Raw genomic sequence first — 144,179 nt, forward strand, 5'->3', positions numbered from 1 at the left:
AGGAAAGGCCTTCTGTCCTTAACTTGCTTAAAATATTTTATATCATTTAGGCTTTTGAAATTTAGTATTTTAGCTGTGGTTCATTCAACTGTTGCAATTTAAAGAAGTGTATTGTTGGCTGCATTTAATTTTGTTTCCTTTATCTCTCTAAATTATAACTTTCATACTCAATAATAAATGTCTTAAATGACTCGGTCGCTTAGTTTATCTTAGTCAAATGAGAAAAATGTTTTTAGGAAAAAAAAAGTTCATGGATTTGAGAAATATTCAGGAAGCCTGTCTGGAAGGGGGAAGAAAGGAGATGATACACTCAGTTTTGCACATGCAATCTTTCAGATAGTTGTGGAACATTCAAGCAGAGAAGTTGAGTAGTTAAATATATAGAATTGACTGAAGTTCATCAAAAAGACAGTAGTTGAGGGTTTATTCCTTGGATTAGATTCTTCCACATGGAGGTGGTAAATGAAGCTACAAGCAATTAAAGCTATAAACGATATTCCTCAGGTAGGAGGCATATAATGGTAAGAGCCAATGCCTGAAGAGAAAACCCTGAAGACACTAATATTTAGGAAATAGCAGTGAGGAAAGAGTCTAAAGAAAATGGCAGAGCATTGTATTATTGAACCAAAACAATTGGTTTGAAGAAGAGGAATTAGAAATACCACTTTTTACAAGTACAATGGTGCAGATTGCAATGGATTAAGGAATGCTTAGAAAGTGAGGGAAGGATAAAACAGTGACTCTAGGCCACTTTTTCAAAAAGTTTGTCTATAAAAGGGAGAGACAGGACAGTATTTAAATAGTGACTTGAGGATGAGGGTGTTGGTTTATTTTTAAAATTGGAGAGCCTCAAGAATATTGAAACAATATTATTTGAGAAAGATCCAGTTAAAAATATAAGAATCTGAAAAAGGGAAGAAAGGATTTTTGAGGTCCTGTGATGCTTGAAAACCCAAGATGGATGAGCAGGGAGACTCCAGAGCCCCAGTGAAAGGATTGACCTCATGCACGAAGAGTAACACCTCTATACCTGGGGTGTAAGAGTTAGACACAGCTGGTGCTGATGTTTCATTTGCTTGTACTACTTGGACTATGGGTTCTGTTTTCTTTGTGAAGAGAATAAGCTGAAGGAAGAAAAGTAGCCAGCATAAAGAAGAATAGAGATAATAATCATATCTTGAATATTGGCAAGGAGAGCTAGGGAACAAAGAACAATTGATCTACTTGAAGTTTTTCCACAAAGATTATGATATGAAGGAAAATTTGGGAAGGACTTTGAGGTGACAAAAGACATTGAAGTGGTAGACCAGGAAGTCTAAATCATGTGGGACTTAGATCAGGGCTAATGGAGATAAACAATTTTCAGAATGAAGGGATTCAAGATCTTGATCAATTTGGATAAGAGGTATGACTGAATGAAAAATAGAAGCTAAGAAACTGTTGCCAGAGAAATTGACATTTTTAGAGATGGACTTGTTGTAGGGATAACAAATTTCGAGCTTGTACAAGGCAACTGATGGCCAAAATTGGAAAATGAACATTCTACTGTATCGCCTGTGCATCTCTTCGTCTGCTGTATTGGTTTTACATATCTTTATAAGTATTTGTTGGTCTCTTTTGCCTTCACTTGCAATATCCAGTTATTTCTTATCTCTATTCAGAAACTACCCAAATTTCAAAAGTCAAACCAACATCATTCCAGCCTTTCCTTATTACCTCAACTCTGGGGATTACTTGCTGTTATGAATGTATTAAGTTTGGCATGATTCCCTCAGTGGCCTAAACGAGTTACCAGGGTGTGCTGCAAAAGCTGCATCTCCCACTCTCCCTGTTGTTCAGACCAGTGTACCTTTGCTCGTGCCTGTGCCTGTCTAGGAAGCCTGTCACCTTTCCTCCTCTGTTCTCCTCATCCCATATGCGAACATCTATTTCAGCACTTACTACATTCTGCTCACGTTAAACTTTTTATATCTTATTCCTTATAAGCCTGCACGCTGCCTCAAACTGGCTTTTAATTTTATTTATTCCAGTGCCAAATACTATGCCTGGTACAAAACACATGTTCAATACATGTTTATGGAGGTGAACTGAAGTAAAGCCTTGTTCAGTCACTCAGGGGCTATGTGACCCAGATAATTCATCCACTTTCCCAGCTCCTGCCTTCTCTAGAAAGTACGAGGATATCTCACAGGGTTGAGAAGTTAGGTGAGAGACCTAATGGAGAGGAAGCCTCCAGTCTGCTACCTAGGAGATAGAAGAGTGTAGTGAAGTTTTTCAACTTAATTTTAGTCTACTTTGTGCCACCTTGCGTTTTTAGCTGATATTTAAATTTATGTATTGCTATTTGACACTTTTATAAGAATGTCTTAACTCCTCAACTGGATAATCAGTTTCTTGAAGTTAGGGATCATATAGTATATAAGCTGTGTATTTTGCATTACCTAGCATATATTATGAATATGAATACTTATACAATGAATATTGAACATTACCAAATGAACCACTTTCGTAAATTCTGTTTGATGTTGTAGCTCTGAGGAAGGATAATTAAGTGAGGAAGGATGATTAAATTTTTTTCCCTTTAAGGACAGAGTTACATATATCTGTATTCAATGACACAGTTAAACCATACCCAACCACTAACTGAATGGGGATTGAAAGCATGAATTGAGATTTGTATACCATAAGCAGAATGCTTTTTCATTCAATGACTACAAGCCATCTTGCATATAGTCTAGTCTGTATCATTTGTGGTTCAGGAATATTCTAATCTGGGCTACTCACCATACAAGCAGACAAGAACAGCTATAAGAATTGAATGACATAAGATATGCAGATGCTTATGTAACACCTGAATCATTAAATCTTTTTTCTTCATGTTCATAGGAATGTTCTGGCATTATACAGACATAGCATTCAGCTGCACATTATACCGAAAATGAAAATAAACAAAAGCCTTGATATAGATGACATACATCAAACAGTGCTGTTTTTCCTCATATACATGTATATAATTTTCATTAAAAATTGTATTCTCAACTCTTTAATGATTTCTTGGTGAAGACAGCAAAGCCTGTTTCATAACTGTGTAGTAGAAAGATTTATAAATATCTTATTATACAGAAAGAAACTGAAGCAAGAAAAGAATGTCACAGAATCACTTCACAGTAAATGTATAGAAATATACTTGTTCCTCAGTTCTAATGATTCAGAAAGAAGGCAGGTGCAGCCCTAAACCATCAAGTCCGTTCCTTTATTCTGGCAATTTTATATGGTTCTGATCAGGAAGTTTTGAATAATATGCATGTCACAACCTCAGAGTGGAGAGCTGATTTGACTTGTCTATTTGTTTGTACATATTTTGAATTTTTTAAAATGACACAATACAACTTGAAAAAGAAACATTTGATTGCAGGAGTTCATATGTACTCTTTAGATGTTTTCATAAACCTTCTTCATCTATATTTTCGGCAATTTTTCTTGGACGTCTAACAAATACTGAAATCAGTTTGCCTCTCCACTTACCCTTTCATAATGTTCGTGACACAAGCCTGTGTAATTTGACACCTTGGAACTTTAAACAGACTCAGAATCTTTTGGACCTTCTAGCCATCATCAATTCACATAGTGTGCAGTAAATCCAGCTCAAAATAAACAACACAGATGGAATCGAAGCTTATAGTACAATGTCAGCAGTATCCACAGATTGACAGAGCTAGTTAGGCTGCCAGATGCACAGAATGTTGTTCTATCTACTTGTTCTTTATAACTGGACTTGATGGAGTACATCAGTGTCAAACTCCTTGCTGGTTTCCACACGCACACGCACAGAAACGCACCCGCATAAACACGCACATTCCTGCGCTCTATATCAACGGCACCATCTGCTCTCAGCTTTACATGTGGTAGCTAACTAACTATCCTACTGTGCCTGGGTCTCACCGACTGCTTTCCCTGGAAACAAATGACAACAGTTTTTATCTTGTGCCCTCCTTGGCATTATAAAATAAGGCTCTTAACATTTCCATACGCATATATTTTACATGCATTTTTTAAAATTCTGTTCTCCGTTTTATTTACTGATTCCCTAGAGAATGGCAATATCTCTTTTTATATCTCCCCCAAATTGAGATTTGCCTATGGAAGTTCACATACTCAGATTGTTTCTTCTAAGATTTACATAAAAGCAATGTATGTAAAAGCCATGGGCCCTGGGATCATTTTGTTCTCCCCACACTATTTTGTAGGGTGCCACATACTACTTGTAAAATGGGGGCGTAAGAATGTGGGGATTCGGAAGAGAAAAGACATTCATTTCTTCCTACTATCCTTCTATAAAATTACACTGGCAATAATGGCCATGCTGGGAATGTTAAGATGAGGGAGTTGTACAAACACGAAATATTTTCATACACAAGGATCTTGCCTGCAGCAGAAAGCTCATGTGTTATTCTGTTACCAACTGTAGAATTTTTGCCTTGACCTCTTTGCCATCTCATGTGAAATCTAGATGGGTAGTAAGATATAAAAAGAGATAATCACTTTTTTTTTTTTTTTTACTGACAAAATTCAATTGTAATGTCTTTTCACAGCAATACATCCATATTAACTGGAAGTGGGAAATATTATAAGAAGGATGTACGGAATGAAATAACAGAAAAATGACCCAGGTTTCGGCCATACCAAATATCTTTTCCTGACCCATTTCCACGTCTGACACCTGTCTTTATGACAATCTTTCCAGAACATCTACGGAAATTATACCTACCTTCTGGTAACTAGGTAACATAATCTCCTGGAGGCTAGCTAATTGCAGCCCACGATAACCTCACATACAGTAACTGTTAAATTTTTCATTTCTTTCAAATTATTATGGATCAGTGGAGAGGGTATTGATTTGATTCATTAACGGATTCCCAGTCTGTTCCAAGGTTAATGATTACATGTATCTCAATTACATCCTTAACAGGTTATACTGTATGATTTGTTTTAACTGCTTTGTACATTGTGTATCTTCCTCAGCTGAAAGGATTCTTAGCACTTCATGATTTAACAAATCTTTCTCCTCCACTTCCTAAAACAATGAACCTGCTTTGTAGGAACATACCAACGCAGGAAAAAATAAATGATAAAAGCTTTTTGCAGGATTCTCCAAGAACCATAGCATAACAGTTTATTTTAGGTAAATAGTCTGCAATTCATTCATGTTTAAGATGTTTATAAGTAGTATGGAACAGAGGGGTCAATCCTTTCTCTTGGTATTTTATACCACCTTTTTTATGTAGGAGGCACTTTTTGTTAACTTTGATCTTTTGAATATATCCATAATGCAATTTATGCTTAAAAAGTAGAAGCAAACTACATATTTTTAAAATCACCTGTTATCCTTCTAGCAGAATCCAGACACATTGTAACTGCTTCAACGAACCAAAAAACATTTTAAAATTTAAAATATCATATATACGTGACACTCCTTAGAATCACAGTGAGTCACATGACTTGTAGGTGTGCTTTGGTACATTGGCCATGCATGGCTAGCCAGGCAGGAGGATAGAGAGACCTGCTGCAGGGAACCTAGGGCAGAGAACACATCTATCAATTAGAGGACAACAGTGATTTTGACAAGAATGATGACAGTTTGTTTATTGTTTATTCCAGTTCCTTCTATTTCCTTTTCATCCCTTTGCCACTGCCTCCAACCCTACCTGACTCTGTATATTTAAGCCAAGCAAACTTCTCTGTAGTGAACTGGAATTGTGGAATCTAGGGACAGTCTAATAATATTGTTTACTTTTGTTGAGAAAGCTCTGTTTCTTGCATATAGAACTGTAGAGTCCGTAGTGGGAATTACATTTTAAAGAATCTTAGTGCTACTACTATCCACTTGTATTCTGAAAAAGCAAAGCACCAGACTCCCCTCCTTTCTGGAACCCCCAAGATTCTGACAGAGTTTGGGGACTCAGAAGCCAAATGGGAATCATCAGGAGGAGAGACTTCAGTTACACAATCCATTAAATAAAACAATAGAGCCTGCAGCTGAGCTATTAAAAAGAGTAGAGCAATTTTTATTTCAATGGCTACATTTTATTTCCTCTTCTGAGTGACTGTTAACAAAGGGCCGCTGAAAGGACTGGATAAAAAGCAGGCGTCAGATGCAGGATCCATGAGTTAAACAACATTATTAGATACAATTTCATAAAATCTAGTTGCTTTTTTGCTACTAGAAATCATGTCCTTTTGTCAACTTGTGGTCACATCAGCACTTCTCTGATATAATTTGCTCCAGCTGCAGAGCATAGCTGGCCTGCAAATCAAGAACCAGAATGAGGACAGGCAGGAATAACTCAATGGCTTGGATAATGTGCAAATCACTACACTTCTCGCTATTAGTCTACTTTTTTTTTTTTTTTTCAGAATATTTGGAAGAGGAAAAATTTATCTTTAGCAAAGCAGCCAATCAGCCACCCTCTTAAGAACTGGTTTGTCTGGTTATCTTCTGAAGCCTAACCCTCTTTGCCGTGATGCTCTGTAATCATGATATTATGAATTTAAGAAAAAAAAAAAAAACAACGCTAAACTTCCTTTGTTTACCATAAGCTGGCAGTCTGAACACCTAATGTCAAATAGCTCCTAGTTTTGTTGACCTCCCCTAAAAAATGTTCCTTAGATTTAAAAATCTTCCAGGGTACTTCTGTTCATAATTTTTGCATTTTAAGTGCTTCTATGTGGCCTGGATGTACAGGTTTACAAAATAATACACATCATTCAAGTGTCAGCAAACTGCTATAAATGCCTCAATTCAAGATGCAAAAAGATTCATTAAAAATGAAATACTACTTATTGATTTAGGCATGAGTAAAAATGGTAGAGGTTTAACTAGTCATTCAGCACTAAACTTCATACAGCTCTATTTGCTTGATTAGAAAACTCTATTGATTTTCACTGAAATCAATTAGAATTGGATCCCAACCATTTCAAATTCAGCTATAATTGAATACTCAACAAATCATTCATATACAAAAGAAAAACAGTTTCTAAATAAAAGCAAACTCCAAGTATTCTTGCATATCTGAGGAAATCATTATATATGGTGAGCAAGTAAGAACAAACAAAAGCATATACAGCTGGAACAGCTGAATCCGTGTCCCTAATGACAAGGGCAGCTTATCAAGTGTGCAAAGGCAGCATTAGCCCCCGTTGTTCACCAGTGCAAGTGAGCTGATACTCTCTTTTTGTGGCATGGCGACCTTCCAGGGCCAGGTGCAATCATAACTGCAAACCCATTATGTAACCTGTCACCTTCTCAGATTCATTGCTGCAGCAAGTACCCACATCCAAAGCTATGGTTGGAAGATCCCTTTTTTTTTGTAAACTGACCTGGGAAATTTTATGACTACAGAACATGCTTTTAGACACCATTGTTTTAGAAAGGACAAAGAGAAGTAATGTGCCACATACGTATGGCACCCAGCCTGTTTCCCCTTTGGCAAAATTAGGCAGTGAGATGGGGATCAGTCCCATCCCTTTTTCTATTCTTCTTTCCTAACACATTGCAGAGGTGAATCTGTCAAAACCCAGAGCTCTGTTTACTTCTTAGAATGCAAACAGTATTTTCTGAAACGTGTTCGGGTGATCTCCTTCCACCTGAAAGTTGTAGAACTTTGCCCCATCTAGATGCAGGTCAGTGAAGTTCATAGGCACTAGGCTATGGAAGCAAATTTTGATTTCTGATTGAGTCAGTGAAAGCTGATCCTTTGCATTTTTCAAATGTATGACACCCACACTTTTATTGTTGCTCACCCCTGAGAGGGTGGCAAAATTATAGTTTATTTAAAATGGAATCCTATTTATTATGATATTGACTAGCAGACAGGCACTGCTTAACTGTTACATCAAGTGATTCTATTCAAAAATATGAAAAACAAAGCGAATGACTTTTTACCCCTTTGGGAAAATAAAAACATCTATTGATGAAGAAAAGTGTTTTTGGAAAATGAATTTTGACATCTCTAATCACACTCTTTAAATCCTGGCCTTACTTGGCATCTTTACAGGTGGGACTAGGGACAAAAGATAGGGCAAAGGAAAGGAGCCTGAAATCTGTGGGTGTGAGGTGTCTCTTTCATGAAGAACAGTTCTTTCATGGTTCTGTGTTTGTTCCTAGCCCTGGACGAGCCCTTCCTTGATCGTCATTAAACCATAAAGTAGTTGTGGTAGTGAGCAAAATGTGTGGGGAGTTTTTATAATGACTCTATACACAGACATGCTTAAGGCCACCAAATTGCTACTTCTTTGTCAGGTCTTAGATGCTCATCTGGTATCCTGAATTTGTGTCTAGACAGGGAATAGCAACAAAAAATAAACAATAGAAAAGTGCTTCTGGCTTTCTCTTTTATTGTTCAAGAAGGAAAGCATAATTTACTCTGTCCATGTTAAAAGTTAGAAGCTATTCTTTCTAAAATTTGCCTTTCTATATCCTCTGGATTGCTTGTTCTATAGAAGCTACAAATCAGCAGGAATATATGGAGCACTGAAAGTCTACTGTAACAGTCTAATAATTTGCTTAACAATACAGTTTCAAAAATACTCTACTTGGAAGTTGCATCATCCACAAATGTACAAAGAATCCTTTTGAACATTGAATGTACCATTATTCAAGTCTGTTTCATGAGGTGTTAACCTAGCATGGGGAAGATAAGGTATTTCCAGCCCCCAGATTTAAAGAATCATAGTTCAGCTATTGATATACAACACCTTACCAGCTTGTGTGCTATTTTGCCAGTTGCTTTTGCTGGCAGTTGGCCTCCCTTGTAAAAAGATAAAGATTTCTACAACAACAAAATCTCTGCATAAATTTTAATTTTATTGCACTTTCTTCCCAGTCCCTATATTCTATATTCTGTTTATGTCTATGGAACACCAGATGATGATGGGAGGGGAAAGACCGCATTAGAATATTTCGAGAGTGACTGTAACCTTATGTATCACAAACCTTTTGAGGCCAATTTAATTACAGAAGTAAACCTAAGTGGACAAAAACCAAAGGGGAAAAAAGGAAGAAGAAGGAAAAGATAAAAAGAACGAAACAGAGAGAGAGAAGGGAAAACATAAAACCTTGGAACAATTTCTGTTGCTTTATCTAATGTTTTGTCTGCTTTAAACAGATTAGTGAGTCACTGTCTTTTCGTTTTGTTTTATAGGAAATTCTGTTGACTTAAAACACTACTGCCAACATAGACAGCAATACCACAAGTATAGTTTTATGACAAAAATATTGAAAGCAAAAAAATTATTTCAGAGTCATTCATGTTATTGTGGATGCCTGAATTTTCACAAAACATTCCCCAGGACTCAGTGAGGGTCCAGGAGCCAGTTGTTTCTCTGTGAGTTCCAGTTAGCCCAAGGCAACCCTACTGTGAGATGCAGAGGCATGCAGGCTTGACTTAGACAGCTGGTTAATGAAACCTGTGGTTGTAATTATTTTCAAATATTTCTTAAAACAGTGTGTACTTGTAACGTTATAGAAAATTCACATACAACAATTTATGACTACTATGTTGTGTTGCCATTTCATTGACTGAATCTAACAGTTCTATCTAATGTATTTTTTTTTCTTGTTCATGGTATTTGTTTTCCAGTTTGGATGCAAATCTCATAAAAGGAGAATAACCAAGTTAATATTTAACTTATTTGGGATATAGATTGTGCTCTGTGAAGCAAGTATTTATGGAAAATTCTTATTTCCCTGCTGGATTGTAAGGCTGACTAAATCACAGATTGTGTCCTGCTTAGATATGCATGTCCTGGTGAACAGCAGAGTTCCTTGCACATAGCAGAATGAGTGAACATTTGCAGAGTTAAAGTGAAATCCAATTGAATTATAATGGTAGTAAGACAGCAGTCATTTGACAATTTTCTAAAACAGACACACAGCTGATAAATGGACAATTTCTAGCATAAAACGGATTAAAGAGAGATGAGCCTGTATCTTTGTTAGAGGATTCTATTTTTTTTTCATCTTGAATCTTCAAATACCTGTGTCTCCACTTATCATAGTTTCCTGTTACCAGTAAAAATTGTTCCTTATTGAGTGTCAGCTCCATCCTAGGTGTTACAGTAGATGTTTCAGACACTTGACTGCTTGAAATAGTCCTATGTCATCCCATTTTTTCAATGGAGAAACCAAAACCCACAGAGATTTTGAATGACTATTCATAGTGTGTGGCAGACTGAAAAATGGCCCCTCAAAAGATACCATGATATAATCTCTGGAATCTCTGAATGTTACCTTATAATGCAATAGAGAAGAATCTTTCCAGATGTGATAGGATTAATTTTTGGATCTTGAAATGGGGACATTATTCTGGATTATCCAGAAAGTTCCTAAGTACAGTGATATGTATTCTTAGGAAAGTGGAAGGAGATTTTTCACACACACACACACAGACACACACGGTGGGGAATGGGGAGAAGGAAAAGGAGACATCGCAAAAACAGTAGCAGAGATTGAAGTGATACAGCTAGAAGCCAGGAAATACCAGAAGATGTAAGAAGTAAGGGATGGATTCTCTGAGAGCTCCCAGAGGGAGCACAGTGACATCTTGATTTTGGCCCTATGATTCTAATTTCAGACTTAAGGACTCTGAACCTATGAGAAATCAAATTTCTGTGGCTTTTAAGTTACCACATGTGGTACTTTGTTACAGCAGCCTTGGGGAAACTAATACACAACTACAGCACTTTGGCAGTAATAATGTTAGAATTTAAACAATGTAATAGTATTTTTTTAAGATTTATTTATTTATTTATTTATTTATTTATTTATTTATTTATAGAGACACAGAGAGTGAGAAAGGAGGGGGGGCGGGCAGAGACGCGGGCAGAGGGAGAAGCAGGCTCCATGCAGGGAGCCCAACGTGGGACTCGATCCCGGGACTCCAGGATCACCCCCTGGGCTGAAGGAGGCGCTAAACCACTGAGCCACTCAGGCTGCCCATAATGTAGTAGTATTCTACTGCATTACAAATTACCACAAATTTAGCTGCTTAAAACAAGACTCATCTATTCTTTCACAGTTCTGTAGGTCAGACATTAAGGGTGGGCTCAACTGTAATTTTTTGCCGAGGGTCTCACCAGGCTGAAATCAGCATGTGAGCCATACTGGGATCTTATCTAGAGACTCAGGGAGGAATCACCCCGATAGGTTTGGTGCACCAGGAAAATCTCCCTATCTTGAGATCACCTCATTTTTTATCTTGTTTGTATCTGCAAAACCCCTTTTGCCGTGTAACATAATTGCCAGGGAATAACTCCAGGTCATACGTGCCTACTCTGTCTTCATGATTCCGAAGCCTATGCTCTTTTATGTGCCATACCACACTGGCTTCCAAAGCACTCTGTTTCAGGGTCTTTAGAAAACACCCAGAACTTGTTATGCTATATGTTGGCAAATTGAACTCCAATAAAAAAAAGAAAAGAAAAAGAAAACACCCAGAACAGCTCGTTAATGAACATGTTTGTGTGAAGAACTTGTTCTTGGAGCCAAAGTTCTTTTGTACCTGTTTTTATTTATATTAATTATGATAACTTGCAGCACTGGTTCATGTCTTAATGTATGAAGTCTTTCCCACTTACCTGCCTAAAAGTCCACATAAGCAATAGGGTGATTCTCTGAGAAACAGCTAGAAAGAGAGCCATAGAGGTGGGAGGCAGAGGTAGGACATAGATGAGCACTTACCCAGAGACCGACAGAAGTAAGATATATATATAAAATGGTTCACTTGGTACCCTGGCCAGATCCCTCAATCCCCTTTAACCATGGTGTGTGCTCCACCTTCTGTATGTTTGTCCTAACATCTTTCAAAGGATTGCACTGAGGTTACTGGAGCTACTTTGCTCTCGTGGGGAGTGAGCTGGAAATGCCTCGGAGTTTATGTCTCCCTGGGGTGACTCATGGACTGTCTGATAAAAAGATAGAAAGCCCAGTCCTTTGCATATAGACACGACAAACTGACTTGCTATTTAAGCTCCAAAGCTTTTTCTGGAATCTGGCTGAGCCTGGAATTTCACCTGATAGTTCCCCCACTTTTTTGGTTCTTCTTCCTCCCTATTCTGAACTCCATTAACAGTTTCTCCTGAGAGCACTGCCTTAGTAAATAACTTGCACTTGAAATCTTGGCTCAGGCTTTCCTTCTGGGATAACCTGACCCCAGATAAGGAATATACTTCAGGAACTTTTCTGGAGCCAGGAGCATTAGGGGCTGGCCACTATAAAAATCTCTACCTGGTAGGAATGGAAATTATCCAGGCTGTGTTTTGTGTATAGTGAATACAGCCTGGTCATTACCTGGCAGCCAGATTCTCTGCTGTCAAACAGATGCCTCTCTTGAGAGTGAGAATGTGTGCTGGACACAGAGGCTATTTGTCCTCTCTTAGCAAGTGCTATTGAAGATCTTCCCTTGAAGGGTAGAACCTAAAGCCTCTTCCAACACCTCTGGAAAAAAAAAAACCTTTGTCCTTGATTGGCCACTATTTGAACCTCATTGCCTAAACTGTGTGTATGGCTTCCTTCTCGCTCAGACTTGCTATTTCCCAGTGTGTATACATGTAGTGAATGATTAATTTTAAGTGCCTGTAGAAAGTACAATGGTAAGTACATAAATTCAAAGCTGAATGAGTTTGCAAAGAGTGTTTTAAACATTATCCTAGTTATTTCAAATCTGCAGTTGACTAGTGATGTGAGCACAGAATACAAAATGATGATTCACAGATGGATCCACTGAGCACTCTTAACTGCATATTCAGGTGCATGTGAATGATGTTACAAGGAGAATCAGGATTCAAGATGAAAGCTAGTATAAAAAAAGAGGCCAGAATGTGAAAAATTGTGCCGGAGTTGCTCATTAGAAACTACCAAGAACTTGCAGTTATCCAAGGATGGGACAGAGCTCACCTGTTATATTTGGTGAGGGTTCCAGGATTTTTCACCATGGTGCCCTAATGCCTCCTAAATTAAAAACAAAAATAAAAACCTTTTACATGGGAAATGGAATTATGCAGATGTATAGCTCATTCATTCATTCATTTAGCAAGTATACAGTGATAACCTACTCGGTCAAGATGATTAATTAGATAAAATATTCTCCAGGTAATGAAATTATTCCATATAAATGAGCTAGTCACAAAGAATAGCTTTAGAAGCTTTAGACCAGATTCCTTGTGCTTAAGAATCACTATATGTGGGACATCTGTGTGGTTCAGTGGTTGAGCGCCTACCTTCGGCCCAGGGCATGATCCTGGAGTCCCAGGATTGAGTCCCAGGATCGAGTCCCACATCGGGCTCCCTGCATGGAGCCTGCTTCTCTCTCTGCCTGTGTCTCTGCCTCTGTGTGTGTGTGTGTCTCTCATGAATAAATAAATAAAATCTTAAAAAAAAAAAAAGAATCACTATATGATAATGGATCCCAGTCAAACAGGCTCTAGATAGTTAGAACTTCTTAAAAGGGATCATATGATTAAGTTAGTTCTGCTAGGTAATCTCCTTAATGTAAGGTCAACTGATTAGTAACCTTATGATTACATAGAGTTTCTTCTCAGGAGGGTCAGCCTTTTTGTTCTATCCAGGCCTTTAACTGAATGGGAAAAGCACACCCACATCAGGAAGAGCAATCTGCATTATTCAGTCTACTGTTTCTGATGTTATTCTCATCCAAGAACACCCTCCTGTACACATAAAAAATAATGTTTGATCATATAACTGAGTACCTTATGGGCCGGTCAAATTAACACATAAAATTAACTATTATACGTGGTTCATTTTTATTAAATCCACTCTGATAATCTGTCTTTTAATTGGTGTGTATAAACCATTTACATTGATTGTAGCTATATGTATGCGTTCGGGTTACCATTTCATTTTTTTTGTTTGTTTCTTGTTATTTGTTTCCTTCCCCTTCCCTGTTTCTTTGGACTATTAGGTCTCTTCTTTCTCTTCCCACTCCTCTCATATTCCATTTTAACATATCTGTTGTTGGTTTTGGACTATATTTCTTTTATGATTTTTTTAGTAATTGTCCTAGAGATTATAGTACACATTCTTAATTGTTTAAGGCCTACTTAGAATTAACTTTTTCTACACCAAGTGGAATGTAGAAAATTTACCAACTTAGATATCCCTTTACCTTCCCTTCTTTATATTACATTGGTCTATATAATATATCTACATACATTAAACACACCTTCAGAAAAATGTTATGATTTTTCCTTTCAACTCTGAAAAATAATTAAAAAACTGAAGATAAATACAGTCTATTATGTTTAACTAGTTAACATCTCTATTTCTTTTACTTTATTCCAAATGTTTTAAGACTACTTCCAAAAAAAAAAAAAAATCCTCTTCTTTTTTGGATATTTTTCTCTCAATTATTTTAGAACAAGTCTTCAGACAATGAATTCTAGTTTTCTCCACCTTAGAATGTATTCATTTCACTTTTATTCTTGAAAGGTATTTTCACTGGGTAAGATTGCTAGATTGACAATTCTTTTTAGCATTTTTAAATATTGCATTTTGTTCTGACCACCATTATTTTAGAGGGATGTCCACAATCATTCAAATTTTTGTTCTTTTTATATATAGTACATCATTTTCTCTAGCCAACTTCAAAAAATTTTGTCTTCATCAATTTGATTATGTCTGGACCTAAATTTCTTAATGTTTATCATGTTTGGGGTTAATGGGCTTATTAAAACCATATGTTTATATTTTTTACCAAAGTTAAGAAGGTAAAGCCATTATTTTTTTCGAATTTTATTTTTCTTACCTGACTTTATTCTTCTTCCTCTGAGACTTCAGAAAACTTTGGATATTATCCACAAGTCCCTAGTATTATGCCCATTTACTTTTCATTATATTTTTCCTTTATATTTGGAATGAATAATTTCTAATCATCTGTATTCCATTCTTTTGTTATCTTTATTCTGCTATTGAACCTGTCCACTGAGTTTCTTTATTTTCGATATTTTAATTTTTAGTTCCAAAATATCTATTTGGTTCTTGTTTTGATTTTCTCTTGCTTTGCTGATAATGTCTATCTTTATATTCATTTCAAGAGAATTTGCCTTTACTTTTTGTACCATTTTTCATAATAGCTGCTTTAAAGTCCTTGTCAGATAATCTGGCTTCTATATCAAGTAGGTATTGCTGTCTCTTATATCAGCTAAGATTTTCCTGGTTCTCCTTATGCTGACAAATTTTGGATCTATTGTGAACATTTTAAGTATTATGTTATGGTAGTCTGGGTCTTGATTAAATCCTTAGGAGAATGCTGGTATTTGGTTTAGAAGGCAATCGACTCAGTTGGATTCAGGCCACAAATTCTAACTAGGCTTTTGAGGGTTGTGGTTTTAGTGTCAGTTCCATTTTCAAAGCCTTTGAAATGCTATTTATATGTGTCCTGTGTTTGCTACGCCCAGTTGCCTAAGATTGGTGGTAGTCTGTGTCTTATTTCAGTTTCCAGAGCTTTTAGTTTAACATTTAGGCAGATCCATGTATACAAAGCTCAAGAGTAAGCCAGAGTTTATAAACAACTTTAGCGGTCATCTCTCCAAATTTCTCCCTTTTCATTGATATACCCAGTACTTTCTGCCAGAAAGCTAGAGATTTAGTTGTCCTTCTCTTATATGCACCTTACATTACTACACCCTCATCCAGCATCAAGGAACAGCACAGACAGAAGAAAGGGAAATGGGTTTGTCCAACCTATATGGGACCCCAGATCCTGACACAGGAAAGTTTCCTCACTCAGAGTTGCAGAATTATGGATCTCCTGCTGTGATACTCCTGCTGACAGGATACCCCTAAACTTGAGTGTTTCTTTGTCAAGCTGCTGCTGCTATCCATGCTGATGCCCACTTCCAAATTTCAGGATGAGTTCAGTCTAGGCCCGGGGTTACTAGAAGAAATAAAAAGGTAAACTCACTGCCAGTTTGGTTGTACTTCAAATTCTGATCTCCAATTGCTCTGCTGTATACTCTTCCTAGTTCTCAGGTAGCTGCTCAGTGCATTATCTCCAGGATTAATAGGTGCATTCAGTGACAAAGAATAAAGTGTGCTTACTGTATCTTACCCAGCATAAAAAACCCACGGTTAATTTCTGAACAAACTTCATGAGCATGTCATAAATAATAAAATAGTAATAAATATAATAGTGAAGTATGCCATACTACAATTCTGTTTAAGCCATGGCATTTTGTTCTTCATTTTAATATAAGATCTTATATAAATGTAAGACATTTATAAAAACAGAAATTACATACAGTTGCAACTCATTCATTCAGTATAAGAAATATTTATAGGATAGCTACTTCAGGCAAGGTGATTTACTAGGCACTACAGGTATAATACTATTTTACATGGTATTGGAGGCAAACCAGTTGTGAGGCAGTGTAAAAGCCAAGGTACAATAGATATTCTGTTGTTAGTATGATAAATGCTTTACTTGGAAGATCTGGCCATATTCTTCATCTAATTTTAGCCTTGTATTCTTAACTCAGCAGGCAGTCATGTTTACAAGATTTAGGAAAAATTACTATTTTGACAGATTCATCAACTATTTCTTCAAAACTCTGTGTAAGGCCAATTTTTTCATCTAATTATTGAAAAGTGTCCACATTTTACCTCTCTGATCTATGGCTCTATTTTGGGATCCAATTATACAATCGTCTGCTTGCTTAAGGAGTGGGTAGCTAAGTCACTCTTTTGCCATTTCACTAAAGATTATTTTCCTGAACTATTGTGAGTATTATTAACTGATTCATTTACTATCTTTGTAAAAAAAAATTAGCAAATTCAACATTTGAGAAAGCTTTATTAACCAAGCCTGAAAAACCCAGATTGTAAACTATTGTTAAGCAAAAGCCTTCAGAAGACTACTTATTGGAAGCAACAAAGATTTTATTTCTTATCAACATGATTAAGGATTAGGATTATTTTTTGGTTTACTGAATGAAAGTGCTCATATTAGCAGATAATAAATAAAAAGTAACTGATGAACTGGTAAACTATAGTAATATATAGTAACCTGGGCTCATTGCTAAATTTGGCACCGTTAAAGAAAAGTTCTGCCTAAAGGAGGTGTATCAGAGCTTTTTTAAAAAGATTTATTTTAGAGAGGGGGAGAGTACACACATGGGGGGTGGTGTGGAAGGAGAGAGAAACCCAAGCAGAGTCTGTGCTGAGCCTGGAGCCCAACATAGGGCCCAATCTCAGGACTCTGAGATCACAACCCTAAGATTGCAACCTGACCCAAATCCAAGAGTCCCACACCAACTGACTGTGCCATCCAGATACCCCATATCAGAATATGTTAAAACAGGAGCCTTTGTGTGCTTTAGAAATAAAATACACATGTCTGTAACTAAGAAATTCATTAAAGCAGCAAATGTTACTCACTGTAAAATGAGAACATAAAACTCCCCTCAACTCTGCTCCTCAGGAGAAAAAAAAAAAAAAAAAGATTCTAGAATAAGAAGGATTCAGAATAAAATTCTGGCTCTAACTCATTCTGTTTTGGGAATCCTGAGCAAGTGACGTAGCTTCTCTAAATGTTGGTATATTCATCTATAAAACAGGCTTATAGTGTAACTTACCTCATACAGTTGCTACAAGAGTAAAATAAGGAGACTTAATGCCTGGCACATAGTATGCAGTAAATGACTACTATTATTATCATTAAAAGAGTTATTGGAGTTCAGCATTTTATCAGAAAGGGAAAATAAATCTTTAACAGGGCAAAGACATCTCTGGTGATTATATCCAAGCTACTCACCTGGCAAAGTGATTTTTTATTTTCTTTTCCTTTCATCCTTATGGAGTTATGTGTGGATTTGAGGCTTCCATAATTCTCCCAGTTAGAAGTAATACCAATCCAGTAAAGTTTATTTCTATCCATTCCTTCCATAATTCTCTCAGTTAGATGTAACCAATCCAGTGAAGTTTGTGTCTATCCATTCCTACTATTTTCTATAATGCCTGTTTATTGACTTTTCCCCCCACTCATTTACTTGACGTTCATTTGACCAAATCCTGGGAACCATGCTAGTAGTGAATAAAAAGATAATTAAGACTCGGCCCACCTCTGAAGGGTACTCAATCTTTAGGAGAAAGGTAAACATTGACATCAAAATTTCAGTAATGTGTCGGAGAACATCTTGTATCTGCTCATAAGAGCCAAGTGCTTAAATTCCAGAGATTTTCCAATTGGTTAAACACTGTCATTACTAACAAAAAAATTACATAAAAAAGAATAATTATATTAAAATACAGTTAATATTAAAAACTTATCACTATCATTTTGCTACATTTTACTATTATCTGTGCATTTGTTTACTTACATCTATTATTTCTATATGGTAGAAATCTTATATAATGTTGTGTTACTGTACATCTTTTCCCAATTCCATGCTTCATGATTACCACGTTGGCCATTTTAAATCAGCCCTGATAGAGTATTTACACCATAGGAATTGACAAACATTACAAATTAGGACTTCTTTCCCTAGAGCTACTTTTGTTGAATGGTGCCAGCATAATATTTCTTCTAATTATAACACTGTGATATGTATCATCAGAGGATGTATAAGATGCTATAGGAATACAAATGAATTGATCAATGAACCACTGACTAGAGAAATTAAAGAAGGCTTTGTGGAGAAGGAATATTTGCATTGATGACATTTGGAAGAATTTGACTTTTTAACAATTCCAAGGACTAGGAAACGTCTTTTGAAAACTGTAACAGACTATATTATTGCTCTGAACTATTCACTCCATCTTTCTGTTTTATATCACTACTTACTGCTTTTGGACTTGGCCTTGTAAACTGTTGTAATCAGTGGCATGTTGGTGGACACAAAATAAGTCACCTTGATCAGAAGCTTTAGGAACCCTTACATGTGCTTGCCAGCTCTCTTGCTCTTAACCTTTGCCTAGAGAATGTAATGGTTCATATAAACGCAGTTTCTTCATCCTGGGTGCTAGAATGAGAAGGCATATAAAGCAGAGATGCAACACTTCTCACTAATTTCAAACTGACTATAAATAGCATCAGCTGGCATGTTAACATGAATTAGAAATTAAATCATTGTTGTTGTAAGTTGTTGATATTAGAGAGTCATTTATTACCACAGCATAATATATTGAAAGCTGACTGTTACTTATAAGGTGGGATTTAACATTAGCACTTTCCTGCTTATCATTGCCAAGGAAACTTTCTTGTAAGCAAAATGAATCTGTGATACACCCAAAATGCTTTCAGATCATGTTTAGATACTCCTCCTACGTAACTTCTGATGGCACAAAGTACCAGGCAGACTTTGGTATGGTCACTCTGAAAGCAGGAAACTATAGAAAATAGATGGTGAGGATTCTGAAATCACACTACCTATATTAAAATTTTTGCTTAAAGCCAACGCTGCATAAAACTCAAGTGTGCGTATATCATCAAAGAATTAAAACAAGAAAGAACCTACATAGTCGTATCACGCAGCTTCTTGTCCGTAAACCCAAAGCTCAAGGAAGTGGAATGATTTTTGTAAGAAGTGAGCTAAGAAGCTAGGATACAGTTCAGGTTCTCTAATTTCCAAGGTAATTTTTATCTTCTAAATAATAATAGTAGTAATACATCTCTAACACTTATTACATATTTGCTATGAGCAACAGTCTGATTTTAATTTCTTTGTAAATATAAATTCATTTAACCCATTTAACTTGTTTAATAAAAATGAAAAAACAACTAAGAGTTAAGCATTATTAATATTTAATTTTAACTAATAGGAATCTTAAAGAACTCACCCATGATTACACAGCTTTAAAGTATCATTAATCATAGCCTCACATTTTATCACTGGGGCCAATTTGCCCTGCTCATATTGCTCCATGAAGTACTAAGAGACTGGAACTATAAACAGGACATTCTTGTCTTTCTGAGAGCTAGCATGTCATTTTTTTCTTACAAAGATCACACTGTTGCTTTAATCTGAATAAAATTGCATTTGATTTTGAGAGATGCATCACTTCTCAAATTACTATCTGCTCTAATCAAAACTACCTCCTCAAAAGACAGCTCCCCCCACCCCCCCACCCCCGCCCGTAGGGAGGGATATTTATTTTGTGGCTTTGACTTAGTGTTCTCTTCAAGAATACCAGAAAGTAATGACTCATAACTTGATAAAAGTCCATTAGAGAATTATAATATGTTTTAGAGAATGATAATATGCGTTGCTATTTTTTAAAGAGTTACCACCTTCAAGTTCATGTCAGCAAAGAAATGTATAGATGTGCCCAACAGATAAAAATGTTTATTTTTCAATTTTATTGGTTGCACCAACCAAAATTTCTCTCCTTTATCATTCAGAAATTTTAAAAATTATGAGGATCAGTTTACAATAACTTTTGATGTTAACCAGATAGGAGCTGAGAGTATTTTGACACTGGAGAATACTCAAGAAATTAGCCTAAGGCTTGCATTTTTCTTTTGCTTTCAGAGGAAGCTCCCTGAAAGTGGAGGGGAAATGGTCTTCTCATTCTTCCAGCTTCTTGATTGCTTTCTTTTTCCAGTTCACTTTGCATTTGAAGACATGGTTTTATGAAAGAATTCCTCAACAATTTAGAAGTTAATCCTTATGGTTAAGAAACTACCTGATAGAATTATTCTCCTGTTCTTCCAGTTGCCTCTATTCCCCCAGCCCTTCCCCAAAGCTTCCCACCTTTGGGACAAACTGCCACAGATGTGCAGCAGTCTAGGAATTTGACAGGACGGCATCCTGGTGCATCCCATCTATTTCAAAGTGCTCTCAAAGTATATCAACTCACAGTGTCATCAAAATTTTAGATATTTCTCTAAGCAAAACTCAAACCCACTATTGTTTTTTGTCTTGGGGAACACTGGAGCCCAGAGAATATAGGGAAATTGCTCCAAGCATCCAGAAAAGTATGACTGATAAAAGTATTAGAATCTAATGTACACTTTGTATCAAGAGACTGAAGCATCTCATTAATTAATCTTTTCATTTCAGTTTAACTTTCTTAGCATTTCCTTTGCTTCTTTAACCACCAAACATTCTGATCCCCCTTATCACCTGCATTTATATAGGGTAAAATGTCATCATCATTTTGTGTCCAGTGAAGTGAAGAAAAAATAAGAACAGAGTTTCACTGAGTTTTCCTGAACTGCTTTTACTTTTAGATGAAAATCCTTTTTATATAGGATTTATCTTATCTTTTATCTTTAAGATTTACCACCTGATAATGAATAGAAGAAGTTAGTTGAGAGTTTACTTATATTAGTACTAGAATTCATTCATTGAGCTTTCTTTAATACAAGAAAAGCATAGAATTAGGAATTATGCTAAAGAAAGAGGGTGTCATAAATGGTGGAGCAACTTGTTTTGATGATTAAATTTAATTCTAGGCCTTTGGTTTAGAAAACTGCTTTTAATATCTCTGCTTTAGAATTTGATCTAGTAGAATATGCTAGTTTCTTTTATTTCTTTATAAGCTTACATCTTTCTCAATCATTCATATATATATATGTATATATATATATGTACACACACACACACACACTTTATTTTTTATTCAATTGTTACTTTAGCAGTGTCTGCAATTAAGAACCAGCTCACTAAATGAACTGTAATTATTGCAAATTGTGGTAAGCACCAGTAATTAAAATGTTGCAGTAATGCTAGCCAGCTTTGCTAGATGCCCTTTGAGAGTAGCATAAAATGATATTATGTCTTTAACTGGTATTTGTATTACAGATGAGAAAACCTGGAAATTCAGGCCTTCAGAATCCTTTGGCTGTCTTTAGAGCATAATATAAAGTGGGGATTAGCAGTTATCTAGTGAATTCAAACTGGGAAGATAGTCAATTTGGTTAATTCCACAGCGAAAGTGGCTTTTTCTTTAAAATGTGCAATCTTTAGGGCATAAACATACATGGCTTCCCCATGAGGGGAAAATGAACAATAAACTCTAATCTCTTCTTTGTGTTTGCAAGACACTAATAGTGAGCCTTCTGGGTACAAAAGCAAGACGGAACTCCTTTAATCCGCACCCATCTTTTGAGGATCCTCACCCAGCTGCTACCCCCATGAACTCTCCAGCTGTGCAGTCATTTGGCAGAGTGCACTGTTATGCATAACTGAAGCTATTTGTGTGTGACTCCAATACAACTGGTGAATAGAGACTGTCCACAAGGAAACCCCGCAACTTTCTGCAAGTGAAAGACAATGGATGTGTGGTCATGAAAAAGACCTAAATTTCACTTTTAGCATTGACTGAATCCATTAGTTAACATATTTGGTTATTTGCTTTTTTTCTACGTTTGCTCAAGGTGATCCAAAAAATGCCATCTGATTAACCAAAGGTTGTGAATTAGAGAAAGAGAAGGTAATATGTTTGTAAAAACAGTGCTAATGAATAGGTATTACATTTCATAAGATTTAAGTACAGTAAATCTCCACAAGGTCCTCAGAGAATATAGAGATTTGGAGTTGGGGATAATGTGGTCATGCTACAAAGTGAAAGACATTTGCCACCTTGTGACCTTGAAAATCATCTGGTATCCAAAATCATTCCAATTACAGAATCCAATGCACAGATCTTCTCATCCTGGCCATGATAGGTTATTGAATATTGGAATAATTCTCCCACCATAAGCAATTTTGAATCTAGAGAAAAAGTGAAAATCAACTGATTTTAGAGATAGCATAAGACACAGTACAGCAGGTTTGATCTTTGAGAGAAGGTAAACATACCAAATTAGTTATCCGGTCTCCCCAGCATTCTGCCTGGGGGCATTTCTCAAATTGCAGCATAGGAAACTAGACTCCAAACAGAGTGCTGGTCTCTCTAGTTAGAGGAAAGAGAAACCAGATTTATGGCTGCTGAGGTGAAGAGATTCTGTAAAGGTAGGATATTAGAAAACAAGGAGCAGCACAAGGAAGCCCCAGGCATTTGCATAGGGGTACCCTTCAATCTTTGGCCAAGTAAGAAGCTGGGCATACATAGGGTAAAACTCCATAGTACTGAGGTACTTAGGAGATGATATAAATTGTAGAGTATTCAGTGCTAGAAGACTTTGAAGTTCCAAGAGCCAGAGTGGAAGCATTTCTTTGAAAAACCCCGTCACTTAGATGAAACCGTAGAAAGGCCATTCCTTAAGAGTAGGATAGGCCCAGCCCTAAAATAAGGGTCACTCTAGAACCATTTTAATAAAGCATAAAACTGAGCTTCAACAAAATCACATTGCACTACCAGCAAATTAACTGCCTGCTAGAACAAGCCTCAACACTTTTGAAAGGCAGCATAATTTAGACTAAGTAATACACTATTCATAATGCCCAAAATTCAATAAAAAATTACAGGATATGCAAGAAGACTTTCAAAAGATGACACAGAACCAGGAGAATTACAGTGGATAGAAATGAACCCAGATGTGACACGGGTGTTGGAATTAGTCACATAGTGACTTTAAAATCATTACATAAATATATTGATGGGTTTAAATGAAAACATAATGTGTGGAAAGATAGAAATATATTTTTCAACAGGGATATATAAACAATGAAAAAAAAGGAAATTTAAAAACTGAAAATAATATAAATTGAAATAAACATTCCAAATGCGTAAGCTTAATAGCAGATTGGACACTTAAGATCAGTTAATAAAAACTATCCAATTTGAAGCACGGAGAGAAAATCCAATTGACTTGTGGCATAGTATCAAATGGCATTATATGTATGTGATAATACAGAAGGCAGGAAATGGCAAAAGAAATCTATAGAAAAAAAAATAGTCTCAACAGAGGTCGCCACTTTGTAGGAGAAAGTGACTGGGAAAGGACATGAAGGGAACTTTTAAAGGAAAAACTTTTTGTTTTTGTCCTTTGTGTTTGTTTTAACTTTTTGTCCTTTGAAGGGAAAATGAAAATGTCCTTTATTTTAAAAAGGATGTGAGTCACAGAGTTGTATTTGTAAAATCTCATTGAGCTATATTCTCATGGTCTATTCACTGTAAACTGTACTTAAGAAAAAGGGGGATAATCCACTGGACAATAGATATACATCTGATTAGTACAGTGCTGATGTTTAGTGCTTGATAGGTAGATGGACAGATGGATGGATGCATAGCTAGATGGAGAGATGAATGAATAAACAGATAACTAGGTAAGTAATGAGTCCTCTCCTCTTTACTCTCATTCAATTTATGTGTCAGGTGTTTTTCCAGGTGCTGAGGTTAGAGTTGTGACAAAGCAGAAAAAATTCTGTTTTCTAGTGTTCACATTTTTTTATGGTAGAGCCTTGGCTCAACTTCAATTTCAGGTTCACATTATTTCCCAAATTGGAGCACAACTACCTCCAATGTGTACCTTGTAAGTCAATGCCAGAGTACAGTTATTAAGATCTATATCTGACTTGTTACTCCTATATACTTTTCGATACTTCAGGTACATGAATTTATTTACACTTTTCATCACGTTCAACTATATCGGTACCTTAATATGCTATACTCTAGTCATATAAAATTACTTTCTTTTATGTCTTTTACTGTATGTCTTTGTATAAGAGATTCCTTCAGCCTAGAATATCCTTCCTCTTCTCAATCTTCATCCTCAAATGTCTCCTTGCAGATTTCATAATCATTCTTCAGAGATGCTCAAGAGATCTCTTGACATTTTCTTGACGTCCTAGACAGCAGTAAACTTTTCCAGATTTCTTTTAAATGCTTCCCCTAGTTATTGTGTATAGGTTTGTCTGTAAGCTGGGTGTTGCTACAGGTTACTGAGCCATAAACAGATTATACATGTGGATGTATCAAAAAAAAAAAGGATACAGTGGAAGAACTGGAGGTGTAATACCAAATAAAACACTGGTGGTTCAAAAGATTCTACTCAGGAGGGAGCAGAGGGAAAAGTAGGATGTTCAAAACCAGAAGTGGAACCCAGTGTTTGCCAGGGACATTAGCCAGCTACCACGTACAACAGACTGGACTCCATTTATATCTGAATCCCAAAGGCACATGTATCTTCTAGGGGCTAGGTGTAAAAAGGGCTAGGCTATAAACCAACAGCTGGCTGATTAAAATTTATGCAAGGAGAGTTAATGGCCAAGAGCCCTGGATGTGGGAAACATTTTTGCCCTCCACCACAAAAGAAATTTATGACAAATTTTAATCCGCAGTAGACTGGAATAATACTGTTGCCATTTAACAGGCTATGTGATACAGGTAGCTGCTCTGGGGGAGTTAGGGAGCAGAGTCCCACCTTCTCCAAAAAAAGAGTTTGTTTTACTAGTTGTTAGATTGTTTCCCTTTTGAGGCAATAAGGCCCTGGAGGTTTTACTAAATTTTTTTCTGTATCTTCTATTATATGTGGCCCATTGTAGGCACTGAAAGTTCTCCTTTAATAATAAATTAACAGTTTTCAGTAAGTGGAGCAGTATTCACACAAAGGTTTCTTTAGTGCTTAGACATGCATTCTTTGTTTGGGATTGTGATGAGTTTTGTTGCCATGAGAACATTTTGCCATGAGAACATTGTCAAGACAGTAATCTAAAGATGTCACATCCAAATATCAAGCAAATAGATCAGTTCAAAATCAATTAATAATCTTTATATAGATAAATGATATTTATTCTATATTTTTCATTTCATAACTGATTATCTTAATATCATTTATAATTTTCCTAGTATATGAAGCTATTCTCTGCCCTTGAGAAGATTGGATTTCCTAGATATTTCACAGCATTTTGCCCATGTTGTTCTGTGGAACACTGGTTTAAGGAGACAGATGCACTATGTGAGGATATGGATTTTAGAAGTAAAGGCATCCTGATCTCTGTCTAGAAGATTCACAATGCATATTAATATGCGAAAGGCTCCAAGAAGTCCTGGGGTAGCGGGGGTGATTTTTAACACACAGATTCCTAAAGAGTTTATGACAAAACACTTTCTTCATGACAGATATGTGACATTTGGAGCACTGCTTCCTGAGAGTAACAGTTTAAGAGATTTCTCCTAAAGAATAATAGTTATCTTCTTTGGAAAGACACAGAACCAAATATAATGAAATTACAACAGTATTTAGAGTCAGAAGTCATAGGTTTCAATCACCCAAACCAGTTTTGACTTTGTCATCTGGAAAAGTTCTTTAAGGTTTATAATCTTTGAACATTATAAAGACTATCCTGCAGGTATAAGATGCTCAACAAATACTAGTTTTATTTTACTTACTTTATAATCCCCTTTATGATGGACCAAGTGCCAGACTGTGGACCCAGCTGGAGTTGACCATCCCTTAAACAAGGGATGGGCCTCCCTGGGAGCACCTGTGCTTCTAGAGAGCCAGGTGGGGTACAGTGATATTGAGACTAGGCAGGAGATACGTGGGGAAGTGGTTAGTCCACCCACACATTCTCACATGTTGCAAAACGCAGCTGGTGATTATTCTCTCAAGAGAAGGCTACTAGCATGCATACCAATGAAAAAAAGTCCTCAGGTCTTGTTTGGCACGTGTGCCTTAATTACTAACCCCTGCCTTAGAAAGGTCAACAAAGAAGTTCTTTCCTTTTCTGTGAAACAATCATAAAATCAGCCAGAAGCATTAAGGTCAATACTTTTCAAATATATTACCTGGAAATTTCTTTAGGCTCTATGTGCAACATCGTCTGTAAGCTTTTTCTGTATTAAAATATCCAATGCTAGTTACAAATCAAAATGTTGAGCAAGTACTAAAACTTTAAATATGGTTTTCCACAAATTTTAAACAGATGCAGCTTTAACCTAAAAGTCTTTTGTATCCATTTCCTCATTCTCTTTGTCCTAAGAAATGGCTGGTATGGACATTTTGGTGAAAGGGGTGTTCTGACTAAAATGGAGCTTAGTCTCTCTGAGGCTACCAACCCATTATACGCCCTCTCCCCATCCCATTCCACCTCCCATGCCCCATTCCCAACTCATAGCAAAACGTGAGCAAAAGCACATGCTGTATAGGCTGTGTCTTTTTTAGGAAAAAAAAAAAAAAAGCCCCCTTTGTCAATTTTCCTCACACATCAAACATACCTTCACAAGGATGATAACAAATTGAACAGTATAAGCTAAAAGGTGCAAAAGCCTGAAAATTAAATGTTTAAAAAATAAAACTATGTTTTTTCTCTTGGAAATCTAGAGTAACGATGCTGAATCCAGAACTTACATATTTCTAGGGAATAATTCTATAGTCAAGCCCAATGTCAGATAAATTGTGATTCCTGTTGGGAAGGATGCCTGTGTAAGGCACACAGTAAGTTCTGTAAAAGAAAAAGACAACCCAGAACAAATATTTTTACTCATCCTTTTTCCTTTCCTTTTTCTTTCTTTCTTTCCTTTTTTTTTTTTTTTTTTTGTAATGAGCATATGAAGTAGTTCCAGATGGTGAGCAAGTGGCCAGACTCAAACAAGTTGCTAAGCTTGCTGGCATAAGAGAACCTGCTCAGTGGTGACATACAAGTACAGAACCCCCACAGTCCTGCTTCCTGGTGAAAACTGGAGAGAACAAACTAACAATAGAGAAATGAGTACTGTAATTTATCTTGGAGGCCATTTAGGTTGTTTATCCCAAACTACATTTTGATTCCAGTTACAGTTTAATTATGAGTATTTGTTCTCTAACAGAGACTAAACAAAGGGTAACTATTTTCTTTTATCTTTTCTTTGTTATGAAAATTTCAGTTTCATGTTTGCCTCTCCTCTCTCCTTAAATAGTGTCTCATGCTATGTAAACGCATTCAGCTCAATTTCTTCCCATTCGGATGAAGTCTCTAAAACTAACAATAAGAGCAGGAGTTTTTACATACAACCAATGTGTGACTTAATAAGGCGTATGTATTTCTTCAAGCTTTTATTGCATATATCTGATGAGTCCCTTCAGTTGTAAAGGAGACCCCACCAAGACTCTGGGCATCAAACAACTGTCATAAATTTTTACAGTAGAACAAACCCACTGAGTCTAACTACGCCTCTCCAGCTGTAACCGGCAAGGTGTTTTTGTTTCTGATCATGAAATGGGAAGTTATAAAGATATAGAAGGAATGTGGGTTATGTTCATTCTCTTTTGTGTGTCTCCCGCAGTTTCTGTCCCAGGCCAGCAGTGATGGATTTGCTTTGTTTCAGAGCCCACAGTCCACTTGCAAAACATGTTCTGTATCTGGTTTTGCAGCTGTTCAAAGGTTAGTTTCAGCACATAATTTTTGTCAAATATACTGCTGAGGAGATTTTTCTTCCATCTACAACACCCTACAAAATGCTTGCTGCTACTTTCTGTGATGGGAAATCACATTTTCTTCTCTCTATGCTATAGGTGGGGCCCCTGAGACTTGCTCAGCCATCTCTGGATTCCGCTTAAATTATAGTGATGGAGAATATTTGAGAGCCGGTCCTTTTTTGGTAGAAAAGACACTTCCAGTTTGGGTTGAAAGTGAAACAAAATTCTACATTGCTTTCAAAAATTAATAATTAAAATTTGAAAAATATATAAAATGTGTGCAACTATTTAAAAAGAACTTCTTGACTATAGAGAGCCCATAATTTTAATATTTAATACACTTTTCCTACAACAAGAGTAATACATTTTAATTGTTTTCATCTATCACTTGCATTACTGATCAGGGTTTTTTTTCTTTTTTTAAATAAACCTTCTTTTATGTATTTTTGGGTTCTTTTTTTGTGACTGTTCTCCTATAAAAACTATTTCCATTGCTATCTGTGTTTTGCATGGTCTTCCTTTTTATTTTGTCATGAAAGGTTTTCATATTTCAGTTCAGATCAACTAAGATCGTCACGTGGTTTCACATGTGTAGTTGATACACATTTATTGAACAAGAAGGAAATGGACACAGTTTTTTTGATCAACAATAATCTGTATTTCATTCTATATGTTAACAGTAAAGGTATACATTGCATTAAGTTGGGTTTATTTTTCAAAACTTCATCTGTGGTCTTTGAACAATGAAAGGTATTTTGAATACATACATACTCAGTGCTCAATTCTTACTGATGCAAATTCAGACTCCTCTGCCCATAGCCCACACATTCCACATGACACCACAAGTGATCAGATAGGGTTTTGAGGGTATTCACTTTGGATTTGCAAATCTCAATTTATTCATATACTTAACTACGTGTCAGATGTTCAAGTCATTTAAATTTCTGAGTCTCTTTCCCAACTCTAAAATAGACATAATATTTACCTCATAGGTTTCTCATAAAGGATTATAAAATAAAAATGTATAAACATATATAATTTATAAATTAAATACACTCAGAAAACATGAAGCATGATAATTGTGATGATTATTAACAGTTATTTCCATGCAATAATTTGACACAGAAATTGAAACATATTCAATTATATTGAATATTTAAAACATTTCTACTGAAATGGACTTGTAATTTACCAAAAGGTATTATTCTACCAAGAAAGTGAACATGATATTTTAGGTACTGACTTCTTGAAAACTATTTTTAAAGGAAGGTTTTTTGTTCTATTGTGACAACTATAAAATTTTAATATAATCATGAAAAGAAAGAGCTTTGAGATGCTCATTCAGTTGAGTGTCCGACTCTTGATTTCAGCTCAGGTCATGATCTCGGGGTTGTGAGATCCAGCCACAGGTCCCAGCGTGGAGCCTGCTTATGATTCTTTCTCTCCCTTTACTCCTCTCCCCACTACTCTTCCCCACTTGCATGTGTTGCTTACGCTCTCTAAAAAAAAAAAGAGAAAGAAAGAAAGAAAGTTTTCCTATGATTTCTCAACTTGAAAACTTTAAAGCACCCTAGGACAAAACTTAAAAGGGAGTGACTTTTCTAGGTATCTGAGGGCTCCTGTATCCACATTTAGGACTTCATTGATCATATGAAAACAAGTTGATTCCTTCTTTAAGGTAATGTAACTTTTAATTTGAAATAAATTGTTTCTCTCAAGAAATTTCAGGAGAAAAAAGGTAAAGAGTACACTTGACAATACAAGGAAGGTAAACAACAGATATAGAATAACTTTCTGAAAAGTTATTTTTTTAATAAAAAAAAAGTCTTAAAATATGATTATAATACAACTTATTTAAATAAACTGTAGTTGGGATCCCTGGGTGGCGCAGCGGTTTGGCGCCTGCCTTTGGCCCAGGGCGCGATCCTGAGGACCCGGGATGGAATCCCACCTCGGGCTCCCAGTGCATGGAGCCTGCTTCTCCCTCTGCCTATGTCTCTGCCTCTCTCTCTCTCTGTGACTATCATAAATAAATAAATAAATAAAAATTTAAAAAATAAATAAATAAACTATAGTTATTTGCTGGTAATACATTTTTTGGGGAAAGAGTTCATCATCTTTACTATATAGTGCAAAAACTATGGGTATTTGGTGACTCCAATTGCAACAGATATTTATCAGGTGCCATCCTGGAACTAGGAAAGGCACTGGGGAAGCAGCAATGAGTAGAATACAGATTCCTTTCCTTAAGGATATCACTGCATCTAGAGGCAGATACATAACAAATATTTAGAACATACTAATTGTTGCCATAGAGATTGTGTATAGTCCATGGAGACATAGTGAAGAGTGTGCATCCCAGATCCTCCTAAACCAGTCTATGGGAAAATTCTTAGAGGAGGTGATACAGTCAGAAGAGATATATGGACAAGGCCATAGCTTAATAACTGAAGGATTAAGGTCATGCTTCAGTCATAAGCTTCTCATTAGTTTCTGTGAGAAACAAGGATCGATATCTGAGCAACATTAACTTGAACATGATAGGTAATCAAAAGAGCCTATTAGGGCTTGGATAAAAGGGAAGGGAAAAATCTCAAGTAGAAGCTAGCTTACCTATTGTTTTCCAAATAGTGCTTTTGCTGTTATGCTACCACTGGTTTGAAAACAGATCTCTCTCTCTCTCTCTCTCTCTCTCTCTCTCTCTCTCTCTCCTCCCTCCCTCCCTCTTAACAAGAGAAAGAGAGAGAGAGAACACATGTGTCCAACTTGAGAGGGGCAGGGGCAGAGGGAAGAGAGAGAGAGAGAGAGAGAGAAAATCTTAAGCAGGCTCCATATCCAGCATGGATCCCACCATGGGCCTTCATATCAAGATCCTGAGATTATGACCTGAACTGAAATCAAGAGTTGTACACTGAACTGACTAAACCACCCAGGAACCCCAGAAAACAGATTTTTAAAGCATTATCTCTGTTCATTATCTCTTGGTTTTTATTCACTTTGAACTGAGAGTTACTGTGAAGAGTTCATATATTTCTGCTACTTCTAATTTCTTATCTCAGTTTAATATATGTAGAAAATCTCTTCTCTCTTTATAAATGCAATGGATGAATTATATTTCTCATTTATAAATGAAACTATTCCTGATGGACTTTAAGTATTTTAAAACCTATCTCAGTGGGGATGCATTTGAAAGATATTCTTACCCTCCCAAAGCACTATAATGGTAGTAATTTGGCTACATGCAGGATTCATTTTTTTATTGCAAAGTTCTTGTAGCCTCCTCACATTGTCAACAGGGAGAGGGAGTTCCTTCACCACAAAACCTTTGGAATTGTTAGTATTTTGAGAATACAGTGAATGGGATTTCCTAATGTCTCTTCTCAGATTTTGGCAACTGGGGTGGTGACCAGAGAATTCTTGATGCTGAGCCCTCAAGTCTGGATCATGTTTCCTGTTCATTATACTGTGGTCTGATGTTGGTAGTTTTTAATTTCCAAAACAAGAAACATCTGTTTAAAACTTTTTTTGTAACAATTGATAGGAATTTTTCATTAACTATTGGAATGAGCTTTTTTGATGAGATTATATTAATTTCTGTTATTCTTTGGATCATACTAATTTCTTCTTAATATTTGCTTATGGTACTCTGTTGTCTTTAAATGCAAAATAATAAATGCAGTAGATGAAATAGCACTGACCATATAGCTTAACAAATAGACTACTGTAATTATAAACAACTAAGTAGGTACATAAATATTATATCACTTGGGCAGCCTGAGTGGCTCAGCAGTTTGGCATCTGCCTTCAGCCCAGGGCATGATCCTAGAGACAAGGGATCGAATTCCGCATCAGGCACCCTGCATGGAGCCTGCTTCTCCCTCTGCCTATGTCTCTGCCTCTCTCTGTGTGTCTCTCATGAATAAATAAATAAATAAATCTTTAAAAAATATATATATCAGTTTGGGTCCCTTAGAAGCAGATATAAGACAGAATAAGAACTGCAAGTGATTTATTGGGAGAAATTCCTATAAAAGATGAAGGAGTGAGTGAGCAGGAAGGCAGGGAAGGCTTTCAGATTATGACCCAAGTTTGATACTTATGAAAGAAGAGGGAAAATAAATAATAAGCTGGAGTAAAAAGAGTATCAGATAATCTGTAGCTCTTGGAAAGTCCTAACCAGGCCAGTGTGTAGCCCCAGAGCAAGAACGAACCATTAGTGTGGAGCTGCATTTGGCAAACAAGGCTGGAACCATTTCCCTATAGTGCACTGTCAGAGACTGACAGAAGTTCAGCTAGAATAAGGTCTCAGCAATGCTTGGGTGGAACCAAATATGTGCTCTCTCTTAAGGTAGATCCTGAACAGTGTACATCCATGGCTCCCACCCTGGTCTTTCTCAGTATTTTGCTTCCTATCATAGAAATCTCATTCAATAAAAACAAAAAAAAAAAAACATAAAATTCCTGTAAAGGATTTAAAAAAACCATTACAGTATAATTAACTATAGCAGTATTTTTAGTTATTTTGACAAAATACGTAGTTTATTGAAAAAAAATGAATTTCAAAGTCCTACTGAAAGAAAACCCTGCTATAAGAGTTAATTATTTTAAAAAGTTATTTAAAATTCATACTTTTGACCTTAAAATGTCTTAGAGCCATTTAATTTTTTCAATACTGATAGAAGTTTGTAAAGATAATTAAAGATACAATTTCTTTGAACAAAATTTAGAATTTTATTTCATCACTGTATTAAAAAGGAGACTAATGCCATTTGGAAAAACATGGATAGACTAGGAAGGCATTATGCTAAGTGAGATAAATCAGAGAGAAAGACCCATACCATGTCCTGTCACATATATATATAGAATCTAAACAAAACAAACAAAAAAAATGAACTCATAAATACAGAGAACAAATTTGTGGTTGTTAGAGGTCAAGGTGGGTAAAAAAGAAGGTGGTCAAAGGTACAAACTTCCAGTAATAAAATAAATAAGTTATGAGGATGTAATTTGCAGCATGGTGACTATAGTTAATAATACAGTATCATATATTTAAAAGTTGCCAAGAGAGAAGATCTAGAAGTTCTATCGTAAAAATACAAATTATAACAGTGTGGTAATGGATGTTACTTACTGTGGTGATTATTTAACAATATATACAAATATTGAATCGTTATGCTGTATGCCTGAAACAACTATAATATTTATGTATATATATCAATTATCTTAATGAAAAAGAATTTTGAAAAAATAAATAATATTGACTAATTTGTGTTAGGTAGTATGGGAATTATATAAAGGTAAACTAAACTTTGAGTTTTGTGTAACCTATCTTTGGAGTTTTCAGCTGTACCTAGTGGTATCAGAATATCTTGATATAGAGGAAAAAAAGAAAAATACATGACCCATGATATACAGTATACAAAGTATATAACAAAACTTGTCTTAGAAAAAAATTTAATGACAGGAGAAATAGTCAAGCATACTCTTAATATCCTTTATCTATTGCGCCTGTCTCCCTATCTACCTCCCTTCTGGAACTTTGTCCTTTGTCTTTTTAAGAGTCTGTTTTTTGTTTGTCTCATATTTTCCTTCATTTGTTTTCCTTTAAATTTCACTTAGGAGGAAAATCATATAATATTGGTCTTTATCTTTCTGACATATTTCTTTTGGCATCATACCCTCTAGGTCTATCTTTGTGGTTGCAAATGTCAAGATCTCATTCTTTTTTATGGCTGAGTAATATTCTATTGTATGTATCTGTGTGTGCATTCTTCTTTATCCATTCATCTATGAATATACACGTGGGTTGCTTCCATTTCTTGGCAATTGTAAATAATGCTGCAATAAACATGGAGGTTCATGTATCTTTTCAAATTAGTATTTTCAATTTATTTGCATAAATACCCAGTAGTGAAATTAATGGATTATATGGTAATTCTATTTTTAGTTTGTTGAAGAAACTTCATCATAATTTCCACAGTGGCTGCATCAATTTGCATTTGCACCAGAGGTGCACAAGGGTTCCTTTTTCTCCATATCCTCACCAACACTTGTTATATCTTGTCTTTTTGATTCTAGCCATTATGACAAGTATTAGGGGACATTTGACTGGGTTTTGATTTTCATTTCCCTGATGGTGAATGATGTTGAGCATCTTTTCATACATCTGTTGGCTATTTGTATGTCTTCTTTGGAAAAATGTCTATTTAGGTCCTCTGCCCATTTTTAATCAGATTATTTGAAGGGTTTTTTTGGTATTGAGTTGTAGAAGTTCTTTATATTTTTTGGCTATTAGCCCCTTATCGGATATATCATTTACAAATATCTTCTCCCATTCAGTAGAATGCCTTTTTTGTTTGTTGATGGTTTCCTTAACTGCAGAAAAGCTTTTTATTGTGATGTACTCCCATTTGTTTAATTTTGCTTTTGTGTCCTTTGAGAAGACATTTCTAGAAAAATATTGCTATGGCTAATGCCAGAAAAATTACTGCCTCTGTTTTCTTTCAGGAGTTTTATAGTTTCAGGTCTTACTTTAGGTCTTTAGTTCATTTTGAGTTTATTTTTGTGTACAGTGTAAGGAAGTGGTCCAGTTTCAAACAAGAAAAACCCCGTAAGGCTATCAGCTGAATTTTAGCAGTAACTTGCAATCCAGAAAGGAGTGGCATGATGTATTCAAAGTGCTGAATGGAAAAAGCCTGCAACCAAGAATACTCTACCTGACAAGGTTATCATTAAAAACAGAAGGAAAGATAAGGAGTTTCTCAGACAAACAAAACTTAAAGGAGTTCTTCACCACTAAATCAGCCTTATAAGACATGTTAAAGGGAATACTTTGAATGATAGGGAGAGGTCATGACCATGAATAAGAAAATTATGAAAGGAAAAAATTTCATAGGTAAATGCAAATATATAGATAAATCACTTTTAACCAGTATGGAGGTTAAAGTACAAAAGCAGCAAAATCAATTATATCTATAAAAAAAATCAGTTAAAGGATTCACAGAATAAAAGAATATAAAGTATGACATCATGTACATAAAACATGGTGGGGGAAAATAAAAATTTAGTGCTTTCAGAATATGTTCAAACTTCAGCAGCCATCAACTTGATATAGACTGCTCTACGTATAAGATGCTATATATGAACTTCATTGTAATCACAAAGCAAAAGTGTATAATAACTAAACACAAAAAATTAAGGAATCCAAGACTAATGGTAAAGAAAGCCATCAAACCACAAGGGAAGAGAACAGGAGAAGAAGAAAGGAACAGAGAGAAACTACAAAACAACCGTAAAATAACAAAATGGCAATAAATACATACCTATCAATGATTACATATATATATATACACATATACATGTATATTAAATATAAGTGGAGATATAAGAGATATAAGATTAAATATAAGTGGAGTAAAGCCTCCAACAAAAGACAGAGTGAGTAAATAAAATAGCAAGACTCATCCATACGCTGCCTATAAGAGACTTACTACAGACCTAAAGACACATGCATAATCAAAAGTGAAGGGACAGAAAAACACTTAACATGCAAATGAAATCAAAAAGAAACTTGGGGCAGCAATACTTATATTAGACAAAATAAACTTTAAAACAGACTATAACAAAAGACAAAGGAGGACGCTGTGTAAAAATACGGGTAAAATCTAGCAAGAGGATATAACAATTATAAATATGTGTCCAACATGTGATAAATAAAATATAAAGCAACTATTAACAGATATAAAGGAAGAAATTGACAATAATACGATTATACTAGAGGACTTTAACTTCTCACTTGTATCAACAGATAGATCATCCAGACAGAAAATCAACGAGGAAACAGTAGCTGTGAGACACATTAGACTAGATGGACCTAACAAGTGTATTCAGAACATTCCATCCAAAAATAGCAAATTACACATTCTTTTCAAGTGCACATTGAATATTATCCAGAATAGATCATGTTAGGCCACAAATTGAATCTCAATAAATTCAAAAAGACTGAAATCATATCATGCATCTTTTTCTACCATAAAGGTAGGAAAGTAGAAATCTATCATTAGAAAAAGTCTGGAAAGAACACAAATGCATGGAGACATACTCCATGCTCGTGGACTGGGAAAACCAATATTGCTAAAATGTCCATACCATCCAAAGCAATCTACAGATTTAATGCATTTCTTTTCCGAAAACCAGCATTTTTCACAGAACTAGAACACAACAACAACTCCTAAAATATGTATAGGCCCACAGAAGTTCCCAGATAACCAAAGCAATCTTGAAGAGCAAAGCTGGAAGTATAAAAATCTCAGATTTTAAGATATACTACAAGCTGTTGTCATCAAAACAGCATGGTACAGCACAAAAATAGATACATAGATCACTAGAACAGAATAGAGAGCACAGAAATAAACCCATGCTTATATGGTCAGTTAATCTTTGACAAAAGAGGCAAGAATATACAGTTGGGGAAAGACAGTCTCTTCAACAGATTGTGCTAGGAAAACCAGACAGCTACATGCAAAGGAGAAAGATATTTGACATACACTTTCCCTGTACCATCTAATTGCATTATATAGTCAAAGCTAACAGGTTGAAATAGGTCTGTGTATCCAGTTTTACTTTGGTAAATCTTCTAACTCAAATTGTAAAAAATCCTCCAACTTCTAAACCATGACCCATTGTGTTCACAGTGCCAAACTCCACCCAATTCCAACAAATGGCCTTGGCTTTTGTATGGGATTATGTATGTAGTCTCTTTCATCACTTTTTCTTAAATCTACAGTGTATTTCCTTTGTGCTTATTTTTGGCTTGAAATTTATCCCATATGTTCAATAGGTATAAAGAAATAAGGTTGAAAATGCTAGCAGAGGACATATAGGATTTATGATTGCAATGAAAAAATTGCAGAAATCATTTTATTTGGTAGTGGATAGAAGATTACAAACCTCTATAGGATATATTGTCAAAGAATATAAAGGTCAGGGCTGGTGAATGTATCTGCTGATCACACTTTGAATGCAACTAGAATTTGTAGGTGCTTTAGAATCTGAGAATCATATTAAATGTCCAGGGGTGAAGTAAGGGACCCATGTGATGTTTGTGTTGAGCTCATCCAGGAGTGGGAGTACATGCCTCATCAGATTTTCAAAGTAGTTGAAAGAGATATATTCTGGAAAATTATATTCAACAGAATTTATACCACCAATAAGAAAAGAAATATACCTAGTAGAAAATGCATCCACATAGCACTAGCTTGTACCCCTGCCAGTCACCATTGATGTGAAAACAAATGAAGTCATGGATAGACTCTTGTCTTGACTAGAAGAAGTTCTCTATGTAAGACATAATATTTTCCTAACGTTTGATTAGATGTAAACTCCTTAAGAGCCAAAAGTAACAGAAAGCTTAGAAATATAATAGTATTTGTAGGTCCCATTTGCCTTGTCTCTTCCTACAGCACAGATCCCTATTATTAATGCAAATGCATTCAAAGCGGTAGATGAACAGCAGTTAAGCTGAAGTATTCTACATGGTTAACCATCTCAAAGTAGATAATTAAAGTGATTTTTCCTTAGACTGAGCTCACTTGAATCAAACAGTAACATAAAAATATGCATTTCATGGGCGCACCTGGGTGGCTCGGTCTGTTAAGCATCCTAGTCTATATTTTGGCTCAGGTCATGATCCCAGGGTCATGAGATCAAGTCCACCATTGAGCTTTGCACCAACCTGCTTAAGATTCCCTCTCTCTCTCTCTCTCTCTCCCCCTCCCTCCCTCTCCCTCCTTCCCTGTCCCACCCTTCGCCCCTACCCACTCCTCTAAAAAATAATAATAAATAAAAAACATGCATTTCATAAAAATACAAAAAATATCAATTTTATGAAGTATGAAACATCTTGAATTCTTTATTCTAGTAGAAGCTTTCTAACTAAAGGTAGCTGCTTTAATCATTTCAGTTTTAAAGCTAAATTAGAGACACAGAAAATATTAGGACTAGTGAGTAAGTGCTTCAGTTTGTCTCATTTAAAGCTTTCATTGTGTAGTATCACAAAACGTTAGATTTGGGATTAGAAAATCTTGATAAGAAATGTCTCTTCTAAGGAATCTTTTGCACAAAGGTCCTGGATCAGTGGATAGGTCAAAATGTTTGGTCTTCTTTGTGTTGCCTGAGGCTGTCAGTCCTTCATCTACTGGAGAAAACCTGAAACTTGCAGGCTCTTATCAGAATTGTATCACCTTTTCCTCCCTCCACGTTTTGTCTAGGATTTTTCCAACTTCTTCTTCTTCTTTTTTTTTTTTCATGCATTAATAGCTCCTCTCTATTTCTGCATTTGTCTTTATCACAACTCCTGTCATTATCAGGGTAATTTCTGGGTTCATCTGGACATGGAAACCAATACGCCAGTTCTTCTTTTTTGTTAACCTCTGCAAGTTCAGTTCCCTTCATCATCTAGCAGTTCAACCATCCATTACCACAGCCACACCTTTGACATAATCATCTTCACAACTACTGTACTTTTAAAATATTCCGTTTTTATCTGTCACTTACTCAGGATGGTCTTCAAGATTCAGAAATAAAGAAGGCTTATGGAGAAATCAGATTCATATATGTCTTAACAATCTTAAAAGCTATGAGAGAGAATAGATAAATTACTTACAAAGAAATGACAATTAAACTGACAGCATCAATAGACACCAGAAACAAATGGAATAGTGTTTTCAAAGTGCTAAGGGAAAATGATTGTCAAATTAAACTTCCTTGTGCAGAATTAATGAGTGAAGGTGAAATAATGATACTTTTAGACACATGAAGTCTGAGAGTTATTCTGCTCATAGACCCCTACTAAATGAACTACCATATTTCACTGGATCTAAGATGTCATCAATTCTGTGATGTATCAGCAAAAGAAAAAAAAATGCTGTTAATTAAACTATGACATGCCCTCAATTGTAAAGTGCATCCTAATTACAGAGATGTTAAAAATATGAAAAAATGTGTACTTTCAATAAATTAAAATTTACTGATAAAGAAGAATAGAGGAAATACTTCATCAGGAAGGAATGAATCCAGACAATACTGAGCAAAGCAACTTGTAAACATATTTCCAAATGCAAGTAAAACCTGACAATAGCTAGTAGTAATTACTGTGGGACTGAAAACCAAGACTGAGCTAAAATGCCAGTCAACAATAACATGAAAGAGAGGGAAGAGATCATGTTAATGATAGTCTGTGGTCATTATTTGGAGGAAAAGTTAGCAATACTCTTGTGTTTTGTTAAACATGTTAAATATTTTAGTGGTCACCTATAAAAAGGGAAAAAATGTCTTACATTCAAATAGATAAAATAAAAATACAGAAAATTTTATTCATGTAACAGAATTCAATAGAGCAATAAGAATAAATGACTTAGATTTATTTCTACAAATATACGTAAATCTCAAAAACAATGATGAATGGAAAAAGCAAGCTGTGGTATAACACTGAGAACATAAATCCCTCAATTACAGTAACTAGCCAAATAGCTATTTGCTGATTGCTGAATATTACACAAGTCCTTATTTAATCTACCCACTGTGAGGAAAAAAAAAAAAAACCCACTTTCCATATCAGTACATAAATACTCAAAGGTTAGGTATATACTAAGAATGTTACTCCCCTTTCTTTGCATAACATAGTTACTAAGTAATGGAGCTCAGTTTCAACTCCAGGTGTTCTAACTAAAGAATATTTATCCTTAATCACCACCTCCTACTATTAGTTCCCAATTCTTGTGCAACAGCACCTCATATATAGCAGACACTCAATGAACATATTTTTAAAGGGAGGCAATAAGGGAGACAGAAATAAAGGCTAAGGAAGACAGAGAAAGGACTGGGAGGCAGAAAGTTGAATTATGCCAATTCAGGACACTAGTACCAAACTACCTTTACAACCAGTATTGCAACTGTGACTGGCTGGGAGCTTTTATGGATGCATTTCCTTAATCAAGTAAGTGGAACAGAATTATGATAAAAGTTAGTCTATACATGTGTAAAGAGCTGGGGAAGGTACCATCCTTGCATTCTTGGAAAGAATATACTGAAAAGGTATTTGCCATCTGTATTCAGTTTGATGAATGTAGTTTGTATAATTCTGGCACAAAGATATCTGGATAGACATCCTGTATCTTCACCTGCCAGGAACGTTGAGGTTTCCTAAGAGGTTTCATTCTAGTAAGAATGAACAAAGTAGATGAGTGAGAACAGAACAGAATAGGCTGATCGCTTATGATTATCAAAATCCAAATATAAATTTCTAATGGCTTCCCATTATGAAAATAACAATTCCATTGAAATAGGGGCCAATGAATTTTCTTAGAACAATATATATAACTTATTTGACTGGTGTGATTCTTATATGTGGGTTCCGACTATTTGCTAAGTCAGGTGAGAAAACAGAATTTTTTCAGTATTTTTAAGATTGGATAATCAATGACAAACTCAAAATCCATAGTGGCTTTTTTGTTTATTGGAATGTCTGATATTGGCATTTGACATCCAAAGAACAATACATGCTCACTCTCTCTTTGAGAACAACCTAACAATTACTTGAGAATGGAAATGAAACGAACTCTCTCTCTCTACTTTGGTATCTTCAGCATAGCAAGGATTTCTCTTTCCTTGAGCTGGGCTCACGCCCATGTGGATGGCATGACATCTGGACAAAAGAATAAGCAGGGAAACCTCTAGGAGGAAATTAGAAATAATTAATACTGAGGTTTTCTTATCTCTATTACCCATGCAGGAGCCATAGATAGTATTTCGGAGCGATGATAACTCAAATTTGGATGTTTTCCATTTATATGCCACTGGCCATTTGTGGACTTCCTTGTGAAAGGAGGAGCTGATAAAATAAAAATATGGTCTAAATATATATCAGTTTAGTAACTGCAAATGCCAAAACACAAATTTTCATATATTAGCCTATATGTGGTCATTATTTTAAAAATAACTAAATTCATATGCAAAAAGGCCTACTGGTTAGGAAATAGAATAAGAATTTTGTTTTAATGCCAGTCTCATGCTGCTTCCCAGGGATAACACTAATGTAATTCTTTTATACATTAGTAATGTAATTCTTTTATACATTAGTAAATGAAACATGTATCTTCTTTGGAGTCCAGGAGTAGTTTCATACAGATATACTCTTCAGTGTTTCCTAAACTGTGGATGTTTACCATTGGTGATCCAGGGAGTGATTTGTTGTGGTACAAGGACATAAAAAATTATTAAAATTAAATCTTTTTAAATTATCTTCCTGTTCTCTCCCCACTTTTTTTTTTCTTTTTGAACAAGAAGAGAGAATACTTAAGGCCCAGAACCTTTGGCAACAGTAGCACCTTGCTAGAATTAAATAATGTTATTTTATTTTCAGTGTTTACTTTTGTTTTCCTCCTCTTTATATTAATGATTCTAGTTTTTGATTCTAGTTTTTAATGTAGACGAGTTACAAATATTCTCTTATAAATAAATACACTTAAGTGAAAAAGGCAAGTCAATTTGAGGAAAAATATTGGATAGCTGTCCAAGTTCTATTTTGGATAAGGCAAGACTCACAAGTTTGGTAGAAAAATGTCTGAAATCTGGTACAGTGTTGTAGTGAGTGTTAAGTGGCATAGCACTGGTTGATAGAGCAAATTCTTTCTGTATTAGCCAATGGAAGTAAAGAGTTGGGAGCTATCCTCCAAACAATACCCTGAACAAGTGAGTCTCAATAGCTTGTGCAATTCTATGCAGGTGTGTGTGTGTGTGTGTGTGTGTGTGTGTGTGTGTGTGTGTGTGCCTGGTAGCTTCTGGCACTGGACACTTTCCTCAGTTCTCTGGTTCTTTTCTGACCTACAGTACTCTCAGCCTTCCAGTCACTGAGAAGTAGAAAGTGTATGCTAATACATTTCGCCAGGAAGATGAGTATAAACACCTTCAAAGTACACATGTGCCAAACCCGTGGGTAGATCCAGGGTATAAATAAAATACATAAAGGGAAGAATCCTCTCTTTTTCTGCTTGAAAAGGACTCTGTTATAGAGTTTGTTCTTTCATTGCTTGCTGATTCCATTTAAATAGCCCATATGTTTTTGGAACTTAGAATAAGGCCAAATGACACGCTGTATTTAGGGCGCTGGTCTTTAGGAATGGAAAAGGATTTGTGTAAGTTTTGAAAAGCATTATGAATAATGAAGGAACCACAAGCCCATTAAGTTGGTTGTTACTGTAACCTTTGGACTTGAACAATTCATAACAGCCCCAGTTCATAACCATAGCAAAATTCAGAATTATTCAAGCTTTCTACATAACAGGAACTTAGCTTGTTCCAATGATAAACAGACACACATGAAGGAAAATTCCTCTGACCTTCTCTTCACCTCTTCCTCAGAGGCCTAATTGCCTTAAGAAGTAGTGTCAAAACAGAACACATACCTTCATTCTCTGTAGTTTGGATGAGCAGGATGGTGAATGTTTTCCTTTTAAGTAAACCAGAATATCTTTAAATTGTTGCATAATGATAAGCCAAATATTGTTAACAGTTTAAAAGATCAACTAGCATCTTTCTAAATACAGAAAAATTAAACCTAAGTCTTGGTGGGACAATAAATATAGTTGTCTTTCGACAAATGTTCAAAATGAAAAAAAGTTTATTTTGAAGGATGGCCAAAATAATTGCTTCAATAGTAGTGAGATATATTGATTTTGTGTGTGTGTGTATGTGTGTGTGTGTGTGTAGAGAGATTTTTTTTTTTTTTTTTTGGTAAGTGTGTAGAAAAATAAACTCTGATTTACTTCGTTTAGGAAATATAGCAATATCTACCAAAATTTAAGTTGTGGATACTAACCCAGTTATCTTCTAATAATTTACTTTATTTATGCCTAACCAAATGTAGAACAGTATATGTACATGATAAAGTTAGAGCATGTTTATAACAACAGCAATAAAAAAACTGGGAACAGATATCTGTCAGCAACAGACTAGATAAACCAGCTGTTGTATAGCCATTCCTTTAATACTATGCAACTGTAAAAACTAGCAACCAAAGCAACAACAACAACAAAAAAAACAGTAAATACATATGTAAGCACATAGAAAGATTTCATGATCTAATACATTAACAAACAATTACAATGTCTTAAAATAAGCAAACTACTATATATATATATATACACACACACACACACATATTCATCTTTATTTCTTTGTATTGCTTATATTTTATAAATACAAAATCATCTGGAATGTTATTCGCCAAAAAGTTAGCATCAGTGAAGAGTTACCGTTATGATTCATGGGAAGTGAAGGCCATGGGAGAGTGATTGCAGAATAGAACATGAGAGAATAGTTTGTAGCTTTTGGGAGATACTTATGTGAACTCCTAGATATATTGGGTAAGACTTTGACAGAGGTTGGAAATCTTTATCAGCAAAGTAGGGAGGAAACACCCATGATTTGGGAGTTGCTTAAATGTGACTACATGCATTATATAAATCCTAAAAAATGTGAGTTACAATTTTGTTTTTAACATTTTTCATTTAGTTGTTTGATATCAAATAACATATGTAGGAATTATATGAAAAGGTCTGTACAAGAGTTAAGTTTGAGGAGGTATGTTCACCCACAGGGCATTCAAACATTGAGACTAATACTAATAAGCATTTGTATAAAGCTTGATGACTGACATGAATTTGTCCACACAGCAGTGTTTTATTCATAGTCAAATGTCATGAAGTTAACACATCTACTTCGTTAGTGTAATGCCATGTTAGATACATCAACTATGAGTGGAAAATTTATGGAAATGAAAGGAGATATATGTATTTAATAATTTTGACTTGAGTAGTAGATTGAAATGAGTTAACCAAATTGTTCTACTGTATTATGGATCAAGACCAGGAAGATAAACTTTAGTCATACACTAACATTTAAAGCAGAAAGAGTCAATGAATGAATGTGAGCTTTATGATACAAACACAATTTTGAAAAGTACAAAGCATGGCGACATAAAAGTCCTCTGGTAAAAATGATAACACAAGTTTTTCTTTCAAATATCTGTAAGTCACAATCTATACTGTTATTTTAAAAATAAAAACAAGTGCCATTCCAAATGTAAAACAAGATTTTTCTGGTTTAGTGGTTTTAAGTCTACTATTCTATAGAGAAGTGGCCTTCATTTTGAGAAAATAGTGTGTAAAGACCCACTAAAGTGTTTGAATTCATTTTCATGTTTGAATCAGATATTTCAAAACAGAAGATATAAAGGAGGAAGTAGAAGGAAAGAGGAAGAGGAAAATAGGTGGGAGGTTGTTTTCAAGAATATCAAAGAACCATTTCAATATCTATTGTAAATGTTTATTTCAAATTGAAAGTGGTATAGAGAGGAAGTTTATAAAGAATTCAGAGGAAAGAACTGATTCAACCCAAGAGTTTCCTTAGTCTTACCAAATACAATCCTCCCTCCTCCTCCTCCTCCTCCTCCTCCTCCTCCTCTTCCTCTTCTTCTTCTTCTTCTTCTTCTTCTTCTTCTTCTTCTTCTTCTTCTTCTTCTTCTTCTTCTTCTTCTTCTTCTTCTTCTTCTTCTTCTTTGCATACAATGTTATTTTAGGAATTCTGTTTCCTTTTTTAAAAATAGGAATTAAAAGCAATACAATTTAGAAGTTACTGACTTCTTAAATTTCTCCTAATCCATAGAAATTCTCTTTAGAGGAAAGGATTCTATAACTAGTATCGTTCAATATTTGTTTCTTAAGGAAAAGACCAAGTAATAGCAACAAAAGTAAAACTGATTGTCAATTTTACTCGAATGCTTCCAGCAAAATGAGCTTTGTCCCTATCTAGGTAACATCAAATCAACTGATAATTTAAGTAAATTCTAGTAACAAAACAAAGTAGTTGTTCTACTAAATAACCAGAATTGAAGAAAGGAAATAATTAAATTAGTAGAAATTTCATTCAACCCAATTGATTGAATAGTTTTATTTAGATGACCTGGTAATCTTGGTTCACTCTAATAACATAACATTTTACTCTAGTCATAATTAGAGAATGAAAAGGTAAAAAACAAAAACAAAAACAAACCCTCAGAAGTAAAAATAAAAATAGTTCACACCAGGCAAATAGTACTATGGTGAATTTCTGGAGGAGTGTGTAAGTTCTCTTGTAGAGTAGGAATGAAACCATATATTGAATATTTTTCCAAATAGGCCTTTAGTATTTGGAAATAGTTTTTTGAAATAGAAAATGTGATAATTTCCTATAAAAATAAATTTGATCAATATCTCTAATTTTTATGATTAGATAATGTGTTGCTCATGTGGCTTTTTCCTGATATAAACACAGAGAATGAAGGAAGCCCTTATAGTCACTTGCCCTGATATTTAGTAGACTCACTGACTGACAACCTGATCCAAAACCCAGTTACAGTGCCATGTGGGAATCTCTACCAAGGGAATAATTTTTGTTCCAGTCTCATTAAACTTCTTTATCACCTTTCATCTTTCCTTTAAATACAGAGTAGTAATAGGATATTTTTATTCCTGTCCATTTTGTGTTTTCTTTCTTTTTGTTTTCATATAAAATAATTATTCAAATAGATGAATATGGTGGCTGGTTTGTAAAGTCAATATACAATTTATTTGGATTTCTGGGATTCAAAAAACTCTAGTGTATCTCTGATACACTAGTTGATATTATTAGTTGATAAAGTGTTTAACAGACTTATCTCAGTCTAAGAAAAGTGCTTTCAAAGCTTTAAAACATCACCACACTTTTCTTTTTATAATTTTTAAGTTTTTAAAAATTTAAATTGAATTTAATTATCGTATAGTGCATTATTAGTTTCAGAGGTAGAATTTAATGATTTATCAGTTGCATATAACACCCAGTGCTCATTCCATTACATGCTCTCCTTAATGCCCATCACCTAATTACCCCATTCCCCCACAAACTCCCCTCTAGCAACATTAAGTTTATTTCCTATAGTTGAGTCTTTTACGATTTGTCTCCCTCTCTGTTTTTGTCTTATTTTTCTTTCCTTTTCACTATGTTCATCTGTTTTATTTCTTACATTCCACATATGAGTGAAATCATATGATGTCTTTCTCTGACTTATTTTGCTTAGCATAATACCCTCTAGTTCCATCTACATCATTGCAAATGGCAAGATTTCACTCTCCTTGATGGCTAAGTAATATTCCAATATAGACATCTTCTTTATCCATTCATCTTTTAATGGATATCTCGGCTCTTTCCATAGTTTGATTATTATGGACATTGCTGCTATAAACATTGGGGTGTATGTGTCCCTTCAAATAACTATTTGTATCCTTTGGATAAATACCTAATAATGTAACTGGTGGGTTGTAGGGTAGTTCTGTTTTTAACTTTAATCTCCATACTGTTTTCCAGAGTGGCTATACCACTTTGCATTCCCTCCAACAGTGTAAGAGTTCCTCTTTCTCCTTATCCTTGCCAATACCTGTTGTTTCCTGAGTTTTAAATTTAGCCATTCTGACCAGTGTGAGGTGGTATCTCATTAGGGTTTTGATTTGTATTTCCTTGATGCCAAGTGATGTGGAGCATTTTTCATGTGTCTGTTGGCCATTTGTATATCTTCTTTGGAAAAATGTCTATTTCTGTCTTCTGGACATTTCTTAACTGGATTACTTGGTTTTGAGGTGTTGAGTTTGTCTTTATAGATTTTGGATACTAGCCTTTTATCTGATAAGACATTTGCAAATATCTTCTTCCATCCTATAGGTTGTCTTTCAGTTCTCTTGACTGTTTCCTTTGCTGTGCAGAAGTTTTTTTTTTTATCTTGATGTCCCATTAGATCATTTTTGCTTTTGTTTCCCTTGCCTTTGGAGAAATGTCTAACAAGAGGTTGCTGTGGCTGAGGTCAAGGAGGTTGCTGCCTGTGTTCTCCTCTAGGATTTTGATAAATTACTGTCTCACATTTAAATCTTTCATCCATTTTGAGTTTATTTTAGTGTATGGTGTGAAAAAGTGGTTCAATTTCATTTTACATGTGGCTGTCCAATTTTCCCAACACCATTTGTCAAAGAGTCTTTTTTTACAGTGGATATTCTTTTCTGCTTTGTTGAAGATAAGTTGACCACAGAATTGAGGATTCATTTATTGGTTCTCTATTCTGTTCCATGGATCCATGTGTCTGTTTTTGTGCCACTACCATACTGTTTTAATGACTACAGCTTTGTAATACAACTAGAAGTCTGGAATTGTGATGCCTCCAGCTTTGGTTTTCTATTACCACACTTTTCTGTCCTCGTTATATCAACTATTTACTTTGAACAAGCCTTCAAAGAACACCTCTTATCTTTCATAAATGTTCTAAAGGCAAGGAAGATATAGATAAAAGTCTGTACTCTCAAGGAACACACAGACTAGAGAAGGCTGATGTGTATCATATCATATAATATAGATTGATGCCATGAGATATGTGGTATGATAAAAACATGAATAGGATATATTACAACTTAATAATTGACATAGAACATTGAGATACTAAAATATGTTGTGGAGATTTTCTGGAAGTTCCAAGTGAACAGATTAAACTTTTCCTCCTTTATCCAGAAAACCAGAAATTTGGGACACATGTTCATGATTAGAAATAGATCTCTGATATACTTTACAAATGTTGACTATTTCACACATAATTTTAGTTCTCTAAGGCTGTGTATGAAGAATAATTATTATGCTTGGTACTAATATGAGAGGACAGTATTTTCTCAACAGAACTTCACCTTATTTTTTAATTAAATTATTTTACCTAAGAGATTCCTATAGTACATACTATGTTATGCAGTTATATGTATTATATATTATATTTAGTATATTAGCTCAGCTCAGTTGGCTAGAATATGGTTATCACAGTAGAGGTTTCTAATTTTTCTTATTATCCATTCTACCATTTTTTCCTTTTGTGATGGACCCTCCCTGCATGATCACCCAGCTATATTCCCTATTACTGAGCATCCCTTCCAACTTCTTATAACTAAGTTGTTTCCAGTGAGATATGAGTAGAAATGAGTATAACTTTCAGGTCTTGACCTTAAAAATAATTTATCTTGGTCACCTTTTTTTCCCCTCTTTGTCTTTTCGCGTTAGCTGTTCTTGCAAAAGGCAAGAACAGGAAATTTTTTTCAACCTGATATAGAAGCTACATGATAAAGAAAGCACTGTCAATCTGCTAGCTTGAGTCCTGGATTACCATGTCAAAGCTGCTCATTAACTATTTTGTCCTGCAGAGTCATCTGAGAGAGAAAAAGACACATCTGCCTTCTTCAAGGCACTATATTTTCTGTCTCTGTTATGAAGTTTCTTCTCTCTCCAGACTCATACTGGTGATCATGACAAGGTTTGCAGTTCCAGTGTAACACAGCCAATGGTTTTCACACAGGAACAACTATTTCAAACATATGTCATAAAAGGAACACATTTTTCAAAGAAACTGGGCAGGGTTGAGGGCAGATGGATGGAGAAAGTGCGGATACATCAGACCGAAATGATCACCAGAACTGGAAAAATAATGATGAATCACATGAATTGTTTTTGTTCCCACTTTTCCTCTACCTCCCACTCCCAAACCTTCATTAACTCCAAGCTCAACATTTGGAAATTGAGTATGTGGAAAATGGGCCATCAAAACAATATTCTAATTGGAATTTGAGACTGGTTTATGACTCTTAAATACACTGATAATGGCCCATGGGATATAGAGTAAGCACCCTATGAGTGATGGAACACTTAGTGTACATGTATCAAAAAACACTGATATGCTTTTCTTGCGCTGTGAGTAAAACCTACAAACAGGGGCACAGCTGGTCAGCAACTTGGTCATTTGGACTTTCCATTCTGAAAAAAAAAAAAAAATCCTTACTCATTTTCACTTCTTGCCTCCTACAAACTACATTTGGATTTTACACTTTAGACTATGACATCTCACTTCTAAAAACTAAAATGTAAAGGTTTGGGCGGTATTATTCATCAGCTTGTTTAAAAATGTATTTGAATTCATATTTATAGCATCATGCAAATATAAATATCATGAAGCAAGAATAAACACTGTGCCTTAAAGTGTTTCATTCCAAGAGTGTGTGGAAACCTTTAGAAGTGGGCAATAGAAAAAAATCACACTGCCTGATTTTATTTATCATCTACCCCTCGAAGAGTGGGCAGACTAGAAAATTTGTGCATTTCTTCAGAAGTCAGCTTCATCTGGAAATAGGACAAGGTGTGAAACTGAGAGTAAAGTCTCAAAGTAATGTGGTTGACAGTGGAATATGAATTAGTGTAATGTAGATTATTTTTCCCTTAGTTCACAGAACCTTCAGCACTACCAAAAAATGCATAATAGGATTCCCTCCAAATATAAAGTTGATCTTCAATTCATGACATTTCAGAGTCGATTACCATGATACCAAGATGGTATCTGGGTTACAAATGCCAACGTTAGTCTTTCAGTACCAAAATATGGACTTAGCAGAGGTTGAACTGAGAGCCTAAAAATTCAGGCCTTGGGATGCTCAGCATTTCTGCAAAACTTGAATGGCAGTGTGTGCTTTGACGGATTAATGTTGACTTTAACTAAATCAGAGAAATTGTATTTGAATATAATTGAGCAAAGCACGGAAAGTAAATTATACTGCTTAAGAAGAGAGTGTGTTCTTAGATCTGGATAATTTATCAGTGGTTTTACGGGCATAAAAAATGTCTGATAAGGAATAGGACTATTTTCATAGTAAAAGAAGTACTTGGTAGTAACTCTTTAAAAGAGACTTCTCTATCAATTTCGAAGAAATACACTTAACAGCAAAAAGAAAATACTCTTGTATTACTTAATAAGGTTTACCTGAAACAAATTTCTTTTATTTCTCCATCAATATTGTCATTCTTCCATCCTGGAATGACTTAAAAATTATGGAGTGATTTACTTAAAATTCAGAATTTTACTAAAGTTAGAATTTTAAAATTTAGTTTTCTTTTTTTAGTTTTCCCTTTTTTTTCCAGTATAATTGAGGTGGTAGAATAAGAAAAGAAACACAAAGTGGTACTGTATTTAGAAATTATCTTTTGAAAACATTTCTTCTTTTTCATAACAGATGTTCTGAAAGGGTCACCGTATAAAACTATAAGGGAGGAGTTGTAAAACAACTATAACAACTAACAACTAACTATAAAAGTTAGTAGTGGGTGTAATTTATTGATCCAAAATGACTGCCTAGTTTTGAGAAACAATTTACTTCCATTTGGTCTGAACAGAGTATCAGGGATGATAAACAAATAGGCCTATTTGACGGGGAGGACCGATAGCAAAAGAAATTAATACACCCAGAGATTGAATGATAAGTACACTTCTCCCTTGATAGTACATTTTTCCAAAGAATTCAATAATGTTTATAATGACCATCTTTACTTAGAAACCCCTTTATCAAGATGGCAGGAACTCAGCCTGAATTAAATATACATCATTTATGTCTCTTAATTTTAGTCAAATTCTTATTATTTTAACACAGAATCATCCTTCGTTGGCTTGCCCCAAAGGACAGGAAAGGAAAATGTAAAATACAATGTGTATTTATCATGATATGAAATAGCCAAATTTATTTTTATTTGGATTTTTTTTGAAACCTACACATGTATCACCATCAAATGCAAGAATAAAATATTCTTGAAACTTATTAAAGGACAGATAAGTCATTCAGTCCAGGAAGCTAGGGATGAAAAATATTAGGACAGAGCCATATTTTTCCCCTAATAAATAAAAATTTAACATGGCTCTAGGATGTTTTCTGCCTGATTAATGAGCACAATATATTATGAAAAAGAGTTGAGCTCCAGGTATTTCAAGAACTACAAATACCTTAAGATTGAAAACATTTAGTGTATAGTGTATATTTAACAACATACTCTAGTTTGTATATCACCAACTGATAATGGACTATTCAGCTCATATATTCTATTAATTTGCCCCCCCTCCCCAAAACTGAACTCTCCTTTCTAAAAGAGATAGCTTCTACTCCTGTCCTCATATTACTACTGTTACCACCTCTTTCCTATTTTTCTGGATTGGAATTATCAAGTCATATTTGATTCCAAGTTTCCTCATTCACCTTTTTCATCCACACAGCAATTTACAAAAGTCTATAAATTTCCTTTGCATGCTGTATTTCTCTCCTTTCCATTTCAACTTCCATTAGGTTTAGAATCTTAAAATCTCACCCTTAAACTCATACCAATACCTCCCAAGCTTCTGTCTTTGTGTCTAATATCTTTCTCTTTAAAGATACTCTGTATATTGTTGCAAAATTATTTTTCCTTAAATACTATTTTCATCATATTACTTAGGTGTTTGATAATGTGGAGACTCTATAGCCCTGAATATTAGGCTTCCTAACTCTGTGACAGTGAATATTTATTGTCACTCTCTGGCTTCACTTCCAAGTGGGAAAATGAAGGTGTTGGACAAGTCATTTTCAAAGTTTGCTCTATCACGCATGTTGATTATGTGATCCTATGAGCAACCTGTTCCTCCCACTATCTACAGCAGCAGTTCTCAAATACGGCTGTACAAGAGTCACCTACTATACTGTTATTTTCCATTTGAGCTCTCCCATACATTCTTCATCCTTCTCTATCCTTTCTGGTGCCCCAGAATAACCACCCCCAGAGTGTGCCATCTGGGTTCCCTAGCCCATTGGCTTCTCGCAGGATTTGGCCAATGGGAGACGTTGACAGAACACCAGTGGACAGGAGCAGAGTGGCAAAATATTTTTACTTAGTCTTGTTCTGTTTGGGAATCACATCTCCAGCAGTAGTTTTGTCCTTCTGTGACAGCAGCTCCTACCAGAAGGCCAAATGGATTCCAGATGTTACTAATATCTGGCTACCTTCTCCTTAACTCTGAGTTTGTTGCATTAACCTTGCTCACACTTTTGCAAATTGTCTCTTCATTAGAGCATCCTCATTTAAATCATTTTTCTGGGATCCTGATCAGTACATGTGAAGAGATTTTTTTTCTTATTACCAATGCTCAGACCTCACACCAGATCATTAGAATCAGAAAACTTGAGTATGGAGCCCAAGCAGAAGTAATTTACAAAAGTTCTTCCTGATAGATTATAAAGTCCAAACATTTTATATCTTATTCAAAGCCATATGTAATCTGATGCCAACTAATCTTTTCAATTTTTTCCATATTTTGCAAATAGTACAGATAAAACAACCTCTCACAACACAGTTTGGCCAGTTAATAATTTTGCCAGTAGGCTAATTTAAAGAATCATCAACAAGCATAAATAAATATAACATATACTAGATACAGTGCTTACATGCTAAAAAAAAAAAATGCTTCCCAAATGGATCAGTAATCATAGTCAGGAGGTATTACTGGCACAAAAACTTCTGTAAAGAAGTGACTTTAACTTTAATGAAATATAGTAAGGGCAGATCATTCAAGGTATCATATGCTTCTTAGTTATATCCTACTTGTGAAACGCAAGAACTCAAACCATCATTTACTAGTTTTCTAGCCAGATTTGTTTCTCTTTTCATTTGGTCAGTCATTAAGAAGTCTCACATTTGACTTGCATATTGTCTCACTTACCTTGATTATCATTGGTTTACATGTTAACAAACAAAGAAATGGACAAATAAGTTGGTATGTAGGGTGAGGGGAAAATATATCACTGTTCTTCAATTACTCAGGAACTGGTGGTATTTGGAGTGAACAAACAGTGGCTCATGCCTTTAGTTATTTACAGTTCTAGGATTCTAGGATGCTTTCAAATCTTGACTGACAGATAACGTTTTCCCTTGTGCCTGTCATAAAGGCTTATTTCAACTCCTCTAATCCCAGCTTGGTGGCCACTGTTAACTGCTGTTGGGAAGTGGTTTCAAATCAGTAGGTCTACCCAATCTTTTGGGGATAGAGCCATTTATTCAATAGTTAGAATGCCAACCACAACCAACCAGAAGAGCATAAATTTGATGTCTGGAGCTGGTCATTAAAACAGAGCTTTACTGGATGTGGTCTTTAGTTGAGTTAGTAATAACACTGGTAAAATGAAATGATAAATGTGGCAGTTATATAATTTATTTACTCCAGATCTGTATACAGAATAGCTCCTTGAGGATTTAAAGTTTGATTGAATTATGTTCTGGCACCATTACCCCTATCTGTGTTCAGTTTCCTGTGGGGCAGAGAATACAATGGTGATGACCACTATGAGTAATTTACCTGAAGCCCAGTGGTTAATATCACTCACTGTTGTTCTTCTATTGTTCACAAATAGAATGGATCTTGGCCAAAGAGCTCTGTCACTTTAATTTCAGTGTCTAAAAGAAGAGGCGAATGAATGTCAGTTTTAGTTGGATATTCTGACAGAAGAACTGATTCTTCCAGTTAGTGGGATACATTTTAGGGAGGTCATCTCTTGCATAAAGGGGAATAATATGATAATATTTGATTAATTAGGCTTTAAATATTTCATCTTAGTTTGGTCAAGTGTAAAAATGGGCAACACTTCTCAGGAAAAGAATTACTTTGTTTTGTTTTTAAAAGATTTTATTTATTCATGTGAGACACAGACTGAGAGAGAGGCAGAGACACAGGCAGAGGGAGAAGCAGGCTCTTCTCAGGGAGCCCGACTCAGGACTCTATCCCGGATCCTGGGATCATGACCTGAGCCAAAAGCAGATGCCCAACCGCTGAGCCACCCAGGCGTCCCGGAAAAGAATACTTGGATTCATAAAGAATCTTTCCTCCAATATGAACTTTGTAGTGTTTTTGTTTTTGTTTTTATTTACTAGGATGTATTGAGTTGCCATTAGTACCCAGTGGTGACCCAGCCAGTGACTCCGAGGTCTTTAAAACATTGTTTGATGATTTCGTATTCGTCTAGTTGTAGCCAGATAAGGGGTGGTGGGGGCGGTGGGGAGCTGTATTTTCTCTCCAATCACCTCCAAGGTCCAAACTTCAGTGTTTAAGTAAGGTTGTACCCTGTGGAAAGATACTTCCTTCATGCTAGACTTACTGTTCAATATACAGGAAGATTATAAAGCCATGTAAGTGAACAGTGAGGGGAGAAAAAAGCCATTTTTCCCAATCAATCAGAATGTATGTTTATACTCCAACCAAGACACTTGAGCTGCCTTAGAATGAAACAAAATCTCGGCAGGTATTGTGGATCTTGGAAGGGACTGTGAGAGTATGTCATTAGAAAACCATTTTTTTTCTTCACTCTTTGAATTCTTTAACCAAAAAGAAAAAAGAAAAAAAAAGACTTTGGCAGAGAGAATAATGGTATGTCTTCTAAACACTAAAAAATTCTCTCAGAGGCCTTTCCAAGATGTTTTGGATGGCTCTCTGCCTCTCGCTCTCTGGCAGCCCCCTCTTCCATCAGTGTTTGCAGAAGGTCAATAAAGCCCGTGCCGGCGGGTGCTGTGGAGTGCATATGTGAGAAAACCTGCTGTTGTTGCGGTAAATGTAGTGTCCACAAATTCATTAGGAATGCATTTGTTCCTGGAAGTGCTAGCTATTCCGGTAACTGGCTGCCGCCAATGTTTTTAACCATATTCTCCACTTCTCTGCAGACGTTACAGGGCAGAAAACCAGGCTTCTGTTCTCACTGCCTGCATCAATTTGTAGTTTGTTACTTGATCGGCTCGTTTTACCTTTCGTCTAGTGTAAAGGGCAGTCTGGGACACTGTAGTTATGTCTGGGGCCTTCTTATTAGACTTTATGATGAAAAGGGACTCTCTGGGGTAACGAAAACTATGAATCTACTTATTCGGCTCTAAAGAAAATACCAGGCGTAAGGAAGAGCTGAAAAATTGTAGGCAGTGTGAAAATTGGAGGAAAATAACTTCTACCTTCCAGATTTTCTTATGTACAATAGAAAATGTACATACACACACATATATAGTGATTCCATTAGCACATTAATAGTGATTTTATTAAGGATTCTTTTTCTCTCTGAGAAAATAGAAAATACCTCCATTCTTTCTAAACAACACTCTTGTAAGCTAGCTTTCAGAATATCGATAATATGAATATTACCTATAATCTAGAAGGAGAAATTTGGAAAAGGCAAAATGTATTGTGTGCTAAAAATGGCCAGGAGTGTATGGACATTTACCCCAAATCAAACAGTGCTATTTTTTAACCTGATCTGACAGCCAAGATGATGGGGGAAAACACTAAATAAAAATGGGACCCCTGCCTTTTTCCCCGAAAACACCTCTGGTCTGGCTCTCTTGAAGTAATGTCACCTTAAGGGGGTGACAACACTGAACTTCCTGTGATAACAGTATCTGACACAACATGGGTTCAGCTTACTTGTAACTGGCACATTAGAACCTATGAAGAGTGCGAGGCCCTTCCATCACGAATGCAACACATCTGTCCAGGAAATACACTTCATCGCGCCAAAATGCTTTTAGTGTATCTGCCCCCCTGAACGCCCTCTCAAGCTACAATTCCCTGTCAGCAAGTACCTTGTCATTCCTTCCCTTTTATGTTGATGAAAGCTTTGATCTATTACGCCAATATTGCATACTTTCCAGTCTCCCAGAAACTTACTACTCAGTAATATGCATAGGAGACCATGCTCTGTTACTTAGACAGCCAGTCTCAGCTAGGAGCATCAGCCCTTGCAGAAAAGCAGTCGCTAGATGGTCAGACCTTTTAATGTGGCCCAGGTTCCACTTTGGAGAAGGGGAAAAAGAAAAAGAACAAAAGGCCAATGATAAGTAAGATTACATGCTAGAGAAGATGATGTGCTACTTTTCAAGAGAGCCAAGAGGAATGAGTCAAGGAGGGATCTGACTTGCTTTATTCTCTCCAACTTAGTGAGTTTTGACTATATCCATAGAGTTCAGGTTAGGGTAAGTCAGAGCTGGAAATCCCCTGGGGTTCCACTTGTATTAGCAGTAGCAGCAGAACCTCAGAATGAAGCCTAGGTGACCCCTACCCCCATTCTTGAGAAAATCATAAAAGTCCAGGTTGTCTCTATGTTTTTAGTTACTCGGGCATTCACATGTACATCGTATTCACAGTTGCTCTCAAAAGGTAACTGAATTCTTAAGTTCAAGAGTTGAGGGGTTAGCTAGCACAATTAGAAGAGATCCACTGGAAGGGATCCAGGTCAGAACAATTCTGGGCTGCATTTATGTTCACCAGATTCAGGAGTGTCCTAAGTTTTAGAAAATCATTTAGCCTACCACAGTTGATTTCTTTTGATAGTTTCTAGATGAACAGGGTATCATTAGCCTTCGAGAATTTATGCTTACCATGAGCCAGCCACCGTGTTTGGTGCTGAAGTTACAGAGCAAGTAATAACCAGCACATCTGATACTGCTGACTTCATGCCAGGCAATGTTCTAAGCATTTTTAAAATACTACCTCATTCAGTCTTCTCGTTGATCTTCAGAGAAAAGTATTACTATTATACCAATTTCATAGGTGAGGAGACTGATGTGGAGAGGTTGAACAACCTGCTCTAGGTTACAGAAGTATTAGGTGGTGAGCAATGCTTCAAACTAGGCAGCCTAGCTGCACTTATAGGCTCCACTGGGCTCTCACATCCCATGATCATCAAACACAAACAGAAACACTGTCAGTTAAATGACCACCACGGTCACAGTACATTGATGATAAAATCAAGGAGACAACCCATCCACTTCTGAGTCCCTGACCACTTGTGGTTAGGCCTCTGAAACACAGCCAAATGAGAGCTGAGAAATGTCTATCAGCTCTTCAACAGCCCAAGCTTTGCTGGACAAAATCCAGCCCTTTGAATGTGGCTTTTTTTTTTAGGTTAATTATTTAATCTTTTGTTCTTGAACTATTCAAGGAAAACAAAATGAAGTCTCACATTCTGAATTCAGTATCTGAGATCCTATATTTTATATCCAGAACCCACTCAAAAGAAAGATATCTTTGAAAGCAGCACTAAAGTTTCATCAGCACTTTTTCTTTTCTGATACGATGGCACACTGAAGAAACCTGCTTTATTATAGAACTCCAACGGTTATAAAAGTTTTAAGCCAGAGTCCTCGGTGGCTGTTTCTCAATGAATAATACAGGATTTGCAATAGACCTTTTAGCCTCTATGTCCCAGGCATTGTGAGAGGAGGATAATAAATCCCATGGCATAGGTATAATTCAGATTTTTCGACTCCATATTCATATGATTGTTTAATATTTATTGACAAGCACTATTTGTTGGAGACCCAAGTCGGCCAAACATTTAAAGTAATTTCCCTCAGCAGAAATTCCAGTTTATAAAAATAACTTGGCAAATAATTTGTAAGTGATGTTCTTGAGTGATCGGCATGCCATCTAAGGAAATGTTGAAGTCAGTGTGCTATTTTAAAGAAGGAGCACACAAAAGTTTCCAATACAATTTATTATGAGACAAAGTCGTAGGTGGAAAAAATCATTAATATTATTCTTCGGGTGGATATAACAGATCAAAAAGCACTCCATTTAAAACATGTCACTGCAAGAGTGACTTTATTATTCATTTTGGCTTCTGAGTCATGTGTTCAAGCTTTGTAACCTTTTGGTTTAAAAAAACTGCCATTTACATTGTAGTTTGGGAGCAGTTTTTAATAGTTTGTGAAAGGAAGAGAAATGAAAAATTAAGTCACTGCCTCTATCATAAAGTAAGACCTAGCCCATTTTCTTTTTTGATGTAACTCTAATTATTTCATCTATTTAACTCAGATGTGTATAAATACCTATATAACTAGATAGATAGTTGTATAATCTCTAGCTATACAAATCAGTTACTCTGCAGGGTACTATTACAGTCACTGCAGGTCGAATAAGGCACAACTTCAGATTTTATGAAATTTACAACTCAGTAGAAAAAAGAAGAGTTATGTCAGTGTCATTCTTGTAAGTGTGTGATAATTAGGCTGATAATATCAGCTATATATTTGAAGAATTCAAAAGAAAGAGCAATCTGAGATACCTAAATGCTTCAGGGAGAGACTGCATCTGAGATGGGCCCCTAGCAATGGGCCTGGACAGAGGTCCCTGGAAAGAGGAAAACTGGCCAGTAGCTGAGAGATGACCCAAAAGCCAAAAATTAAGCATGGCATCAATAGGGAAAATAGTTGAGAGATAAATTTATTAGGAACAGAGTGCCTTAAAAAGGCTAAGACTAAAAAAAAAAATAAAAAAAAAAAAAGCTAAGGCTAGAAAAGTTGGTTAAACATTAGAATGTGTCTTTGAGCTTGTAGTTCATCTAATATGGTAAAGACTTTGAGGAAGGGTGATTGAGTTACTGTAGTTACCCTTTATGTAAGTATGTTACCCAGTGATTTGCAAGATGGACAAACTAGAATAAAGACTAGAGACAGCAAAGTGCAATCAGGAGAGAGAGGAGGGAGAAGATAATATGATAAATCCACAGGACCTAAGAGGGCAAAGAAGGAATGGGGCAAGAGAGAGGATTTGTGATTCACTGTTAAGGAAGAATTTCAAAACTCCATCATCTGATTGGATTAAACCTGTGTTAAGAACTTTGAATTTCTGCAACTCTTTTTCAAACCTTGATGAACAGGAGAAACATCTCAAAAAGAAGTACTGATGCAAAAAAAAAAAGATAACCCTAATAGTAAGCATCTATCTGAGGCTGTAGGCAGTTGAATACACGTGAGGCTGTTAAGAGAACCTCTCAAAACCACACAGCATATTCACCAAAGTAGATCTGCAGCTTGAAATCACCGGAGCAGATGCATTTTCTACGACCAGGACTACTACTAAAAATATCCCCTAGGTGTTGTTTTTTTTTTTTCTTTTGTTTTTTGGGTTTTTTTTTTTTGCTCCAGATGAAAGTGCTACTTGTGGGTGAATTTGAGCTTTCAAGTTGAAGGTGCTACTCTTGTTACTTAGATGTGTTCTTCTTATTTGAGAGTGTTACTTCCTGCGACATGAGTGTCCCTGTGATAACAATAACTCATTCTTTGACCCCTCACAGAGATTGGTGGGGAAGAGTCTAAGAGCCAAGACCGACAAGGCTCAGGGCTTTCTAAGTGAAGGTCATAGAGGGTGCAGCATTTTGTTACAGCGCTCTCGTAGTAGTCTCAGTGGAACAGAGCGCTGTGGTCACTTAATGCTGTCACTCCGACAGCTCAGTTCTGTGTTCTGATTCCAGTTTAGCACAGTGCAAGTGCAGGAGATTTTGTATTCCCCAGACCTGTACTCTAATTTCATTTAGTTGTGTTGCTTACAAACGCATTTAACCTAAAGGGTGGAGAAATTTCTACTTTATAAATCTAGGCTTCATTCATTTTATCATAGGTCGTTATTTGGTTATATAAGTTTAAACTGAATTTTTGGCAACTACCAAAATGGACATTAAGAGGTAGAACTACGTCTTAATTTCTCTCTTGCTATCTCACTAATTATTAGTAACAGTTAATTTCACATATCACATTGGTAATAGATTTGATGATTCCAGTGATTCAAAAATGTGTTTAGGCACCTGTTGCATACCAAGCATGTAGCCAGCCCTGAGGACTCACAAGAAATGCAAAAAACAATTTTATCCTCAAGAGATTTATTGTCAAGGCACAGAAATAGAAAAACATATCTTTTCTGAAAATCTCTGTCCACAACTTCGAGAAGCTATCTATGAAGTGTTCACTGATGCCTTAAGACAGTGTAGGTTACCTTGTAACATAAACTCATGGATGAACTTTCTAAATATTATTTATTTGAGTACTTTGGATAGCTTTTAGCCAGGCTTCTAATCCTTAATTTATTTGCTCTCAGAAATCCTCACAAAATTGAAACATCAGTTCCTGAACAGTTGTTTCTGGAGTTTTCATGTTCCCATTGATATTACAGGGGGATAAATGATAATAGAAGGAAGGGGCAAAGCTGACCAGATATTATGTATCTGAAGAAGATACTCTGCTTTGAACATGACGTGAATTAAGAAAGTGGTTGCAATCTCTTATTATTTTAATAGTATTTTGTAAATACAGAGTTCCTTATTAGGGAGTAAAAATTGCTCTTCACAACTAACATTGTTATGATGAGAACTCAAGATAGCTCCAGCAAAAGAATGGTTATATTGAACTCTATGAGTCCAAAAATAGAATGTAGCTAGACCTCTTTCTTAAGAGTTTACTTTCTGGACCTTGTTTTTCTGGTATTTCTGTCCATACCTACAGACTCTAACATTTCTGGACCTTGTTCTTGTATTTTTGTCCATACCTACAGACTCTAACGTTACTGCACTCAGAGGTCATATTTTTATTACTATTTATCTGTAATTTAGTATCTTCTCATTAATGGGTGTAAGTCATTATGAAATACTTTTCTCCCCTATTTTACAAAGAATTAGAGCTGAAGATATTAAATGATTTTGGAATCAGAAAGTGATTTTATTATTGTTCTCCATACATTGCCTTTTAATGTACTATGATAAGTGCTCCTGGATAATAACTTGGGCATAACTTAGATTTCTAGTCACTTTAACTTATAAGAACACCTACATGATGATGATGATGATGATGATGATGATTACAATGACAATGATCACAGAAAGATAGAGGACAGTTAGCTAGCTATTTAGATAGATGAGTACTGGACCCTTGAAAGTCTAGCTTCTACAAAATAAAAGTGTCAGACTTGTATGCTATTCATGGCTCTTTTCCTCACTCGCATAAGTACTAGGTTTCCTGCAAAGATAATGAAGTTAAGCTTCAGGACCCCCTTACAGACCTTGTACCTAACATCATATTTGTAATTCTGGGTTCTTTTTATTTTTTATTTATTTTTTTAATAAATTTATTTTTTATTGGTGTTCAATTTACCAACATACAGAATAACACCCAGTGCTCATCCTGTCAAGCGTCCCCCTCAGTGCCTGTCACCCATTCACCCCCACCCCCCACTCTCCTCTCCTTCCACCACCCCTAGTTCGTTTCCCAGAGTTAGCAGTCTTTACGTTCTGTCTCCCTTTCTGATATTTCCCACACATTTCTTCTCCCTTCCCTTATATTCCCTTTCACTATTATTTATATTCCCCAAATGAATGAGAACATATACCGTTTGTCCTTCTCCGATTGATTTACTTCACTCAGCATAATACCCTCCAGTTCCATCCACGTCGAAGCAAATGGTGGGTATTTGTCATTTCTAATAGCTGAGTAATATTCCCTTGTATGCATAAACCACATCTTCTTTATCCATTCATCTTTCGATGGACACCGAGGCTCCTTCCACAGTTTGGCTATTGTGGACATTGCTGCTAGAAACATCGGGGTGCAGGTGTCCCGGCGTTTCATTGCATCTGTATCTTTGGGGTAAATCCCCAACAGTGCAATTGCTGGGTCATAGGGCAGGTCTATTTTTAACTCTTTGAGGAACCTCCTCACAGTTTTCCAGAGTGGCTGCACCAGTTCACATTCCCACCAACAGTGTAGGAGGGTTCCCTTTTCTCCGCATCCTCTCCAACATTTGTGGTTTCCTGCCTTGTTAATTTTCCCCATTCTCACTGGTGTGAGGTGGTATCTCATTGTGGTTTTGATTTGTATTTCCCTGATGGCAAGTGATGCAGAGCATATTCTCATGTGCATGTTGGCCATGTCTATGTCTTCCTCTGTGAGATTTCTGCTCATGTCTATTGCCCATTTCATGATTGGATTGTTTGTTTCTTTGGTGTTGAGTTTAATAAGTTCTTTATAGATATTGGAAACTAGCCCTTTATCTGATATGTCATTTGCAAATATCTTCTCCCATTCTGTAGGTTGTCTTTTAGTTTTGTTGACTGTATCCTTTGCTGTGCAAAAGCTTCTTATCTTTTTTTTTTTTTTTTAAAGCTTCTTATCTTGATGAAGTCACAATAGTTCATTTTTGCTTTTGTTTCTTTTGCCTTTGTGGATGTATCTTGCAAGAAGTTACTGTGGCCAAGTTCAAAAAGAGTGTTGCCTGTGTTCTCCTCTAGGATTTTGATGGAATCTTTTCTCACATTTAGATCTTTCATCCATTTTGAGTTTATCTTTGTGTATGGTGAAAGAGAGTGGTCTCGTTTCATTCTTCTGCATGTGGATGTCCAGTTTTCCCAGCACCGTCTATTGAAGAGACTGTCTTTCTTCCAATGGATAGTCTTTCCTCCTTTATCAGCATATTAGTTGACCATAAAGTTCAGGGTCCACTTCTGGGTTCTCTATTCTGTTCCATTGATCTATGTGTCTGTTTTTGTGCCAGTACCACACTGTCTTGATGACCACAGCTTTGTAGTACAATCTGAAATCTGGCATTGTGATGCCCCCAGATATGGTTTTCTTTTTTAAAAGTCCCCTGGCTATTCGGGGTCTTTTCTGATTCCACACAAATCTTAAAATAATTTGTTCTAACTCTTTGAAGAAAGTCCATGGTATATTGATAGGGATTGCATTAAACGTGTAAGTTGCCCTGGGTAACATTGACATTTTCACAATATTAATTCTGCCAATCCATGAGCATGGAATATTTTTCCATCTCTTTGTGTCTTCCTCAATTTCTTTCAGAAGTGTTCGATAGTTTTTAGGGTATAGATCCCTTTACCTCTTTGGTTAGGTTTATTCCTAGGTATCTTATGCTTTTGGGTGCAATTGTAAATGGGATTGACTCCTTAATTTCTCTTTCTTCAGTCTCATTGTTAGTGTATAGAAATGCCATTGATTTCTTTTTAAAGAGGAAGGATTTCCCTGAAGGATTAACCCTTCAAAACCTGCATTCCATTCTCATAGATATTTAGGCCCGAAGGACATGTGGCCTGAAGGATAGATAAGAGCTCATCTACCCTTTGATTTCCTTCTTCTCCCTTACTTGTTTCTACCCTCCCCACCCCCCCCCCCCAGAGTTAGGGCAGAAGAAGGGATTAGAAGAAGCACTTAATAGCAATTGTTGGTGGTTCCTTCTTGGCAATGGGCACCTCTCTGAGGCAAACATGTAAATGCTGACCCTCTCTTTTGGAAGGCTTAACTGACATGGACAGTGCTCTCTCTAGATGACCTCATATGACTTCCTACAAACCATCTTTCCCATGGGTCCTGGCCCCTGCAGTCCACACCACAGCCTCTTCCTTCTCACAGCTGTCAGACTAGCCGCCCAGGTAAAGGACCTCTAGATAGCAAAAATTGGGTCACCTAATAAGGCATCCACCCATCTCACATGAATTCTACATAGCCTTGCCTAATAGCAGTGGTAGAGGATGTATTACTGCCACCCTTCCCTTTCTTTGCCATCTCTCCAAATGTGTTCTGTCTACTCAGATAATATCAAGGGGAGATTAGCCAGTCTGCTGGCTAATACTTAGGGGATGGTATTTGGTAGCCATTTGTTTTTTAGACTACAATGTTGTTTATCAATTATCAGCCTTGAAGTCTTAACTAAAATACTGAGAGAATGGAAGGAGTCTTACTCAGATGATCATTATAAGAGCTTTTATAAAATAAAAATTGTATTAAAAGGTTTATAAACCTTTTTAAAAAAACATATGGCAGAGCAGGGATCAGTTGGCAGCAGGCATGAGCCACTCACTGATTGACCCTTCCACAGACAACGAGTGCCTTCACTGTACACAGACACTCTAGCACATTTCCTGTCTACACAGACATCCCAACTCCTTCTGTGTCTTTCTGGTATCATCTCCTGCCACTGGACTATAAAGCCCAGAAGGAGGAACTCTGTTAAATGAAACACTGTGCTTTGTTGCCTAAGGATGTAAACTATGCCAATAACTAAAATTAGAAGTATAGAAAAAGGAATAAGATGTGGGTGAAGGTGGACAACTGTCACTTTTGGTATTGAGAATGATAATGACCAGCATGTTCTTACGTAGAAAGACACACAAACAGAATGATTCATTCAGTCATTGAAAAAAATAGCTTACTGAATACTTTCTCTGTACCAGGTTCTATGCTAGCTATTACTCTCATATCATCCCCCAGTAGAACCTAAAACATTGTCTGTGGTTAACACACACACACACACACATACGTACTTCTTGCAATGGACAACAAACATCACCCTTCATATATCATCAATTGTGGACATAAGAGCAGAACCAGACAAGTCTGTATGCGTACGGGATTTCACAAGGTACAGCATTAGAAAATGTGAATATAGTGAAACCCAACTATTTTAAATAAGTCATTCTCTGTGATTAGAGATTCATCTGAAGTTTACCTAGTGCCAAATTATTTTTCAAGAAATTTTGTTAAGAACCTACTCAGTAAATCAGAGATCAGTTCTTGAAGTATTATAATTTTGTTGATTTAACTTTATCAAGTGCCATCTATGTTGCTCACCACTCTCTTTTCAGATTTATACTGTTTGTGGCACATAGTAGGTGCTCAATAAATACCTGCAGAAAGAATGAGTGAATGAATGAGCAAATGTTATCTTCCTCCAGCAAATTCAGGATCCAGAATAAGCAAGGTTTTTTTTGGTAAAGCAGGCAGAGAGGGGCCTGACCATAACTTGCCAAGTACACTTTTTTATTTCTTGGCATACTTGCTGGTATGCACAAGGATTACATACACATTTCATACAATTCTCAGCTTCCTCTGAGGTTTGTCACTCTACATGGCAACCAAGTTTATCTTCTCTCCAAATGGACTAGTAACATTCCTGGAAAAGGTGTGAGAGTTGGGGAGAAAACACTTTTTACTAACTCCTAAGGAATGAGTACTTCTCAAACATGAAAGAATATACCTATAATTTCTGTGTTGTCTGTTTTTCTATAAATTCTATTACATGGTTTGTTCCAGCACAGATAAACTAACAATACTTAATGTAAAATCCAAAAATTAGAATAGATATAATGTGCTCAGGAAATTAGCTCAAGGCTTAAACTTAGGTTCTGATTTTTGCTTAGGAATTAATAACCCGTTGTGTTTTTTTAAGATTTTATTTATTTATTCATGAAAGACATAGAGAGAGAGGTAGAAACACAGGCAGAGGGAGGAAGCAGGCTCCCTTGCGGGGGGCCTGATGCAGGACTCAATCCCAGTTTCCCAGGATCACACCTGGGGCCAAAAGCAGACACTCAACCACTGAGCCACTCAGCGTCCCAATAACCCCTTGTTTAAAAAAACATAAAATGAAGCAATATTTTAATAGCTTTCTTGGTTAATGTAATGATGCGAGACCAAGAAAAAAGTTTCATTAGGTTGAAATCTTAAATACTGAAATATTTCCTAGATCTTTTTATAGCTTGTTCTTTTTTTTAGCTTAGTATAAAAATTGTACTTCTTTTAAATGGAATTTTTCAAAAACATAACTCTACCACCACATATATAATACTTATGCTATAATGCTTTATATTTTTTAATTGTTTTATGATTATATCGTCACCAATATATGAATATAATGGGGAAAGGATAAGACAATGAGTAGCTTTCTCTTGAGGACCATGCAGCTTTCCCTTCAGTATTAGAGGTGACACTCCTTAAACTTTTACAGACTTTCTTTTCTCCTCATGAATTGGTGAATTTTCTGAAAATGAGTTGCATGATTCTCATGGTGCTTTCATAGTAATGACTTTCCAGAGTCACCATTCGGGCCTTATTGCCTAGATTGATGAAATGAAGCTTTATGCTATTTTCCTCTTCCCATGACAACTTACTAACCCTTCACCACTCCACAGACCTGCAGAATAGGATCCTACTGTTCTAAAACCTTGCCATTCACATATATAACATTATCTTTGATTTCTGAAGTAGCTTGGCTAGTGGCAACTTCCTTTAAAATGCTAGTAACAAACCACCACTTTTTTTGCCCTTTCACCTTATTGGGGCTGCAATTAAGCTATTATTCATTTAATTCAAGGATAAAAACCAAACCCACTGAATATTCAAGGTGAAAGTCCATAGTGTGCTTTTAGGATTTTTTTTAGCCTTAAATTGCTGAATGTATTAGTTTTCCATTTCATTTAGTATTTGCTAACCTAGGGAGGAAAGGGGGTGTCTCAAGATAGTTTTATAGTGACAAAGGCAAGAATATATTGACAAGGAGAGATGTTACATATGATGAAATTTGCTAACTTCATGAATATAGTCATAACTTCATTGGCTTAAATACTTAAGAAAAATAACTACTGTGTAATATACTTTTTGGTAAATACGCAAGAATGATACAAATTGTATTACTAATAAAACATTTCCGATTGTCAAACACAGTGTAAGTGTTGCAAGGGTTCCCACATTTGAACTGACACAAGTAGGTTGTCAGAAAACAATGTCCCTAATCACTCTCTATAGCTAACCAAACACATTAAGCTGCCTTTCTAATGGCATGAACAGGATTTCCCTCCTCATGACAATTATGGTTTTGAAACCAAGAAACTTTAGTTTGCCCTTCAACAAAAGTGATTTATAGGAGTTGGTGTGAGGGAAAAAAGGAACCCTACACTACCCAAAAAGGAGATGAAAACCTTGCCAGAGGCAACATTGTGACATTGCCAATGTGAGAGGGTTGTGAAATTCTGAGTATATGTTTTTGTGGTAATGTCTGAAAGTACTGGTTACTGTACTGATGTCTCGCTATCATGCGTCTCTATTTCCGGATCTACTTCCTTATAATTGCTAATGAAAACAGGGCAATGAGCAGAGAGCAGTGTATAAGTCTCTGCTTCACTTCTTCTGTTGTTTTCATTGATAGATGGCCTCTTTTGAGAGTTTCAAAATAATTCTCCTCTATCTTAAGGAAAGAAGATAAATTCCATCTTTTTCTAATGAAATAAATATATTTATTAAGGTTGTTTAGACTTTTGTCCTATACACTATTAATTTTTTTATTCCTCTAACCCTATGCATCCATTAAAACCAGTTTCTATTAATGTGTATTTTACAAATAATCAAGAAGCTAAATAACAGTAACTGAGGAAAATCAGGACAAGCCTAATAGTAGCCACACTCTAAATAGGACTATAAAATAAAAATAGAACATGTGACTCACAATACAGTACTAGTTCTTCATCTTACAGATATTCCCAGCCATCAGAGTCAGTGTGGGCTATGACACTGGTAAGTGTGGGCTAGATGGATAAAAATTTGGAGAAGAATGATAGGCTTTTTTTTCCCAGACTCTTTTCCTATTACCTCATTTACTTTGTTTATAGAATGTACAGAAAAATTTATCTACTCATTTCTTATTTGCCTTAATAGCAAGCTTTCAGTGAGCCTTAAATTAGTAACAGAACGGCCTCCCTCTCCTAATGGCATTTTAGGTTTACAAAACACATCTAGGAAACAAGCGTCTGGCTTTAGTTACTTGCTAGCTAAGTGTCGTCACCTCATGAAACAAAATTCACCAATGATTCCTGTCATGACACACTATGCATAGGACCAACCAGATAGAAAAGACAGCATCTCTGACCATGGAAGGGACACAACAGAAAGGCTGTCATGATATTTATATCCCACCTACTCAGAAGACCAATTGAGAAACTCCATATGGACTCCAGTTTGCCACTAGCCCACAGAATTGAAATTTCTTGACTGGCTTAAATTAAGAATTTTGGGATAAGTATAAAACTTTGCAGATATTTATTTTCATAATTCTAGGCAGTTTATTTTCATGTAATTCTTCTCATCCTACCCAATTCTCTTTTAGTTGACACATTAAGCAAAGGAAATGCGTTCTTAGAAAGCTCATAGAATAGAGGGCAAAGTATAATCAGAAAAAAATAAAAGAACACTGTCAAATAGCTCTAAGGTGCATTAATGAGAGAAAGGGTGTCTATAGCTAGTTTGAGACAAGAAAAAGAAGCTAGCCTACATGGAGGTAGATTGGCTGATTTGAATTATCTTAGGGGACTGAAACCCCTTCCTCTCACTTCTCAACATTGCCCAAATGGCAGGTGGTACTAGTCCAGTTCCCCAGTAAGTTCCTGTAAACAAAACTACTTATTTATAGACAGCTTCTCAGTACTGTTTTCAGGAGCTCAGTCAGACTGCAACTCAGAGTCACCTATCAACTGCAAAGAAAAATAAAGACATAAGATCCTGTCTGCAATGTTGCGTTACAACTGGAACCAGGTAATCTGACATTCCATATATTTGGAAGCCCCTCAGACTCATGATTGAGAACTGGTATAAAGAAAGAGAAAGAAACCCATAAGCCTCTGCTTTAGAAGAAAAATAAAATTGGGCTGACATCATGGAAATCTGCCAGCAGACCTAAGCAAAATTTGATGTCTCTACTTCTCCTTTCTATTCTTTTTTTCTTTTTGTTGGGCATTCATGGGAACCAGACTTGGTGGAGGAATCACTGAGCCTTGGTTGTATAGATAAATCATAAAGTGGAGAACTGAGATTACTGAAATATTGAAAGCTTCCCAAAAGTACTTTGCTATATTTATTTATACTAGTCAAATTAAAATACTAATAATTCCAATGATAATGCCTTTCTTTTAAATATATATATGTATTTAATATATACGTACATATATATTTCAATGTAATTTCATTTATTCTCATAATTCTCCTTAGGATATGTACAGAGAGATAGGTATAGATTAACCCAGCATATATTTCCAAAGGTAAATTCCTCCGCTGTTTTAATCCAGACTATTGTTATGTATAGAAACACATATGAAGCACTTAATCCATATTAGATGGATTAGCAACATGGCAGTTTTTAATGTAATGGCTGAATGATATTATTGCATGCATCCACCAACTTTTATTTATCAATTCTCAAGTTCAAGATACCTTGTTTATTCTAAAGTAGATACAAATGCAAAAATATAATCTTCAGGAACTAAATTTTACCAAAGAAATAAAATTCAAGTTCTGTTAAAGCAGAGGTAGATTTTTCATTGCTGGTGTATAAAAGGCACTTACTATGTATTTCCTGAATGAGTGTGCAAGTCATAAAATCAAATAATTCTAATATAATGCAGGATATAAGTCTTAAACTTGATTAAATGCTAATGGAGTTTCAGATGAAGGAGTAATCACTTTTAGCTGAGTGAACAGGATGAATTCTTGGAGTTGTATGAGCTGATAAGGATTTAAATTAGGGAATGGTTCAAAATGGGGAACTGTTTGGTAAGCAAATAGGAGAGGTCCCAGACAGATAACAACAACAACAACAATAAAAAAAAAAACAAAACAGGACTATATGGAGACAGGATAGAACACAGCGTGCAAATAACTGACATCCAGGAGAGCAATCAGTCTGACTAGGTTGGGGAGGAATGGAAGAAAATGGATTGGAGCCAGACTATAAGGGTTGTTGTACTGAAGACTCCATACTCTTTTCTGGACCAATTGACTCTAGGTCTCCCAGAATGCTGAAGTTTTTTGAGCACTCACCACAGTATGTATATATTTTATACATTAGAATTTATAAAGTAAATATGTATTAACTTCTTAACTATCTATACACAAACATATATAAACACATATGATGAGTAGACATTTTAAGTATCCTATAGCTACTATACTTTTTAACAACACATTACAGATGCAATTAATTATTTTGTATATATTTTCTTAATATGTGCCATCCATGTCCCCTATTGATATCTAATCTCCATGAAAGAAGAACACTTGGCATTCTTGCTCTCTCAATATCACTAGAGCCTCATGGAGTATTTGGCACAGAGTGGATGCTTAGTGATTATTTGATGAAGGAATAAACCAAGCAGTCAACTGATTAAATTTATTTTGAAATGAGTATACTTCAGATCAGAATACTAATCTGCAATCATCAGACTTCCTTCACACTTCCACTAAGGAATGACCACGTATCTACCAGTTTCTTATAACCGTAAATCTTCAGTCTTGGAATTCTCAATGACAGACTCCATATTTAAAGAAAAAATGGAAGAAACAAGACTGTCTCATCTTGAAGTATAACACTGAAACTTTATTAATATAATTTTTTTTTTTTTACTAACTGAAGAAAGAGCCAATCTAGGCATTTTTTTCCCCACAGAAGGTAGATTTAAAAAGAATATAGAATTCAATTTGTAATTTCTTTATATAAAACAAAGTTTCACAAAGTGAACTCCTTGGAGCCCAAGTGTTCCCAGTATGATCTTTAGTCACTTTCACAGTATGAGGGTTAGAAGGAGAAGTTGGAGTAGGGGTACTTCACACTGTTACTTCAACTAGCCATCTTTAATGTTCTCTATGAATATGGGTACTTTTTAGAAGATACCATTTGAAAGAAGGGATTCAGGCAATTAAAATAGGTCATGGTTTATTGTCCACTGCCTAGCTGCATTGGCCCTGCATCTCTGGCAGTAGCCACATCCCTTCATGGCTCCCACAGCCAGAACTTTCTCCACGGTTCTAGTTCTCACCGAGGGCTAGTAACACTGCTTCCCTGCCTTTAGCTCCAAAAGTTAACAGCTTCTCACCCTTGCTATTCTCTGTGATCTTGCCAGCCCTCATTTATCCCCTTACTCCTCTCACATCTCTAATCCCTTGTCTCTTTATTTGAACCATCTGGTGAATTCTGTTACCTACCATGACCCTGACTGACACAAAGTTTAAATCTATTACAATAGCAAGACCTAAAATTTAGAAAATAAATATAAAAAATAAATATAGGGGCATCTGGGTGGCTCAGTGGTGGAGCATCTGCGTTTGGCTCAAATCATGATCCCAAAGTCCTAGAATTGAGTTCTGCATCAGGCTCCCCATAGGGAGTCCACTTCTCCCTCTGCCTATGTCTCTGCCTGTCTCTCTATCTCTCATGAATAAATAAATAAAACTTAAAATAAGTAAATGAATAAAAATAAGCATTAAAAAGTTTCAAAAAAATAAAACGTTTCTATATTGACTCTTCCTTGTTTACTATGTTTCCTGCCAAAGCAGGGACTACCCTATGCTTAGAGACTATGAGGAAAAGAACTATAGAAAAGTGAATTTAATGCTGTATCCATGAATGGCCAGAAAAATTCTTTCTTCATTGAAAAGGATGATTCAAAACTTCCCACTTTCCACCTGCACGCAAGCCAAGAGGCCACATAACTCACTTCACAAAGCCAGAGAAGACTCAGAAAATTTCCCTGAGAGCATTCAAAGAGTAACATTTATGCATGTGCACATGTGTACATTTTCTACACAAAAGCAGAATATTTAATTGGGAGAGGCCTAAGATATGAGTAAATGACTAGTAACAGAATATTTTTATCCAGGTATAAGTGTCAATTACTGCCTATATTTCAGTGAAAAGTAGGGTTGGTGCACTTTGATAACTATAACTAGAATTTAACTCTAAAAAGTGTTGTCTCTAGGAGCCTCGAAAAAAAAATGACATGAACATGAAGAAATTTTAAGAAGACTAAATAAATAAAGAGCATTACTGTATGTTTTGAACATATTCTTGAAAAGAAATCATAGAAAGTTTCCATAGAGCCTTTTTGAAAACATTGACTAGTTATTTTTATATAGCTGTAAAAAAAAAAAAATTAGCATGCCTCTTCACAAAGGAATAAAGGGGAAAATTCTTATGATGAGTTTTTGAGAAAACCTTGTTTTGAGAGAAACATTCAACAATCCACTCTTTTACTTTAGGGATCTTAAAGGAATATCTACAAAAAGAAAATAGATATTAAAAACAAAGCTAATACTGAAATATATAGTGGGAGTTAAATAATTATAGCACAACCATCTCTAAAAGTAATAAGGAGGTCTCATCTAGATCGACTCTTAGTGAAGAACATCTTCTCTGGTCAAGGAATTGAAGACAACTGGATTACAGGCTTCCATCTGCCTTGAATCCACAGCAAAGAAAGACAAAACAAAAGGAACCTACCAGACAGTTATGGGCAGTTTTTGTCTTTGTCACGTAGAATCACAGTACTAAAATAACAGAATCTCCTTGTGGTTTCTTCAGTGATGCACATGAAAGATGGCTATGATTACAAGAAATTTATGAGAAATAGCAGTGTCCTGCCTACAGTCTACCCACAACAAAGAGACTGAGCTTGGGTCAGGGGTGAACTTGCCTCCCCTCAGTTTTTAGGGCAGAATGACCAAGACCACTGTGACTCTATGGGTGTATGAGATAGGAGACTACTTATCTCACAGACAATAAATTCAGAAAAGCAGCTGTGGGTGAGCAAATTACATTCTAAGTCACATTTGCAATTTGAAGCATTAAGACTGATCAGTTAGAGAAGGAGAGGTCCTTACGTGAAAAAGAAATGTTTTCTTAAAGGAGAATTATGTACAGAAACAAATGTCATGAGATATTAAAACCATAGTGCCATTTTGCAACTCAAAAGAGCTATGTTCTAATCCTGCAGTAATATTTTTCTTCTTATATATGACAAATTCATTAAGGTCATCCCTTTACATTCCATTCTAATCATGACATGATCCCTACTTCCAATCCAACTTGTACTATCAGCAATCAATAGAAAATCCTCAGAAAGCCTCCAAACTTTCTTTAAAATATTCAACATGATTTATCACCACTTCCATCTTATAATCTTTCCTCCATTGGAATTGATAACACAGGATAGCTTTGGTTTTTCTTTTGTCTCTTTAACCGCACTTTCTCTGACAACTTTCCTCTTCCTATATGCCAGGTGTCAATATGCCTGCATAACTTCAGAGTCAACTGTATGTTTTGAGTCTTGAGACATAAGAAGAAGCAGTTTATTTTTACATTGAACTCTATCATCAACCAATTCCTGAAATTATTATTGAGATGGTTCTTAGGTTTTCTAAGTTCAGGCAAAAATAAAACATTGCTCATAATATTCTCACTTCAGAGCAGTTTTGTTTGTTTTCTTGTGGAGTATGTATCTGTGTGTATGTGCACGTGTGCACGAGCATGCACAAAAACAGTTCTGGACATATTCTTAGGCACACCAAATCAGGTCTTGAATTCAGAATACATCTATAATGCATGAATTCATTGTAAAGTTATATATTAAGCACAAACATAGAGTTTTTAAAAATATGACAGGCATATTATCTACTCTCTAAGTGTTTTCATTTTCTTACCTAAGGAATAGTAAAGTAATATGCAAGGTTAGTAAAAGATTATTAGAAGATCGTTAACTTAGTGCAGCAAACAAAGTACCATCAATAAGAATCCTTAGGCTTATCTTGCAAGGTTTGATGGTGTAGTTTTCATGGGCAACTTAGCTATTGGTTTGTATAGTTTTTGTTAATTTATTTCACACTTCCAGGAAACAAAATATCTTACATTGCTTTTAATTTTTTTAACCAAAAATTTTTCTACAAATTTGTTTAAATGCTTTGAAGGTTACCATGAAGACTGGTCCTGTTTCCCCGGCTCTTCACCTTGTAAGCTCCTTGGGGGCTTTCCTACTTCTTTGGCTTCCTCTGAGTTCTAACTCCTAAGTGACCCCACTGAGTATGTCCTGTTCTGTGAACTGCTCTGTTATTATCAGAAGGAACCAATTGATCATAAAGACATGAGTCCTTGAGAGGTTCACAGATTTGCTCAGCTGAAGGAGAAAGAGAGCTGACTGAAGCATTGCCTCCTCACTGGCATCAGGTGTAGAGTACCTCAGCCTCATGAAACTAAAAATACCTAGCACTAAAGCTTTATGCTAAAATCAGGTAAGATTTGTACTTTATTCCTATATGAATAGTAGTAGCAGCAATCAATGTATCAATAGAGATTATCAAAGAAAGCATCAAATCAGGAAAAACATCTATTTTTTTCTAGTGAACTGGGAAAATATTAACTTTAACAGTAGAACACATTAATACAGCTCAAAGAAAACTTTCTGTAAAGCTTGCAGACTTCTCTGTTGGATCACAGAGTAATAAAGCCATAGACTCTAAGAGATGGAACATGGCTTATACATTATTTATTCTTACCCTTTAATTTTTCAGATGTGAGAAATGAAGCTCAGATAATTTGGGTGAATTTCCCGGTTATATAACTAGATAGAACTGAACCAGGACTCAAGAACATGGGTATTCTGATTCCTCATTCAACACAATTTTCCTTAAACAGTCTCTTCTGTCTTCTGCTTACATGGAATTTTTTTTCTTCTGAAAACATCCAAAAAGTATGAGTTTTTCAGATTTTGTGACTAAAGTGCAGAAGTTCTGAATGGTCACTAATAGACACTTGTTTTATTATCTTCTTTTCTGGCCCCTAGCCAGCTATCCCACTAAATTTTAATGAAAGAAAACAAAAACCATTGCTCAGTAATGATCTTTAAAATTCAGTGGCTTGAAATACATTAGGATTTTACTAAAAATTACTTAAACAAAATTCTTTTAATAGCTTTCAAAATGAACAGTTGAACAAATAATTCATTGAGCTATTATATGACCTACATGCTAACAGGCAAATATTTGGTATTCAAGAGGCAATAATTTAAGTTGGAATTATAAATGTATTTTAGAAAATCTGATTTCTTGAGATTTTGGTATCCATTAATTTTCGCCATTTTTTGTGTATTTCAAATACCCCAGAGTTTAATGGTGGTATTCACAAACTTATTTACTTGCAGTTTTGCCTTTCCTTGAGGCATTTCTAAGTGCCCAAAACTATTAATAAGGATGAATAAATAGACACAAATGAGCTTCTTTTCAGTCATTTACAATTTAGTCTACTATGTGCTAATCCTGTGTCCTCCGTTAATCAACCCCAAAACACAAGTCTTCCATTGTGCTCAATCGAGATGAGGCATATGTGGTGGAATTCAGTCAAAATATTAATTTAGACATCTGGGAACCATCACCTTCTTGAGAAAACTATCAGGTAAAATACACTCATTTTCAGCCAAGCTAAATTCCCACGTCCATGAATTGCACAACCCTGTTAAAGTCAGTAAGTGTCAAAGTCTTGAGCTATGGACTAGACAACATTGCCCAATAACCACAATTAGGGTTTCCAGCATCTGCTGTTCCTCTTTTACAAATCTGAATTCTTCTTCCTATGCTTTCTCTTACATACATTATTCATGCTGATGTTGAAATACTGACAATTTATGAGGAGAGTTCAGGAGTTTTGTGTAGCATTGGAAATCACTGCCCAAGTAACAGAAGAAAAACTTACCCCAGGAAATTATTTCATAAACGTTCTTAAAACTCCATTTTATCATGGTGTGCTTAAACAAAACAAAACAAAACAAAAAGAATAGCATTTCGTTAAATCTTTGTCCTGAACTCTAAAACTACATTTTAACCCTCAGTTTCAGGTTCCTTTACTGACTTGCCCTGATTTTACTTTTCTTTTTTCCTTTCACTTCATATCTGTCCTTTGAGCAGTTAAGTCTATCTACTTGTAGTCATCTCTCCGACTCCTGGCCTCCATTCTCACACCTGAAATATTTTAGCAGCATTCAGAATTATCTTTTCCTCCTAATTCACAGAGCTGTCAAGATACAACAGTTTAATGTAATTGATATTTAAATGCAATAATTATTTCCACTAATCCACTGTATATTCCTTAGGAATTTAATTTATTTGCCCCTTTGCTCTTTATAACACCAAGAAAAAAAAAGAGAGAGATGAAAGCTCACACAAAATGTAAATCAGCCATAAAAATAGATAATAGCCCTCAGGCCCTTAGTCTCAAAGAAATAAAAGACCTAGTGAGAATCAAAAAGTGGAACTGAAACAAAAATTATATTTCTCTTTATTGAAAACATTTGTTTGGTTTTTATGAAAATAAGAGTTTTTATGAAACTGTAAATATTATTGCTTTGTACAAAACTATGTCTTTTCTAATTCAGTCAATCTATTAAATTTTTGGATTACCAAGAAGAAAATTAGATATGGAAAAGACCATTTTTGCATGACAAATTTAAGTTTCGAGCAAGATATATTTTTAAAAGCTAAGAAAATATAATTATTTGTTTGCATTATGCATTCAATTAATATTTACAAATATGCAAAAGTCTTCATAAAGAAGATAGAAAGTCCAGGTACAAATTACCATTTTTTGGTTAAGTACTACATACATATATTTCCATTGGTCTTAATAAGTGACAGATTACCTATGTGTAACCAAAGACCAATGGCTGAACCAAGAGAATCTCCATAATGCATTTTCCTGAGGCTGGTAATAAATGAACTCTTGTCTTGACGGAGAAGTTGACTTCCTGATTCACCAATTTATTAACTAAAGGAACTCCCAAGGAATCTCTAAAAATATTTTTAACATAAAGTTATCAAAGTTTAAAAAGAATTCTAACTTGTTCATCAACTCCTTCCGCGCAGAACACATTTGTTTTCTCTGTAATCCTTTCCCCCTCTTAACAACAGCTGTAGCACTGTATAGCGCCCATTAGTCTAATGCTATTCTTAACTAAAATTACTAACTTGCCTCTAAGAGATGCACTAGAGGGGGCCAAAGAGCAACTCAGTGTGGGGTATTCCATTGGCCTGCCCAACATCTCATCCATGCAGTATATACCAAAATACACACACTTGAAGTAATCAATCAGATGATCAACTAACCTAAAAGCTTGTTGATAATCTACTACCTATAAGGCATTGTAGTCGGTAATTTTTGAGAATACAAAGAAAGATGTTACTGACCTAGGATTTAACATTGCTACTTTGACTACCCTCAAGCAATAGTCAAGAGTTCATGACATGTAACAATTTGTAATTTTGCTGAGGCATGAAATTGAATTACATGTGGCAAGAGGCGGGACTCTTACAGGAATCCTTTAGCTAGAGCGTGCTTAGATGACTGGCCCACATATCTTCTCATAGCGGTTTAGATATTCTCTACTTGTGGTCAAGTTACTATGTAGTAATTCTCATGACATGATGAAAAACTATTTTCTTTGTGAATATTTTCCCTGAAAATAAAGTCAGCTGCTAGTTCTGGTGATGAAAGTAAAGTGGAAGCAAAACTATCCAAGAAAGTGATGGTTCTAATCCAGAAAATAGAAGTTTTATGGAGACAATTACATGCTAAACTGATATTCATGAATTTGGGACTATGGTATCCCTCATGAATATTGAAGGTCTGCCATGTAAAATAAAGTTCTTATCTTCAAGCAGCATTTAGAAAAATATGAAATTCTTCATCATAGTTACCTTCTTACAGTCCACATTGTCTTTAGATCATTGCAAACATGAATGTCATTTTCATTACAATCAGGACATCCATTTTATTTATATCTTCCTAAATATTGTGCACAAAATCACCATAGTACCTACTCTTCTACCACACAGGATTAAAGGAACTGACCCAAACTTTAGTTGTTTTGGGGGTGAGTTTTGGCTTCCTCTGTTTGCTCTTTAATTTTAGGTACCAGCTAAGGTAGCTTACATTAAGATAGAGCTAAGAATAAGAAATACCCATCCCAATTAATTGTGGCAACATATAATATAGGCTTGGGCTAAAACAACTCCATAGAGAAGTCAGATTTGATAAATTTTCACAAGGTGATTTCAACATTTTTTTCTAAGCAAAATAAGCCTGGAAACAGTCTTTGAAGCCTAGAACATGGTGACAATATACATGATGTTGCACAATGGGAAGTATATGGCAGGCATATCTTGGCCACCTGTCCCTTATGAAGATCAAGGCTCATCATTTCAGCTTATGGCAGCTGTTGTTTTCCATCCTTCTTTCTTCCTGCTGCTGGTCGTATATCCAGCCGTCCAGGGTCTCCTAACCTTAGGCTGCTACTGTTTGTGGTTCTTGCCCTTGCTATTTTCACTTTATATAGGCTGTTTCTGTCCTTTGTCAAACTTGTAAAAGTAGTGCTCCTAATAAGGATTGAAAATCCAATGCTTGACTTCTTGAATATAAAGCTTCCTCTTTCCCTGGACTGGCACACAACAGAATGGGGGGTGGGAGAGGAATAAAGGAAGTAGGAAAGAAACAAGTCATTTATCTCTTAAAGTTTGCAAAGTTCTTTTTGAAAATGAGAATTCTTTGTATTTTTAAAATCCTCTCCACCCATTAGCCTCAACACTACATTGCTGCTATACTTACACCTCGCTCGTTATGTATTTACTTTTTATATAACTAAGCAGCACCCTGTCATAAATGAAATATTCATGCAAAAAAAACTGCTCAAAATGAATTTATAAAAAGAACATATAAAAACTACCATCTGCTCCCAGTCCTAGCAAGCCCTTAGATACCCAAGTGTAAGCCCTCTGATTCCACAGAGAGGTAAGGCAATGTGTCCGTGATGTATTCCTGAAAGCCAAAACTTCAGACTTTGTATTTAGATGGATCTATGAGCTCTGGCCATCGAAATGCTTAGATCAACATTGATGGGCTTAGATATTGCACATAATGAATTCACGTGCTAGCATATTGTAATGGGTAGTCATACCCGGTCATGTTGTGCTGAAATGAGCTGAAACTCTTCTGGGAAGTTGTGAAAGCATTTTGTAGTCAATTGATACTGTAGTACTTTATAATATGCCTTCCTTTAAAAAGTTGTCCAGACATTCCAGGACTCCAAACTGAAGTGTGAGCACTTGGATACTTTATTGTTTTAATTCAGCTAGGGATACTTCTGATATACTCAGGGCATTTTGCTGCTCCCCCTTGGAATATCACTACTGCTATACATAATAAGATACATGATTTTCTTGGTGGTTTCATTTCTCCCAAATGGTAAGTTGCACCTTTATAAGTCCTATGAACCGCTGAAAGAAATTCTTCCCTTTGTATAGCCTCCCTTTCCCATCTACACATTTCCATTTTCCTCAGTGTTTACTGATACCCACTCTGAACTCTATGAAATTTTCATGCCCCTCTCCCCAGAGTCATTAAGAATTAAGTTTGCCTGCAAGTGACCAAAAAGCAAAATAATAGTGCCAAAAAAGAGAGAGAGAGAGAGAGAGAGAGTTTGTTTTTCTCCCACAAGAAAGATACCCAGAGACATGTAGTGGTTCCAGGATCATCAGGAAATCAGGTCCCCTTTTTTGGCTTGCCCTACCACCTTTATTGTGTTTAATGATGGTTGAAGGTGACTTCTCTAGTTCCAGTCATTCCATTGCACTCCAGAAAGCAAGAAGAAAGTTCTTCTCTCTCCTTTCTTAATAAGACTTCCAGGAAGTACTACACATTTTGAATATACTTCTTTAACCAGAACTTAATCACCATGCCAGATCTTCCTGCAAATTACTCTGGAGAACATGGCCTTAGCTTGACACCTTGCCAACAAAAATAAATTCAAAGTTCTGGTGGTAAGGATAATACCTATTCCAATAAATGTTGGAATAGGAAATTCATAGCCTGTGCTTCATTTCACTAGACTATATCATACCTTGCTGTTTCATATCATTTGTTTAGGTTTAGATTTCTTTTTTTTTAACTTTTTATTTTATTTTATTTATTTATTAGAGACACCCACAGAGAGAGAGAGAGAGAGAGAGACAGAGAGAGAGAGAGAGAGAGGCAGAGGGAGAAGTAGGCTACATGCAGGGAGCCCAACGTGGGACTCGATCCTGGATCTCCAGGATCAGGCCCTGGGCTGAAGGCGGTGCTAAACCGCTAAGCCACCAGGGCTGCCCTAGGTTTAGATTTCTAATTGTCCTAATTAGTTGAATAATCCAGCTGTTCATCATTCAACAATCAAACTACAAATAAAAAAAGATAAAAACAGAGAAAAGTTCTTGGTTCACTGTTACACTTTGATTTTGTTTAAAGGAAGTTCTGAGACTGCCTTCAAATAACTGACCACACTTAATTTCCTAAATGGATAGAGAATCAGGTCTATAATTCTATGGCCAAGACTCTCGGAGCTTTCCTTGTCAGAATAACCATATATTTTATGAGCCAAACCAGAACACTCTCGAGAGTGTGAAGGAGTGGTTTATTAATAATTATATCAAAATATCAGGGTTAAGGCAGGACTGGCCAGAGCAAACTAGGGTTTATGGTGACCCAACTCATCCTTCTTACTGGATTTCTTCACATGCCAGACCTCATAGAGATGTCAGTTTACTATTATTAATTTACCAATTATTTCTCACTAGAAATGTGGTGGGATATGAAGAAAGCATGGCAGATTTGCACCATTGTCGTATACATCATTTCTCTAGTTGGATATGTATAAGGGAGGAAACTCTGATTAAAGGGTCCAAATTAACTGAAAATTAATATTCATGCTACAGTGAAGCCAAAATTGTTCCAGAAAATGGGTATGAGATATGGACATCTATTCCTAGTGCTCAGAATCTAGTTATAAGGGATTCTTCTTAGGATCTCTGAGTTTGTAGTATTTTTATCCATCATCCTGAATAGTTTGTCACTTTAATCTGTAACCTGTGACAGTTGACAGCTGTCAGTTGGAAGGATTTGCTCTGGCTAAAGGCCAACCAAAGAGAACAAGGCTAAGAGTGGGAGCCCAAGCTGACAAACTATTCTGGCTTTCTTCGTAGGGCACTAACATGTTATTATTTTTGAGAATCACCTCTGCTTATGTCAGAAACTAAAACTAGATCCTTTTTCCTCATTCCTGTATATTTTTGTATAATTTTTGGAAGCATATGTCTATCTGGAAAAGATTACAGTCTATTAAATTGTACCTTACTGGCCTGGACGTGTCCAAAGATGCTTAAGCTCAACTAAAGAGAAACAAAGGCACTAAAAGAGTTTGGGTTAGTAATAATTATTATAAATGGTCCTAAACATCCACAATCTACACTATACTTTCTTTGTTACTTTCTGAAGTCTTCTTTCCCTAAGTGTGTTTATAGTAGCAATGTAGCATGCGATTTTTGAGTCAGATTTCCTAAGTTGAAATCCCTGCTCTGCCACTTCCTAACTGAGCTACTCTAAGTATATCAACTATCTGTAAAATGAGGATAATATTAGTAATTACCTCATGGTTGCTTGAATATTTATTGAGTTAATATGTTTAAAGTGCTTAGAGTAGTGCCTGGCATACAGTAAGAGCTTTTTAAGTGTGTGCTATTTACAACCTAAAGATGGACACAAGATATAAAACTTGTCTCTGTATATAGATCCAATCAAACTCAAGGGGTTCAAAACTGAACTCATCTTCTATAAAACATGTGCCCTTTTCATGGGATCCCAGTATATATTAAGCATATCACTTTCCTCTATGCACCCAGCCTCTAAATATTATCCTATATTGTTTGTCCCTTTCTCTGCTCCCTCACATCAAGTAGTAGTCTAGTCTCCTTCCAAAATCCATTACCTTCTTTGTTTTCCCACTGCCACTGACCTAATTCAGACTCTCTTTATTCCTTGCCCAAATAATTCCAGTAGCTTTCCTAACTTGCTTTTAGTACTTCCAGGCTACTCCCTTCAAAACTATGTTTGTATGGTTCATAGAACATCCATGTTAAAATCCTACTGTGGATCGCCTGTGATGGTTGCAGCCTATCTTTCCATTCTCATCTTCCTCCACCCTCACACCCCAGATGAACCAGATAAGTAACTGTGCGTTTTAATACCTTAGTATTTTTCCCACATTCTTCCAACTAAATGGAATGTCCTTGAACTCGCTAATACTAATTTTCTGAATGTCAAAGTTTACCTATTTTAAAGGTCCAGCAAAGGGGCACCTGGATGGCTCAGGCAGTTAAGCATCAAATTCTTGATTTCAGCTCAGGTCATGATCTCAGGGCTGTGAGATTAAGCCTTGCATTGGTCCCTGGGCTCAGTGGATAGAGTCTGCTTCTCTATCTCCACCTCTTCCTCTCTTCTTCCCCTCACTTACCTGAGTGCATGCTCAGGCTCTCTCTTTCAAATACATAAATAAATCTTCAAAAAATAAAGGCTCACCAGAGATGCAGATTTCTTTTTTTAAGATTTTATTTATTAATGAGAGACAGACAGAGAGAGAGAGAGAGAGAGAGAGGCAGAGACACAGGCAGAGGGAGAAGCAGGCTCCCTGCAGGGAGCCTGATATGGGACTTGATCCCGTGTCTCCAGGATCATACCCCTGGCTGAAGGCAGCGCCAAACTGCTGGGCCATCAGGGCTGCTGAAGATGCAGATTTCTATGTACAACTTTTTCTGAGTTGTTGTAAGTAGTCTTTCCCTCCTTGGAGGTTCTATGACTTGTACATTTGTAACAGCTCATTACATTGATCTCTAAGTTATAGTTTCTTATTAATACCTCCTCAGGGTTTTAATCCATATATCCTTCATCTTTGTACATCCTAGTGAAATCTTCCCTCTTCACACTGGACACTTCCGGACCACTAAATATGATTGCTTTGTACACTCTAAAGCATAGGTGTATGAAAGCTGAAGTCTAGCCCAATCTCTGCCTGTCAAGCCATGTGACACTGTTACCCTAGAAGGGAGAGTTTCTTAATCAATTTACCTCGAACCTGTCAGGAGGGGCTCCCTCATTCATTCTTTCACTCCTTCCAACAGGCAAGCTATGCACCTCCTAGGAGGAGCACCTTTTACCTTTCTTTTTATTTAAGATTTATTTATTTGAGATAGAGAAAGCGAGAGCACAAGGGGAGAGGTAGCAGGAGAAAAGAGAAGCTCAAGCAGACTTGCAGCTGAGTGCAGAGTCAGACACAGGGGCTTGATCATGACCTGAGCTGAAATCGAGAGTCAGAGGCTTAACTGACTGAGCCACCCAGGCAGGCACCCCTGGGAGGAGCACCTTTCTCCAACTCATACATAGCTACAGTTTCGAATAAGACAGACTATGGTAGCAAAAAGAGTCAAGACTACTTAATGGCTCAAATATGAATGAAGTTTCTCTCTTACATAATATTTCAAAGAGGCTGTTCTTGGTTGGCAGCAACTCTCCTCATGGTGATTCAGAGATGAATGTGCAATGTGGCTTAAAGGAGGATGTTTTGTAAAGAGGCATGAGGAACCAGAGCAGGTTTAGAGAACTGCAAATAGTTATGTCTGGCTTGTGCACTGGCAACATGCGGGAGTGTGGAGAAGAGGGTGGCAAGGTAGGCAGGGCCCAGGATGTGAATTTATCTGAAAGTCCTGTGAAGAATCAGACTTGGTCCTACAAGTGCTAGGAAGCCACTGGAGTTTGTTTGTGGGTTTATTATAACTGTCGTTATTGTTTTTTTTTTCCATCAGGATAGTTAATAATATTTGATAGGAATGTTAGAAACTCGGCATTGCCATTAGTGTGTGAGCTGATTTGGATTGCTGTGAATGGAAAGGTAGGATTACCAATAAGGCAAATATAACATTCCAGAAAAAATGTTGAGAGCTCAAAATAGGGCAGTGGCAGTGGTGATGGAAAGAAAGGGAGGAGAAAAAGAGCAATTTAGGAAGCAGGTCAGAGCAGGATTGGTGATTATTTAAATTCAAGGGATTAGAAAGAAAAAGTTGAAGATGCCCCAGCTTTCTGGCTGAAGTGAGGTCTGTGGCTGTGCCCACAGAAATCGAAAGTTATTCATTTCTCCTTTAATACCGAATTTATTTTATTCTGGTCATTAGTGAACAAACTGAATGACAATAAATGCCATTTTTACTAATCTCCCAGAGGCCATGAAGTAAGCCTTTTCAAGGTGGAACACAGAATCCATCATATTGTCATAATAAAGCCTCCAGAATCCTTATTGGTTAAATAGAAAAGGTACTTGCAAGAACTGACTGTAACTTTTCAACGATGGTTGCCTGACCTAAACAGCACCAAAGAATACCTAGTAGAGCCTCAAAATAGAATTAGCTTTGCCTGTTCTGAAGTTGCTTTTCATTATTCACTGTCTTCCTTTGTTTTAAAAGAATTGGAATCTGAAATTTTGCAGTCCTCAATAAAAATCAGTATATATTTGAAGATAGTTGCTCCTTATGGCTGCTGAGTATTATAAAGTTAGAAGCAATCACAGAGACTTGTGCTTTGCTGCTCTATTTTTCCAGCAGTGTGGAAAAGGCACATTGGCCTCTTAAATCCATCTCCCAGGGATTAAAGGAAACTGGAAATGGTTTGACTCTTCACTGAGTCTTCACTGCCATATGAGGCTGGCTGAAGATGGCACTCTGAGTTGAATTGGCACAGCTCCGCAGCATTGGAATGGTATTTCTTGACAGGGTTGGATGGCATATGTAGTTTTGTGTATTGTTCTGGTGCTTCTTAAATCAAATTGCCCAATTTAAGCCAAACAAATGTTCTATTCTCCATTGTCCCTTCAAATCATACCAATCCTTTGCTTGGTCAAATCATACCCCCCTGACTGTGCTCTGCAGATTTTCCATGGTGCTGAAAAAAAAAGACTTTCATTATAATAGACATTAATAAAATAACACGTTCAAATATGTTTTCAATATTTTTATTTATTTTAATTATATTATTCCTATAGTAGTTAACTACTTAATTTTTCAGTGAGCAAATGAATAAACTTAATAGACCTGTATAAAATAAGTGACTATAATTGAAAACAAAAATGGTTCTCAGATCTCAGATCAGTTTCTAGATTCCTGAAAACCATTTACCTGCATTAATTTAATTTAATAAAAAATGTCTAAGTCACCACTGTGACCTTTGTGCAAGACACCAAATTCAAACACTGAGTGATGGGCATTTCCTCCAGCATTATGGGTAGGCAAGTCTTCAAACTATCGTTGGTTCTTTATTACAATCAGATTTGACAAATTTGAGGACAATTATGGACAAATTTGTCTTATAATTTTAACCTTCTATTTGAACTCATAAAGGTGCCCCCATTATCATTATTGATCTAGATCATTTCTAAGACTTTCCACCAATCACTCAAGTGCAAGACCATAATCATTCCCTGTTTCTCCTGTGCTCCTGGATCTCAGCCCCCAAGGTCTACCAGGCAAATTTTTAGCAAAATTGGGCTCATAAAACTGATAATTCTCAGTATATAGCACCACAAGGAAAAGACATCCATTTTGACAGTGGCATGGAGTGACGTATGTTATTGGCATCTCACAGATCATACCCGTTACCTGAAGTCCTACAGGAAGGCAAGTCATATTATATAAAGAATATCTAGGCCTATAAAAAATTGTAGGTGATAATTTAGATGTCTTAGAGTGTCAAAGTAGGAAAGGGAAAGGTTCTGATCAAAGAATTAAAACAATGAAATGGCTAAAGTTGGTGTTATGTACTGAATGTTTGTGTCCACCCCCACACATTCATATCTTGAATCATAACCCCAAATGTGATGGTACTAGTAAGTGGAGCCTTTGGGAGGCAATGACATCATGGGGTAGAGCCCCCAGGAATGAGATTAGTGTCTTTAGAGACCCAATAGAGCTCTCTCACTGCTTCTTCCATGTGCATACACAGTGAGAAAATGGCCATCTATGAAGTAGGAAGAAGGCCCACACTACACACCAAATCTTCTATGCTTTCATCTTGGACTTCCCCGCCTCCAGAACTGTGAGTAATAAATATTTGTTGTTTACACCACCCAGCCTACGGTACTTTGGTTATAGCAGTCCAGATTGACAGTTGGTGTTACAGCAAGGCACCCCTAGTGAATACACTATCTGGATTCCCACATTGCCATTCCCATTTACCTTCCCTCAATGTTTTGTGAGTCTTAGATTATAAATGGACACCCCAGACTTCAAGGCCTTTTCCTACTTTAAATTTCCTAGTGGAAACCCACCCTAGCTGTACCATCACATCATTCCATTTTCAGAATCTCCTATGTCAAGTGCTCAGCAGATTTCTACTCAGTATGAGGACAGAACATGCCTATAGGCCATTTACAATAGCAGAGTTCTCTATTCTTTTACCAGAATGCTTGCTGCTGCTTTCTGGACTCCAGCAGTTTGCTTCAGGTATTTCTTGATGTCACTTTCCTTTTTAAGGTCTCTCTTTGAGCTTTGACCTGTGGACTCTTTGGAGAATACTAGCCTTGTTCCATCCTGTTTTAATATGATCACTCTTTCTAGCCTCTTAGATAACCAAGAGAAGTAGGTAAGGGAAGGAGGTGGCTTGTTTTTCATTGCAGGCCCCAGATCTGGTCCCTTTGGAAACAGATGAAAATTCTTTAGTCACTGTATCTGCCTCTTTTGCCTCAGATAAACCTTCTTGGATCTGAGAAATAAGCCTTTTACTCATTTTTTAATGTTTAGGGTTTTTTTTTTCCCCCTGTGGTCTGTGTTATTTAGCTTCATTTTCTTCTTATTCCCCTCTTTGCTTTTATTTCTTCTCTGTAGTTCTGCTACCAACCCCTGCCAAGTTTCTTTATCAACTGTCTCTACAGCCAGCTTAACTTTCTGAGCCAATGGTGTCAAAGCAGAATGCATATGGGTGCTGTCAATCTCACATGGTGTAACTTGGAATTAATTTCTGATGCCTACTAGATATTTCACCCATGATCAGAGTAAAACTTGAATGGCCCTACAGTCTAAATGGAAGTGCTCTCTCCTTAATGCTCTCTTCCCCCTCCTGCTATTTTAACTCCAATGGAAAGCTCCATTTGAGTCTGCCTGCAAGCAAGGCATGTCTTCTACCTTTTCTCCAACCCCTTGCCTGTTTTCGAAGGCTTGAGCCCACCCATGCATCTCAGTCTCACTTGTTCATGTTCTAACACCTGCCCAGCAGTTGATAATCCCTGGCTTCCTATTCTTTCAAATCACTGTCTGCTCTGGTCCTGCCTTAAAGGAGAGGCTATCCTCAAACCCAAAGCACCTGTGTCAGAAAACTCTCTAACATTCCCTGTGCACAGTACAACCAGCCCTCATATTTGCTGGGGCCCAGCATGAGCATGGACAGTATCCTCTGGGCACTTTGCCTTCACTCTAGCCAGATACTTGAACCAACTTGGTCAGTGCCCTTTTGCCCCTAGTAAATGAGCCTCTGTATGGTTCAAGCTCACCATCCCCACAGATGGCCCTGTATTAATGCCTCAAACCAAAGCTCATGTCATATCATCACATCCAATCTAGAACCTGTGTATTCTATCTACTGAACTCACTTTTCATTAGATACTAGATGATAACCTACTTATTTCTTCTTTGCTCTTTTTTTTTTCTTCTTCTTTGCTCTTATCCACTCTTTTAAATGAGCCCTTCCAAGGATCCCTTGCCATACAACACAATCCAGCTCAATAGAGAACAAATTAAAGAAACTCCAATTTCATTGTTGTTGAATAACCAGTTAACTAGCCCCTTAACAGAATACACCTGCCTCACTATGGCTTTAGAAGAGATTATCTTGTTTGGTCAGAGCTCAAACTTGATGTAAGTAGAGTTAATATTTATTAGCAATTTATTATTTGCTAGTCACTGAGCTCATAATTTAGTACTTGTTCAACTTTCACAATGTCCATATGAGGGAGATGCCATATTAACCTCACTTTCCCTGGAAGAGCATTAAACTTTGAAGTATTAAGTAATGTGCCTGTGGTCAGCAAGATAATAAGTGATAGAGTCAAGATTTGAACACTGAGTTCTTGCTCTTATCCTCACTTAGATTCAGTATTGCATGCCCTGAAAGAAGCACTCTTTATCCTTTACAGCCTTTTAAGTCCCATTTAGGTATCAGTTTCCCAGGAGATAATTATTTTACTCATTCATCAAAGATTTTCTGAGCACTTAGTAAGTGCCAGTGACTGTTCTAAGCCCAGGGGATATATCAGTTAACTAAAGATGTAGGATCCACTCAGCTGTACTCAGGTATACATGTGGCCCCTCCCATTTAAAGAAAAAAAAATATTCTCCAAAAAGAGATGATCAGTGTCTTGAGGAAGGTTAGGCTCCTCCACAGCCGGCTCCAAGCGTAGATGGTCATATTGTCATCCCCTGTGGCTGAGGCATTCACCACAACTTCTACATTTGGTCGTAAATGGGGGCATTTTAAGTTAATCTACCCAAAATCTGGAATGTCAGAACCAGAAAGAACAACAGAGGTCATCTGGTTTAACTGTCTTACTATAGAAATGAAAAATAAACAGCATGCTGAGAAGTTTGCTTTTCAGGATGACATAGATGTGTAATGAAAGAATCACTTGTTAAATATAGTTTTCCTGCCTCTTCATCCAGTGCTTTCACTCATACATCATGTGGTATCCTAAGGAAAGGATGGGGTACATGTTGAAGCCAGAATTTCCATGGCAGTAGGCAAAAATCTCCTGACCTTGGATCAACTTCGCAGAACAAGCTCCTTCATTTAAGCCATTGCCCATTAAGCACTCCCAGAGTTTTTCAAAATGGTATCTAACAGACAATGGGAACTATGTAGATTTTTAGGACGGGCACATGCTACTACTGGCTGTAACCAATAGTGTATGGACTTAGTACTCATTTCCTGTTTGAAGGGGGAAAAGAACCAGAAAACTTAGAGAACCCTATCCTTCCTGTTGAACCTGCTCATTAATCAACATCATTGAAGATTTTCCCCTGTTCCAGACCCTCACTCAAATCCATTTAGGCAGCATTCTTGGGTTTTGCCATTGAGGATATTAGGTTAGCATGAACTCAGCTCTGATTATCCACCACATTCTCTTACCAGTTTACCACTTTTGCAGTTTATCCTGGTGCTTAAGTGTATAATGTTCTTGCTTCCTCCACCCCACCCCTTGCAGTGTGAAGTTAGTTGCTTTGTTTTTTCCCTTCTGACACTCTTGCTTTTGTGCTATATTTAACTCCTGTACATTAGCATTAATATCCCGCCACACAAGTGAAGTTGCTGCTGTGCATTACTTCCACCAGGTACAGTAGGGGTTTATTCAGCTAATTCCTTTTGGGGATAGGGAAACAGATGCAAACACAATAAGAAAAGGACTGAACCTTCTCTCCACAGTGTACTGGATACAAACCTTTATAAGATCTTTATGTGCATGATTTTATTCTTTTGCTTTTTACCTACTTTTTGCCTTTGGTTTTGGCTGGCACACAAAGCAACTTACAAAAAGGGAGGCTGATAAAATAAACATCCCCCTGGAAAGAACATGCTCTTAACATAAAAGGAAACACAAAAGATCAACACCACAAATTATTCTTACAAGACTTCCAATTGCCTAGAACAGTACCTGGTACATAGTGGGTGCTCAAAAATTGTTCAGTGAATAAAACCACATGTGATTTCTTGCCTTCCAGCTAGTCTTCCTTTGGCTGGATAGGAATTCCACCTATGCTGAGAAGGTCAAGACCATGAGCCAAAGAGAGGGTATAGTCATTACAGGCTATTTATTTTGGGGCCCAATATCTTTTTTTCTATTTCTTTTTTCTTCTTTTAACTTCTGATTTATGAAATTCTCCTCTTCCATTTTTCTCCTCCTCCTCACCCTCCTCCTTTTAAGTGCCAGTCTCTTCTTTCATTTGCCTTTTTTTATTTGTTGAAGCACTCAGACCACAGTAGGGTTTTTGTTTTTATTTATTTTTTTAGATACAATAAATCCTGCTTCATTAGAACAAAAAACTGATGTATTCGAGGTTTTTTATACAAGACAATATTTTTTGTTTTTTGTTTAGGCTTGACTTTGTGAGAAAAGGAATCACAAAAAAAGCAATATTTATTTTATCCTTAGGTGGTAAAAATGTATTTATTGAAAATGCTAAGTAAATAAGGTTACAATTTTATTCAGTTAAGAAAATGGAGGTGGTTTGTGGAAGAGGAGAAAGAGGGAAACAGAAGGGAAGAGGCATTGGAATGAGCAGAAACACTCATAAGTTACAGAAAAAGGTGAGAAAAAGAGACAAGTAGACTGAGGAAAGTGGGCCAGAGACTGAAAAAATCCATGGAAAGAGAAAGGTTCAAAAGGAGGGGGGTTCCACGTGTACCCTCAAAGGTCTTTCTGCAGAACTTTTGTGGGGAAAGCCAAACAAAGGTGGAGGGCGGTGCCTCTCTCTGCTTCACATCCACCAAGAACACAGGAGCTGTTCTCTTTTTTAAAGCCCCAGATCCCATCCATGAATCTTACTTCCACCCTCTTGGTCCTTCAGCTGCTTCAGAGAGGAAGCCAGCTGGAGCGAGAGGAGGCTTCTAGGATGATATCCAAAGTCAGAGAACTCTGTGCAGAAGCTGTTCTGCCTGTTATAAATGAGAGTAACTCAACTGAGGGGACTCTCCACTAATATAGAACCTACCTACTAACAAAAGGTCTAGCCCATCTAGCTCAGAGTGCACATGTAGAGTGACACCCAGCTCGTGTCCACTCTAACTGGTCAATCAATGCTGATGTTTTGTTTAGAAGTATCTTAAGTATTACATTAGCTATCTTGGGATAGCAACTGGAAAAAAAAGTGAAATCATTTCAGATCACGTGTACCTCTAATTCTTTTAAATCTATCAGTTTAAGCTAGTTTCATTCCATCATCCAACAAATGTTTATCAAGTGCTTATTATTGCCAGTGTGCTAAGCAACAGGAAATAAGGTTTGAGAGAATTGGGGACCTGACTTCAGGGTACTTTGTGGATCATTCTTAGAAACTTATATTTTCTTCTTTTAATAGGGAGCCCATGAAGAGTTTTAAACAGGGGAGTAGTGTAGTCAGATTTCTACTCAGAAACATCACTTTGCTATCCAGATACAGTTATGGACTAGTTTAAATGCTGTTGCAATAGTATAGGTAAGAGTGATGGTCAGTTTAAGCTAACCTGCAACAAAGGAACTTGAGGGAGACTTAAAAATGGAAACAATAGGACATGGGGACACCTTCACTGTTGAGTGTTAGAGGGGCACAAGGGGCAGGAGGGTTCTCAGGTTCCTGATTGGGATGTGTGGAAGGTACGGATTGCTTCAGAAGGAGGGATCTAGTCAGGAGGAAAGTTGGACAGAGAGGAAGAGGAGCAGAGTGCTGCAGATGGAAGTGAGAACCAGGAAGCACAGAGAGGAAGATCTAAGGAGGGTATGTAACAAAAGAGGCTGAGAACATACGGGCAGAGTTAGAAAGAGAATCTGGGTGGTGCAGTAAAGTTCTGAGTGATTCAAAGACTGTAGACTTTTTTTAAGACACTGAAATAGCATGATATAGTGGGAAGTAGGTAGGGATTGGAGTCCAACTGATATGAAATTAAAACAGCTGTCACTTACTTGCTACAAGATCTTGCACAAGTTACTAAACAATTCCCAGATTTTAAAAAAATGTATAAAATGGGGATAATATCTTGTACACAGGATTATTCTGAGTACTAAAGGTTATAATAATGTTTAGTGTTTAGCACTATTCTAGAGGGTTCCTTCCCTGCTTCTTTTCTCTTTAGTGTTACCCTCCTCCAGGCCATCAACCTCTGAGCTCATTTTCAAAAAAGAGGTTAGATAAGAGTAGTGCCCTGCTTATCATCTTGGCATGCCTTTACCTACAGAATAGAAGCCACAGATGGTCCTTTGTGGTCTGATCTCTGCTTACCCTTTTAGCCCATCTCTCCTCACTTTGGTAACCTCATTCCAGCTATGCCATATTTACAGCATTATCTTTCATATCTTCAAGTCTTTGAACAAACTGCTTCCTCTTTTTGGACTGTCCTCATTATTTCTCTGACTACATAAATCTTTATCAACTTTTTAAGACTTAAGCTCAAGAACATAGATCTCCATGTATATAGATGCCTTATCCTGATCCGTAGTCTGCACTAACCTCCACCATCCACACATCAAAATCCTCCTTCCTTGCTGGTGTAACATTTTGTAGATTCCATCAATTGTACTTAAGCAACATTTAACTATTTGCTTAATTTCTTTCCACCCTATAGATTGATATATCCATAAAAGCAAAATGACTTCTCATTAAAATCCTCAGTAATTTTTACATTGTAGTTGCTCAATAAATGGCTATTTAATAATGTATGATTTTAGTGTAAGGCCATGGGTTCTACAGGTTAAGTACGCACTGCTTAAACATTTTAAAATCACATAAACAAAGCATAATTTAAGATAGTACTTTCCTGGGAATCCTGTGGTCAACTGCCAACCCTCATATTAGATTTGAGGTTCAGCAGATCATGACTCTATTGACAAGACAGAGGCCCTAAAATTATATAATCCTAAAGGTTTGTTCCCAGCCCTAATTTCTGATCCAGAATGGAACTAATAAGTACTTTGAGAGAAAGGAGGCAAGTGTGGTAGTTAAGAACACTGGTGCTGGAGTGGGACTGTCTGGGTTCAAATCCCTTTCACTGGTCATTACTAACTATAAGATCATGGACTATTTAACCTCTGTATCAGTCAGCTCCTTTACTTATAAAAGATGATAATAAGTAATAAATACCTCCCAGAGAGGTAATGAGAATTGAGTGAATACAAATGAAAAGATTAGACCAATGTCTGGCACATATTAATAAGTCTTAGTTTATACTGACTTATGAGTTCTTTTTAGGATATTAGTAGCTGGAGTTATATATATATATCCATATACCACTTTGTGCATATATAGTTAGCAGGATAAAAACCACAGGCCAAGAGAATTTCATGAAAGCCCCAAGGGAGATCCAGATCCTCTACTGGCTCTGAAATCACCACGGGCTCCCTATCTTCTGTCTATCTGACCTCCTTCTCCAGTATGAAGTCCTTTAAGAACAAGCAAGGAGAGCAGAGGACTTGGAGATGAGCCTTTGTTTTTAAACAAGGGATTTGAGAAGAATAGCTACTAGTGATGCCAATTAACAAGTATTCTTTATTATTATTTTTTAAAGATTTTATTTATTTGACACAGAGAGAGCGCAGGCAGAGGGGGAGGGAGAAGCAGGCTCTCCGCTGAGCTGGGAGCTCAGTACAGGGCTCAATCCCAGGACCCTGGGATCATAACCTGAGTCAAAGGCAGACGCTTAATTGACTGAGCCACCCAGACACCCCAACAACTATTCTTTAAATACCGACTATGGTTGAGGCACTGTTCTAGGTTCAGTGAGGCCAGTCCCTTTTATTCAGAGCTATTTAAAAGACTTCTGAAATCATGGAGATTCCCCACAGTTTTTGGCCTTAAGGGATCCTTATACTAGCACAAGGAAGAAATTGGGCTTATTTTTTTCTGTTCTTTCTTTTCTTTTTTTTTTTTTTTTGTCTAAAATATCAACGTGTGTAGGTACTATGGTGATAGCTGCTATATAAATACAAGAAGAGAGAACAAGAGAGGAGGAGGAGATAATTAACTCGATTGTATAAGGCTTTCTTTAAGAAGAAGAAAGGTTCTCCTTAATTTCATTCCTATCTCCAAACACGCAGAAAAGGGTGCTAAGACATCCTTACAGTCGGCCCTAGAACACAATGCAGACTCCAAGACAGTCCACTCAGTTCTTAGACCTGACTATGCAAAGCAACCTACTTTCTCTCTTGCTTTTCCCCTCTCTTTGTAAATAATTCTTTATAAATGGGAAAAATGGAGAGCAAGTCTTTCAAACAGTTGTCATAAATTAGAATAAATTGCATTAATTCAAAATGTAAAACTAGGAGAGCCAGGAGAACATGCAACATATTTTCCCCAAATAACACTGTGAACAAGCACAAGTGTATACTCTGGGCATATGTAGATCTTTCCCCTGACTGACAGCCTGAAGGATGGTCCATGTGATTTTTGTGTTGCTGAGGTGGAAACAATCTTTATTTGGATTGAATAGCAGAGTAAACAGGAATGAATAAGAGACACAAAAGTTTACAGTACAGATGGTTTTCCGATTCTTTTTAAAAAATTGTATGCGTTTTCAATTAAAAGCGCATTTGCCTTTTGTTCTAGTCAACTGTCCTAGAGACTTTTCATGGTTGCACTCCAGAAAAATCAGAGGTGATCAGTAAATCACATTATTACATAGATTAAATGTGGCAGTAGAAGTTTATCTTCTCTACTTTTTAATCTGAAAAAGTAAGGTTTGTCTTGTAGTTAGAGAAGTCATTAAGGAAAGTAAAAAACTTAGTTTATTTTTTATCCTAGCTTATTATCACTAAGGAGGATAGTCATATACACACAGTGTGTGTGTGTTTACACATACACCCATGTTTATGGGAAGAATGGGTAAAAGATTTTGATGGTAAGGAAAATATTAAAAGGTGTGCCCACAGTGGTCTCCAGAGACACAGAAGAATCTGATTAAGCTATAATTACAGCTACATATAGCAGTGTACACCTGTATACCTAGGAGCCTTCTTCGTAGCATTGGAAGCCCATTTTCCTTCTCCCACAGTCCTCTAGCTCTGTCATCAAATGAACCGCCTTGGGTAACACAAAGAAAGGATAATATGACCATCCATCTTCTGTCGACAAGGCCCTCTTACCTGTTCTGGGAGGCAAAAGGCTATTCTTATTGAATTATCAAGTAATTCTGACCAGTTCAATTAACAGAAGCCTTGATGATAGTAATGTCAAAATGCAAGATAAAACAGCACTGCCTAAATACTTACTCAGCATTTTTTTACTTACGTGATTACGGCATTGCATCTTGGTTTTATCTTTTAATCTATGTCAAACATTGCCTTTATTGCCAACATTCCTTGACCATAGAATCTAGGGCAGTTAGAAGGTCTAATTCAGGGGCATTGGAGAGATAAGTGGACAAACACACTGACTTTCAGACTCATCCTTGATTCTGCAGGGTCTTCTGCCTGCCTTGAAAAGACAAGTTATGGCTCTCAAGGGTGCTCTACTCTGGAACAATTCCCACAAAACAATCAATGGCAAATCATTATTTCTTTCCTTTTCCCAAAGAACAGGATGCACAGAAAATAATGCACATGTAGTAAAGAGTTGAAAGCCTAATGCACATAGGAAACTTGCCGCCCCTCCAAATCAGCACATCAGGCCACCAGATACCAGTCTCAGGCAGGAGTTAGTCATCATTTTCTTACATGAGCCATGCTCTTCTCCCAGGATTGATGCATCTTCTTCCCCTCTACATAAAGAATTAGCTGAATAAAGTAAAACTAAGAGGACTCTGGGGCCGCAGATGGCTGACCAGCTGTTTCTGAGTGACTCCCCATGAATCAGTGGCTCATCTGAGCTTTACTGCTTCCATGTTTGGGGGGCAAAATATTCTGCATTTTGGAAAAGTAGTTCATGGAAAATAATACAGCAAAGTAACATTTATAGAAAACCACAGTAATCTTGTAACAAATGTCCTAAATTATGTACTCAAAAGCAGATCCAATTTTACCCAAGGTTCTCTCTACAGTGCCTGTAGGTTTTCGTTGTTGTTTATAACTGCAGCTCCTCCCCCACCCCCAACCCAAGAGCCTCTTTTTAAATGATATAGCACTTTATATAGAAGACAAAATTTCAGCCTGGAGAAGAGGCCAGGGGGCGGGGGTGGTCATGGACTTAAAGGGCTTCATTTTTTCTTTTTTTTTTTTTTTGGTCCCTTTTGGAGATTCATCTTCTGTATTTTCATTTAGTTTGTTGTAAGATCATTGCTGCTTTTGAAAGCCTCCTGGTTCCCTTTTAAACACCACCATTTCTCAGTGCTTCAGTGCAATGTTGGGGGTATTGACAAAATAAAAGTGGAATGGAACTTTATATTCCAACCTCTTGCATTCTCTTTCAAAGCGAAAGTTTCTGGCAAGACAAGAGCTTCACTGAAGCCTTTTCCTGGTTGTTCTCTTTAATTTTGGATGATTGTTTAATGTGAATATCTCTAAGAGAATTTATTTTAATACACAGAGGAGCAGAGATAGTTCCAAATGCCTATTATCAGGAAAAAGGCATTATATGTGATGGGAGAGTAAGAAACCTTCTGTGATCATTTTTATTCAATGAAAGCCATTCCTTTGGGTGGGAGAGTCAAATGCTAGTACCCACACATGCTGCATGCATACCAGCACGAGCCTGAGGAATGCAGATTTCTGTATCTGAGAGCAGCTGCTAAGTGAAATGGAACGTCCAACAGATGGCTGCATTGTCATTGTTGGGGGAGGAGGAGTGGGGAGCTATTTTGGTTTTTCTGTTCTGTGTGTGAGTGTGTGTGTGTGTGTGTGTGTGTGTGTGTTTCATAGGATGTGTTCTCCACTACCTGGATCTCTCTGGTGTTTTATTCACTTTTAATCTTAAAACTAGAACAGGCATTAGAAATCTTCTGGTCATTTGACATGTAATGGAGAAGGAGAGAGAGAGAGAGAGCAAGGATATGCAGCTTGTTACAGCCCAAACCAGAACCCTTTCATTAGGGCCATACCATAGAGAAGTCATGCATTCTACTTACTTGAGTATTGGTATTTAATAACACCGATACTAAATCTCGAGAGAAGGAAATGCTGTATCAGTTGCTATAAATGCTATCTAGTCTGAAAAGGATGTGAATATTATTCTCTTTTGAAATTTTCTGGTGGAGTTGCCTTATAATTTTCACACTGGAAGAAAGAACTAAGATACTTTATAAGCAAAGTTATATCAAGTCTATATTATATATTTCCTTAGATGTTTGGGATAATGGGACCAAATTTAAATAACACGCTATGGAATACTCTAATTCTATAGCATTTTCATATTTCAGAATACAAGGAGTTAAACTTGTAAGTCAAAGCTTTCAAAGGCCATGGTTGAAAGGCAAACAGAAAAGTGTCGAGGTCCCATCATGACCTGTCTGTAAAAGGTCTCCATCCCCTTTATGATGAGAGCTTTGGGTAAGTTGTACAGTCACATGGTTCACCCATTGGTTCATGTTTTTTTTTCCAGAAATAGAATCAATAGAGAACAGACAAACCCACAGTTGCCAGTTTGTACAGTCTTGTGGTTTCTGTCAGGGGCTACAGACTCGAGCAGGTCTACCAGATAATGAAGGCAAACTATTTCAGTTCCTGTGGGTCCGGAGTGCCTCAGCAGAGTTCTGGTTTCAAACAAATGAATAACAAATTAAAAGGTACAGTAAAATAAGGGGTGGTTAAAATATATTAACTAAAATCAATGGAGGAGAAACGTAGTTAAAATCCCTGCGTTCTCAGCAATAGTCTGTGATGTATTTTGTTAATCTCTTAAAATTTATGTTAAAAGCCTTTTAACAGAAAGTCAATAGATTTGGGTGGTTGAGCAAGTACATCATCCTGTACCAGTGGTTGCATTAAGTATGATACAGAGGCTCCACTGTCTGTAGGAAAAGAAGAGGGGGGTCCATCCAACGGAAGTCCCACCTCAAAGAGACCAGACGCTTTTCCCAAAACAGTCTGTGGAGTCAAGCCCAGTATTATGCTCTCCTCCTCTGCCTAGGTTCCCTGCTGACGTCAACTAGAGTCCTGGAAATGAAGCAGGATCAGAATACCAGAAGCATAGCCTAATAATAGAGCAAAAATGGAGAGCAGATGGAAAATAAAGCTTCTCGATAAAGTGAGACCTAATGTTATAAATTTGTTCAGGGAAAGAAAACAACAGCAGCAAAGCAAAAAGGCCTGCAAGCAGACTTATTGGTGCTAAATTTCTGGAATATGGCTGACTAGAAAAACACCTAAATCCTTAGAAACCTTCTAGAAAAAGACTGAAAAATAAACAGGAAAACAGGCACTAATTTTTGGATTAGTTTGAAACATGGCTACTAAATGTGCCCGGGGTGAAAATGACACCAAACCAGAACTAGAAAACGAAAATAGGATTAGCAGCTTCCTTTGCCTAGGAGTTGTACATAATTTCATCCACTGTATTTGCATCCCATCTGGAATAGTCTGCTTATGTCCATGGATAAAGCAGTGCTGGGAAAACACAGGTATAAACTCTAATCATGGCAGTGAAATGGTTTGGGCCCAAAGTACACACACGTCTTTGCAAAGAGGCCCTGTCATACCCATAACTCCTAGAAATGTTCTCACAATTTACTTACCCCTGCATTCCCATTTGTGTGTGTGTGTGTGTGTGTGTGGTCAAGGTCATCAAAGGTTACTTTATCTCTTTGTGTGGCAGTGAGATACTCAAATGCTCTACTTAATTCTCTGTGATGAGCAGCAAAGTCTTAAACCTCCTCTTAATTTTTACTATGTATACATTTTCACTGAAGAGAGATTTTTAGATTCTAATCTTACTTAATAATTGGGCTTACAAACATGTTATTTTTGATATAGACAAAGAGCATCCAAAGACTTTGAGATATAATTTCAAACTGTAAATACATGTTTTACCAGGAGAATGTCAAAGATGTTCTATTTGACAAACACTCTCCATTTTCTTCTAAGAATGAGCTACTATTTGGAAAAGCTGATGAGGTGAAGTTTTAGAACAGAGCTACATTTTCTCTTATTTTTGCTGTTTAACCACTGATGGGTTTAAGTGGGGGGGGGGGAGCCAATTTTTAAAACTTTTTTTTCATATTTTTGGCTTATCACTCTAATGGCTTCTGGATTCTGTCCCTAGCATCCATGAAAAGAAATCTTGTTTCTTCAAGGTAACCTGCTAGGTGCTGCCTCTTTAGCCTCTTTACTCTGTCTAGCCAACATTTTTCTTTGAGTCTGATTCTAGCTCTGCTTGATCTTGTGAACCTGCCATTTCAGATCCTCCCATGCTTCCAGTAGAGTTCCCTCACCTTGGACTTCAACTTCAGCCTTTGTTCCTCACCTTATGGCTGAGCATGAGCCCAGTCCATCCCTTGCCAGGCTTCTAGATGCCCAGCCAGGCTGAGCCCGTGCCACTCCCAGGAAAAGCCGTTGGACACCCATCTCTGGGTGGAAGGTCCCCAGCCAGATAGGTCACAATGAGCTCAATGAGCTATTCTAAAGTAGTGAACCCACGATACAGTGTGAAAGTATGGAGGTACAGACATGAGAATTACAGACTTTCAGAACCAGAAGAAACCTAGAGAGCAGTTATTTTACAGGAGAGGTATGTGTTACTCCAACCCAGTTGATAATCTAGAATTCCTATAAGAGAGTGATACAAGGTATATAAAATCTTTTATAAACCACATAACACTATACTGAATGCATAAAAAGTCGGTGTTTGTCTTCTAGGTAGTATGTTTGAGAGTTATTCCAGAGATGCTGCTGTTACTCAAAATGTTTTAAATCTCTTCTTTAAAATTGTCATTTGAGGCAGTTAAGATTGTCACTGTACAGTCACATCTTGTTCTTATCAGTAAAGGTATTATCCAGGGCTCAGACGCTCATCTCAGATTTGATCTTAAATGTCTTCGAAGGCAGAAACCATGTCTGTCTTGCTCCTTGCTCCTGGTATCCTGCCTGCCACTTAGTAAGCACCTAATAATTATTTGTTCAAGGAATTTTTTTTTTAAAGATCTAACCCACCCTCAGAGAAGGATGATTTGCTATGATTGATAGGCAAAGTCTCTAAAGACATTTCAAAAGAGAATTTCCCAAATAAAATTATTTTTGAGCTGTAACACTGCTGTTGGAAGAAGTTCAAGATTAATCATTAGAAAGGGACATTCATTGTATTTACACATCTGTGCTCTGGCTGACCTGTTTACATTTTTTTTTATTTTTTTTTTCTGTTTACATTTTTGAATTTATTTATATCTCACCTTTCCAAAAAAAAAAAAAAAAAAGTGAGCCAGATTAGAAAACAACAAAAAGAAACTGATAATAATAAAAACATTAATAAAAAGCTCATTACCATAGTTACATCTCTGAGATGTTCGGCAAAAAGCAGCCCACAGGGTGGGTTCCTTGTGTGTGGTTAGCTAAGGAGTGACAGAAAGTAACAAGAAATAGAGAACAAATGAGACTCGCCCAGTCTCAAGCACATGTCTGCATGCCATCTGGCCCTTGTTCCCTGTTGAGTAAAAGAGTTACTTACAGCTAGTTAAGAATGCAGTCATAAGGAAACATTCTAGGGTGACTGGGGTGATGAGATTCCCAGATTGATAATAAGTGCCCAGGAAGAAAGGCACCTGCAGGTGTCACGATAACCAATCATCACTGCTGTTAGTTAGCACTAACAGGTAAAAGTCAGTTTCGAGGACTCCATGTGACACCTAAAAGTGAGAACAGCCCCTCTCCTGTAGACTGGTATTTTGTTCGAAGAGGAAAGAATGAACACAGCACTGAGTGGAGAAGGCATATTAATCACAAGACAAAGCTGTCCACCTTTCTCACACATCAGTTACTCTCAGGAGGGTCTAAGAGTAGTGATTTTACAATGGTTCTAAAACCCATCAGGCACGCAGAAAAAAGTCCAGTTCACACCACAAACACATCAACTTCCTCCCGTATTTCAGCTAGTTCCAGTCTACAGCATCCTGGCCAGGCGAAGGGAAGGTTATATTTTTTATGAATCCTGTTGGGCTTAGGGCTTGATTAGTAATTGCTCAGTGAAGATGTTTGCTTGTTCTTTTTACTGCCCTCTGAAACACTGGATTAAGAACATTCAAGCAGATTCAGCAAAAGGCACAGCAAAATGTGGTACCTCATAAAAATGAAACCAAGGAGTATTCAAAAGAAGAAATAGAGAATGCTGAATTTCTCACCAGACCACCAGCTTGCTCATTTTGGAGCCACTCTGGTTTTGATGAGGACCAGAGCAAGGGTGTCATTCATGATGTGTGGTATCCACAAGAACAGTAAGGTCATTTCTTTTCTAGAAATAAGTTATTCCAGTGCCATAATAAAAAGGAGGAAGTATTACTTGAATTCTGAAGTGATTGAAAATTTGAGCTTCTGTCCTTTAGCTAAGGAGGTAATCAAAGGCAGCTTCATGACTGCTTTTCTGTAATCTTTCCTAGAGAATTTATGGTTCAGCATCACTACCTTAAATCCCATCCCAAGCCCTAAGCCCAAGATTGGGTTCCTATACAATCTCCACAGTGCATCAAGAGTACATTTCTAGCCTGCCAATCTAATTCCAAGACTACACAGGTTAAAAATCTTTTACGTCATCCATGTTACTTACTGTCTGAAATCTGATTTGTAAGCTTAACAGATGAAGATTTTTAAAGAGCTGGCTCTCTCTAATCTTTCCAACCTCACCTTCTGTATCTCCTCCATGTACATTGTAGGCTCTGGTAATAATGAATTAATTAGTCTCCAGAATCCAGGATTTTACTGAGTTCACCTGTATCTCTGTCTTCTATGTGCTTTCTTTCAGCTTATTTTCTATAAAACTACTGTTCATTCTTCAAGACACAGACTCTCATCTTCTCTTTGAAGACCTTTGCCATCATTCTCACTTTTAACCTTAACCATGCATACTCAAATACCGCTGCATGCGATTCTAAACAGTACAAAATGTTTTGGGCCATCTTGACTTCAAGGGCACTTTGGGGCCACTGTCAATAACTTTGACTTTCACTTGCAAAGGGACAAAGCACATGAGCATATATCCAATTCAGCTATATTTCCATGGCCATTCTCCATCGACCTCACAGGATAATGACCTGCTTGAATAAGATTTGATGTTACTCACTGTGTTAGTTGGCTTGGGCTGCCATAACCAAGTACTATGGACTGCGTGCTTAAATGACGGAAACTTATTTTCTCACAATTCTGGAGGCTAGAAGTCCATGTTCAGGGTGCCAGATGATTTGGGTTTTGGTGAGACTCTCTTCCTGGCTTAAAGATAGCTGCCTTCTTGCTCCGTCTTCACTTGTCCTTCCCTCAGTACAAGTGACATGGCTGGGAGAGACAGAGGACATTGGGGGGGGGGGAGGGAGGGGGGAGTTCTCTGGTGGTGTATTTTGTTTTTGTTTGTTTGTATTGTAGTTTATTTTTTTCATGAAAACACTAATCCTATCAGATCAGGGTTCCATCCTAATGATGTCACTTAATCTTAATTACTTTCTTAGAGGCCCAATCTCCAAATAGAGCCACACAGGGGGTTAGGGCTTCAATATATGAATTTGGGGGACCTTCAGTCCAAAACAATCACCTTGTGTTTCCAATATCCAACGTAAGTCCCTCTAAAGCCTGTAAACATTTGTGTTATGAGTAAATGCCATACCACATAAAGGGAGAATGAGGAAAACAGGTGTACTCATCGAGTGTATACCATGTGTAAGTCCCTGTCATAAACTGGTCAGTGTTCTTAAGGAATTCATAATCGAGTAATCTAATTGAGAATTTAAATAGAATTAAGTGCCAAATAAGTGGTTCTAATAATAAGCAACCACTGGGTAGAGAAAAGGGTGCTAGATTTGGGAGTCCAAAAACATGAGTTCAAAATCCAGCTCTGCCACTTACCATCTCCATGACTTTAAAGTAAGCCGCTTGATTTCTCTAAGCTTCAGTGCCCTTCCCTTTAGTAACATGGTGACACAATAACAGGAAGCAAGTGAGAGAGTTCATAAATACACTTTGGAAATGCTAACACCACATACACAAGGAAAGACGGGTGTAGCTATGCCCTCACAGACAGCTCCTTTGACAGGATCCATGATACCTTCTTTCTTCCCAAATGGGGAGGGCAGCTTTTGTGCAGCGCACTGCCTCCCTCCCCGTCAGGCACACCCTGCTGCGTGAGCCACCTTTGCACATGCCTTGAACCATGACTCTCAAAAGTCAGTGTTTTACACTAGTGCCCAAACCGGGAAGGAACTCTTGCTCATGTTCTACATTTGCTTTCTTACATGGAAGAGAATCAGCATACTTCAATTCTGAATCATAGAGAAAGTGTGGTAAAAGCAGAATGAAAAATTCTTCACAAACAAATGCCACATGGGTTACTTCAAGGCTCCATGCACTCTTGCTCAAGCACTCAGGAACTCAAAATGTTAAAGCTAAGACTGAAAGGACCAAGAGTGATTTAAACATAGAGGCCACCACATATTGAAAGTCCTCATTACACAAAGTCCCATCAAATACGTCATCATGTGCTATAAGCAGATAAAGAATTATCTGTCACAGACAGAGCATTCACTTTGTGGTCAGCAGAAAAGGGAAGAGTTGACCTTAACCAATTTGTAATTATTCTTTCACCTTCCAGTCAGCAATTATCAGATCACATTCCTAAATCTTAAATATGTGTGTGATACTTGCAGAGTTTGTGGCAGCAAATGGAGTCCAGGTGGAGCTGCATAGGAAAAACAAGAAAAATGGCTCCTCACCAGAAACAGGAGAGGAGCATGGAGGACAGATTCACACACCCCAGGCTCCCAAGCCACCTACTGAGAAGATGTAGACACTGTGTGTGTGTGTGTGTGTGTGTGTGTGTGTGTGTGTGTCACACTCCACACACATACACACACCCCCACACACAAGCATACTTTATTTATTTATTTATTTATTTATTTATTTATTTATTTATTTATTTATTTATTTATTTATAAACAGCCTCACTTCCTCCTGACACTAGCAATGCTCTTCATGTTCATTACATGCTGAAGAAAAGAGTTAAGGGGTGGAAAGAAAAGAACTGTAAGAAAAATTGCTCTGATGCATTCAAAGCTAAGCTCCAGAATTGGCTTTGTATTTATTATTTCACATATATCAAAAGCAACAAAAGACCACAGCTAAAGAACCAGACTCTGAAAACTTAAATTGAAAATGTAACTGAAGCATCATGAACTGACAAATACAGCATTTAATACGTTATTTATTTTCTCTCTGCTCCTTAACAAATGTAAAGGTGTCAATGCATATAAAAAAAAATCTTTGCTTGAGCTGCTAGCAAAATACTAGAGCAAAAGCATGAGGGGGCACTCCCAGCTGCAGGAAATGTAAGTCACTCGTCCAAATCATTGCGCGGTCAGGGCACGCTTTACAAATCTCTTAAATATCTGCCTCCAAGCTCTTCACAAGGGAGTTCACACAGGCAGAGACATATTTTTTTTTTCTTCTTAATCACGTACCTTTTAAGATTCATAATTTTGGATGAGCAAAAGGCTCGGCAGGAGGTGGGGATGAATTAAAAACCATAAAATTGATGCTATCACTCTGATTGACAGACCAGTAGTGCAGCATACATTTCCTGTTTGTCAGGAATGAAAGGTGTTCACATTCTGTAATAATACCTAATAATGTTTTGGAAAGACAAACTGCTGTCTGACTACATTTTAGCAAGATGGATTTTTTTTTCCTTCCTGGCAGCACTGAAATCAGAAGCTAGAGTATATATTACAACCCTCTATAAAAGATGACCTAGATATTTAATAGCTGCAGCTATTCCAGTCCACTACCTGGACCTCCCCAGGTCTCTGATGCTAAATTCTAGCATGCCTGAAATCACCATCACACCTTAAGACTAATTCCAGAGAGTGTCCAGGGAGCTAGCTGTCCAGCCCTGCCATAATAAACTTAAGGGGACAAGTATCCTTTGCTACTATAGCCATCTCGTCACAAAATTGGCCAACCTTCTACTTAGAGTTTGTCTAATCTGACAATTACCATTTTGTGCAGGGTAATAAAGAGAATCTTGTACCCGTGTAGATTCAGGAGACCTGAATCCCTCTGCTGCCGTGTCACTGACTAGGTAACCATGAACAAACCACTTAACCTGTCCACATTTCAGAGTCATCATTTAAAACAGAGACTCCGCCATTTGCCTTGACTTCCTGATAAGGTTGTTGGAAAACAAAACAAAACAAAACAAAAGCAAAATGACAGTTTTGTAACTGGCATGTACCCTCCATCACGTAGACCCTAAATAATGATTTTATGTTAGTTAAACAAAGGATTGGAGCAATGTTAAAAGTCATCTATTTGTGGAGTGATAATTTAGCAAAAGGAAGAGGAAAGAATCAATGCAGCATAGGTCTTACATGACAGGACTACATCAGAAAAAAAAAAATCAAACAGAATTATAGCCATTCAAGAATTATTCGTATGGTGAACTTGGAGCCAAAGATGTAGTCCTCAACTTACTGTCCTGTTATTATCATTTATTGATTATAGGCACCGACCACCTAGGGTCTCAAAATGTTAAAAGGATTATTGTGGAAAAGAAGAATAAGGGGAAAAGATGAAATAAACCCAAAAATTTCAGGAGGGAGACAGAACATTTCAGTAATGTTTGTGTTAAAAATTTTATTGATGTATTTTTGCGTTTTAATCTCTAGGATTCTGCTCTGGAATCTCTGGGAAGATTTCAAGAAAATAAAAATGTAAAGTCAGTGTAATAATAATTGTCTCATAATACCAATTTCCAAGTACTGGGCACTAACTAGAGTCTGAATAATCCTTTGTCTCCAGAATTGTAAACACAGATTTGGATGCTTTGGAAAACGGACCCAAACGAAAAAGGGAGGATACTATATAGACCCTGTTCTTCGTAATAATACTGTTGCAAGGGATCAAAAGTGCTTTCGAATACAATTTATTGCTGTTGTTTTTGCTAAATCAAATAAATGCTTTAAGCAAAAACAGGTTTCAAGCCTTCTGCTTATAATTGCACTTCATGTGACTTGACAATGCTGATTTCTGTGTAATTTTTTAAATCCATGTTTGGTAAAAAGAAGGAGCTTTTCTACTAGGTCTTCAAAGTTCTAATAAAATCAGCTTGCTGGTGCACATGCTTACTTACAGACACAGTGCAAATTTAGTCAGAGAAAAGCTCAGCAAAGTCACTCCACTACACCCAGTTGATCTGAGCTAAACCTGCAAGGGTGATGGTGCAACTCTTTCAGGATTTGAATGTATTTAAATCATGGCCTGAGTTAAATGTATACGTACTAAAAAGAAAGTTAAAAACAGAATGCATGGATCATTATCCTCATAACCTTCCAGTGGCAGCCCATGGACTGCTGTTTCTTGAGTTAGATTGACAAAAACTGGAAGGAAAGCATGAGCAAAGGGGATCTTGAGTACCATCAGCTGAAATTTACCTAAATCCCCACAGCCAAATACAATCTGGAAGAAATAAGAGGTTCACCTTTTGGTCCTGGTCAGTGATAACTTGCGGGTTGGCTTGAGCAATATCCATCCCTCTACTTGCTAAGTTCCCTAAAATGCGATTCTAAAAAATAATGTTAAGTATTCAGGCCAGAGATATTTATCAGAAGGATAGGATTTAAATGGATATATACCTCATGGCAGGACTTACAGAAAAATATAGGTACAAATATGCATAAGTCATATTTAGATACTTTCTATAAAATTAGACTGGCATTAATTAAATGGCAGAAAAGGCAATGAGAGCATTGTTTGGAAGGTAGCTTGTTCCAAGTTCTGATTATAACTTGCTTCCCAAAGAAGGAGCCGCCCACAGCTTAGAAGACAGATGAGAAGATCATCATCACAGATTTGCTGTGAACAGCTCTGCTCAGCTCTGTCCCTGCCAGACTTGGGGCCACACACACCCTTCTAAGATGGCTAGAGAAGATTCACAAAGAGCACCGCTTCATGCTCCAGCTTTGGCAACAGCAGAGGATGATTTTGTCTCTGGGTAGCTTAAAATCTTCCTGGAGTGCTGAGAACTGCCCTCAGTAGCAAAGTTATCACCATCGTCATTGCACCTAATGTTTACTGAGCATTTACTGTGTGCCAGGCACAAATTGCTTTGCATCTTGTCTTATCTTCATAGTAATCCCATGAGTGAGTACTTAGAATTACACAAATTTCATGGAAAAAGAAACTGAGGCCAAAATTTGCCTGTGGTTACAAAAATGGTGAGTGCCAGCGTTGGGACTCGAGTTCAGACAACTTCACTCTTCTATAATCTTCATTTCTTGTAACCATTAGAGTAGCTTAATTAGCGGCAGACAACCCATGGATTAGGCATTTTAAAATGCCACCCCACTTACAAATCTTTTCCTATTTATTCATTAATCCTTTGTTTACCCCTTGAAGAGTACTAGGAACTGCCTAAAGCACTGGGAATCCAGCAGTGAACAAGACAAACTCTCTACCTGTGTGGAGCTTACATTCTGTATTCCACACACATAGCTTCATTTATTCCTCAAAATAACCATCTAAGTCTGGGGCCATTAGTGTCACCCACTTTTTAGGTAGAGAGCCAGAGCTCAGAGAGTTGGAGTAACTCAGCCAAGGCCACACAGCTGGTAAATGGGAGAACTGGGGCTTGTCCTTTGACCTTCAGACTATCGATCCTACATCCGGTGATGCCCCTGTTATTCAAGTATTATGATTTTGAGGCGGCTTTCATAGTTGGGCAGGATGTTTGTTAGTACTGCAGGGAAGGAAAATGAGACCAAGCTAACCCTTTGCCTTCTAGTTTCCTAATTTCCTCCTCTTTCCCCAATTTCTTGGTTCTTACTTCTGTTATGCTTCAGGTACTCACTGTTTACTGGTGGTCCATAGTCTCCACTTCTGTGCCCCCCCTCCCCACCCCATAAGCTTGTTCTCCCCAATCTTCCACTGTTTTATATATCCCCTACTCTGTTCTTCACTCTTCCCATATCCACACCTCAGGGTTAATCTTAGATCCTGCTCTTCACTTTAGAGGGCTGGCCTGACACATGTTGTGGAAAGTGACCAAAAAGAAGACCCTTCTATCATTATACCAGGAAAGACTTGTCCCTAGGAGGTCACAGATGTTATTATCTCAGAATTTCTTGAGTGAATTTTCCCATAAAAACAGTCTCCCATGTGGTAGTTACATTCTGTAGTAATTATTGCAGGTATATATGGGCAAAATACATTGCTGGGGCGGCTAGCAAAGTTTAACAGTGGGTAATATGCTTTGAATTCCAGTCATCAAGACAGCAAGTGACTTCTGGCAAAGCCTTCCTCAGTAATGCATTACTGTCTTCACTATTACTCACAATAAAGAGTGGAAAGTGGTAAAAAAATAAAAAATAAAAAATAAATAAATTTGAGAATAAATAAATACATCATCCCTTAGTATTGATAAGAGAGGGACAAATGTAATAAACACAATGTAGAAAAAGAAATAATTTTTAAAAAAATAAATAATTTAAACATAGGTGGCAATAGTAGAAGTTACAGGAAATGAAAGATAAATATTTCTGACTTGAGAGATTTTCAGGTCTACAGAGAAACTCTGAATGCAAATGACATTCAAGAACCTCCTCAATTTGACCCTAATTTTTTCATTAGCTATAAGCCCCATGGGAGTAAAGAACACATCGGACTTCGCTCAACATTATATCTGCAGCATTTAGCACAGGGCCTGAGACCTGATAGGCATTTAATAAATGATTACTGAATGAAGGAATGTCACTCTAGATTTATCTCCAGCCACCCTCACCTTCTACTCCACAACCAGCAGAGTGCCCTCCACTGACCAGCATTCTGTAAGCCTGGGTTTTCACACTGTGCTTTTTCCTCAGCCAGTGGCTTGTCTCTATTACCTCTTCCTCTGTTCCAGACCATTGAAATGAGATTCTTTAAGGTCAAGGTCAAAAACTGCTTTTCTTATGATTCCCTGTGGCTGGGATTCCAGCATTAATACAGAAAGGGCAGTCCTTGCCCACAACATCCCAGGGTGGGACAGTAGGTGGGCCACCCTTCCCCTTGCTGGCAGGGCTCTGGGCTGTTTGGCAGGAATTGGGAGTGGGCTTCTTGCCCATCTCAGATCCAAATACTGAGTGTGTACCACCACCGAGATCGTGTCCCTTGAGGGGACACCCATTCATTTGTGCAAAGGGGAGACCACCTTCCCCACTGCACTGGCCCCTACTTTATTATTTTGCCTTGAGGATTCTGAATATTATATAGCCAGTCTGAGGAGACTAAGGAGACCTGTGAGGATAACCATTGTCTTCCTTTAGGCACACACTGCAAATGCTGCCCCCCTCCCCCCACCATAGTTGTTGAAGAATTCTCCAAGAGCAAAGGGCCTACACTCAGCCTCTGATTTTGCACACAGGCTTGTTAAGTGACTTTAGCAAGGGAAAATATCATTTTATTTCACACAAAAATCTAAGTAATCCCAAATCTAAATTTACCTGGACAGATCAGAAAATGGAGCAAATAACACTGATTCCTTTTTTCTTTTTTCCTGAAGTTATTCATCTTTTTTTAAGAGGAGAATTTTATAGATTTACTGTGCTACTCATAGATGCTTTTCTGCCAGATTAATAGAAAACTTTTAGAAGCTGGACTTGTAACTCATTCTGGGATACGGTCTTCTGCAAAGGATTGGTTACTGTTCAAATATAATCATTACACTATTCATTCATAACTATCATCTCCCAACTATTTACTATGTGCAAAGTGTAAGAGTGGGTACTGTTAAAAGCTGATCCCTCAAATTAGGCCTTAAGTTGGCTCTGCCCAAGACCACTGTAGGCAGTTGCCCACCTAAAAGAGGAAATGGGAACTAAATGCAGCCTTTGCTCTGTTTGCCAAACCACACACCCTGGCATGGGGTTGGCTGTGTCCACCCAAGGGAAATTGCACCTTTTTCCTATTCCTCACAAACTACCTTCTTGACCTTGCCCCTCTTTCTGCACATACCTCTTAAGCTGCATTTGTCCCATTTGTGATTTCTTTTCTCTCCAGAGTCATCACTGTTGAGTGGAACATCGTTTCAGTTGCATGAAGATGCCAGACTAGAGGAAAGAGGACACACCATGTGATTTCCCAGGGGCCAGCATTTCCCAAGGGATGAGTCTGACCGAGGGGACACAAAAACAAACAGTCTAAAACCAACAGATATCCTGTCCAAATTATCTTTTTATAGCACAGCAGAGCTGTATTCAGTACAAAACAAGTAGAGTGAGAACTGAATGTGAATTACAAAGCAGAATTTTAGTCATGATATAGGACTTAAACATGGGTTAAACTCATGATACATGAGTTAAAGAACTGGAACCCCTTTTTATATTTCATTGCCAACAGTTTTACCAAATAGGTGGTTTATTTGGAAAGGCAGCACCTCTGTGAAATTAACTTTTGACTTATAAAAGTTCATATTGTTCCTACCCTCCTTAGTCCGCTAACAGTGATTACTTTTTTCTTTTTTGCTACAAACCATGCATGTGGATTTTTGAGAAACATGCCATTAATCATGATTAGAGTGTATAGGCTCAAAAATCTCTAAGACATGCAAAAAACAAAACAAAACAAAACCTAAAAAAAATTCCCCAAAAAAGCTGTGAAATTATTTATTAATCTGTAAAAACTGGTGTTGGTTTTCTATAAAACCAGCAATCAGAAAATGTCAAAATTTATATTTTTATCCTTATGAGAATCTTTATAGGTTTACCTAAAAGGAAAGAATAGAGTCAGTTCCTACTATTTCAGATAGATATTGCCTTTGACAAGTATGCAAATGATACTGGAATTGTACACTTGAGCTTTTTAATTGTGACAACTCTGAGACATAACTTGGTAAAGCAGATTGTGCTGCTCCCATTACCTCTCCAATCTGTTCTCAGACAGAATCATACTCATGTTTCCAAGGCAGAGAGAGCACCAAGAGGTGAGGTTCTTTCTGTCAGCTCCTGCTATCGACTGGATTGTGTTCCGCCCCCACCCCCAAATTTATACGTTGAAGCCCTAATCCTCAGTGCGACTGTATCCGGAGATGGGCCTTTAAGGTTAGATGAGGTCATAAGAGTGGAGCCCTAATCCATTAGAACTGGTTATGTAACAAGAGGAAGAGACATCAGAGCTCTTTTCTCTGTGATGAAAGGACATTTTGATAAGTCAGTCACCTGCCAGCCGGGCCAAGAGCGCTCACCAGAATTCAGCCATGCTGACAACCTGATCTTGGACTTGAGGCCTCTGAAACTGTGAGGAATAAATTTCTGTTGCTTAAGTCACCTTAGTCTATGGTATTTTATGATGGCAGCTCAAGCTGACTAATCTAGCCCCTTAAATAACCTAACCAAAAATTATAATTATTAATTTTTCAGCAAATAAAGGAGAAAAAATGTTTTATTAGATTTTTTTATAAGAAAAAAATTTGAACAAAAGCATCTTTGAAAAAACTGGTTCTCTTTATTTGTTGTAACACACATCCTGAGAAAATTTGGTGTTCTTGCTATGCAAACATGGCTTCAAAAGAAATACCATTGCTTCTGCCAATCAGATTGTTGCTCCAAAGGGAATTTTACAACTCAACACCAAAATAATAAACAATCCGATTAAAACATGGGCAGAGGACGTGAACAGACGTGTTGCCAAAGAAGACATACAGATGTCCAATAGACACATGAAAAGATGTTCACCATTACTAATCATTAGGGAAATGCAAATCCAAACCACAGTGAGATTTCACCTTACACCTGCCAGAATGGCTAAAATAAAAAAGACAAGAAATAAATGTTGGTGAGGATGTGGGGAAAAAAAGGAAATTTCGTGCTCTGTTGGTAGGCCACTGTGGAAAACAGTATGGAGGTTCCTCAAAAAAATAAAACTAGAATTACCATATGATTCATTAATTCCACTACTGAGTATTTACCCAAAGAAAATGAAAACACTAATTTGAAAAGATAAATGCACCCTTTTATATTTTTTTTAGATTTTATTAGAGAGAACATGTGCATATGAGCAGAGAGGGGAGCAAAGGGGGAGAGGGAGGAACAAGCAGACTGCCACTGAGTGCAGAGATGGGTGCAGGGCTCAATCCCAGGACCCTGAGATCACGATCTGAGTGGAAACCAAGAGCCCATGCTTAATGGACTGAGCCACCCAGGTGTCCTGCACCCTTTTATTTATTGCAACATTATTTACAATAGTCAAGGTATGGAAGCAACCCAAGTGATAAGATGTATACATGCATGCTGGTGCACAGAGAGGAATATTACATAGCCATAAAGAGGATGAGCTTTTTGCCATATGTGACAACACAGATGGACCTAGAGGGTCTTCTACTAAGTGAAAATAAGTCAGACTAAGAAAAACAAATACCACGTGATTCCATTCCTGTGTGGAATCTTAAATGACTGAACAAGGCAAAATCAGACGTATCAATACAAGTAACAAACTGATAGTAGCCAGAGGGGAGAAGCGTGGGGAGATGGGCAGAATGGGTAAAGGAGTGGGAGATACAGGCCTCCAGTTATGGAATAAATAAGTCATGGGAATAAAAGGCACAACACAGGGAATATGGGCAATGATATTGTAATAGCAATGTAATGGGACAGATGGTAGCTACACTCGTCGTGAGCCTAGCGTAACATATAGAGAAGTTGGATCACTATGTTGTGCACCTGAAACTGATGTAACATTGTTTGTCAACTATACTCATACAAAAAAACTTTTTTTAATTCCTCTTACTCAGAAATCCTGGAGCCACCACTGTTCCAACACAAATGCTGCTGATGCTCTAACACTTTTCATATTCCCTGCTCTATCTTCCCTCTTCTGCACTACCTGTTAATTTTTAAATGTCTATACCATTTATCATGCTCCACCTTATAATTTCCATGATGTGTGTATGGCTGTCCCCCCACTAGAAGACACAGATCCTAAGAGCAGGATTCATGCTGTCTTTTTGGATTTCCCCAGTGTTTATGATGATGTTTTACCATAGTGAGTATATATTTGGTGAACGTATGAAAGAATGATAAACTACCGAATGGATGAATGGATGGATGCACGAAAAAGTAAATTATTAATGATAAATGAATAAATTAATTCATACCATTTTGCCTCAATTTTCCATAGCATCCAGAATAATTATCTTTGCACCATGATGCCTCCCCTTGATGCAACACTTATGAATGAGAATTAATAAAAAGAGAAAATGGACTAACCCTCAGTTGCAGTGTCTATTAGGCATCGTACCCTTATTGACTTCTTTAATCCTTACTGCCTTGAGCGTGAAGTTTCAGCACTCCTGTTTTTCTAACAAGAAAATGGAGGCTCTGTGAGTTGAAGCATCCACACTTACACAGCTGCTAAAAGGAAAAACTACTGTATAAGGGCAACAGTAAAATCCAGGCTCAATCCCATATATTGTCTTTCTTTCTCAGTGATCTTCCCTTGACATTTTGCTTTGGCTTTCTGGTCAAAAGGGGGGTAATTAAAGATATTTTCTGAGGTCAGTAGACGTGGCCACTTGACCATGTCCAATTTGGAGAATGGCGTGGGACATTCACCATCTCCTAGTGTTTTTCATTCCCCCACCAGTGTGAGACAATCAATCTCAGCGTTTTCTCTAAATGAATTATCCTTAAATGTCTTAGCTATAGTACTGCCCCAAATCTTTGATATCAGAGAGGTTCTGATATCTCAGAGGGCTCCAGGGGTGCAAAGCAAAGGAGTCCTTTTCCTCCCAATCTGATCTTATCCCTATTGCCATGCCCCAAAGTATAAAATTTAGGGGGAGAACATAAGTTGAGATTCAGAAAAATTTCAGTTACATTCCAGTTCTGTCATTTATTAGCTCTGTATATTTAAGTAATCTGTCTCAGTTTCCACATTAAATAATGTTCTTAAACACAGACATATCTGAACATATGGCAAAAACTGGGAAGACAGATCCACTAAGGATTAATTTGCATTAGGGATGGCAAGGCCCCTTGGTCAATGTTGCAGAGACTGCCCAAAAGCTCACCAATCACAATTCTTCCTTCAGGACACTTAAAAAAAAAAAAGAAAGAAAGAAAGAAAAAAAAAAAAAAAGAAAAAACAAAACATTTTCCAGCATCCTTTGCAGTTAGACTGGTGCCGTGTCATGGAAGTCGCGTTCACCATTTCCAGTCATGGACATAGAATGTAGCATGTGATCTTCCTCACTCTTTGCTGGTCAGCCACTTAAACACAGATTATACAGCCATAGATTCTGAAAAGGCCCTAGAAGGTGATCCCACCACAAGATAAAAGAATTGGGATTCCACAATCATGGGGTGGGAAGTTGCCTGCCACACAGACCGTGATATTAACCAGAAGAAAAACTGTTATTGAATAAAGACCCTAAGGTTCTGGGGTTGTTTGTTACAGCACCTGGCACTAATAGAGTTTCTCAGAAGTCAGAGAATCCAAGTCTAGGCAAGATAATGGGTCATCAAAGAAGAAAAGGAATGATTGGTGTTATTCCATGGCTGATGAGCATGCTCAGAGTATTCATTGGATTGGATTGCCTCCCTCCCTTCCCCTTCCCCATCCTCACTCTCCCACATCCCGTTGGTACTAAGACCACAACTATCAGGAGGAGGCGATCATGGAGACCATTCTCATTAGAGTCTCCACAGGACACTGACAATGCAAAGCAGTATTGCTTTGTGGTCTGCGTAACAGAAGGGAAGGTGGGGACTCTTTCCCCTGCTTTGACAAGAAAATGGTTGGAGAGCAGAGTGGAGGAGCAGTAACATGTCAGAAGCAGAGAAAGTCACACTAGTTACCAACCAGGCCATGAGCAACCCAGGCAAAAGTGAGAGGAGAGCACAGCAAATTGAAACCTTGAGAGGCTCAGTCCCCCCAGACACCCCCATAATTAGGCAGAGGAGAATTAAGCGAAAAGAGCTCGGGTTTTTTAAACCCCTTTTCTTCCTCATTTCCCTTTTATGTTGAACTTCCCTCATTAAAAGCATCCCAACTTTCTGACTAATGCCTTCGAGTAGCACAATGATTTTACACTTCCCTGTAAAGGAGAATATTGGAATCACACATTGAGTGAGGGACACGCTGAGAGTTGCTGTCCATCCTCCAGTGAACTGCGTGATAATCCTGTTAACCTTCCTATCAGGAGGTCATTAAACAATTTTGAAAGCTGTTTCCTCTCACATCAGAACTGCATGGAGAATCAGATCTAGAATTTTTAATATAAGCTGTTCGGCCGCACAGACTTAAATAACAGCCTCTCACATGTTTTAGATGGTCTTTTATTATTCTTCCCCTAACTACTAAGTGCCTTTGTAGGCTTTCTGTCACTTTGGGTATTGTCCTATGTTTGGTTTTTTTTTTTTTGTTTTTTGTTTTTTTTCCCTTTTCTTGATTTTAACATCTAACACATTTACTTCCAGTAGTACAGCTCCCCCCTTCTCTACTTCCTCTTGATGCTTTGTTTATCATTTATGCTAACCTATGCTTGATTCATTTCAACATATCACCTTTCTGTGCACCAGTCTTTTTCAATTTGTTGTGCTTGGTGTTTTGTTATTATTTCTGCATAGCTATTTTCATGAAACTGCCCATTTCTGTTAAATTTAATTTCTGTATTTCACTCACAATCTTTCTTTTTATCACCAAAGACATTTTACCATCCAGTTTTCTTCTTTCCTTCCTTCCTTTTCTCCCTCCCTTTTTTTTTTTTCTGAAGTATGCTAACAGTCACATGATGTCAGAACTTGTGCCTGAATACATTTTCAGGAAAAAACAAGTTTTCCATTTTTATCTTCTTGATCATATAGTCCCTTCATTCAGCTCAGAACTTGATTTCCTTTTGGACTCCTAGAACCACTATTTTTTTTTTTTTTTTACCTCCAGAACAGAAAGAACTTACATTTTTAACCACATTTAAGAAATTGGGCAAAACTGAAATGTGCTTCTGGTGGCTTAAATAACACAAAATGGATTCCTAGTCTCTGGGGAAGCCTCCATAATAAGACCCTAGCATTGAATTAGCAATTCAAACATCAAAAAAGTCAGTTTTCAGGAGTGTCAGTTTGGGGACTTGACATTTTTAAGAAATGTCTTTGCAAAACAGGGGCCTAGTTATCATTGGATGAAGGACACTGATTTAATCTCCAGGGGTGACTGAACCCAGTGTCTGGGGTTCTTCCAAACATTTAAAGTCATTTCCAAATGTTTTTGATGCAGCGCAACCCAAAAAGGATTTTGGCAAGTATGTTTTCCCTTCATTTTAAAACCCATGCGTATTTCAAGGGAAATGCAATCCATATGTCTTTGATTCATTTACACTTAAATCATCTAAATGCCATTGTGTAAGAGCTATTTGATGTACAAGAAGCCTGTGAGCCTGTTTTATAAGCCTTTTTAAGCCTTATTTCTTTGAATCAGAAAGTCATGTTTTGCCGGCCCTAAACAGATCTTGAACTGGGAAAGGCTCAAGTTCACTTCTAAACTGAAAACCCGCAAAGTTTTGCGTGGCTTCTGTACTTAGCAATATGTTTCCCCTTGCCTAAAGCTCACAAACACCCAGCATTTCTCTTCTCTGTCTCACATGTAGTGAGAACAGGGTAAATCAATTTTTGAATCACATTTTACTTGTAAAATTCACATTTTGAACCTCAGTTATCTCCCAGGCACTGCCAGAAGTTAAAATAGCAACACTTGAAAATTAGGCTTTTGCTCTAAAAGGGCAAAACAGTCTATAAAGTACATAAATTACTGCTTCTGTACATTTATTTGTTTGACAGGTTTAAGATATAAGTGTGGCTTACATATGGATTTTCAGGATGCCAGATTGGATGCTCCACGAGCTACAGTCACAAATGTAACCTCTTTTTTTAAGACTTATGTTTGGGAGAATAGAATTGGAACAATCTTGCTGTTCTGCACAAATCTAATTGCTGTGTCAAAACAGCAATGGAATATGATGAACATTTGCATTTTTCTCATTTACTGGCCTTTTCTATGGCTCTAATCATACTTGCATTAGTGGTCAAGAAGAAAGTATATTAGGCTCTTTGCTCTCCTGCTCCTTGACACTTTAAAAATCTCTGATGAATTTCAAACTAACACTCTTGGGGGTAAAATGTGAACGTCTGATCAAGGGTTTGGAGATACCCAAATGATTAACACTGATTGTAATGGACATAGAAATGTATCTTGAGAATGGGTAAATCTTTCTCAAGCAAAAGCATTAATTATCTTCAAATGTGTGATTTCTTTGTTTTTATTTAGACACATCTTAGAGGTTGCATTTTACTGAGAAGGAAGAAATAATGATGGTGTGATGGTCTGAAGAGGAGCAATATTTTAAATTTGTATTCCAAGTTTAGGGCGATGGAGATAAAGTTAAAAAGAAAGAAAGAAAGGAATCCAGGTGAACCTAATTATTCCTTATGCACTCTCTCTAGTTCACATCTATGAAAGACTATCATGTTTGTGTAATCAAAAGGATTATGAAATTCAAGTTTGGAAAGAAGGATTTGGGTGCTAAATCTAGCAAACAGTTAATTATGCTGAGATAATTAGATAGCAGAAAATGTTGGACTTAGTTCTTTTTCAAAGTTAGTTTTCATTAACTACCAAGTCTTCATGATCCTCTGCAGGCAGAAATTATTAGTATTCTATTCTTAGGAAGAATGGTGCACTGACAAAGAATTAAACTTTCAAAAAGTGTGACAGAAGCCTTTACATTGACCTATCTACATATTTTCCTCAAAAATTAGATATTTTTCCCATTAAAAAATTTGACATTACAAAGTTTTAAAATCTAAATTAAATTCAGGAAATACATTAATTTAAGAAAGTTCAGCAGACAATCATAACACAACCATTTTTTCCAGCATCAATTTAAAATACAAAGCAAAGAACTTATGTTTTTATGATTTAGCTGCTACTTCACAAAATTGAACCAAAGGGTATTGATTAGGATTATGCCATAGGTTAATAACTGTGATTTTGGTTAAAACAACTATTGTTATATTGTAGAATTTCAAGATGTATGAGATTTAACTTGCCTTCAGATGGACATTAAAAAAACTTAAAGAAAAAAAGCTCAAGCGGTACTTCTTGCCCTTGACTTCCCTTTATCCATACTCATCCTTTCTTGCTCTAGCTAAATTCAGCACCACCTGGTAAACACAAAAGCTGTGTCAGCCCTCATCTGTCATCTCAGAATGACTTGGTGACTATCTTGAGAACCCACATGATTCAAGGCATTATTTACCTTACCTACTAGGTCAGATTGACCAGCTCTCTATCAATGCAAGTTCCAAGTCCAAAGGAAACACAGCCAGCAGAGATTGGAACATAATTGAAACCCTTGCAGTTATAAGAGAACACTAATCAGGCTGTAAATTTCATGAGTATAAATCCCAGCCCTGAGAATTCTTACTTTTTAAAAATGGATTGGGAAGTAGCTTTATAATGTCCCCTTGGTACACCCACCACAAACATGCATTCACACATTTACATAAACACAATACACATACACATATATACATACACATATGCAAACACGTACACACACTTCAACCCATATTTTTTGGTAAGCATGATCTTCTAGATTTTGTTTCTAAATGAAAATTTGAGTTCCAAATACACCCAACTCTGTATCTGGAGAGTTTGGGGGGAAATTCAAAGAGAACCATAAGAATTTTAGAAACATTTTGTACAAAGGATCATATTGGTTCGTATTTTACCTAAATCCATTTACTCACCCCTTACTTAAGCAGTTAGTAAGATTGAATTGTATAAAATGGGGCAGATAATATTGAGCAGTGTTGTGAGATTCAAACAATAATCACTATAAAAATCTTAAAGTCAAATTTTTAATGTTCATTCTTTCAAATATTTGGTTATTAAAAAGCTAAAAACTTTTAGTTATTAATAATTACCTTTATCCCAAAACACTTTGATCTTCAAAAAGGGTGTTCAGTACCAAACAGAAATAATGCCCTCCCCCAAGATGTTTACATCCCAATCCCTGGAACCTATGAATATGTTAATTTACAAGGCACAAGGAGTTTTGCAGATGTTATTAAGGATAATAGGTGAGCCCAATCTAAACAGATGTGCTCTTATATCAGGAAGGCAAAGGGTCAAAGTCAGAAGGATGCGTGAGAAGGGAAAGGATGGGAAGCATAGGCTGGAGTGATACAGTTTGAAAGGGCCATGAACCAGAAGTGCAGAGGGCTTTAAGAAGCTAGAAAAGGCAAGGAAGTCAATTTGCCCCTGAAGCATCCACAAGAAACATGGCTCTGCCAACACCTTAGTATGAGGCTATAAGACACATTTGGGATTTCTGACTTCTAGAACTATAAGAGAACAGATCAATTTTTTAAGCCACTAAATTTGTGGTAATGTGTTACAGCAGCAATAGAAACCCACTACGAATACTAAGTTCTCTTTTTAATGTACTTTTACAATCACTATTAGTATTTGATATCCGTGTATTAATTTAAAACTTCCCTATGTGCCTTCCTTTAAATAAATACACAAGCTTCATTTTGCAAAAGGATACTTTATAGGATTCTCAAAACTATGCAGTTTCCCCAATGCACATAAAAATCTATATAAATTGATTGTACATAAAATATGATATATTGCAATATACAAATCTTCATGACCATTTTTTAGGAACATATCAATTTGCTTGAAGCATATAGTATTAATCAAATCTTTTCCCCCGTAATTATTTTTTTCTCTAAACATCCCTACTTAACAGCTAGCATTGTATTCTCCTTGTTTAAACTGATTTTGTGATAATATTTTATAACATGTACTACCAGAAAGAAGACCCTGTAGGTTCCTAACCATCTTTTGCCACTAAAGGTCTACCATCAGAATAACCGTGCCCTGAAGTTTAAAAGCTTAGGGTTGATCACATCTGTGTTATCTATCCCTGCAATTGATTGCCATCACTAAGGCTCTTTGCTTGGTCCTCTTTGCTGTGGAGAGTTCAAGCACCATAGCTTAATAATTAAGAGCCAGGACCAGAGAGGTCATAACAACACAAACTTGGGTGGTGCTTGGGCAGATTTGTGTAAGGAAGAAGTTTCCCATCAAGAGACCTAGAGTCAGTGACACAAGTCCACCATCAACAAGGGGACTAAGGCAAGGGACCTCCTGGGAAAGGAGAAACCAAAAGGGAGTCTGCATGTCAAGGTGATGCCACTCAGTGGCAAAGTGAAGAGTTTCTAGGTCAGAGAGCTCCAAAGGGTGGCTACAGTTTTATGTCCTTATTAACTGCAGTCTGTCTTATCTATGGCTAGCAGACTCCGGGTAGTTTCAAAGGTTGTGTAAAGTAGACAGACTCTAAATAAAAATATGCCTATTTCAGTTATATTTAAAGCAATTAGATGTGTATGAATTTGATTTTGGGGCTAGCAGACCTCGGGCCAATGCTCCTAACCTACTAGGAAGAAACAACATGGGAGCCACCGGGGCTATCTTGGGCCATTTATATGACTTCTGCTCTGTTCCGTCTTCCACCTTCCCAATTTCTTTTCTTTCTGAATCCCAAGATATAAATACTACACCTTCGATCTCTTTACAGAATACGAAATGTTCCCTCTCAATTCAATCCAGAGGCGATACTTTTCTTACGGCACTCTTAAATAATGATCTTTCATTCTCTTACACCTCAGTATCATGCAACTGGAAGAGTGATGAACTGCCCCATCCCCCTCCTCATTTTGACCCTTCAAGAAAGTCAGGTTACTCCTAAGACCTTTTTAAGCTTACACTCTAGTTCAAAAGATAAAAATCTTCCTGCACTGAAGATCAATTTACTTCTTCACATACCCTCTGTGTATATGATCTGTTGGCCTCCAGGATAGAACTACCGTATTCATGGGGGCTGTCACCTGGTCACAGCTTCTTTCTGCCTGAGTACTTGTTATTACCCTGAACATTTCATTGTCCATCTGAAAGAATTCTCCAATACCCTTTGACATTCATCAAAAAACTCTCCAATTCCACAAGACTTGACCTCCACTGCTCCCCCCTAGCTTTTTTCATGTCTCTTCCTGGGCCTTCTTAGGAACTAAAACTTCTCCCAACGTTAGAAATCAGAAATTCTGCTCTCCTGCTCTTTAAGCAACACCTTGCCTTTCTGCCTCCCTGTGGAACCACCTCCAGTGTGTAGAGTCCTTAAAACCCCTCATAATCCCATGGTATTCCTTAATTGCCTCATTTCCCTCCCCAGTCCTCTTCAATGACATCCTTCTATCATATTTCTCCACCATGGATCAGTCATACAAATTGTCCACTCTGGTACTCTGAGGCTGAGTTTGGGTAAAACAAATCAAAACAAAAAACAACAAAAATACAACTCTGTAGACCGGGGCCACTGAAGGTTTACATCCTTCAACTTCAGCTTACCTCTCTCCATCGCTCATAAAGGTTTTACTTGTCTTTTCTTTGCCCCCACCCCCATTTCCCTCAGTAGTAATACAAAACATGTGTCACTTCACTTACACCCCTAACCAGCTCCTTTTTATTCTTCACAGTAAATGTCCATCATTTCTTCAGAGAGAGAAAACTGGGGTTCCCAATATAACTAACTCAACTTCAAAGCCTACTTCCCCTCTGGTCTTGGCTCTCTTCATTTGTGGTCTTCAGCAATTCAGTCATCCTGATCAGAAAACTAAATAACATGCTTAGTTTCTTCTCCCTTGACTACTAGTAGGCTATCCCCATATATTTTCTTTTCTTTCTCCTGAATGTCTTTCCTCTATTTTTTTTTCACCTAAACTTCTAGTTTCCTCTTCTGTATATTTTTCCACATTATTTCCAAAGTAATCCTATGTTACTTCAAAATCTAATCATCTCCTTCTTAAGCTTTGGAAATGTCTTCTAATAGTTCTCCTGCACTTAATATCATTTGCCCTAAGTTGATTCTCTGTACTTAAGCAAAAGTGGCATTTCTAAAAAGTAAATCTGATCCTGCCACTTTACTTCTTCAAATCTGTTAGAGGTTTCCCAAGTCCTTCAGAATTGGGTTCCTGCTTACTTGCCAATTTCTTCTTACATAACAATTTTTTTTTTTATAATTTAAGCTCCAGTAATACTAATATAGTCATAAGATTCCCGTGTTCAAGAAATCATTTGGCCCCTTTGGATGTGCATAATTTCTTTGATCGTTGCTTTTCTTTTTTTTCTGCTATTCATTCTTCAGGCATTTTTCAGTCATCTCTGTAAAATCTTCTCTGGGCTTTTCCTTCAAAAATAATTAACCACTCCACCCACAGTACTATTAAAGTACTAGATTAAACTTGAGAAATCAAGGAAGCCTTTCAACGGATAAAACATCTAAGCTGAGATTTAAAATAGGGTTGAGCATTGGCCAGGTATATAGTTGGGAAAATAGTGATTTCCAGGTACGTTATTAGAGGGAGGTTGTGTCATTCCTCCTTCTGGACTGTAAGATTCTACCAACCTAGGGTCTGTAACTAACCCAAGATTGTACCTTATTATATAGTACATGATACAAAACAAGTATCCAATAAATTTTTGGTAACAGAAGGACAAAAAAGCAGGATTTTGCTACTTTAACTTTCTCTTGTCAGTTTTCTTTTATGGACATTCTTTAAAATATTTCACTTAAAAAATATTTCTAGATTGTCTATCTCACTGCTGTCAAAGGGCAATGGTCAAACATACCATTTATCAAAAAAGAGAAGTAAAAAAAGTTATAATAGCAGTGCCAGCAATTTCAGAGTGAGAAGAGTGAGAATAAGGCAGATTCATAATTAATTTACTCTATATTTATACCATAGTAGCTAGGATCTGCTAACTATATGTATATATACATAAGATATATAAATATACATATATCATACATATATACATATACATATACATATGTATACATATAAATATACATATATAATACATATATATATATCTCTAACCTTACACATAATACAAGGAAAAAAAAAACATCTCCTCCATAAATAGGTAATAAAAGAAGCCAGCCAAAAAAATGCATCTCCAAGTGATTAGAATACACTCTGATCGGAATTGTGTGTTAACTGAAAAAAAATCTTGTGTTCGAAAGTGAATAAAACAGGCATCCTGACCTCTAGGAGCTAAATATACAACAATAGAGAACAATGATTATCTCAAAATAAAGAGCTATGAAAATTAGAGCAGAGGGGAAGTTTTATCTATCTTCAAAAATTGAGAAAAAAATCATTGAAGAGATGATAGGTGCACTGAAGATTAAGGATAAGCAGGATCTGAATAGGGAAGAAAACACAAAATATTGTAAATTCCATGATCAATAATCCACATAAGGGAAATGATGAGAAAGGCTGTTGAGAACTATTGCAGTCATTAGTCCTATTCGCCAATATCTGGTTTTATTCTCTTTGTGCCACATGGTAGGTTTGCATTTCCTACTTTCTCCTATGGTTAGTTGGATCCACATAACTAATTTTGACCAGGGATTGTGAGCTGAAGTGACATTTGTCAGTTCTGTACCATAAAATTTAATTGCCGTGTGAGACCCTATAAAGTTCTTTCCACTCTTTCACAGCAATATTTAAAATGGTGGCCACTCCCTTAGGCTGGGTCTTTGAGTGATGACCATGAACAGAAAACATATTTGCTGACCTGTAATGACTATGTAACATGTATGAGAAATAAATTATTGTTATTTTAAGCCACTGGGCTTTTAGAGTAGTTTGTTACCATACTTGAAGCTACACCATACAGACAAGTACAGAAACAATGAGATGTTCCATTTGATAACATGTGTGGCATATTAAGTAGAGAAGTGATAAATAAGTTTGGAGGGGTAAACAAGTCAATTTGCAGAGAAGCATGAAATTCCAGCTTAGAGTTTGGGCTTTATTTTATACACAATGTATAGCTGTTAAAAGCTTTCAAACAAGGAAATATTATGAACGGAATTATGCTTTAAGAAAATTAATCAAGCAGAATAGAGGATGCCTAGGAAGCGGAAAGACACTTAGAAGCAGGGAAACAAGTTGTGCTATTGTGAGAAGCCTAGGAGTCATGGGGTTTAAACTACGGTAGTGGCAGTGAGAACCAATTTGGCAGAATGAATGGAACAGTAATTTGCAGGTCCTGGCAACTGATGAAGCCCAAGGGACTTGTAAATCATTCCAAGATTTTGAGCCTGAATGACTGTTAAGATGGTGCCACTGCCATTTAAATATTAAGCAGAAAAAGAGGAACAAATATGAGAGGAAAAAGTGCAAATTTAGGTCAAGCATGACACCCAGCTGGCAATGTCCAGCAGACAATTGGAAACAAACCGAATATAGATTTGAAGAGTCACTTGGGAAGTGAATTCATGACATGAATGATATTGTCCAGGGAGAGAGGAAAAAGAAAAAGAAAACTGAGGACAGACCTTTGTGGAATACTTACATTTAGATAACAAAAGGGAGAAAAAACAAAGATGTCAAGAAAGGTATATTTTCATAAAGTCAAGATGAGGGAATTTCAAGGAAACAGGGGTGATTAACAGCACCAAATGTAGGATGGATTAAAAATGATGAATTTTTAAAAATCTACTAGATTTGATGACTTTTAAGGAAGCAGTTTCAAGTGATAACTACAGTTACTAGATGATAACTACAAGAAGAAGTCAATATTCAAGACTGAGAAGTGAGTAGTACAAAACAAATTGAAATTGTGGTTTCTTTATACAGCAGAGAAATATTTAGCAGTTAAATGAATGAACTAAATTATTACATAAGAAATCAAGATATATCTCAAAGAATATTGAATGAAAAAGGAAATTACAAAATCATGCATAGGATTACACTATTAAACATACAAATAATAAGGCAAATATTATTTGTGAGTATATATCTGCTACTCATATAACAAATGTAAACACATCAAATTAAGTGCAGTAGTTACCTCTGGGGAGGAAGAGAAGATGAGAAGATTTAGCAGTATCCATACATTGTTTCTTTTAAAAAATAATAGCAGTAAAATAAAAAAGAGATGGAGAAATAAAATGCAGCCTATTCCATAAAGATGTTAAAGGGTGAAAGAAAAGAAATAGGTAGTAGCTTGAGAGAAAAGAAAACACAATGGAAATGTATATATTTGTCTTTTCAAGATGCCAGGAAACTAAAGAATGAATATTTGTAGAATGGAGTAACGTATCTCTGTCATTAAAGACAAACACTGGAAATAGGAAGAAGAAAGCAAGATATCAGAATCCAGAAGGGGAATGAAATGATGTGTACAAGTTAGGTTTAGAGTGGAAGAGAGGAAAGCTTTCTAGTATAACCTCATTTGCCCTTATTTTCCTCTAGAAATTTTATGCTCCAGCCAATATGGGCTTCTCACTTCTCCCCTAAGCCTACTTTTCTCATCTTTGCCTTCTCATGTCCACCTTTCAATATTCTACTCTAAAGTCAACTATGCCAACTACTCCATTAATTCTAATTATCTTATCACATTCTGTAATTTTATAGCTTCATATTTTTCTTCTGGTTCATGCCATAGTTCATTATTATTTTTTTTTCTAATTCTGTATATGTGTTACCTCCCTAAATTTGTCAGAGTTCTGGTGTACAAGCATCAAACATCAAAAAGCACTTACTTAACTTGAATGGAAAATGAATTTATTGAAGGATATCATATGGCTCATAGAATCAACAGGAAATTTGAGAACCCATCTCAAAAAGGGGCCAGGGACCTAAGGCAGGTAGCCAACTCCAATCACAGCCAAAGTTAAAAGATGAAAGCAATCTGGATACGAGTCCGCAAGTGTCACTACTGCCCCTGGATTTTTAACCCCAGTGCATCTTCTTGAGTAATTTCTCAACCACTCCTTAATTTTTACATCACTTCTTCAGTATCCTAGTTCTGGGGCCCAGAGCCTTGATACTCTCAAGCTCCTAGCGAGTGGGAGGAAAGAGCTCTTCAGCTTTAGTAATCAGAGGCAAAACACAGATTCCTACCAGGATATAATGTTGGAGGGGATTTTCCCCCAAATAAAAGGGATGTTCAGAATTTGGGCAGCAAGAAATACAGCAATTATGCACTTAATTTTCACATTAGATTGGGTCATTTTTATTTTTGGATTTCCTAACATATTGTATTTAATACAAATTTATAGAATGAATGAAATCACCAATGAACTGGGCGTATATTTACTTTACATGAAATTCCAAAGGAAAAAATTCCTATTAATAAACATTTTATGATATGCTATCACAGATAACTTCTGACTTTGGAACTATATAAATTTATTCTGTGAGCTTGAGGAAATTATGACCTCCTTAGCTTCAGTTTCTTTCCTGTAGAAGGAAAGATAATAATTCCCACCTCCAAGAGATTTTGTAAAGACTAGAAAATAGCCTAAGTTACCCACTTAATACAGTGTCTGATACATCAAAAGCCCTCAATAAACAGAAGTTCTTCCTTTCACCTTCCCCATTAGGGATGAAGAATAAAAAAATAATGTGATATTGTCCTTCCTGCATGCTAGAGAGGAAGTACAATACTGTTGCAAGGAAAAGGGAGCCAGACTTCCTGGCTTTAAATCATAGCTGTCACACAAATCAGCAAATCAGCTGGATGATCTTTGACCACTTAATTTGTTGTACCTCCATTTAACCAACTATAAAATGGAGATGATGCTGCTGATGGTGGTGATAATGATGATGTTGATGGTGCTTATGATTATCCCTCAGGATAGCTCTTAAAATTTAGTTAATTAGTTAGTACACATAAACCTCTTTTAACAGTGTTGTTGTATATAATAAGGTATTTATATGTATTCTAGACTATGTAAGTATGTTAGCTATTATCATTAATATCAATTTGGGTTTTTTTTTCTTTTTTTTATTGTAGAGATTTTTTTCCCCCTGATGGGCTCAGTCCTTCTCATGACAACGCAGATTTGCCACTTGACTGCCTAGAGGATAGATAGTTAAGGATAGGCTTTTTTTTAATAATAAATTTATTTTTTATTGGTGTTCAATTTGCCAACATACAGAGTAACACTCAGTGCTCATCCTGTCAAGTACCCCCCCTCAGTGCCCGTCACCCATTCACCCCTACCCCCTGCCCTCCTCCTCTTCCACCACCCCTAGTTCATTTCCCAGAGTTAGGAGTCTTCATGTTCTGTCTCCCTTTCTGATATTTCCTACCCATTTCATTCATTTGGGGAATATAAATAATAGTGAAAGGGAATAGAAGGGAAGAGAGAAGGATAGGCTCTTTTATCATGGAGTACCTCAAATGACATTTGCCTAAACAAGGGATTACTCCCAAAGCTGTCCATGTTAGCACAGTGATCGAACCAAAGTATCATTTATATTCTCCCGATTTATTATACAGTAAGTTAAACTATTAAGTACTTACTGTATGTGCCAGACACTGTTCATGGCCTTTGTGGTATAGCAGTGAACAAAACACAATGTCTTAGCTCTCACAGAGCCTCCATTTCTAATACACTTTTAAATCAACAAATTATATACTAAATTTTGTCTTAAACACTGCAGACCATGCTCCTAGTAAATATATGACTTAGATATAAAATTAAAATCAACATAGTTTTGAAACTGAGTATATTTCCTTAAGCTAAATTACTTTTAAGCTCTTTCCAATTCCAAGATGCAATGATCCTACTAGTCTGCTAACAGAGAGCAGTAACGTGGTTCCCCAATGATGATAAACGATCTAAGATATTTTAGCATTTCCTGGCTGCTTGGTACTCATATTAACGGTTTTACATACATTTTTCCAATCTCATAATAACCCTACAAACTAAGTTCTGTTATGAGCCCCCATTTTATACATGAGGAAACACAGACTGATGTCATCCAGGGAGTAAGTGGCGGAGCCTAAAGATAAACAAGAAGGTGCTCCCAACCACCATGGCATATGAACATCTCAGCAGGATTTAAAGAATGTCCACCAAGCTCCGTGTACTTTCCCACCCATGATACTCCCCACCACCATCTATGAATTTCATGGCTAATCTTGGACTTAAGTTAGGTTTGTAATGTTCGGTGGCTCTTGGTTAGAACAGGCATTTCCTAGGCCACATGATCCTTTTTTTTTTTTTTTTTTTTTTTTTTTGCCACATGATCCTTAACTGCATTTGTGAGAGGCGTGTTTTACTAAGTTCATGTTCTTGATACACACTAGAACTTTCCACCCCTGTTCTCACCCCTGCAGGTACCACCACATCATTGCCACCTCACCACTACACTGACTCTAAAAGATGAGTCCTCAAAAAGATGCTATAGTTATAAGCGATATCCACCTTCCCAAGAGACCATCTGGACCAATTTTATCCTGGCTGACATCTCTGTCTACCTCAGTCATCAATAAAAACTCAGTCCTCCTGGATCATTCATCAGCAGCCAGATTCTTTTCCGTATGTCTCTAAATCTAACCCAGTCCTCCCACACACATACAGCACTCCACACTCTCTAAAGATTTTTATTTATTTATTTATTCATGGTAGACGTAGAGAGAGAAAGAGGCAGAGACACAGGCAGAGGGAGAAGCAGGCTCCATGCCAGGAGCCCGATGCAGGACCCTACCCCAGGACTCCAGGATCATGCCTTGGGCCAAAGGCAGGTGCTAAACCACCGAGCCACTCAGGGATCCCCCACTCCACACTCTCCAAAGGTGCCTCTGAAAGTCATGGCCTGCTGTCAGCAGAATTTCCTCTATTCCAAACACAAATTTCCCAACGTTCCATTTATTATCTTACTCTAACCCAAAGCTGGCTCTTCCACAAGGCTTTGCCTCACCTGCATCTCTTTCAAGTGTGACTATCTACTTCCCATGTACTATAAAACACAGAGCCTGAAAGCAAAGTAGGCATTCCCTTAGCTCTTGCTGCTTCCAGAAAATTTCTACTCTCCCTCAAAAACCCAAACTCTGTTTAGCTTAGGCCATCAAACATGTAACCTCTCCTTGTAGTTGACAAAGTTTTGTCCTTTCCTCCTATTTAATTGATTAATTTGTATAAAGGCATGATTGGAATAGATTCAAGAGAGAAATGTAAGCAATTAATCAAAACTAGTGACTATAGATAACTGTTTTTAGGAATTTTGCTGTAAGGGACAATAAAGAAATGAGAGAGTACCCAGAAGAGGCTACGAAGTTAAAAGATTTCCTTTGTTGTTTCCCTGTTTTGTTTTTCATTATGGTAAAAATAATAGCATATTTGTATGCTGATAAGAATTTTCTGTAGAAAAGGAAGTAGGAGATGGAAGGAAAACTTTCTAGAGCCATATCCTTGAGTAGATACAGAGGAAGAATCTAGACGTAAGTGACAGAACTGGTCTTAACATCTGGCTCATTGTATTTCTCTACTCTTATGATCAATTTTAGTTATTTTAACATCCATATGGACAATCCATTCAAAAGCTTGGTCCACATGTCCAATAGCCGATTTGTCTCACCATCTCTCAGACACTAACCCTCATGGTCCATCCTATACCTTGTAATAGAATCATAACTATATGACTGCTAATATCTCAAACTCAAGTATCCCCACTCCAAAATTTCTTTGACCTCACTGAAGCCCCAAATCCCTGTTACTTTCCTGTCTATAAAAGCCACCATGACTTCACTTCCCTCCAGAGATTTGATTCTACCGTTCAGTGGGTCCCATCATTATAATTACCTCCAAATTACCTACAAAGCCTCTCCTCCTTCTGTTGTACCCTTTTGGCAAAACTTCAAACCTGGTTAAATCTATTACATGAAAGGATTTTGTAAAAAAAAAAAAAAAAAAAAAAAAGCTACAGTGAATGGTTTTATATAAACATAAGACCACAAACATCAAGTAGACCTCACTAAGCTGGGCGTTCTGATTTTATTTTTCTAGTCAATTCATTTCCCCATTTTCTCAGACTATTTCACACCATTTCCCTTAACCTCCAACACCTCTTCCAGTCACTCACTCTTAGGTGATGATTCTACCCCTAATATTAATGAGTTTTAATTTTAATGACTTTAATTTTAAGAATCTACCAACTTTCCTGCAAATACTGCAAAACATATTTGACTTATCTCCTGACAAAATGAATGAAATGTCCTCAGTTCTGATTAAGTCTAACTTCTCTAACTCCAGTTTCTCTAACTGTGCCTAGGTCACGTTCCCATTTACCTCCTTCTTTCCTACATCACCTATCTATCCCTCTCTACTGGATCATTTTCATTAGCATACAATGGCATTTTTTTCTCCCTCCACACCCTTTGTGTGTGTAGTATGTGTGTGTGTTGTGTATAAGTAAATACACATATATATTTGTGTATATTTAAAGATTTATTAATAAATTTAAGTATTTATTAAGTCCCAATTTATATCTCCTTTACTAGGGCTATCAGTACCCAGACAGTAATTAATGAATTATCTTCATCTTTCCTCACCTCTTTGTAGAACTCAGAACAAGTGATTACATCTCCCTTCTTGAAACACTTTTTTCATTTGAATTAATAACATTTCTATATTACTAACAGTCTCTTTCTGGCTTGTACTCAGTCTTTAAATGTTGACAGATCCCAGGCTTAACCTGCTCCTTTTCTATATTTATAATCACTCCTCAATTTTTCTCATCCAACTGTTAAGTCATATCTCCAGGCTCAATCTCTTTCCTGAAATCCACATTTTTTTCATCAATTACCTATTCAACACTGCCATTGGATATCTCTTAGATTCTTAAATGTAGCATAACTAAAGCAGAACTTCTATTCTATTTCAATTTGTTCTTACCCTTGTTTCTCAGCTCTGTAAATGGCACAATGATTTGTCTGGTTACATAGAACAAAAACCAATGTGTCATCCTTGAAAGTTTTTTTGCCTTTCCTTTTCCAGTTCTTTCAAAATATAACCTGAACCTCATCATATCTTACCACGTCTGCTGCTACTGTTCTCTTCCAAATCTCCTTCATCTTCCTTCCAAACTGCTATAATAGCCTTGTATAATAGCCTCATAACTAACGTCATAGCTTCTACTCTTTCCCCCACACTGTAGCCAGAGGGAAATTTAAGGTCTCATCATACCACATTTTATTACTAATCTATCTAAACTCTTCCCATGGCTTTCCAACATACTCAGAATGAAATCAAAGTTCCTAATACTTGCCTTTATCATCTAGCTCTTATCTATTTTTCCAGTCTCATTTCCTATTATGTTCCTTCTTGCACACTACAATTTATCCACAGTGTCCTTCTTACACTTCCTTGAATACATCAAGGCTTATTCTACCTCAATACCTTAATGCTTGCTGTTCTCTTTGTCTGGAATAAACCCTTGATCTTCCAGTAGCTTGCTTCTTCATTTTATTCATGTCTGTGTTCAAAGATCATGAACTTAGAAAGGCTTTCCCTGACCAACCTATCTTTGATAACTCTCCTTTCATTTTTAATTCCTTTACACTAATTTATTTTTCTTAATTTACAACTATTAGAAATTAATTTGTTAACTTGGTTTTTATTTTCTGTCCCTGTCACTGGTAATAAGCTCCATCCAGGCAAGAACTCAGTGCCTAACACATTTCTAGCATTTGATAGGCATTCAATAGATTATATTAAATTAGTGAGTAAATGAATGGCTTCAATCATAAAAAAAAAATGCTTTTTTATCTGGACATTTCAGATTCAAGGTCTTACCTTGGTAATATATTTGTTTGTTCATTTTATATGGCATATGTGAACATGGCTAAAAATACTTTGTAAATAACTCTAATGATTTCTGTTTTAGAAACTTAAAAGTCACAAATATACAGATCAAATTAGCAAATACATAAATTGAAGCATATAAGTAGATGTTTTCACTTTATTAAAGTCCTTGCAAAGTACAAAATTAACCTGGTTATTCAGTCTTGCCAAGTACTACTTAGAATTGCTCCTAAGGGTTAAATATAATTTCACTGAATTCAGCAGGAGAGAAGAAATGTGAATAGTCCTGATGTCACATGGTCAGCAGACTTTCAAGAATACCTATTGTATTGGGCTAGGCATTCTGTGTTATATGTGGAATATAGAAGAGATGAAATAAAATTCTTTATAAGCAGAGTTTATAATTCAGTGCTGCTACAAAACTCCTGCACATGAATAATGCTTAGAAACATGTCCAAACCACATACAAATGAGAACTCGCTTATAAAAAACTACCAAAGTGTGTTAGGAGAGGGGAGGGATAAAACAATAAATTATTTTAAAAGAAGAGCCAATTAAATCATAGAGATAAATTGCTGTTTTTTAAGTTGTCAAATGAATGCAGCAGTAAGGTAAGTGGAGGCAGCAAAGATAGGTGTGGTTTTTTTCAGAAGATAGCATGGTGAAGTCATGTGGAAACAAATAATCTGATCATTTAATTTAAGGAGAACTCTTGAAAAGTGTGCTGGTGAGATGGGGAAAAGGAATCTTGGCAAGGCCCTGACACAGGAAAGAGTTCATTTTTAAGCCAATTTTCACTCAATTTTCAAAATCAGCAAGAAGATCCCAAAGTCAGATATAGTAAATCAAATTTGAATATCTATGGAGTTTCTCTATGGTTACAAAGATTCCCAATGAATAGAGCTAGGCTTGGTCCCCATAATGGAAAACTAAGCACCCCAAACCCTACCATACTAATGTCAACTAGAAAAGCTGGACAAAATTATTTTTAATTTGAAAAGAAAACTGTGCTTGAAGGTCTAGAAATCTTACTCAACAGTATAAAATTGCAAGGCGAGAATCCCAGAGAGGACAGAGGCCTGGAGAATGATCCTAGCATTCAGGGATGATTTAATCCTAAAATAGTTGCTGTTCCTGAAAAGGGCCACTGAAAGACTAAGGAACACTTTTACTCCCTCGCACACACTAAAATGTGTAAATTGTGCTATCTCAAATTATCAATTTTAATAACTTTATACACCTACATAAACACCATTCAGATTAAGACACAATATTTCCTTACTCCTTCAGTTTTCTCTCATTCCTTCCCCCCCCCCCCACCCCATGTAACTGCTACTTGTGTCTTCTATCATAATCATTACTTTTGTGGGTTTTTTTTTTTTTTTTGGACTCTCATACAAATGGAGTCTTTACACAGGTAATCCAGTTAAAACAAGGTAAAAGAAGGTCATTAGGATGGCCTCTAATCTGAATAGTGCTCTCATAAAGAGAAAATTTGTACACAAAGACAGACAAGGAGGAAAAGGATGGTATGAAGACACACAAGGACAAGATGGCTACCTTACTGCAGTGATTTATCTTCAAACCATGGAAATGGAAAGACTGCCAACAAATACCAAAAGCTAGATGCATGAAAGGACTCTCTCCTAAGCCATCAAAGAGGCACGACTAGATGACTCCTTGATTTTGGACTCTGAACCTCCAAGAATATGAGATAAATAACTCTCTGTTATTTTTAACCATCCGGGTTTTGATACTTTGTTATCAAAGCTGTAGGAAACCCATACAAGATATAACAATAACTTGAAAGTATTCAGAAGCATCCAAAGTAGGAAAAAAATTAGATTCCTATCCTGAAAAGAAAACAGACACATCAGGTAAATTACACATTTATCTGGCTCTTCCCCTAAAAGCACTTTTCAGTTTGATGACACAGTATAAGTAGCAAAGCTCAAGCAGGAAACTGGATTCTTAGCTAATTGGTGAAACATGTAAGAGTGGGAATTTTGGACTGAAAGAGTAATTATATGCTGAAGGAAAATTCAGAGTAGAGGGAACTATACAGGAGGAAGCCTGCAAAAGATGCACACAAATACCCATCCAGCATTAGCACACTCTAAAACAACATACACATCCCAGAAGTAAGCAACATCTAGCAATCAAAAGAGGAAAGCAACAAATTTCAACACCTCCTGATGCTAGGGAAATAGAGTTTAGAATTCAAGTTTTGTCAATTTAGAGGGGCTTGGTAAACAATTCAAATGTTCATTAAAATGCCAAAAGAGCCACTTCCTAATACTAGGAACCATAAAAACTAGATCTGTTCTTACAAAAATCAACCCTCCACAGATCCAAATAATCCACTGCTACTCTATCTGCCTCTCTTTTCCTCCGACAAAATTACATTTCTGCGTGGGAAAATAGCTTTAAGATCCTTTAAAAGTCATTCACAAGGTCTAGCATCCAATCAAAACTTGGTACATGCTTAAAAATATGATTAATTGATTGTAAATTATTGAAACAGCAGAGAGAAAGAGACTTACAGATGATTCAAAAACTTAAACCAAAGAAAAGGATTTTAATATACCTCTCATTTATTTATTTAAATAAAATATGAGGGAAATGGTTATAATGGAAGAAAATATGGAGTATATCAATAAAGAATTGAGATCTATTAAAAAAACCATGGACTTTCTAGAAATGAAAAATACTGAAATTGCTGACTCATTGATGATATAACAGTAGGCTGGACCCAACAGAAAAGGAAAATGAGAACTCAAATAGAAAATCTAAACTGAAACACATAGAGAAAAAATAATAGAACAGAACATGATCAGATATACTAACATATATGTAATTGATGTCAACACAAGAGTAAAAAGATACAATGTGGAGCACAAGAAATGTTTGAAGAGACAATGGCCAGTAATTTCCCAAAACTGATGAAGGATTGATTTGGGAAGCTTGATGAACTTCACACAGGGATCACTAGGGAAAAGAGTTCTGTACCAGCCATGTTGATTCAGATATTTAAAAACTCTATGTTGCATGCGTACTCTAACCAGGCACCAAGGATACATCACTGAATGCATAGTGTCTCTATTCCTCACAGAGCCTGCAGTCTAACAAGAAAGACAAATATTAAAGACTCTCATACTCAGTTATTGATTAGCTGTGTGGAGTGAAGAAGAATGAAGAATCAAAGATAAATTCAATTTGAGAGGAGAGATTGAAGACTAATACAACAGTTCAGGCATAAGTTATACAAAGAAGGATGGATTTGAAAAGCACTAAAATGTCTTGAAAACAATATTCAGATCAATTAAAATGTACAATTATATAATACTTAAATAAAGACTCATGATAAAGCTAAACAATTATTTCCTTCTCTCTTCTACCACTAAAATATCTTATTTCACAACAGACATTTTTCTTGAAAATTTTGGACAACTGACCCTCACATCCATACTCATCTAACCTAAATTAGCCAATTTCAGCTTTGCAAGAAATGTATAATGTTTTATACCTGGAAGATTTAACACATCCTTGAATGATAAATATTAAAAGAATCAAAATAAATATTTTTGCTATATTTTTTGAAGCACAGTAAAAGTATTACTAAGACAACATAATTTTGTTGGATAAAAGTTACAAATATTTCATCTATTTTATTACTGACAAGCCAACTTCTTGTCTACTAAGCTATTGAGCTACCTATTTAGACTCAAATTGTTTGACCTAGGAAAGAAAAAGAGGAAAAGGAGGGGGAGAATGAGTCACCTTTCATGCCAAGAATGAATTATATTCCTCTCCTCCCAACTAACAAAGGCACCAAGTTTGAGTTATTTTCTTCAATTACCATCTTCCAGAAAGATTTCAATCACCTTTTAAGATAAACTTTATTTTTCTATATATTCCAACAATAGGAAATCAGCAGTGAAATTTCAGAAAATAAAGAATTGTTTAATTAAGAAAACAAAATCACCCATAATTCCACACCCAAAGATGATTACTGTTAGCCTTTCTGTGTATTTTCTACTGCCCTATAACAAATGTATTAATCACACTAATTCATTAGACAATGCTTGGCTTACTTTTTCGTCTTTACATGAGTTGTATATTTTATAAGGCATTTTCTAATAGTGTAAAACTCACTTTAATGAATTATATTGCACTGTGTAGACATTCCATAATTTATTTACCATTTTTTCTAGTTGTGTTCCCTATTTTTAACTTTGCATTGTTTGGAACTAGAATTAAGTAAAATTACTTAATTGGGATCCATAAATTTAATAGTATGTGTTTTCCTTTTTAGTACCCTTGAAGATAAATTAAAAGATAAAGTTGTTTCTGCCTTAAGCTCTATATTTAAACAATCTTTTTTTAAATTGTTTTTCAATTTAGAAGCCTTATTTCCTCTTTAACATAAAAGTTAGCATCTAGACATATTTTGCAATATTTGTTTCACATAGCAATATATACCCATTGAAAATTTCCATTTCAACATTTCAGGAGAGGGAAAGTTTCTTCTCCTTTTTGTCTCCCACAAATGCATATATTTACACTGTATGGATGTACCATAATGTATTTAACTTGTTTCTTATTGATGGAAATCTTTTTTCTCATCTTTTGATATCAATGCTGCAATAAATAGCTTTGCAAGCCTTCATGTTAATGTACACAAATATGTCTGTAGGACAGATTTCCAGAAATGTAATTGCTCAGTAAAAGTATAATACGTTCATAATGTGCATTCACATCTTGAGTTTGTGTTAAAACACACACACATCTGGTTATATACACAAAAAATAGTGATGTAATTGATTCACTTCTGTAGAGAAAGGGCATAGGCTAGGTGGATGGGAAATAGCACAGGGTTGAAATTTTTCATATTTTATATTTTTATAATTTTTATTGTATCCATGCATGTCACCTATTCAGAGTAAATTTTGAATGCCTACCTATCAATATCACTCCATAGCCCCAGATCTTTATTCTAGCAGGACAGATGTCTAAATACCATTACAAAACCTAAACTGGTACACATGTATATCCCTATACTCCAATTTCCTGAGTTTTGTAACATTTCGATATATAGAAAGGAATCACTACAGACTGCTAAAATGCCTAGACTGAACTAGAGAAAGGGCTGGAACACTAATTGCAAAGCTTAGCCCACATACAGCCAACTGGATATTCACAAGTCTCTGTTACAACTTAATTCTAAAAAAAAAAAAAAAAAATCACCACTGAGTTTTTTCTAATTGTTGAACAGTGCCTATCATTGTTCAACAATTTAATGTGAGAACTGATTTATCACCCCCTACCCCCAAGGACAGGATACAAACATTTTAAAATAGCTCTTCATTTTATAGTTTGGGACCCTCTAGGCAGAATGTAGTGTTTCTGTTTTCTTATTTTTCTTTTATTTAAATTCAATTAATTAACATATAATGTATTATTAGTTTCAGAGGTAGAGGTCAGTGATTCATCAGTCTTATATAATACCCAGTACTCATTACATCACCTGGCCTCCTTAATGTCGGTCACGCAATGACCCCATCCTTCCACCCACATCCCCTCCAGTGACCCTCAGTTTGTTTCTTATGATTAAGAGTCTCGTGGTTTGTCTCCCTCTCTGATTTCATCTTGTTTAATTTTTTTTCCTATCTTCCCTTATGAGCCTCTGTTTTGTTTCTTAAATTCCACATATGAGTGAAATCATTTAATTATCTTTACTTGATGGACTTATTTCGCTTAGCATAATATTCTGTAGTTCCAGCCATGACCTTGCAAATGGCAAGATTTCATTTTTTGATGGCCAAGTAGTATTCCATTGTATATATATACCACACCTTCTTTATCCATTCAACTGTCGATGGACATCTACTCTCTTTCCATTGTTTGGCTATTGTGGACATTGCTGCTATAAACATTGGGGTGCAGGTGCCCCTTCGGATCACTACATTTATATATTTGGAGTAAAATACCTAGTAGCACAATTCCTGGGTCGTAGGATAGCTCTATTTTCAACTTTCTGAGGAACCTCCATACTGTTTTCCAGAGTGGCTGCACCAGCTTGCATTCTCACCAAAAGTGTATGAGGGTTCCTCTTTCTCCACACCCTCAACATCTATTGTTTCCTGACTTACTCATTTAAGCAATTCTGACTGACGTGAGGTAGTATCTCATTGTGGTTTTGATTTGTATTCCCTGATGCTGAGTGATGTTGAGCATTTTTTCATGTGTCTGTTGGCCATTTGGATGCCTTTTTTGGAGAAATGCCCTTTCACGTCTTCTGGCCATTTCTTGAATGGATTATTTGTTCTTTGGGTGTCAGGTTTGAGAAGTTCCTTATAGATTTTGGATATTAGCTCTTTTTCTAATATGTCATTTGCAAATATCTTCTCTGATTCTGTCAGTTGTCTTTTAGTTTTGTTGACTAGTTTGCTGTGCAAAGGCTTTTTATTTTGATGAAGTCTCAATAGTTCATTTTTGCCTTTGTTTTCCTTGCCTTTGGAAATGTGAGATGTGTCTTGTAAGAAGTTGCTAAAGGGATGCCTGGGTGGCTCCATCAGTTAAGCATCTGCCTTTGATTCAGGTCATCATCCTAGGACCAAGCCCCACGTCAGGCTCCCAGTTCAACGGAAAACCTGCTTCTCCCTCTCCCCACTGCTGGTGCTCTCTCTCTCACTCTCTTTTTAATTAATTAATTAATTTATTTATTTATTTATTTATTTTAAGAATTTGAAAGTGAAAGAAAAAAAGAAGTTGCTGCAGCCAAGGTCACAAAGGTGTTCTCCTCTAGGACCTAATGTCTCACATTTAGATCTCTCATCCATTTTGAGTTTATTTTTGTGTATGGTGTAAGAAAATGGTCCAATTTAATTCTTCTGCATGTGGCTGTCCAATTCTCCCAATACCATTTTTGAAGAGACTGTCTTTATTCTATTGCATATTCTTTCCTTATTTGTCAAAAATTAGTTGACCATAGAATTAAGGGTCTATTTCCAGATTCTCTATTCTGTTCCATGGATCTATGTGTCTGTTTTTGTGCCAGTACCATACTGTCTTGATGACTACAGCTCTGCATTAGAGCTTGAAATCCAGAATTGTTATGCCACCAGTTTTGGCTTTCTTTTTTAACATTCCTTTGGTTATTTGAGATACTCTCTCATTCCATACAAATTTTAGGATTATTTGTTCCAACTCTGAAATAAGTTGATGATATTTTTATAGGGATTACATTGAATGTATAGATTTCTCTAGATAGTTTTCTATGGTGAAGACAGCGATCTCTCTAGAAGAATGTCTTCTACACAGTGAAGACATTAATTAATATTAGATTTTTTTTGGCTTAAATTAAAAAAAAAACAAAGCTGAGTAGTATGATTTTTGTATGCCCTCCATTGAAGCTTCTTTCTCCATCTCTGTTAATCCTTTGCCAGCTCAGATACTGAATTAGAGAAAACCAGCATTTAACTGTGAGTATAACAAAATAATGACTTCTAAATCTATTTCTTTTTTCCTTCCTTTCTTTTTCCTGTTCTGAACCATGTGGCCACATATTGGATCTAGCAGGAGTGAAAAAAAAGCTACACATTAACTTAAGACAAATATCTAGAAAAAAAAAATTTTAATTGTGCTATAAGATGTGTAAAAAAATGCTATTGGAATTAAAAAATACGTTTTGCCCAAATAAGTATCTTTAAACAGATAAGTGACATTTGAAAGACAAGAAGGCTTGCAGAATTCTGAGGAGGAAAAAAAAGATCCCAGTTCATTGTTTCAAAGCACTCTCACCACACCAGCAATTGCAGTGAGTTAAAAGATGATATCAATATTGTGTTGCTATGTCCACTTTTAAAACATGGAGACTCTATAATGAAAAAATGAAGTCCATGCTACATTAGGAAAACTAGGTAGCAATTCAGCAGCTCAATAAAGTTGCGTATTTCACATAGCTGACTAGTTTTGTGTCATGAAAAGTTCTTTTCCTTACTGCATATTGGGGTAATTATCACCTGTACTGACAAAGAATTGGTCAAATGTAGCCCAACCTTCATGGTTTCCCACATACCCTCAGTGGCATGCTGAGAAATGTTTAACTACATCACTGGGAAAGAAAAATGTGTGTATATCTATGCACAGAAGTTTTTTTTTTATGCACAGAAGTTTTAAATAAATTTCACCAATGTAAAGATTTTGTAGTACACAATTTACCAATAACAAAGAGTAAGAAGGCGATACAATTAAGACATGTAGCAGAACGTCACTCTCATGTCATTGACATGTATGAGCAATTTCTGTGCTAAACTGAATAATAGTTATCAGACAACAGAAAAAGTTATTTTATTTTTGTGCTACTCATAATGTAATTAATAAATACGAGGCACTTAAATTTAATCTGCATTGTTAACATTTTCTCCATCACTTTTTTTAAGCTTGTACAATCAAGAAAACAATAATGTAATCCCCAACTATTAACATTTGGTGATTTCATGGTGTAAATACTCGGGCCATGGCCAATTTCAAGCTACCTAAGTGACATCAATGAATAGGGAGTTGGGAAAAACTACCTAATAACACATCATTGTATAGTATTTCTACTATATTAATAACCTCAAGAACATAAGTAATAGTATAATGCAGTAAGTTAATTAGGAAATGTTTTTATATTTATTAGAATTAAGTAATTTATAATAAAAGCTAGGCCTGCATATTTTAATTTTTAACAACAGCCCATTAAATAATCAGCATGCCAAATTAATGAAAACTTAACTGGCTCTTATGAGCTGATAAAAGTTGACTCTAGCACATCTTTGAATATTCCTATGGGCTATTCCCAACAAACAAAAGTTTATTTTCTAAAACATTTATTCTGACTTAATTGCTTTGACCTTCTAACCACTTTACCTATGAAAATAATATTATTGATCATGGTTAGGTAGAAACAGGCCCTAAATTAAACTCTGTATTTGTAATAATAATGCTAAACAGCAACAAGAAGAGTGATGCCATTGTATGAGGTAAAGTTTAAACTTAAAGTCCATTCAATTGGAAGAGAATAAAAGTGAAGGTAGAAGTTTGTGGGGAATCCAAAGGTGACTTCTGAGCACATCCCAACTCTTTGAAGTTAATGTCACCATTATTTTATTAAGTCTACTCATACTGGGAGAATTGGTCTGGGATAGGAAAACGCTATGTATTAGAAGATATATGCATGTCACCTTCTCAATTTGGAGAAGTACATTTCATATTTGTTCATTTGTCAATATCTCCTTAAAAGTCTATCCACATCTATAGGGTCCTTCCTTCATTGAAACTCTTCCTTAAAGCAGAAATGCTTTCATATTAATCTGTTATAAGTATATTGACAAGTGATTTTTCATATCCACACTTACTGACCACCCTAGAGTAAATAGGACCATTTTCTATACAGGAGTAAGAATTTTAGTATTCTTTACTAAATAGATTTCTTAATACTAATGCTTAGCCAATCAGAAGATAAATAATGTTATAGCCTTTAATGCTTATCTAAGTTGAGACCTTAATCATAAAGCTTTGGCTCAACATGAGCTTTTAGTTTACACTGAAGGAGGAAGTAAGGTTTTAGTTTTTGCAGCATATATATTTCTAGTACTCCTTTCTGATTTTATGGCCAATTCTGTCTTCATGCTTCCTTAATCTTGAAGCTCTTTCAAAGGCAACATACTGTGCCAAATGTACAGTGATTATGTAATGTGGACAAAAATCCAGTGGGAAATGTGTAGAGCAGATCAAAATCATTCCACTTAAGACCTTTTACAGTCATTTGATCTAATGATGTTCACTAGGGTTTGATGTACTAAAAGGCAGCCACTGTGCGAACATAAGGTTTGCATCAACATGTGACTTTTCAGTGAAACTGGGATCATTGTGGTCTTCTGAAGGCTGTTTTACATGCAAAATAATAATATCTATACAAAAACAAATCCCATGACAGACTTTCTGAATCACCAAATTTTATGCCACTTCCTATGAAAAAATCTCTTTCTCTTGTCAAAAGAACATCAAAACAGTATTTCACATAAATGAGATGTGAAATAGAGAAATCCACTGATTACTAACATTGGACATATAGCTCATTTTTGGAGGAAGTAAATTTTTATCTAGTTTGCTACTTCCATTTATACTCACAGCCACAGATCAAATTATTACATGGCCTATCATAATTAAGCTAGAAAATATTTCCTCATGTTTTCATGTTCTATTCTTTAGTTACTTTTTTCAAGGCTTACTAATATTGTATATTTCAGAATTCAAAAATACATATATGACTTCTAGTTTCAATTCAGACATAGGAAGAGTGTAGAAGTCACTACTCATTTCCATACATTAATAAAGAACTGAATAAGCTGAAAAGCAATGACTTCTTGAACGACAGAGAACTAAGGCGGCAGTGCAAAGTGCCACACTGCCACCCAAACATTCAGAGAGACAGGAAAATCTCAAGTCCCAGCCAAGATCCACTTGTCTGGAGCAGGTCATTGGAGCCATAGACTGGTAGGAACACTTATCTGATAATTTTTGACAAACTACTGGAAGCTGAGTGGACTAGTATAAAAATGAGATACTCCAAGAGACCACAGTCTTGGGGAGGGAGAAACCCCAAACTTGTGTGGGTTTTGCTGCTAGGAACCCCACCAAATTCTCACAATGAAGATGCAAGAAAGATCCCTCTCTGGCAAGAGCAGAAGAAGAATAACCATTGTGAAACACATCCAGATCCTTCTCTACAACAAAGTCCTATAATTCAGGGGAAAGGACTATTGCCTGAGATTCATCCTAGATGAGGAAAGGGAATTCCAACTCCACTCTCTAGCCTTCTGTTCTACCTAAAGAAAGAAGAAAAATTAAAAAAAAAAAAAAAAAAGAATGGAAAACACAAATCAGAGATTCAAGGAAACAGATTAGATGCTACAGCCCAAGTAAAGGATAGGAGGCAGAGGGGAGAAAGTTATACAACCAGAGAAATACTTGTAAAGGTTACAGCCCTAAAATGCAGGCAAACTAAGATTTAATTTTCAGATTAAAAAAGACCATATTTAATCTCCTCCTCCTCCATACCTTACCACATCAACAGGGCTCCAGTGTAACAACAGTGGATTACAGCTGAAAGAACTGCAAGACTCTCTCTGAGTACTTAGGGAAGCTCAAAAGTCAACAGGGTAAATAAAACAAGAACACTTGAGAAATGTGAAACTACTGGCATCTATACCTATAGCAAACACAAACACAGACCAACTCTTAGCCAGATTAAGATAAATCTTCATATTATAGGCCTGTTTACTTCAGTTCCTATTACCCAATATATCATGTCTGGTTTTCAACAAAAAGTTATAAGGAATGCTAAAAGTCAAGAAAACATTGTGTCTAAAGAGACACAGCAAGCATGAGTACCAAACTCAGATATGATACATGTGTAGTAGTTATTAAACAGTAAATTCAGGATAATTAGGATTAACATGTTAGAGCTTTAATGGAAAAAATAGCCAAATGAGACTTTATCAAAATGGAAAACTTGTTTATATCAAAGAATGCTATCAAGAAAATGAAAAAACAATCCACAGAATGGGAAAAAATATCTGCAATTTAACAATAAGAAGATAAAAAAAACAGAAGATAATTCCTACAGTTAAACAATAAAAAGATAAATAACCCAATTAAAAATAGTCATAGATTTGGATAGCTGTTTCTCCCAAAAAGTTATACAAATGGCTAATAAGTACATGTAGAGAAACTCAACATTAAGTAAAATGATATTATTAGGGAAATGTAAATCAAAACCTCAGTGAGCTACCACTTTAAAAACACTAGGATAGGAACACCTGTGTGGCTCAGTGGTTGAGAAACTGCCTTCAGCTCAGGGTGTGATCCTTGAGTCCCAGGATCCAGTCCCACATTGGGCTCCCTGAGGGGAGCCTGCTTCTCCCTCTGCCTGTGTCTCTGCCTCTCTCTCTCTGTCTCTCATGAATAAATAAAATCTTAAACCCTAGGATACCAGTAATAATGTTTTCATAATATTTTTTTTTAAAGGAGAACAGAGGTGCCTGCCTGGCACTGGGAATAGATCATGTGACTCTTGATCTTGGGATTGTGAGTTCAAGCACCATGTTGGGTGCTGAAATTAATTAAAAATAATTAAAAAAAAAACAATGAGTGTTGACAATGATGTGGAGAAATTATAATCTTCATACATGCTAGCAGAATATAAAATGGTTTAGCTACTGTAGAAAACAGTTTGATAGTTTCCCAGAAAGTTAAACAGAGTTACCACATGATTCAACAATTCCACTTTTAGGTATATACCCAAGAGAACTGAAAGTTTATGTTCATACAAAAACTGATACATGAATATTCATAGAGCATTATTCATAATACTCCAAGTGGAACCAACTTAAATATCAATAAAGCAATGAATAGTAAACAAAGTGGTATATCCATAAAATGGAATACCATTAGGTGATAAAAAAGAATGAAGCACTGATACATGCTACAACATGGATGATCCCTAAAATGTTATGCTTAGTGAAATAAATCAGACAAAAAAATCACATATTCTATGATTGCATGTGTATGACCTATCCAGAATAGATATAGAAAGTAGGTTAGTAGTTGCCAGAAAGTAAGGGTAGGAAGAAATGAAGAGTACCTACTAGTGGCTACAAGATTTGTTTTTAGGGTGATAAGAATGTTCTGGAATTGATGATAGGTGCACAGTCTTGTGAATATACTAAAAACCACCAAATTGTACGCTTCAAAATGGTGAGTTTTATAGTATATGCATTATCTCTCTCCTCTATCAGTCAAGGACATGGCAGAAAGTATATGACACACTCAGGTGATTTAATTAAAGAGCATTTAATAAAGGGACTATTTGTAAATATAACAATAGGGTTAAGGGGGGGGGAATAGGAAAGTTTGAAGTATTCTGCAGTTACAGACAGTGGGGATGCATTATCACCCCTGGGACCAAAAGGACAAGGAAAGGAAGGAATCCCCAGAACTTAGAGCTATAGCTGTAGCCAAAACTGAAAGAGAGGGTTGTATGATATGATATGAGCCTTC

The 144,179-nt window shown here is 36.5% G+C and overlaps 1 long non-coding RNA gene across 2 annotated transcripts; it reads right to left on the reverse strand.

The window, feature by feature from the left end:
* Positions 1 to 48,696: 48,696 nt before the first annotated feature.
* LOC119871132 lies at positions 48,697 to 110,441 on the reverse strand. Of its 2 annotated transcripts, none has more exons than XR_005356741.1 (4): positions 110,259 to 110,441; positions 109,355 to 109,449; positions 53,587 to 53,684; positions 48,697 to 49,202 (listed from the first exon to the last, which is right to left on the reverse strand). It is a non-coding gene; the product is annotated as an uncharacterized LOC119871132 (long non-coding RNA). The 2 variants fall into 2 exon arrangements; XR_005356740.1 differs by lacking the exons at positions 48,697 to 49,202; positions 53,587 to 53,684 and adding exons at positions 104,999 to 105,051; positions 105,846 to 105,929.
* Between the last annotated feature and the right edge of the window lie 33,738 nt (positions 110,442 to 144,179).

This window comes from Canis lupus, chromosome 3, assembly GCF_011100685.1.
Source record: "Canis lupus familiaris isolate Mischka breed German Shepherd chromosome 3, alternate assembly UU_Cfam_GSD_1.0, whole genome shotgun sequence".
Lineage (NCBI taxonomy): Eukaryota > Metazoa > Chordata > Mammalia > Carnivora > Canidae > Canis > Canis lupus.